Source organism: Taudactylus pleione, unplaced genomic scaffold, assembly GCF_031769625.1.
Source record: "Taudactylus pleione unplaced genomic scaffold, aTauple2 ptg000201l, whole genome shotgun sequence".
NCBI lineage: Eukaryota > Metazoa > Chordata > Amphibia > Anura > Myobatrachidae > Taudactylus > Taudactylus pleione.
In genome coordinates this window covers 19,927,603-20,071,781 of record NW_028284603.1, presented here as the reverse complement: position 1 = coordinate 20,071,781, position 144,179 = coordinate 19,927,603, and the positions used below count along the sequence as shown (strand labels likewise).

General features: G+C 44.7%; 2 protein-coding genes and 1 pseudogene across 4 annotated transcripts; all 3 read right to left on the bottom strand.

Annotated features, from left to right (window-relative positions):
* Nucleotides 1-59,885: 59,885 nt before the first annotated feature.
* Nucleotides 59,886-61,633, bottom strand: LOC148518241 (uncharacterized; annotated as a pseudogene).
* A 29,381-nt stretch (nt 61,634-91,014) lies between these two features.
* On the bottom strand, nt 91,015-104,599 carry ZFP36L2 (ZFP36 like 2 zinc finger CCCH-type). Of its 3 annotated transcripts, none has more exons than XM_088477281.1 (2): nt 104,500-104,599; nt 91,015-94,519 (listed from the first exon to the last, which is right to left on the bottom strand). In XM_088477281.1, the coding sequence occupies exons 1-2, from the start codon at nt 104,503-104,505 to the stop codon at nt 93,440-93,442; spliced, it is 1,086 nt and encodes a 361-aa protein (XP_088333407.1). In that variant the 5' UTR covers nt 104,506-104,599; the 3' UTR covers nt 91,015-93,439. The 3 variants fall into 3 exon arrangements, with proteins under 3 accessions (XP_088333407.1, XP_088333408.1, XP_088333406.1); XM_088477282.1 differs by having other exon boundaries at nt 104,492-104,583; XM_088477280.1 differs by lacking the exon at nt 104,500-104,599 and adding an exon at nt 95,175-95,418.
* Nucleotides 104,600-123,771: 19,172 nt separating this feature from the next.
* On the bottom strand, nt 123,772-125,711 carry LOC148518239 (uncharacterized). Its single transcript, XM_088477524.1, has 2 exons — nt 125,278-125,711; nt 123,772-124,357 (listed from the first exon to the last, which is right to left on the bottom strand). Exons 1-2 carry the CDS (start codon nt 125,668-125,670, stop codon nt 123,890-123,892), a joined length of 861 nt encoding a protein of 286 aa, XP_088333650.1. The 5' UTR covers nt 125,671-125,711; the 3' UTR covers nt 123,772-123,889.
* Nucleotides 125,712-144,179: the final 18,468 nt, after the last annotated feature.

Below are 144,179 nucleotides of genomic sequence, written 5' to 3'. Positions count from 1 at the left end.
CCCAAGGACAATTCCATCTTGCACCTCTTTTTTTTCTTTGCATTATGTACAGTTTGGAGCCTAGTTTTTCAAACTGCCATCCTCTCTGCCACTGCAGTATCACGCCTAGATGGGTCACGTGTTTGTGCAGCCCACTCGTGTCGCTTAGCATAGTCATCCAGCTACCTCGGTGCAACCTTTTGGACATAAAAACACTATTGTGAGGTGTGAGGTGTTCAGAATAGACTGGAAATGAGTGGAAATTAAGGTTATTGAGGTTAATAATAGCATAGGAGCAGAAAAACCCTGTGATTTTAGCTGTTTTTATGCTTTTTTTCAAAAAAATACAGATCCAAAACACAAAACCCAGAACCCAAAACACGGAAGGGTGGTTTTGGCAAAACCAATCCAGATCCAAAACACGAAGAAAGATCCAGATCCAAAACCAAAACACAAAACACGAAAAGTGGCCGGTGCATACCCCTAATTTGTATACATACTTGCCAACATTGGAGATTTCCTCTATGGGAGAAGCCAGAGGGGAGGAGAAACAGGTAGGAGGTGTTGGGGGCGGAGTTGTGTCATTAAGCCCCACCCCGTCACGGCAATTTGCCACGAATAGTGCATATTTAAATAAGTGGGGCCAAAATGACCATTAGGCCATGCCCCCTATGACTTATTCTGCCCACTTCACTAGGAAGTGGGCAGAATGCGGGAGCAGTGCCTACCTTTCCAGAGGTGCAAGGGGGTTACCCGGAAAATCATGAACCTCCCGCGACTTCTGAGAGGGTAGGCATGTATGTTTGTATGTCACCATCCACAGTTCCTGTGGTGAATTCTTCATCTTCTGGTTCTGGTGGATAATGAAGGCTAGAATACAGTAACGCATAGGAGGTGATGTATCAAGCAGTGAAAAGAATAGCGGACTGGACCAGTGCAGACGTTTTCCACAGCAACCAATCAGCTTCAAGGTGCAAAAATATAATAGGTGAAGCTGATTGGTTGCTTGCTATAGGCAACTTCTCCACTGGTCCACTGCTCCACTTATTTCACTGCATGATACTTTAAGCCCGGTAACGTGTCTGAATGTTGACACACAATATTAGGGTTAGGCATTGATTATGGTTAGGAGTTTGCGGTTAGGCATCGATTAGGGTTAGACTGCAATTAGAGTTAGGGTGAGATGTAATGCTAAATCCCATTATCAACATGCTGACTGTCAACAATCACAATGGTGACATTCTTACAATGTCGATATTATGTCAGTGTCGACATTGTGAATGTTGATGTTTTGAATTCATAATACTTTCAACATTCTGAATGTCAACATAATATACCACACCTGCTGATTCTGTTAGGAGCAAAGCTGAAAAGCAACAATGCGCCTGGAACAAACCATGGTGCAATGCAAGAGGCACAAATACTGTACATTTATTGTGTGTGCATGTATGGTACAGTAAATACTGGCTGCTTTTGCATGTAGCCCACAAATGCTGGACAGCTTTATTCAAACACAGCAATTTAGATTTTAGAACCTGATTCAGAGTTGGAAGCCATTGTAGCTTGATCCAGTATGCAGCAGCTGTGCAACAACATAAATATGTGGCAGACACCAAGGAATATACTGAGACGCCCATCTGTGTACAAGGGTGCAGCATCGGTTGCAGAGCCTTCGATTGTCGGTCTTATGAGTAACCCTATTGTCATGCAGAATGTCCGCGGGAACTAAGATACCGGAGACATTTTCCTTGCGTATGGGATCTCAGACGCAGGATCTGACCCCCCCCCAAAATGGTCAAGACACTCCAGCGTTCTTTGGCACCACTCCGTTTCCTCCCACAAAAGCACCCTGTCAATAACACTGCGAGTAAATAGTTGCTGCGAGCAACTACGGTAATGTACCTTGACACATGCACCATGCAACTCAGATGAATTTGCAGGTTCCAGATTATCGCTCAACAGCGTAAACATCGGAATAGCGCCATTAGGCCATTAGGTTAGACACAACACTCTCAAATCTAAGCCTCTAATGCACATAGGGCCAGATTCAGCAAGGAACGCAGTTACTTATACACATGCAATCGTCCGATTAATTTGCACTGTGCATGCGTACGCATCGCAGTGCGAGGGCGCAAACAAGACGCTGTGATCGGGACTGTGATTGCAGAGGCTACGCAGACCCACGTGGGTAGTGACAGGGGGTGGTCGGGCGAATGCAGGCGTGGCAGTGCGTTGGGACGGCGTTGCAGGGATGTACACAAATTAGCCACGACAATACCAGACACCGCCTGAGGACTCATAGTGTGCGCTGAAGTAAGCAATCCCTGAGTGAGGTCTGACCTGCCTTAACTGTGCGTATGGGTCCAATGTTACTCGATTGTACCGATTGTTTAGCTATGTTGTCAAAGTATACGGACTTGAGCAAGGGGAAGTGGTAGATGACGTTTTTGAGACTTGACCGCGTGTCACGCCACCCGTTTTTTTTCACGCTGGATGGGAGTTCATCACTTCGGCAGCTGCTGGTATGCCCCCAGCTTCTCCTGGCACTGGACGTCACACGCATATGTGCCAGAGTGTCCCTCAACATCTCGACCACCCGCGGGACACTGCGGCCCTTGGGTGGGACAGCCTCCGAAAAGCGAGACTGTCTTGCTGAAATTGGGACGGTTGGGAGGTATTTTTACAGTTGCAGACATCTATGGGCCGTATTCAATTAGCCGTGAAAAGTGCCGTTTGGAGAAAAGTTTTTGCGGATTTGGATTTTTCGCCTGTTTTCAACTTGTCTCCGAATTCAATTGCAGGAGTTTTCGCATAAACGGAAAAAAAACAGAAAAAATCTATAGGCAGGCGAATAGGAAGTGCAAAATCTCTATTTTGGGTTGCAAATGTGGGGATTTGAGGCCTGATTCAGAGACGCACACTATACGGGCCTAATTGTCACTCTAATGTGTCACATCAAAGTACACCAACGTGACTTTAGGAAGCTGGTCGGTGTTACATAACATTGCCCTACTTACTGAGCTTGCCGCACAATACTGCTGCTGTCACTGCAAAGGCAACCAGGAGCACACCTTTAAGCATAGTGGAAAATTCAGTCTTGATTTCATACTTTGTTCATTGTATTGGAAACACATAGGGCCTCTTTGTATTTACTGGAATTTTTGCTTCCTTTACTATGTATGACCAGTGCAATAAAAGCCTGTGGTTTTACACTCTGTATTTTATAGCAAAAACACAGTGACTCAACAGTGAAAAATACACTCATTTTTTTTTTGCTACCTCCTGTTTGTCAGACATTCCCACAGCTTCTAAACAAGCCCTGCATTACATAACAATGTGCTCATTTGCTCGGGGTGCTGTGTCTGTTGCCAGGTAATACTAGGGTAACCTGCAGAATTCCAAGAAATATGAGGAAACCTTTAGCTTCCAGGCTTATTATGAGTCTTTAATATGTTATAAACTAAGAAAATTGACTTGGATGCTACCCAGCGAGATGAAGAAGGGGGTTAAAGGAGACTAACGTCGTTTGAGGTAGATAGTAAACTCTCTATTGTCAGATGATGGATGTAACCATAAATTCCTTAAACCATATTTGCTCAAAATAAAAGGCCGAGTTAATGCCTTTCAAAATAATAGGTCAGCTTTATTTATTTATTTACAATAATGAGTATGGTGGCAGAGGAAAGAACGGCAAACCACCGGCGCCCACTTGACTTAGGCAAAAGATGTCCAAAAACTTACCAGGGCTGACTATCCCAATTAATGGAAAGTGATATATAAAACACTTGCAAGAGCCAACTCTCCCTTTCTAAGCAAGTGAGGCGGTATTGAATACCCATGCCAATATCAAAGACTTGCAAGGGCCAACTCTCAACCTTTCTAGCAAGTGAGGTGGTATCCAACACCCATGCCAATGCACCATTTCTGCCCTCCCAGATGAGAGGTGCTGCTGACCCCAGTAGGGTGAAATCAGCCTAACTAGTGCATTGAAGGAGAGTGCACCGCTCCTTACTGCAGAAATATAGATGCTTTACAGATTGCCGGTCTTTCCCTGCCATGAAATAAAGCCGACACAAGACACAATAGGGAAGGGAGGGTGGGAGATCAGAATCAAAGAGGCAGGATAACTTACAAACATTACCCATACTCCCAATAACCACTCCCCCTTAATAACAAACCACCTATCCCTGTAACTTTAACAACTGTCAATCCGAGATAACCCCTCCTTTCACTTTATTAACCCCATCCATCCCTGTCTAGAGGTTTATTTGCCCTCTGTTCTATGCAAACCTCGGTTATCTGATGGTTTAACCAACATGGGCCCATATTCAATTTGAGCCGAGCCGCGATACTTTTTCGCCTCCCTGACTTTTCGCCTACATCGCGTGTTTTGCAGGCGGAAAAGTATCGCGCGCGTACCCACGTATCGCCCTATTCAATTAGAAAGTACGCGAAAACGGGACCCGGTGAAACTTAAACAAGCGGAAAGTAGTGTCAGTTTTGGGGAAATCAGCCTGACACCCCCCAAAAGATGCTCTGACATGGGGGTTAGCTATGGTACCCCCCATTTGGCTTGCTGAAGGTATTTTGTGTTTTTAAACGGGCTCAATAGCTGCTAAATAGCGTTTTTGTATAAGTGGTGAAGAATAGTATTCTGGAGCTTTTTTTGCAGAAAATAACTTATCCCAGCAAATTTGGGGTACTTGAAAATGGGGGTCAGCATATTTAAAAGTTTCTAAAGTGAAGTTGAAAAAATCGTGAAAAATCTTTGGCCCTCATTCAGAGCCGCTCGTTAGCGGCAGTACGCTCGTTCCGAGCGATGTTTGCACATCTGCGCATGCGTACGCTTTTTAGTACGCATGCGCGAACCAGTCAGTGCGGTCGAAAATCGTTTGTACGCTATATAGCGAGTGCCTGCTATTTTGAGTGACAGAATGAGGCGTATGTGGGTGGTAACAGGGGAAGGTGCTTGAAAATGGGGAGTGGAGATCCGAACGCAGGCGTGCTTAAAGGTCAAAACGGGCGTTTTATGGGTGTGTATATTTAAAAGAGCAGCGTCATTGGCCACGTCACTGGGTTATTTTAGAGCCAGAACTGCTCGCAAATTTGTGGTAGCAAACACCAACCACAAGAATAGCGAGCAGTTCATACGCTTGTCGATGTACTCGATTAATCTAATAAATAGCGGACATGACGTAGGATGCGAGCGGCCAGGGGGCGTTTTTATCAAATAAACGAGCGTATGTTTTGCTCGTTCGTTCAGACTTAGAGGTGTGAACAGACTGCAATGTGCGTACGGATCATTTGAATAGCCACCCCTTGTTTTTAAACGAACGACCGCAAATAGCGAACGGCTCTGAATCAGGCCCTTTGTCCCCCAACTTTTTTTATTTTTTTTTGCCCCCAAATTCAAAGTGATTTTTTGGGGTATACTTAAGTGTATTTAATTTTTTGTTGACACAGTTTACCTTTGGGGACTGTCTGAAGGCTGCACGGACGTTCCCGCAACGTTGCACCCCAAAACACCAATTCTGCACTTTTATCCGCCTGCTATTCATAGGCAAATCTTTTTCGCTTATTTCATTTCATTGACTTTCCGCCTAGGCGGAAAATCTTCCAAATTGAATACGGAGTAAAATCAAAACAGGTGAAAATGACGTCATCGGCAAAAAGTTTTCGCCTAAAACACGCGAAAATGGCTTTTCGCTCCAAATTGCATACGAGCCATGGTTGTGGTGACTAAATCTGAGATGAGTGAAGAGAGCCTCAGTGATATCACTGATCCTTATTGAATTAAAAGGCTCAGATATAAACAATAGTATTTGAGGCACCATAATTCATATGATTTCTAAAAATAAGATGTTATCAAACATGAATGAAGTTATTGTAGATCTTTTAAACTGAGTTAAAAAAAGGTCTTTTTTATATTTGAGAGAGATGCTCCATAAACCATCATTGTTCATTAATGTCACAGAAGCATTTTGAAGTGTTCCATGATCATTTGGACACGGAGTCTCACTCGTCTTTGAAGTTTATGGACAAAACATAATGCTAGCCAAACATGTAGTGATTTCTTCAGTAACTTGGCCAATTTACATATAAGTTTTATAATCTCCCTTTTTAAAGATCAAGTTAAGTATTTGTTTTGGCACGTATTTGGCAGTGGTTTGACTTACCAGTCCTCCCATAAATCATGATCTCCCTTTCCTGAATCGCTATTTTCATGTACAGTATGGCTGGCAGTCACACACACAGGCTCAGACTCTCGGCGTGTTATGTGACTAGAATGGAGGAAATGGGGGGGGGAGATTTTTACAGTGTAAACAAAGCTCAGAGGGTTGTTCCAAAGCCTCACTGCTCACTACATCCTGTGCCATGTGACTACGCTTGAAGTGATACTCACTTGACACTGTGGGAGCTCTGCAAAATTATAAATCAGCCTGAAGAAACATCAGGAAAAATATTTAATAACAAGATTCTGGAATAGTGGATTGTATTAAAAGTACCACCCGTGCACACAGCACCAGGCTTGCCTACCCTCCCGATTCGAGCAGGAGCCTCCCGATAAACGGGTGCAGCTCCCGCCCCCCCCGGAAAGGCAGGTAAGCCTCCCGCCTGCTGCTGATCCCCCCAGCCCCCCCCGTCAATACCTGTTAAACCCCCGCAGCAGGGGTGCCCCTAATGCTATTCACGCTGAATAGCGTCATTTTGGCCCCGCCCCTGCTTCACAATGCCAGTTTTTTTCGCATTGTGTAGCGGGGGCAGGGCCAAAATGATGCAACGGTGTGGCCCTGCCCCCTGTCACGTCTGCAAAACATCATATGCTTGTCCGGACACGCCCCTTTTGCCAGCCACGCCCCCTGTCCTGCCGATCTGGCTGCTCCCTCCAGGAAGGAGCAGCTAGATAGTCGGCAAGTATGCACAGCACGATGCCCCAATATACAGTATCTGCAGATATATTGGGCATCGACTGTGCTGCCAACGTGATATGTCTGTGAAAGTCCTCGATAATTAACATCATGAATAGACCCCATAGCATCATAAAATATAAAAATTATGACAACATATCAAGAATAACAGAAAACAGATACTAAGGGGTCTATGTACTAAGCATTGGATGGAGATAAGGTACCAGCCAATCAGCTCCTAAATGCCATTTTTCAAACACAGGGCCGTATTCAATTAGCCGCGAAAATGGCCATTTCTTTTTTGCCATTGGCGACGAGATATTTGCCAAAAAACAGGCGAAAACGGCAACAGGCGAAAAAAAAGTGGAGAAAAGTTTTCTCTATCCCAGACCAGGAGAATTTCTTTTTTTTTTGCTCAAGATTTGCATGGTCCTTTTTCGCCAAAGTACACAACTTTTTGTTCCGGTAATTTATCAGTAGGGGGGGTGTCCAAAGGGTTCTAACTAGGGATGTGCAGGCTCGGATAGGTTCGAGTTTGCACTTTGAGTTCGGATTTTTCCCTCCAAAAAAACGGAACTCAGAAAGAGGCAAAACGTCATCTTGTATGGACGAACATCATCATTCCTGGACAAAAGACCAGGAATGATGATGTTCGTCCATGCAAGATGACGTTTTGCCTCTTTCTGAGTTCCGTTTTTTTGGAGGGAAAAATCCGAACTCAACGTGCAAACTCGAACCTATCTGAGCCTGCACATCCCTAGTTCTAACAGAAATCCCCACATTTTTAGACAAAAATAGGGATTTAGAATTTTTTTTTTCTCCTGGTCTGGGATGGAGAACACATTCCTCCAGTTTTTTTTTGCTTATTGCCGTTTTTGCCTTTTTTTTGGCGAAAAACAACCGTTTTCACCAATGGCGAAGAAATCGGACGTTTTCGCCGCTAATTGAATACAACCCACAGACATGGCAGTTTGGAACTGATTGGCTGGTACCTTATCACAATTCACTTTAACTCCATTCAAGACTTAGTAAATAGACCCCTAAGAAACAATGCCATAATATCAATTTCCATATATCGAGAAATACAAAAAAAAAAATAACACAAAGATTAATTAGACAAATTAGACTGGAATCTGCATACCACTCGCACCTCAGGTATTTATGAAATCTATAGATATGGGAGGGTCTAGGGAACACATACGTGTTTCATACCACTCTGTACCTTGGAAGCATCTCCAGAGTTGTTCTCCTAGTGATAGGGAGAGGTTGTCAATATAACTCTCCCAGATATTAAAGAAACGTTCAGTGAATTTTTATTTTTTAAGGGAAGATTCCAACCAATCCATTCTAAATATATAAAACAAATGGCGGATTGATGGGCTGTATCCACACCTGAAGGATACATTTCTTTGCCGCCGCAGATATTACTAATAGTAGTTTATGAACCCCCTTTGCCACTCTGACGCCATCGGGAACGATAATTTGTTGATAGAAGAGGGAGGGCCCTGCTCACGAGGGCATACAATCTAAAAGGAAGAAGTGGGGGTATTGTAGAGATACAAAGGGGTTACAGAGTTAAAGAACGGATCATTCCGAGATTGGTAGCTCAATCAACCTGACTGTTCCTACATATTAATAATTGCAAATATTCAGATAAATTATTATAAGTATCACAGTGACACCAGATAATTGATAAGCTTGATGGACTGTGGACAGTAATAGGGCATTGAATTGGCACATTAGATCAGCCTCTTACTGTTGGGTGATAAACAGGCGGCTAGACAGACCTTTTGGTAATTGGAATATGGAACTTGCAGGCTAAGCATCTTGATCCTTTTATGTCAGGCAGCACCCAGTGCCAGCACTTGTTATGGCGCCAGCCTCTGCGTCCCAAATCTGACAGTCTGATAAACTCTACTCTTAGCTACGAGCCTGCAAACTTGCTGCAAATTCTTCGCCTAACTCATCAGCCCCTTAGTTAATCATCCATTTAGTTACTAGTTGGTGCCAAGTGTCACTGCTGCAGACATGCCCCTTAGTTACTAGATGGTGCCAAGTGTCACTGCTGCAGACATGCCCATTAGTTATTAGTTGGTGCCAAGTGTCACTGCTGCATACATGCCCCTTAGTTATTAGTTGGTGCCAAGTGGCACTGCTGCATACATGCCCCTTAGTTATTAGTTGGTGCCAAGTGTCACTGCTGCATACATGCCCCTTAGTTATTAGTTGGGGCCAAGTGTCACTGCTGCATACATGCGCCTTAGTTATTAGTTGGTGCCATGTGTCACTGCTGCACACATGCCCCTTATTAGTTGGTGCCAAGTGTCACTGCTGCATACATGCCCCTTAGTTATTAGTTGGTGCCAAGTGTCACTGGTGCATACATGCCCCTTAGTTATTAGTTGGTGCCAAGTGTCACTGCTGCATACATGCCCCTTATTAGTTGGTGCAAAGTGTCACTGCTGTATACATGTGCCTTAGTTATTAGTTGGTGCCAAGTGTCACTGCTGCATACATGCCCCTTATTAGTTGGTGCCAAGTGTCACTGCTGCATACATGCCCCTTAGTTATTAGTTGGTGCCAAGTGTCACTGGTGCATACATGCCCCTTATTAGTTGGTGCCAAGTGTCACTGCTGTATACATGCGCCTTAGTTATTAGTTGGTGCCAAGTGTCACTGCTGCATACATGCCCCTTATTAGTTGGTGCCAAGTGTCACTGCTGCATACATGCCCCTTAGTTATTAGTTGGTGCCAAGTGTCACTGATGCATACATGCCCCTTAGTTATTAGTTGGTGCCAAGTGTCACTGCTGCATACATGCCCCTTATTAGTTGGTGCAAAGTGACACTGCTGCATAGATGCGCCTTAGTTATTAGTTGGTGCCAAGTGTCACTGCTGCATACATGCCCCTTATTAGTTGGTGCCAAGTGTCACTGCTGCATACATGCCCCTTATTAGTTGGTGCCAAGTGTCACTGCTGCATACATGCGCCTTAGTTATTAGTTGGGGCCAAGTGTCACTGCTACATACATGTCCCTTAGTTATTAGTTGGTGCCAAGTGTCACTGCTGCATACATGCCCCTTATTAGTTGGTGCCAAGTGTCACTGCTGCATACATGCGCCTTACTTATTAGTTGGGGCCAAGTGTCACTGCTACATACATGCCCCTTAGTTATTAGTTGGTGCCAAGTGTCACTGCTGCATACATGCCCCTTATTAGTTGGTGCCAGGTGTCACTGCTGCATACATGCCCCTTAGTTATTAGTTGGTGCCAGGTGTCACTGCTCCATACATGCCCCTTAGTTATTAGTTGGTGCCATGTGTCACTGCTGCATACATGCCCCTTATTAGTTGGTGCCAGGTGTCACTGCTGCATACATGCCCCTTATTAGTTGGTGCCAAGTGTCACTGCTGCATACATGCCCCTTAGTTATTAGTTGGTGCCAAGTGTCACTGCTGCATATATGCACCTTAGTTATTAGTTGGTGCCAAGTGTCACTGCTGCATACATGCGCCTTAGTTATTAGTTGGTGCCATGTGTCACTGCTGCATACATGCCCCTTGGTTATTAGTTGGGGCCATGTGTCACTGCTGCACACATGCCTCTTATTAGTTGGTGCCAAGTGTAACTGCTGCATACATGCCCCTTAGTTATTAGTTGGTGATAAGTGTTGCATGTATGCAGCAAAGTGTCACGGCTGCATACATGCCCCATATGTATTTAATTAGTACAGAGGGACATATTATATAAAAACAATTGTAGCACTGGACATAGCAGGGCAATACACGCTGTAGCAATGCCAGGCATGCCTATAGCAGCTTCATTATGCATAGACAATACAGCAGGAAATCACAGACATATTTGTTCCAGCCTAGCATTTTATAGCCTTGCAGTATTTTATATTTCCAGCTATTTGGCACCAGAAGCAGCGGCAGCAAGCACAGGCTGGCAGCAGTGAAACTGGGGCACATTCTTCTGTTTTTCCGAGAGATTAGCAGCTGTCTGCATCCCACTACCTGTAGCATGCCTATCAGCTCAGAAAGTTCAGGACAGGAGATCTCTTTTAGACAGCTGCATTAGCAGCACGGAGACAGCCAGCTCAGGACCATTCTTTTCACACAGTAAAGGAAGTTATGCAATAGCTCAGCCTGATAAAAAAAAAAAAAATAACAAATGAAGTTCATATGAGTCACTATAGAGGAGTGGAGATGCTGAGACTAGCAGGAAGGGAGAGGAATGTCTGAACTGTCCCATCTGATTTCATAGGTTTATATTTTTCTTGGCATTGAAAAGAGCAGAACATTATCTCCATTTAAAAAGAAAACCAACAACAGCAACCCCTATCTTCTTGAATAACGTCTTTCCTCACATGTTTTCTTCTGTGAGGAGGCCAGAAAAAATAATCCTCTCAATCTCGAGTTTCCACATTTGCAAAGCAGTTAAAGGAAAACTCTAATTAAAATACAAGTTCAAGAGTATTTGGTATAATAACAATAGACTTACATGCAGGCATTTTCATGACAGAGCTATTGTTGCTGCTTCAAATGTCTCTCCAAAAGACTCTTATTCCCCCCCACCGATCCCCCTAAAGGACTGTAGATAACACCGGCAATCTTGAATATCTTAACAGGAATTCATATCCTAATTTACAAATATAATTTATTTGTACTGAAAACAAAAATCCAGGATCAGGTGCCGGTCTCCACATTAACTGGAATTTTTTTACTGTCAGAAAAGGGAAAAAGGTGTCCAGTGGTCAATGAGTATTCTGCGCTTCCCGTAGCCCGCTATGTCTGCTTCTCACTGTGCATGCCCTGGCGTCTGAGAGCAGCAGGTCTGACCTGCTGCAACTGACGCTGGGAAAAGGGGGTGGAGCCAGGGCCAGGTGCTGTGCAGACAGCAGGGAAGTATGCAGTTTCCCTGCTCTGTTCGGCTTGCAGTACATATAACGCCATACTCAGATGGCGCATCTGTACCCGTAGGAGGGGACGGAAAGCTGAGCTTTCCGTTCCTTCATGAATCGCACTCACCATACAAAAGTATACTGATGCAATGGTGCGAGGGTACCGCTGGAGAAGTAATACACTTCTCCACGGTAAACTAGCTCCATGAATAGCACAAAGCAGAGAAGTGCCCTGATTTCAGCTAAACCCCAATGTCTCTTAACAGGTCTGCTCAGGCTGTTTCCCCCAGGTAGTGAGAAACTGAGTAAAACCTCTGACACACCTTTATCAGCCTCTTACAGATGCAAGTACTAACTAGTCTTTTCTCAGGCTGAAGACCCGAAATGGGCCTAATGGATGGAGTCAGTCCTCAATCTCCATCCATAATCCCAGGAACCCTTAACTGGCTTTTGCTAAAGCCCAAACATTTATCACAGACATTTTCCTGTGGCTTTAATACATATAGGTCAGAAACCTAGGACAAAAATATCTCCTGTGTACAACCGTACCAGTGCTTTTATCACACTACAAAAATAAAAATCTAAGAGGCCATTTAAACAACTGACTTCTTTGTACAACATACACATGATGGTTGGGCTATATACGAAGTTCCAGGAGGAAGTCTCTCCGTGCTGTGAGCTTGAGGAAGAACAACACACATGGAACCTCCAAGAGCATACACTGAAGTTCTGAGAGAAGACAGCAGTGCCTCCCAAATAAAGCTCACGACCCCACATGGGATATTAACATTCAAAATGTCGACATTGAGAACGGGGAAACTGTGAGGTGGAACCCGGCATGCTGACATGCTCTACCAACATGTTTGAAGCTGTAAATCCGACATTGTTAAAATTCTTTAAATTGCATTATCAACATGCTGGCATGCCGGGTTCAACCTCACAGTGTTCCCATTCTCATTGTCGACAATTGTAAAAATCAAATTCACATACTGAACCCACAAAATAGTTTTTTTTAGAGGATGCAATAGGGCACTGTGCAAAGTAGAAAACAGTGATGGGTCTGCACAAAAGTCTAGTCAAAGTACAAGTTAATTGGGGATTAACTATATATCTAACAGACCTTTTAGTCTCGCCATGCAGTGACTTGGTAGCTCCGAGTGTTTTTTCATGCAACTTTTTACTTTCGTATGCATCCTATTTGCAAAGCGAACTCATTTGAAGATAAAAAGTTACAAGAAATTATTCTCGGCGCTACCGAGTCACACAGAGCTCCAGCGTTACATGTACTGTAGCACGACCTGTAGTGCATGGAGGATAGATGTATGTGGACACATGTGTAGGCTCCGTGTGGCTTGAAGGGGGCCCCCACAACTTAGTTGCCCTAGGGCCCCCATAAGCCTTAAGGTGGGTACACACCTGAAATATATATATGCAGATTGAGTGATCTGCAAATATATATTTAGATGATGGTCGTTCATACACACTGAATGGCCATCATCTATCCGGTAGCCGTGGGTCCCGCTGGCAGGGAGGCGTGTTGGGGCGGGCCGCCCCCTCCCCGCGGCTGCCGCTGTGTGTACGGGCGATCTGCAGACCGCTCGTACAGACTTGCCGATGGACAGATATGTTTGCAGATATATCTGTCCATTGGCTGTGCAGCACATATGTGCAGCACAGTCGATGCGATATGTCTGTGAACGACGCGGTTCACAGACATATCGCCTGCACACACTGGACGACGGCCAGCAGATATATTGGCTGATCAGCCTGTGTGTACCCAGCATTAATCCGGCCCTGGGTCCTTCAACTCTTATCGCTGGGGCAGCTGAGTATTTTATTGAAAAACTATGGCAATAGGTGTTTTTGGAAAGCCAGTTCTACGGCCAAATCCTAATAATTAGGCCCACTAGCATGGAGCGGGGGCAGGACAGTGGGGTTGATGTATAAAGGAATGAAAAGAGAGAAGTGGACCAGTGGAGAAGTGGACCAGAAGCGCATGCATTGGCGACACATATGGCCAGAACATTAAGGGCCTGATTTACGCAGATCGAGCAAATGTTAGCCATTGCGCATGCAACACTGCGCAGGGCAGCGATTTTATCGCAGTTACGCTCACACAGAGGATTCACTTACAGTACATGCTGCGTGACTGTGTGACATATATCTGTGTGTGTAATGTATGTGTGACATATATGTGTGTGTATACAGTATATATATATATATATATATATATATATATACACATACACAAATAAATATTATATAGAAATCAGCATTTTCCCCTTTTGCCCATAGCAATCAATCAACTATGAGGTAGCATTTATCAAGTATATTCTATAAAATGATAGGCAGAAGCTGATCGGTAGTTATGGGCAACTTCTCCACTGGTCCTTGTCTCATCTCTTTTCACTGCTTGATATATCAACCCCTGTATCTTCTTGTGCATGTATCTCTACACCCCCAGCTCATTACAAACATGGAAAAGCAGCAGCCGCAGCTTCACAGGTAAAAAGTGTCCGTCTGTTACGCCTCCTGTTAGTGGGTGTCTCACAGCGAGCGGGGCGCCGCACTGACAAGACTGCGTGACATTATGGCATTTATTCATATGATATGTTTATCTAGTGGTAGCGCTGCTCTTGTATATACATTGTATAAGTTGTATATTCTCGAGTACTCTGGGCTTGTGGTTGAGACATTGCCGTAACTGGGCTTTAATGCGTCCTATGCTGGCCCTGCCTCCATTGCACATGAATCATGATGTCGCACATAGGGGGATGGGCCAGCCTGCACCTCCAAACGTGGCAATGCACGGAGTGCCTAGAAGACGCTCCATGCAGCTGTATACATGGCAGGGTGTCTGCCTATAACGCCCAAAGGACGTTGCAGCCGGCACTCCCGCATTCATTGCTGGCTGCAGACTGCCATTCCAGGCACCCTGCTAACCAACAGCAAGGGCCATGGGGCAGCAACCGTGCCACCCAAGGAGCCCTGCGCTTTCTGTGCAGCGGCACCGATTGCACATCCCGAGTCCTGGATTACAGTCCTGGGTTGAGCCATGGACTGCTCCTAGTCTGTCCAAGAAGGGGTTTATCTATAATGGGTGCAGTGTGTGCGGGGCACACGGGCCCCTGCCAGGGGGGCCCACACCTTACACTCTGCACCCATATAGTCTTATACCTGTCCCTAGCCTCCAGAGTCCTGCTCTGCATCGGCCATTTTCCCGGTGACTCGTGCATGCGCAGTACTGCAGGCGCCATTTTTCCGGAGACCCGCGCATGCACAGTAGATTCTGGCACAAAGCCAGAATCTACTGCATCGCGGCACTGCCAGAGACTGCACTGAGCCTGCACACGGGCCCCCTCCTCTCTTAATACGCCCTGTGTCCAAGACTATAGAGCCCTAGATTAAGACCTTTTTCTTGTACACAAATTTTCATAAATGATTCCTGACTGTGCTTAATAAATAATATTCCAAACTGATAATATAGCTGTGTCTCTATGGGGCCTATTCATCAACACTAAATTAACGTTTTAAGGACATTTTCCTTAAATAACGTCATTTTAGTATTCATGAAGCCACTTAGCACAGGAGATATCACTGATATCTCCTTGCTAAGTCCCCCTGTGTTAATTTCCACACTCCCCATACATTAGTATGGGAATGTGGAAATTATGGTATTCATCAAATTCCGAAAATTATGAATCTTCGGAATTTGATGTAGGTACTATCTGCCACTGTGAGGTGGCAAATAGCAGGTGAAACTTACCTGCTTCCAGCTGGACAGGTCCCCCGGCGTCTTCCTCCGGCGGTCTGGTGCGTCCTCTGGCTCCGAAGCCTGGTCGGACACTGTGTTCTCCCAGCAGAACACAATAAAGATTAGAAAAAAGAAAAACTTTTTTTTTTTTTTCTAATCTGTACTGTGGTGTGCTGGGAGACCATGTGACAGACCAGCAGGACGGAGCCGGAGACTGCTGCGCGGGCAGGTAAGTGCTGAAGGGGGGCGGGGTGAGCAGGGGGGAGTGGGGGCAGGTGAGCAGAGGGGGGGGACACTAACTTACCGCATGTGTATGCAGTGCTGCGCATGCGCTGGGTTAACTAATTTAACAGCGCATGCGCAGCACTGTTTCCAGCTGCGGTAAGTTAGTGTAGAGAGGGATAACTATCTATTTCCTGAAAAGCTGTCATCGCAAAAATGACAGCTTTTCGGAACAGATAGTTATAGGGAGGAGGAATGATGAATTCCACTGGCTAAATAGGTATAACTCCATGCGAGCTCTAAACCTAATTACCTCCAGGGAAAGTTTTGTAATGATGAATAGTCCCCTATGTCACCATGCTGCCACACACAATTGGACAACACCCTGACACAGAAAAACGACGAGTCCATTAATGTACGTATATCCAATCACTGCACTTTTTTGCCAAAACCATGTGAGATATATATACATATATATATATATATATATATGTTATATATACTGTAGTCTCAGCCTCTCCTCTTACATTGCCCTCCCTCTCGCTAACGACATCTCCCATCGGCCCTGCATGTAGGTACGACAGAGGATGTTGCTGATGACCCACGAGAGCGGGCATCATCAGCGACATAGGGGGTACACACTAAAGGATGGACGACATATCATCTAGTGTGTACCCAGAGTAAGGTGCATAACATTAATCCTGATATGCTAGCAAATATAGTTTATAAAGATGAGTTATAAAATACATATATATTATTTTAGATTTATATAAATTGACATATTCAGGTACATACCTTTTTTTGTCATCTAATTTAATGATTTACCTGTAAATTCCTTAAATTGAATATGCTCGTAGTTACTCTTCCATGTCTAACGTTCCCTGCAAACAACACAAACTCCTGTGTTTTAGGGATCATTAGTCTGCGTGCTACCATATTGGCGACACATATGGCCAGAACATTAAGGGCCAGACACCTAGATTTACGCAATGCCGAAATTTACGCAGATCGAGTGATTGTTAGGCTTTGCGTGAATGCAGCACTGCGTACGCACAGCGATTTTATTGCGAATACACTCACACAGAGGATTCGCTTACGAGCTGCGTGACTGCCCGATCTGAATCGATGTTACCGATGTTTATGCTGTTGCACGTCATCAGAAGGATATGAGAAGGTAGCAGTGGGCGTCCCTATGCTCGCGTATGCTTTGGAAGGCATTAGCATATTTGATCAATTGCGATCCATAAGAAATCCCAGCTGTGATTGCATTAGCGTAAATCTCGGAATCAGGCCCTAATATTCATGAATCACCAGCCCCACACATGCTCACCTATGTAACCTGCAACAATAAACCATACATGTAGAAACTCTTCTGTGAGAACAGAATGGGGAAGAGAATCAGATTTGCATATAAGGCACATTCTGAGCTCTTTCAAAATGTATTTATTAACATTGATTTATATATAGCACTAGCATATTCCACAGTGCTTTACAATCGAGAACAAACACAACAAAAAAACGAGACTGGCGGGTATATTTACTAAAGTGAGAGTTTTTAGAAATGGAGATGTTGCCTATAGCAACCAATCAGATTCTACTTAACATTTAACTAGCACCTTCTAGAAGATAACAGCTAGATACTGATTAGTTGCTATGGGCAACATCTCCACTTCTAAAAACGCTCACTTTAGTAAATATAACCCTGGGTATTAACAAAAATGTAAAATGAAGCTATAAGGAAGAATTATGTACATAATAATGTCTTAGTTTATTATAAAGAGCTAAACGCATGTTAACCGTAATTGCTCCTGTATTGTGTGCAAATTAAATAGCGGGTCTGAATCAGGCCCAGAATTTGGGGGGGGGCGCTCCATCATTTCTCGCACAGGGTGCTGGCTCTATCAGAGCCAAAATCACTCCCACTGACATCACTAGTGATGTCAGTGGGGCTGGACCTAGACGGTAGGCGTTTCCATGGGAATGCCTCCGTCTGGCAGTCACTCCCCTGGCACGCCCACCAAAGGGGGCGTGCTGTCAATCAACATCGATAGCACGCCCCCTTTGGTGCCAGACCCGGAGCGACAGCTTCCCCGTCGCTGGCCGGGTCTTGCGCATGCGCACTAGGACACCATCGACCCGCTCGCGAGCGCGTCTGAATCAGGCCCAGAATTTGGGGGGGGGGGCGCTCCATCATTTCTCGCACAGGGTGCTGGAACACCTGGAGTCGGCCCTGTGTACTAGTGGGTGCTGGAGATTGCAACCACTGAGACGCCCACTTTCACTGCCTGTGCATGGTGTAACTCTGCCGGTGGTTCTGAACAATCTACAACCGATGGACCATTGTGAGCACCATCAATCCTTCTTATCAACTCAAACATGGCCACTATGACTGCAGCTCTGCAACTGGGAGCACAGTTGTGTTCACTGACACACATGTGACACTCCCATAACATGCCCCTGAGACACCTCAGGCCACCTCCCAATCATCACCCAGGAATGCCCATGGTCTAGGCTCACCGCTACTAGCGCCAACGATCCTTGGTGCAAAAGATATGTCTGAAAACAGATGCATTTACGCTTCTGGATAACTCTGCATAGCTCACAGTTGCGTTGACATGCCCACTCTGGACTTAGCCTAAGTGCGGACCCCCGTTACAGCCTAGTTACGCCTCTTCAGTCTCGAATAGAGAAGTAACTGAAATACGTACGACTCCGCAGTGATTGTAACTTAATCCCAGAGCATGCGCTGTGCAAAAACATGGAAGATATGCTCTGCAAATGACGTACATTCAGCTCTGCAGGATGTACAATAAATGGGAAAAATATTTTGCCCAACATCAGAATATATGACAATAAATATTATCACAGCCACACACTACATAGTATTGTCATCCTTTAATTATATTCGCTATTACATGAAAAAATGTCTTGGCTTTAGCATGGACATCCTGCCATTGTCAGCCACTTCCCAGGGTTACTGCTCCCCTCACCCAAAACATAATCTCAGAGATTCCGATCTACACTCTAATTGTTATATTCTCCTTGCTGTGTATCCTATGCAAAATGCCTCTTGCTCCTACAGAGAGGCTGTAAAGCCTTAAGATCTGCATATCTCTACCTATCGTCCTCTTTGCAAGTATTAGTGCAAGAGCAAGGGACATTGTGTCTTCCATTTACAAACAGACTAAGCAGGATCTGTTCCTGAACAGACAAGCAAGAGGCGCCCAGCAGAATTTGGAAGACAGGACAATAAGGGTCCGGGGTGGGGGGATTCTGTGTTTGGGAGTTTCAGTTGGGCAGTTTGTGGGATGACCATGAATAGGTGATTACAAGTCTTTCCTGTCCTTATAAAAGGTCACAGTTACTGTGCCAGTAGGGGAGCAGGCTGGAGGGTGGGCAGTAATGAATTTGTGGAAACTGCCCACCCCCTCATATTTTCAGAGTGATAGCAGAAAACCGCAATTGGAGATGAGTTATTTTATGGGTCACACAAATTAGCCATGAAATTGCTAATATTGATGTCTGAACCATTACTTTTTACAGCTGCATTGTGGCTTGATATATTTGAATTAACCATATTTGCAGGATTATTTTTATTTTTTTCAACTATATATGTATTTAGGGAGCTCTTAGACAATTCTTCCGCACTCTGTTCACTTCTGCGTTGACGTGGGCAGGGCAGTGATGCCGCGTTTTGCTGTAAATCTCTTCATGACGACTTACGTGACGCTGCACCTACTGTACATATAAGACGGGTGTCCTGGTTTGATCTGGTCTGGAATGCATGGAGAAACTATTCATGATCCAAACTGTATATAGAATGGGAAAATAAACTAAACACACAGCATGAAAACAAGGATCTAAGTGTTTATAGAATGTACTGTATATAGGAGTGTATGTAAGGACAGTCCGGATCATCAGCTGTGGTGAAAGGTACATTGGGCATGTACACTTGCAAATGATTGATATTTAGCGATAATAATTTATGTAATTGCTCCATAGAAATTGAGGTTTCAAAGCCTTACAAAAATAATACTATAATCATAACTACTGTATGAGTTAAGCGTAAAAACTAAGAAAATGATCACTGAAAATGGCACCATATTAAAGAGTGTAGAAGTAGACCAATGGATAAGTAGCCCATAGCAACCAATCCCTATCCATCCTCATATGGAAAGTTGGAAACAACCATCATCCTATCAGCACACACATCTATCAACTCTATACCTGGTGCAAGTGATCCCTGTGAAAACTAGGTATGTGCGCCAGAACATTTTTGCCGGATTTGGTTCTAATTCGTCGTCCGGCTTTGGATTTGGATTTGCCAAACTGCGGTGACTGGCTTTGGATTTAGATTTTTTTACAAAAATTTACAAAAAAAGCTAAAATCACATAAATTGATCTTTTTTTTCTTCCTAGAGTATTATTAACCTCAAAAACATTAATTTCCAGTCAATTTAGACCACCTCACAGCTTATAATATTGTTTTCAACATTATTGGCCAAAGGTTGCAGTGAGCTGACTGGATACCAAGCGACAAAGCAGCGGCGCAGCGGCACAGACACCACAATTTAAAGCACATCTATGACACATTGCCACACAGCAGTGGCAGAAATGAAAAGTAGTGCACCCACCAAGTGGGGTACGGCCAGCAGAATCACAGTACTTGTTACATAGTGGGCTACGGCCCAAGGAGTCACAGTGCACAATCTTATTCACATTACACCACACATAGTGTCCCTGATTCACATTACACCATAAAGTAGTGTCTCTTATTTATGTTAAAACATACAGTAGTGCCCCTTTTACACAATGCCCACAGTAGTGTCCCTTTTACACAATGCCCACAGTAGTGCCCCTTTTACACAATGCCCACAGTAGTGACCCTTTTACACAATGCCCACAGTAGTGACCCTTATACACAAAGCCCACAGTAGTAATGCCCCTTATACAATGCCCACAGCAATAGTGTCCCTTACACAATGACCCCAGCAGTGGTGTCCCTTACACAATGCCCCCAGCAGTGGTGTCCCTTACACAATGCCCCCAGTAGTGGTGCCCCCTATGCAGTCCCCTTAGTAGTAGGGCCCCCTATGCAGTGCCCCCAGTAGTAGTATGCCCCCCATTAGCAGGCCCCCAGTAGTATGCCCCCCCCAGTAGTAGGCCCCCAGTAGTATGCCCCCCATTAGCAGGCCCCAGTAGTATGCCCCCCCAGTAGTATGCCCCCCATTAGCAGGCCCCCAGTAGTATGCCCCCCAGTAGTATGCCCCCATAAGCAGTCCCCAGTAGTATGCCCCCCCAGTAGTATGCCCCCCCAGTAGTATGCCCATTAGCTGGCCCCCAGTAGTATGCCCCCCAGTAGTATGCCCCCATAAGCAGGCCCCCTGTAGTATGCCCCCCCAGTAGTAGGCCCCTCCATTAGCAGGCCCCCATACACACATAAAAAAAAAAAAACTTACCTGTATCCACGCTCCAGCTGGAGTCTGTGTGACTCTCATTGGCTGCTGTAACAAACACACATCTGCCGCTGGTGGCTGTGTGTTTGTTCTGTGTAGGGCAGACCGCTATCACAGCGCTCTGCCCTACATCCGAGAAGCCCTGATGTCGGATTCTCTAGTGAGAAGCCGACTTCAGGCGGCCACCGTTCGGCCCTGAACGGGGATCCGAGTCAGGCACGGAACACCCGAACAGGGTTCGGGTGGAATCGGATCCCTTATGTTCGGAGCGGTTCGGATTCCACAGAATCTGAACCGCTCATCTCTAGTGAAAACACACACATCTCTTTGTTTGCATAACTCGGCATAACCTTCTCAACATAGCCTATGTATGAACACTCCGATGCCACCCAGTTATACCTTTTCAGAACCAAGTGGACTTGGGAGTGAGATGGCCACGACTTGGAAACACCCATACTGTAGACGTGTGCAATCGACTATGGAGCATGCCCAGTAAAAAAAAGGTTATGATACATCTACAAAAGTAACTTACGTGCCTCTCTGCACCAGAGCGGTAACTAGACTTTTTGGTGCCCTGTGCCAGAAAGAGTATTGGCGCCCCCCTCATTTTTCAAAGGGACATAATACACCCAAAAAAGGGCCATGGCTTCATGGGGAAGGGCCAGGGAAGAGATAGGAGAGGCCAGGAGATGCTGGGCATGAAATAAGAGGAAGCTACAAGCAAGAATGATAATAAACAGAAATTTGACAGGCCCAAACAGCGCCCTCTTACCTGTGGTGGGTGTGATATGTATTACCGCCAGCAGCATGGCCGATTCAATTCCCGACAGCGGCTGCCCGACAAAGGAGGAAATCACGATCATAATAAAGGTAAGTATTTACTAACCTAACCTCCCCCCCAACCCTCCTTAGGGGTGGCTAACCCTAACCTCCCCCCTGTGCCTAACCCTAACCCCGCCTCTAAGTGCCTAAACCTAACCCTCCCTTCCCCGCTGCCTAAACCTAACCCTCCCCCCCCGCGGCTGTTCGCTGCGGCGCCCGGAATCCGCTCGATTGGGATGCCGGGCGCCGGTCTCCCGACGTCGGGCAAATTACGGGCATCTACATTTAGACGCCTGTCATTCGTCCCTAGTCGGGATAAAACAGTCTGGAAGCCGGCGGTCGGCATTTAGACCGTCGGGTTCCAGACTACATCCCCCTGTGGTGCCCTGTGCGATGGCACCGGTCGCACTACCCTAGCTACGGCCTTGCTCTGCACCATCCCCTCTGCATTGAGATTATGAGCATACTTGTGGAATTTCTATTTTCTGTCCTCTTTCAGGGAATTACTACATCCCAGTGAGTGATGCCATACTAGCTTCCAGTGATATCACACATATCCCTTATCATTAAGCTTTTGTATTGTAAATGGATTATTACATATCAATAGCATTAATAAGGTATCTGGGAGGAGATAAAGCAATCATGGGGAAGAGAAGACAAACAATACTTTCACTCCTGAATGCTAAATTCTTCAAAAAGATACATAATAGAAACTAGCCATAATCGTAAAATTTAAATTAGACAAATACAAAGCTGAACTAAAGCTATTTACATAAAATATGTTATATAACACAAATGCTACATAAAAACATTTTAAACAAAAATAAAGTATTATTTGGTAACATCAGAATCACTGATTTATAACTGCATAAAGGTGGAACTGACCAGGCTGCTGTCTTTGCAATATGTACTTATGAACACAAATGACTCTTGGGGGTCTATTTACTAAGCAGTGTTAGAAGACAGAGTGAAAAGTGATAAGATGCCAGCCAATCAGCTCCCAGCTGTCATTTTTCAAACACAGGCTGTGAGATGGCAGTTAGGAGCTGATTGGCTGGCACCTTATCACTTTTCACTCTGTCTCCTAACACTGCTTAGTAAATAGACCTCTTGAATTCCCTTCATGCATAAATCCTTCTAAAAAACACATTGACAAAGCTGCACATCACCTAAAAAAAGACGGAATGCTTTTTTCATACTCGTCGTGTGACAAATGTGCCTCTATTACCCAGTCACTCATGAGCCATTTGTCCCAAACTTCTGCTATCTGCACTTAATACATGTGTACCGATATTGTACTCTAGGGTTAAAGTGAAAAAAACTATACAGAAAAAATACAAAATGACTATTGACAAATTTGCCGTAAAATTAACAAAAAGTTTTTAGAAGAGAAAAAACAAATATATAATAAGTTGAATATTGTGAGAATATGTTATAAATTTTTTTCATATGAAACTGGGAGAGCTGTAACCCCTGGGTCCTGACACACGTATGACAAAGCAAAGAGCACAACACCATCTAATATCCTGATAAGAACATGGAGAACTCATCTGTTCCGAGTTACAGTATGTCCTTGTCACCCAAGGGTATCGATTACTGCTAAATAATCTCAGGATCGTTTTACTATGACTCAAACCTCATCTACAGAAGTGTTCTTCTCAAAGGCCTGACGTGAACCACCCATTGCTGTTTACAACCATCAAGTCCCAATATTGTCTTCACTGAGCCGTGACTTATAAAACTTTATGGCCTTATGGTTGTCCAACAGGAGAGAAACAATAACAACGGACATCAAAAGGCTCTGGAAAGTTGGGCAGGCCACTCAGTGGTGAAAGCAATCCATGGGGGTGAAGGAGAAAGTGATGAATAATGGGAAGAATGACCAGGTCTTAATCTTCATTCTTGCTTGTAAGGGGGGACCTGATGGGAGGATAAACAGCTAATATGTAAATTCTCCTTATATAAAACCCCACATTGTCGCTCTGAAAACAGTTCTAGAGTTCTGTTCTTTAAAACATCATATGCTTTGTGGTGGCGGCAGCTTAATTGTCGCCACCATATGCACAGTAACCGAAGAAGTGTCGTTAAACGGAGCATTTTATTTTACTAGCGCTAACCAACAAAAACTATTCCCATGAAAGCAGCTGCTATTCAAAGCATTGTATTCACATATCCCCAATATTGCACAAATCAACAATCAATACACTCTGGGAAACACGCAGATTTCTCAGTTACACCCCCATTCCTCTTAATAACTAGGCCAAGCCTATCAATGTCTCAGACTAAAACCCTTGCCCAACAAAACGGACTGTTGGGCCAATATGTTTACCATAGCAGGCTTCACAGGCCTACGATAGTAGGTGTATCTATAATAGGAGCAGTGCATACAGCCTTCTGGGTCCAGGGGACCCCCAGACCGCATACTCTGCATCCAGAGCACACACACATCACTGTTTCCTGAAAGCTGGCCCCCTGCCGGTGCAATTTTCCCAGTGATATCTTCAGAAACTTGGGCACCCCAGGTGTTAATACGCCCCTGCCGAAACAGGGCCATGGCTATAATGGTCATTTCATGTTTCTACCACCTTCTATTAACTGTAAATACTAATCCTTACTAATGTAAGGCGCAATCTGTATGCCATTAACATACCTCTCCACTGTCCTGATTTTGTAGAAGGTATGCGGGGTACGGGAGACAGCAGCAGAGGGAGGAGAAAGGACATGGGGGGACAGAGCGGACACCACACCGGGGAAAGTATGTGGTGGATGGGAGACAGCAGCAGAGGGAGGAGAAAGGACATGGGGGGACAGACCAGACACCTCACTGGGGACAGTAAACAGGGGACAGGAGACAGCAGCAGGGGGACAGAGCGGATACTGGGCCTGATTCAGATCCATTCGTTATATGCATGCGCTCGCAAGCGGCCCGATGTTCTGCGTACGCGCATGCGCATGCTTTGTTCTGCGCGTGTTCGAACTACTCACTGCGATCGCATACCGCTCGCTCGCCCTGCAAAGATAGCCCAGTGATATGAGTGACAGGAGAGGCCATTTGTGGGTGGTAACAGGGGCAGGACACTAATAACGGGGGTGTGGAGGTGCGAACGCAGGCGTGCCTGGATGTTTCCACGCCGTTTTAGAGGCGTGCATAATTAACAGGCAGCGTCATAGTACATGTCACTTGTCTTTTTTTTTACACTGATTTCCTCGCAATGCTTGCGGTAGGGTAAAGCTACCTCAAGCACTGCGTTCACATCCAATGGTGCTCGATGTACCAATGTAATACACTTCCTGGAGATGACATGTACCGGTGGGTGGCTCTGCCTGTGCAATTGGGCGTACACATACACAAAAAGGCCGCTCGCTAAGACATGGTGGGCGTGCTTATGCCTTGGCGAGCGATTGCTTCCCATGGTGTCACTTTGACAAATTTGCATACGCATCCAGCGAGCGTACGAAGATAGTGAACGGGTCTGAATTAGGCCCACTGCACCGGGGAAAGTATGCAGGGGTCAGGGTGACAGCAGCATGTGGAGGAGAGAGGACACTGTGGGGACACAGAGCGGATACCTGAGAATGGATGATGGGGGTTGCACACATTGGTGGGGTTAGCAGGGGGGGCACTGGCGACGACAGAGAAATACATAGGAACACTGCAGGTGCAGGGGTAAAAGTATCAATTTTCCAAAAAGCTGACTGCAGCAAAAAGAGCTCGTTAATGAAGCATGATGAAAGCATCCGAAGAGTTTTTTTAAACTCGCAACAAGTTTAAAAAAGATGCACAGTGAGAAATCCATTCAGCTCAGCCATGTTGCCCAGATCTGGCACAGTGGCAAACGCAGGATTTGTAGAGGGGGGTTTCCAAACTGTTGATTTTAGAGCGAGTGTGGCCTGTCAATGAAGAGGACAGAATTAGTACTTAACCAGCTTTAATATGCGTCATACAAAGTGTATTGTGTGTCATAATTCCAGCATATACAGGACCAGAGATCACAGTAAGCCATTATATGCGGCAGTATGCCATCCTGCTTGAGCTGAATGTTTTTATATTAGATGTGGGCACCATTCCAGAGCATTGGAGCAAGTCCGGGAGTCTGGGGGAGCAGCAGAAGAACCTAGCACTGCCCTGGACATATATGTAGATATTGGGCTCTAAAGCAGTGCATCCCTAACAGTGCATGTTTTCCAGATCTCCTAGTTGGTGCACAGGTTATTTATTACTGGCTGATACATGTTAAAAGATCCACAAGTGGTGCTAATTATTTCATTTGTGATACTGAGAAGTACATGTAGCACTAGTAAAATTCTATTATATTACTATTTCTACTGTGGTCATGGTATGTGCTGGGGAGGGGGGTTTCCAGGCAGACAGAAACCCCCCTGCGTTTGCCTATGTGGCACCCGCCGAGAGGGGCTATTTTAGTGACTTGAACAGCAATGTATGAGGACACATCTGTTTTTGAATTATTTCATGTTTAGTTCTCAGTTAAGAAACAGGTCGGAGGGGACAAAGGGCCTGATTCAGACCTGTTTGCTGCCTGCGTGAGCAATGCGCGTGCCCCGGAGCGATTGAGAACTTCACTCGCTCCGGGGCTCGCTACAAAATGGGGTGGCTGTCGATAGTGATAGACAGCTCGCTCCGTTTTGTAGGCGGGGAGGGGGGGTGGCTGGACAAACGGAGGCGTTCCCAAAGGAACACCTGCTGTTTGTGAGCGGCCCTACTGACATCATTCGTGATGTCAGTAGTGAACTTCCTGCTCTATTAGAGCAGGAAGTTCACTTGGGCTTGCGGGAACCAAGGCCCAAACACAAGGGTCTCGTCACAAGCCCGATGGTCGCGGTAATCGCAACCGTCACCAGGCAGCTCGCAAAAGCTGTGGGTGGCTTGGAGGCGGATTTTAAAAAAAAAAAATCCGCCCTGATTCAAAGCGATCGCTCGCAAATAGCGAGCGCCTCTGAATCAGCCCCAAAGTTTGAAAAAAAAAAGGCTGTGTGAAACTATCTTTTTTGGCAGTGCGAAGACAAGTGTTTTTAAAATAATGATCGCTATACACTGCTTGCAATATGGGTGCCTTTTTTTCTGTATTTGTATTTCCCTTAACCTAAAATGCCTCTACAGCTGTCAGACACAAAACAATGACTGTTACCATGTGAAGAAGAGATCTGCAGGTCCAGACTGCTTAGCACTAGAGACCTGATTCAGAGCCGCTCGCAAGCGCTGTGCGCTCACAAGTGGGCCGATGGTTTGCGTATGCACATGCACATGCTTCGATCTGCGCGTGTGCAAACTACTCTGTGCGATTGCAGCCCGCTCGCTCGCCCAGCAAAGACAGCCCAGTGAAATGAGTGACAGGAGAGGCCGTTTGTGGGTGGTATAAGGGGCAGGACACTAATAACGGGGGAGTGGAGGTGCAAACTCAGGCATGCCTGGGTGTTTCAACGCCGTTTTTAAGGCATGCATAATTAACAGGCAGCGTCATAGTACACGTCACATGCCTGTTTTTTACACTGAAGTCCTCGCAGTGCTTGCAGCAGGGTAAGGCAACCACAAGCTCTGCGATCGCAACCGATGGTGCTCGATGTACCAATGTTTTAATACACTTCCTGGAGATGACATACGCTAGTGGGCGTCTCTACATACGCTAGTGGGTGTCTGCATACACAGAGCGATTGCTCGCACAGCTAAAGTGGGTGTGCTGATGCCTTGGCGATTGCTTCCCATGCCGACACTTTGATAAATTTGCATACGCTGGATGCAAGCGATCACATCTAGCGAGCGGCTCTGAATCAGGTCCTAGGTATGGTGATGCTAATATGCAGGTGAATAGCGAAGATTAACCTTTCGTTATCCTCCTAACACATTTAGGCAGGGAGAATGTGACAGTGTGTCTCAGCTGACTGTAACCCTTTCACTGAGAGTACTGTTGGGATTTGCTGCACAATAGGTCTATCATTACAGTAGTGTCACATCGGTACAAACAGGTTCCTAAGAATAATCACTGTGCATATCCTGGGCCTCTGACATTGGTAGGACTTGTTTGGTTTTCAGTACTAAATGCATTTGATCCTGGGCGAGTGCCCATATGTTTGTACCTGATGGATTTGTAGAGAAAATAGAGCAAGCGATGACTATACTGCAGCTCACATTTCAACACCAGGGAACAATATTCATGCTGATCCTGTAAGACATGTTTAACCATTAAGAATGCATTAGCAGCAAGCAGGGCACAGCTTTAGGTAAACTTTTTGTTTTCAGGACTTAAATAAATGTACTGTGTATGTTGACCACATTGCATGGAAGGAGTGGTCCTGTTCTAAGCTAAGGGAGGCAGATGTTTTAATCTATTGGTTGCAAAACTTATATTTATTTTTTTTATTGCCATCGCATATTACAGCGATCGATGTCATTGTATATGATACATATCTTATACTTGCCTACTCTACCGAAACGGCTGGGAGGCTCTCAAATAGCGTGTGGCACTCCCGGCCCCCCAGGAAAACAGGCAAGTCTCCAGGACGGTCGCAGACCCCCCACGTAGCGGGGTGGGATGACACAATTTGCGCTAAATCGCATCATCATGGCCCTGTCCCCTGTTTCACCAGGCCGGTAATCTCGGCACAGTGGCAGCGAAGGCAAGATGATGTGAATGCCCCTGCTCCACTCTCAATTCGGCATCATGTCCTGCGTCCCGCCCCATACCATACCCATAGGGGGCCGTCAAAATGTCAGCAAGTATGATGTAACTACCTCCTAACTGTCCAAAATAAGAGGGGCAAATCCAATTTAAGGGCTCTTTCTAGCACTCCTGCCAGTGAACATGAGGCCACGTCCTATAGCACAATCCCATGCAAGAACCAGGTTACCCAGTGGCGTAACAACTGCCCCCGCAGCCCCGTGGTGGCTTGGGGGCACCGGGGGCCGTAGCTTCACCACTGCAACTGTGAGTGCTGACCTCTGAAGTGATCGGAGGCTACGGAAGCCTCCGATCACTTCAGAGGCCAGGGTTCCCAGTAATACAGTGCGCGGGTAACGCCTTGACGTCATCTGCGACGTGAGGAACCTGGGCGGCCGCGTCTGCTGGATCAATTGATCCAGTCAGCACAGCAGGGGGAGTCGGGAGAGACAGCTGCACGTCAGGTAAGTATGGGGGGGGGAAACAACTACAGGGCGAACTAACTGAAGGGGCACAACTGCAGGGCGCACTACTTGAAGGGGAACAACTAGAGAGGTCAGTGGGCACTACTTGAAGGGGCACAACTACAGGGGGCACTACTTCGAGGGGCACAGCTACAGGGGGCACTACTTGAAGGGGCACAGCTACAGGGGCACTACTTGAAAGGGCACAATTACAGGGGGCACTACTTGAAGGTGCACAATTACAGGGGGCACAACTTGAAGGGGCACTACTGAAAGGGGCACTACTTGAAGGGGCACAACTACAGGGGACCTACTTGAAGGGGCACAACTACAGGGGCACTACTTGAAGGGGCACAACTACAGGGGCAATACTTTAAGGGGCACAGCTACAGGGGGCACTGCATATGGGCACAGCTACAGGGGGCACTACTTTAAGGGGCACTAACTTAATAGGTTATAAACTATCTTCCCAATAATCTGGTTCTACATGGACATAAAAACTGTGCAACCTGTCCTGAGCTGAGGTGACAGACTAGTAGGAGCAGAGAGGAGGGTTGATGAAGTAGAACTGTCAGGGTGGGATGTAATGGGCAATATTGTGTGGTATAATGTGTAATGGGCATTACTGTGTGGCATAGTGTGTTATGTGGCATTAGGGGGTGGCATAATGTGAAATAGGGGCATTACGGCATGGCATAATTTGTTATAAGGGCATTACTGTGTGGCATGTGTAAGGTGCATTGCTGTGTGGCATAATGTGTTGTAAGGGGCATTACAGTGTGACATAATGTGTTATAGGGGCATTCCGGTGTGGCATAATGTGTTATAAGTGGCATTACTCAGTGTGTCATAATGTGTAAGGCACATTACTGTATCATGAACATGAAACCACACACCTGAAACTTTTTTGGCATGGGGGAGCAAAATTTATAGTTACGCCACTGGGGTTACCCAATGCACAGAGTTTAGAACACAGTTAAACAGCTATATGTTTGGATATTTTAAAAACAGCTACAGTAGGTGAAATTGCAGGAGGGGCTGTACAAATGAACAGCTATCTGGTGACTTACCATATTCTGAGTTCTCCCACTCTTATATGAACTGAGCTGTCACAGAACAGGAAGTGTGGAGTGACTGCAGCAATCTGAGGTAGCGTCTAGATGCCCTTCACCGAGCGGACCCTGATGTCATCAGTTACTATCCAAGTGGACATAGAGGGTGAACACTGGTGAGCGAAGCGAGAGGGTACAAATTTCTACTAGAAGTGGCCAGATACTTCAGCTGAGAAAAAATAACAGTGCTGTGAGGGCATGGAACCCGAATTTCCACCCTCACTACACGTCACGTCCGGATCCTTAAGAAGGGGAAACAGGATCAACCCAGCATCTGAGGGGTTTCACAGTGGTTTTTTTCCAATCGAGCACCACATTCACTACATTGTACTACATACAAGTTATTCCCGCAGTTAAATAATTATTTGACAATGTAAAGATACTGCTGTAGCTATGGGCAGAACAGAAGAATTTAATACTTGAAGAAGACATGCCACCCATTGTTGAGGCAGCCATTTTGTGTGCTGAACTAATTGTCATGAAAACATGACCTATCAATGCCTAATTTTTCGGCTGCCTCCTCCGGGAGGGTGTAGTCTGGTGGGCGCTGTGGGTTGGCGTGGTGCAGTCAAGTGAGCGGCGCCTGGGCGTGGTGCTGCAATTACATCATCATGGTCCCTCCCCCCACTATACAAAGACGCCACTCCTGGTGAATTACATAAGGAATCAGTACCTCATATATACACACCAGGTCTCTGAATATTAGGCAGCACCTCAGTGGTATCACTAGTTATTACAAACCTGTTTAGAGATACAGATGACAAAATAAGGGAATTATATTGGAACTATAGCCGGCAATGTACAGGCCAGATATATATGTGTGTTGTCAGATTCGCAATTTAATGCTCCTGCAAAATAGCTGTCACGAGGCAGCAATATTAGGTGGATTTACTATATGCTCCCATTTCCATCTAAAAGATCCCAATTAGAAGTTGATCTGGACCGATGGTCTCTAAAGTGACTTAACTGGCCATCAAAATCACAACATGTCTTTCTTAGCAGTAATATTCCAGTGATAGCGGGAAGACGATCAGCAATCATTTTGCAATTATTTTCGAATCTTTATCGGATCTTTTCATGCTAATTGTACTATACAGAAACAGATGCACAACTACAGTATCATTGCATAATGTTCTTTGTTTAACTCTGCCAGGTGTTTTCCCCACTGCTAAAAAATGACGTACTATAATAATCATAGAAATCACTGGCATTCGCTTCAGTCTGTGTCGTGTAACCAGTTACAGCTAGTTTTCCTCACAGACCCAAGGACTTTCATCATTTGATCTGGCCTTCAGCAGAGTCTCAGTGGAAATAGCAGATTTTGGTCCTGAACTTTGAATCCTGAACTTTTGTACTTGGGGGATTAAAGTTGTTTAAGTAACCTTGAGCTAGTATTGTAACAGCACATCTCTGTCCCAACAACCCTAGAAATAAGTACAGGTTCTGGAGCTACAAAATGTTTTATTTTTAAACTCCTCAAATATTCTTCTCACTGATAAGCAAGATTATTTATAAAATATATATATATATATATATATATATATATATATATATTATCTTAAATTATTGTATTTTTGTCATAAACTAAACTAGAGAGATCGATCGACCAGACGGACGGACAGATAGGCAGAAAGCAAGATATACTTGCCGACTTTCTGGCCGGCACAGCAGGGGGAATGGCAGTGGCAGAAGTGAGCAGTGTGGGGACATAAGGGCGCTATTGAGTCATCATGTCCTGCTCGCCGTGGGGCTACAATGATGCAATAGGCACGAATTGCATGATCGCCCCCCCCCCCCAGGGATGGCCCATTTGTGGTCCGGTAAGCGGCCAGCTGCAGGGCCGGGCGTGAGGGGGGCGGCTGCGTGGTTACTTGCTTTTTTTTGCTTTGCTCCCAACTCAGAGGTGGACACAGTAGCAGCTTCAATTTTATGCAGCCGCTACTCTTTCTGTATGGTAATTCAACGGCGCATTCTATTGAGATGCCCACTGGCCGCTGCAGACATCAGCCACACCATTGGAAATTCGAGCAACCCTATCCCTGACACCGACACACCTCCGACATGCCTGTCACTGTTAGAACCCCCCCCAGTCACCAACCAGGAACCCTAACGCAATAGCATGGCTCCCCCCCAACAGTAATCATCGGGACGCATACACGGTGCTCCTTGGACATGGGTGTGGATTGTTAGGTCTACAATAAAAAGGTAGACAATGTTTAGGTAGACAATACAAAGTCCAAACCGAAAGCAAGTTTGTGCAAAAACAAGACAATTTTGTGAGGTGTATCTTGTGCACTATGAAATGAGCTCCAGAGACTGTATTTATAATGTGCACACTTTTATCAGCATTCCCCAGAGAGAAGGCCTAGGTGAGCATTAAACCTTTGGTAAAGTACATAAATGTAATTATTTTGATTTTAGTTACTAATCCTTCTGAACTGCACCTGGTGCTGATTCCTGCAATTTTGAAATCCTGTATTTTCAGACACGCTGTTCCAGTAGATGGCAAGACAGACGTCCTCCTTGTCTGGCTACACAAACACCATTTAACGATGCCTCAGTGAAAACATTCCGCGTGACAGTGGTATGTTGACATGATCCTGACACTGGCCGTTTGTAATCAGTCACTGTTATTATTTACTGGCTTCCCTCTTGCCATTGACAATGCACGATTTAAATATAGCATTCCATTGGGTAGTATCAGTAACTGTAGGTACACTATATAGCTCTGACTTTGATGCATGTTAATATCTAGTGGTGGTTTTGCTTGCCCTTCGGGGCTTATAGACCAGGATGATAAAAAAGAACACCTAAAAGAGCATAGAGGTAACCTTGTTCTTAGTGTTTCCCAGCAGTATAGTGCACACTGCACTATAGAGCATAATTATCAAAATATATTTGGTGGATTTCCTCCTAAAACACCTGTTAATGTGGGTTACCCGCAAATATTAAGCAGGTCCAGAACACGATAATCAACAAATAAGCCCTTTTTGTACTTAGAGAAAGATGTATCAAACCTTCTAAGGAGGACACGTGGAGAAGTTGTCTATAGCAACCAATCAGTTTCTACCTATCATATACCTAGTATATTCTAGAAAATTATAGCTAGAAGCAGATTGGTTCTCCATTTACACTCTTAGAAAATGCCATTATATTGCTTTCGCATGCGCAATCGTCAGGGGAACGGAGCGGGATCCTTTAGATCCCTCTCACTGGCTTTGTGTGAAAAGAAGTCCGTAGGCATCTTTAGGCAATGCCATCTAGATGCTTTCCTGAGCTTGCTGCATACCGAAACATCGCAGCTCCATAGAATTTCATATATACAAATTTTGGCACCACTAACACTGATTTTGCCTATTACGTTGACCATAAATAATTTGATAGGGTCCTGGATCAACAATCCGCGTCACCCCTTTAAGTGCGCCGTGGCTCCTCAGGGGGTCACAGTACCCAGTGTGAGAGTCACTTCTTTGATCATATATCCTCCCTTATATCTGTATTTGACAAGTGCCAACTTAAAAATGTACAAGATTATTAATTACCCCTAATTTTTATAAACATTTACTAAGTGCTCCATACTGTCTGTCAAATATTTAGACACATGCAAAAACATTTTGTTAAATATTCACCCTTATTGTCTATAAATATGTATAGCATTACCACTGATATTTATTAAGTACACCACAATGTCTGTATACCCTCTTATTTTCATCTAGTCATACCGTATGGTAAGTACCAGCTTAATGGATCCCAAGTACCCCCTAATGGAACACTAACAGTATCGGTTTGGGTACACAGAGCCTACAATAATTAATTATGTAGAACTCTCATTTTACATACATACTAGAATACTGATTTTTTTTGTGACATATATACGTTTAAAAAAATTAACATTGTCCTGTTTTCTTATTATTATTACACATGCTACAGATATTAGGGAAATCTGTTTTTTTTGTGGGTGGTGTTATTGTACTTGTTGATCTATAGATAGTCTCTAATATTTTTTTTTCTTATTTACATTCAACAGACACGAAATTATTTTTTTAACACAGACAAAAAAAAACCCTCTCTGCGAGAATTGATTCTATGTGTTTTCCAGTATGGGCTTTACGGTGAGTGGGATCAATGCATGAATAGAGATGTGTAACCTATACCTTTTGTAAAAAACACAGCTAATTTACTGGAACATATTACAGTAAGTAATGTGTGTACAGGAAATATGTGCGTAGGTACAGTCATAAAAATGTATAAGTACAAGGAAGTGGATGAAAAGTAAATATATAAAATCATGCAACAACCGTGTTTCTCAATGTTTTGCTTCTGATACCTACATTTAATTAAATCGTATTTACAAGCTGGGTGTCTCAACTTGTTTTTTTGTACAGTATGAGGAGTTAATGTGGCTATTAGGGAATGGGATTGAAATGCAGACGGCTGTTTAGTTCAAATCCCGACAGCGTCAGGCCGAGAGGATGAAATCTTGACAGCGTGAGGTAAGTTATTTAACCCCCCCCAAACCCTAAACTCCCAGGGTGGTGCCTAACCGTAAGTCCCCCGCGGGGGTGCCTAAACCTAACCCCCCCCTCCCTACACCCTAAACCTAACCCTCCCCCCTAGGGGTGCCTAACCCTAAACTCCCCCCAAAAAACCTAACCCCGCTACAGCTCATAATGCTAACCCTCCCTCCCCCCGCGGCTAACGCTAAGGGTGCCCCGGACTTGCCTTCATTCGGGCTGGCGTCTTCTGCGTTTCGGTGTCGAGATGAGCATAGGCGTTGGTATTTCGATGCCTATGTTAAATCCCTTGCCAGGATTCCGCTGTAGGGATTGAGACCGGCGGCCGGTCTCATAACGACATCCCGGCTATTAGATATAAGCATAATTTTCCGAACTGTTCTGCCTCTTTCCACTATGGCCCATGAAAATTTGCACATTTCAACTGCAGAATTTGGCCTTGAGGGTTCTCAGTAGCTACCAACTATGCTAAACATTGGTCGTCATCCCAGTTCTAATCACTCAGTGAAATGTGGACTTACAAAGATAGTGCAAAAATTTGCAAACGGCAAAACAGAAGTGGAACTGAGGGGGTCATTCAGACCCGCTCGCGAGCGCAGGACGCTCGCAAGCGGGTCGATGTTGCCCCACTGCGCATGCGCACGACGGAGGGAGCTCCGTCGTGCGCATGCGCGAGACCCGGATAGCGACGGGCTCTCCGTCGCTCCGGGTCTCGCACCAAAGGGGGCGTGCTGTCGATGTTGATTGACAGCACGCCCCCTTTGGTGGGCGTGCTGGGGGCGTGGCTGCCAGACGGAGACGTTCCCATGGGAACGCCTACCGTCTGAAGCCGGCCCCACTGACATCACTAGTGATATCAGTGGAAGTGATTTTGGCTCTGATAGAGCCAAAATCACTCCAGGGCTTGCGGCAGCGAGACCTTACCGCAGGGTCTCCGTCGCAAGCCCGATGGTCGCGATGGTCTTGACCATCGCGACCATCATCATGGACGCTCGCATAAGCTGTGGGTGGTCAGCCACAGCTATGCGAGCATCCAGGAGGACGCTCCATTTTCACGGAGGAGGGCCCTGATTCAGAGCGAACGCTCTGGTCAGAGTGTTCGGCTCTGTATCAGGCCCTGAGAGCGGTATATTTACTAAAGTGAGAGTTTTTAGAAGTGGAGATGTTGCCCATAGCAACCAATCAGATTCTACTTAACATCTATCTAGCACCCTCTAGAAGATAATAGCTAGAATCTGAATTGCTATGGGCAACATCTCCACTTCTAAAAACTCTCACTTTAGTAATTTTACCCCAGAGACTGTAGTACCGGAACCGCGTACCTCTGGGATTGAATTTATCTGTCAGGAGGCTCGATTTATGTAGTTTCGTATGATTTGGGCTATCTGTAATACCAATATATGCGACACTTATCATTTTAAGCAAAAAATTTTTACAAGCATTCTATTTATTGTACGATTGGAACGCACATAAAACAATATAAATCTGATTAACTTGCTATATTGAGCATGCGTAGAAAACAGATTATTCGATCACTCTATCTGTCCACAAATACTGTACATAGCAATACAATTGTTTTCAGGTACCGGGTAATCAAATTATTTAAACTTGAACAGTCATGTTTGTGAATGGACTTTTTAATTAAGATTGGTTAAGATATTTTTGTGTGTGTGTGCGCCATGAGAATCCGGCGATGTCTGCCACATTCTCCTCCTTACAGACATCACAGTTCCATAGGGGGAACCTGTCCACACATCATGATGACCACCGAATTCCAAATAGGTTGGGACAGGATACATTATCTAGTATACCACACATTGCTGAATTTTGTATTGAATTTATTAATACAATTTAGTCCTTTCAATCAATTGTAAAGGACTTTGCCGTGAACATACAAGTGACGGGTATGCCACGTTTGAATGACACCTTACTCAATAGCTCTTACATTGTATAAACTAAGACATTTCTATCAATAACAAACTGGTCGGACCAAGTTTTATTGTTTTAGTCAAAGTAAATATGCCACAATAAGACTATCCGGGCAGAAGAAATGTGTCCTCACATATTTCTTGTTTTTTTTTTTGTAATTATTTATTCTGAGTGCTCACAGCAATGAGGAAAAATTACATAGCAGGAAAAACAGAAGCAAAATATGTCAGCTGGAATGGACACAGAAAGTGAATAAAACAGATAACAGGTATGCCTATGTAATTACAAAGAAAGGCCTAAGGGGAATCACGACTAGGGCAAATAGGAAAGATTTCAACTCTAACATTGCAATAGAGCGGTGCTATAAGGGGGAGAGCCACGTGTGATGTAAAAAGAATGAAGGAAAAAGAACATAGGTCAAGCATAGCATAGTGAAGAGCAATAACAGAAGGTGAAGCGTAATGTAGCATCAAGCATGGGTCAATTGGGGACATCGGGTGTCTGGAACAAGGACGGGGGTTCCCTCAGTGGACAGCCAAGGAGCCCAGACTTGAGCAAACATATGACCTCTGTCATATAAGTAATAGGTGACATTTTCCATAGTTGCAATAGGATTCAGTATGATATACTGCCGACCGCATGGCCAGCGGTTCTAATCCCGACTGCGGCATCCCGGCAGAGGAGGAAATCCCAATCGTCCTAAGGTACGTATAAACTAACCTAATTCCCCCCCATAACCCTAACTCTCCCTTAGGGGTGCCTAACCCTATCCTCCCCCCTAAGTGCCTAACCATATTCCACCCTTCTAAGTGCCTAAACCTAACCCCCCTTCCCCGCGCCTAAACCTAAGTCAGCTGGGGGGGTGCCTAACCCTAACCTCTCCCCAGGGGTGCCTAACCCTAACCCCCTTCCCCTAGCCTAAACTTAACCTCCCAGGGGGGTGCCTAAGCCTAATTCCCCCCCCCGGGAACCCTAAACCTAACCCCCTCCCCCCGCAGCTGTCCTCGCCCGTCGCTCGGCTTACCTTCGTAGGGAAAATGACAGTCGTCGGGATTTCAACGCCTGTCATTTAACCCTTGCCGGGATTACAGTCGGGAAGCCGGTGATTGGGATTCCGTCCATCGGCTTCCCGACTGTTTCTCGTTGCAATATGCCATATTACCAATTACGTGCGACAAGGCTTTTAGCAGAGACCAAAATGTGGGAAATTTGCAGATGTATGGGATGGGGGAAGGGGGGGGTTACATGAGAAAATGATTCACAGATCCTTTGGTATTGGGCTCTCAAGCAAGGTATTCAGGAGGGTATGAACTGCAGTCCATAGTTTCTCCAACAGATGGGCGAAGTAGAGGAAAACATCTGGGAGAGTCTTGCTGGTGTATAATACTAGCGGTAGTATAATTTATACAATGAACCCTTAAGATATGTGGAGATTGAGCATTTGACTACGGCTCATGTCTTCCCAAGCTCCCTGGTCAGACAGGGGACCAAGGTCTGTTTCCCAGGCCGCTTCATGAGGCCTTTGGTCAGGGAGCACAGTATGAAAGAGGATGCCATAGACTTGGGATGTCATGCCTGCGGACATAAGACGGGACTTACATAGGCAATCAAAAGGAGTGAGATCGCAGAGAAGTGGGATCTGAGGCAGGGAGCTTAAACAGTGCCGTATTATAAATAGCGTTGTGGGTATGGGCCGGGACCATTAGTTGGAAAGCTAGTAGGGGAAGTCAAAGGCCATGTGAACAGAAGTGGGAACTTAAACAGTGCCATATTTGGAAAGATAAGTCTCTACCAAGAAGGAAGAACCATCAAAAAAGGGGGAGGAGGGAAGATGGTTGTGTTCCCGAACAAAACATAAGCTAAATTTGCATTCTTTGGGTGTGATGTACTAAATGGAAAATGCAATAAAAAACCCTGTTACCGCATTTTCCATATGTACTATTGGGTGGTAGCCAGGGCACTGGAGTGGAGGATTACGCCAGCTAGAAGTCTATAGAAGCCTAGGGGCTTCTAATGCATAGCGCTGTTATGAGGGATCCGATTGGATCCCTCCCAGCATGTCCCGCGGCCACCACGTCACTCTGCGTATGTGCAGATGGACTCCCGGGTCTTAAAGCCGGAAGTCCGGGGCACAGCGCTGATCGCAAAGGACAGCTCTTATCGGAAGAGCTGTCTTTCGCGGTACTGATCACATATGTTAGTACATATGCGATAAGTATGGATGCAATGTCTGGTGGAATGTACCCGCACAATGTTAGTAGATCCCGCTCTTTGTTTTTTTATTTTGTATTTATCTTTAGGTGTTTTTGGGGTTCTCAAAGGTTATCTTGAAAAATTATATTTGTTTTATTGGTGTGCTACTGATGACCTCAGGTTTGACGTATAACAAGAGCAGAAATAGATGGGGTAACCTACTCAGTTCACATGAACCCTTTTGACTAAATCAGTTTCCTTGATTCTTTAGTATTTGGTTCATACAGAGATTCAATTCTAAATACAGGGGAATATTCATCCTTTTGTTATTTTAAAAAATAACCTTTATTATCAACAAATAACATATTCAAAATTATGGGCCAAATGTGATATGGGGCTCTATTTATTATCATTATTTTTACTAAAATAAAGTGAAAAAGGGTGTTTTCACACCCTTGTCACATTATTTTAGTTTCACCTAAAGCTACTACAGGGCAATTGGAGTAGAATTCAGTCGGTAATATCACACTACAATCTGCATTCCCAATGCGGATTGTAGTAAATAGAGCGAGTTTGCCTGTTCTCAGACTCTATTACATTGGCCAAGTTTAAACAGTGTGAGAGTTTAAGGCTAAACTCTCCCCCTATTATATTTGGCTCTATATATATAAAGGTTTGTTTGTTTGTTGGCGAATATCTGCCATCAAATTAAAGCTGGCAAAACCTACATAGTTAGTATCAAAAAAGTAAACTATTAGACCAAATAGGTACAATGCGACAGAGTGACAAATCTTATATATAAATAAAACTAATTGGTCTGTTTGTTTTTGTTTTTATTTTGTCTGTCTGGTTATTAATTCGGACACCTCTGCAACGACTGGGATGAAACCAGCGCGAGGTGGTCCAGTTAGATCCTGGCCAGGTTTTAGGTGGGTTAGGGACCCGGACGGCCTCCCATTGGTGTACGCTGTTCTGGGCCTTCCAATGGATGGATTTGGATGAAAATTTCACAGAGGGGTGGCAATTGGTCTGGGATGCCTAGTGGTTGGGGTCCTGGTCAGACCTCACGGCTTAGTGCGCCGGGATAGAACTTTGACCCACTGGGTGGATTTGGACAACATCACAGAATAAAATTTAATTACTTGAAGATTTAAACTAAGATCTTAATATGTATAGTTTGGAGCAGAGAAGGGAAAGGGGGGACATGATAGAAACGTTAAAATATATAAACGGTTTTAACAAGGAAAAGGAAGGAGACATTCTTCAAAGAAAGAGAAGTATTAGAACAAGAAGACATATTCTGAAACTGGAGGGTGGTAGGATCAGGGGAAATATGAAGAAAAATTACTTCACAGAAAGAGTAGTGGACAAGTGGAATAGCCTCCCATCAGAGGTGGTAGAGGCTAATAGATAATTCAATTTAAATACTGCGCTCAGCTCAACCTTTACCTAAGCTAGGGAGCTGGTCCCATGTGAACTGATGGAAATATTATGAGAGTCGGTATGTTTATGAAAAAAATGGGGTTTAATGTAAAAGAGGCATGCACAATTCATATATAAGTCACTAAATATAACATAGACAAACAGATTGGTTGAGATAGGTAATACACAATAATCAAATATAATAGTCAATTAAAACAAACATATGTAGGAGATCAATATTATTGATAATCTGCTGCACTTGCAGATGGCTGGATAACAGAACTCAGATTAAGTCCAAGGAATATCGTTGGTTGGAAGGGAGTTCTGGGCAGAAAAAGTCTCTGTGAATGAGATTGTGGGTGGTAGCAGCGGCGTCCTGCTGATACTATACAGTACAGTATGTTGAAGCGCTAAGGTGAGATGCCCGGGTTAAGCTTCCCGAGGAAGGGAGTACGGAGAGATCGGCAACCAGGGGGTTAACTCTAACGGGCCACCGCCACCTCCAGTGCAGTCGATGCGCGTGGTCCCAGGCATCCGCCGATGCCGCACTCCGGAGCAGCTGTTACCGTGGTGTGGGGGATGTTATGGTCGGACTCTGGAAAGCCAATAACCATACACCCCTGCCACACCAGAGACTTACCTTCCTCAGTCTCACCGCTGTCCGCTCCTTCCTCTTGCCGGCCGTGCTGGTATGCGGTGCGTGTCTTCCCTACGTTCTGTCTGGTTCTCCTGGTCTGGTCACGTGTCGGGCCCTTCTCCTCTGTATGCTTCTCCTCCGTCTCGTTCTTTCGGATATGGTCACGTGGGGGTGGTTGAGCCGCGGCTCGGTCTGTTAATAGGGACAGCAGTAGTTCTCATAAAGATCTCAAAATTACGGATGCTTGTAATGGTCCTATGATTGATTCTCTGGTCTCCAACGCGTTTCAGCCTAATGGCCTTTTTCAAGGAGTTGTGTGCCAATATAGGGGTATGTTTCCTACAGCATAATATAGGAGGGGGTCTTCTGATTGGAGTGGTAGAGGCTAAGACAGTAGAGCAGTTTAAACATGCATGGGATAGACATAAGGATATCCTTCAGAAGAAGTAAGAATCAATAAGGTTTGAGGTAACAATATGTTTAAAAATGGGGCAGACTAGATGGGCCAAGTGGTTCTTATCTGCTGCCAAATTCTATGTTTCTATGTTTCTAAACCTGGGCAACGCTAGTTATCAATAAATAAATAAAATATTCATCTAACGTTAAAGCAATTCAGGTGACATATAAAAAAATCATGTATAGAGTGTGGAGTTAGTTAGAAATGAGTGAGTCTAATTAAATTAAAGATTTCCATGAAGTTGTGGAAAAAAAATCCTGGAATAATATGTCTTAGGGTGCGTACATACGAGACGATAGACAACGATAATGATATTGTTTTACGATCTCCCGGGTGTGCTGGACTATCGATCATCCAGCACACCATGTACCCACCAACGACTATAATGTTAATGTTGATTCAAATTGTAAAGCGCAACGGAATTTGCTGCGCTATATAAGAAACTGTTAATAAATAATAATAATAAGACATCGTCGGCAAAGAGATCGATTTTAGAGGAGGTGTCACTGACCCGCACTCCCTGGATGTTGGGAACCATTTGGACAAGAGAAGCTAGGGGTTCAATTACCAGGGCGAAGATCAGAGGGGACAAGAGACAACCCTGTCTGGTGCCAAATGAAATAAAAAAAAAAACGATCAGTCGGCCTTATAATAATGTCAATGTTAGTTATACATAACAAGATATTTGTACAATACATATATTGCACTACTTCAATGCTTGTCTGCATGCTTCCCTTTGAACTCTGCAGGATATTCCTGGCAACAGATATAATTATAATCATACGTAAAATAACACAATAATTTAATGTAAGCAGAAACCTCACATTTACCAACTTTTTACCTGTGACTTTCAGTAGATGCTGGCAAAGGGGGCCCTGGAGGGAGGTGCGGGCATTGTGGTACTGTACTGGGGAAGTGGGTGTACTACGAAGACTGGTCTACCTCCTCAGGAGTCCAGGAGAACTTCCCAAAAGTTGGGAGTCCACTGTACATTCCGGGAAAATACACGAAGTGTAGCTATTAAATAACGAGACTGATGCTATAATATATCTTAAATTATAATAAGCACATTTTAACTCCATTCCCCTTCTGTGTACTCCCCTTCTGCATCCACACACTGCTGCATTCTTATTTTTCATTGGTCAAAGCCGTGCTGTAGCTCATTATCTGTCAACTGCTTCAACAGCTCTGTCAGTAACTGATGCAAAACGGGTTCCCTTGAGTACAGATTTGACTTTAGGGAAAAGAAAGAAGTCAAATGGTGCTAGGTCTGGCGAGTATGGAGGGTGTTCTAGCACTGCAATCTGTTTCTCGCCCAAAGACTGCTTCACAGAGAGAGCTGTGTGGGCTTGTGTGTTGTCCTGATGGAGGATGAAACCATTTTTCTACAACTTTGGCCTCTTTCTTCAGATTCTCTCCTGCAAAGTCGCTAGAACAGTTTTGTAGTAATGCTGATTAACTGTTGCGCCAATTCAGTACAGGTGAGGGGGGGGGCGCAACATACCCTTGCTCTGGGCACCATGGTTCCTAGCTACACCTCTGAGTGCATGGACTGGCATTTTGTCTCAGACTGGAAGATCCATGTTTCATCACAGGCAATAACTTTATTTAAAAAATGTGAGTCTGTTTGAATTTGTTACAAAATGTCTGTACAAATTTGCTTTCGATCTCTTTCTGCTCGGCAGTGAGAAGCCTTGGAACCATCTTAGCACAAATTTTCGTCAGTCTCATTATTTAATAGCCACACCTTGTAAGTGTCCTGGATTTTGTATAGGTAATATAGGGAACTGAACGCAGTGGTGCCGATATGGGGGCGGAGTTTAGAGTACTTCGGCCCGAGAGTGCAGGGGAGTCATGAACACGCCCCTGTCCTGGTGTAGCAGCGGGACAAAACAAAGAAGTACTGAATGAGGGGGGATTAGCCATGTGGCCACACTCCCTAGCATCCGAAGCCTCGGCAGCCCTGCCTTAGCACTTAAGTAGTAGTCCTAGTGGTACTCTATATAAATAAGAAAGTCCATATTACAGATATACCATGTCTTATATATTCCACTATTAGATGCTGTAACACAAGTAGTCAGAATTATACAGTAATATATGTATTTCAGTTACGGTAATGTTAGATCATATAGAGTTGTCAAGTTTCAGTATCTGTGGGTATGTAACTAGCGAATTGCTCAGCATTCATACTATCATTGTTCTTAGACCACTGGCATCTAGATCTTCCCATTTTGTGAGATCACTTAGTTACGCGGTAACATATGAGGGAAGTTTCAGTCATTGGGTAGATGCATTTTTTCTAACGCCCGGAATGCAATCTGAAACGCCAACAAAACCCGGGTCACCAGATTGATAACAATCTCGTTCTAGATTTTCCAAAGCATTCACTCTTCACAGAACATGAGTCTTTCAGTATCTTAGATTGTATTATTCACATATTGAGACAGAGAAGAAGGAAATGAATAGACACAGGAAAGGATATGATGCATGTGTCTTAAATATTTTTTTACAAGATAAAAGTCTGTTTTTCCCCTCATAACCTATTACATTTATTCATACATTTGCCGACATAGTATCTGTTATGCCTTATTGATGAACTTCACCCTCTACACATGATATGCTCCTGAAGTACACTGCTCACTAATTTCACTGACATGATCTAACTATAAACTTAATTTACAAACACCAACATCTACCATAGCGCTGTACTATGGCACAGTATTCTTTGCCCCAGTGTAGCTCACACAGTGTTACACTGGAGTAAGAAGGACTTACAGTGCAAAAGCAGTCCCCAAAATAGTGCACCACTGGAGGAGGCATGGCCAGCCTGCGAAAGAGTACCAGCCCATGTAAGGCAGAATAACTCATAGGCCTTTACCACGATTTTTACTACGGTCCTGCCGAAGAGGGTAAACGAAAAGTCACCCCCTGGGCGTTGACTGCTTAGATACATTGCGCATCCTGACAGGTTTCCGTGCATGCCCGAAATCCGTCCACCACAATCGCCCATCACCTCCCTGTACTGTACAGTGTGACCTCCCAGCCAAACAGGCACAGAACATTTTTTTTTACTTTTAAAAAATATAAATAAAAAACGGTATTGACAATCGTAGAAACTGCTAAAGAGGACAACCTCTTCTCACTGCAGGAGGCAGATAACGGGACCTACAAAGAGAAGATATATCAAAGCTTGGAGAGAGATAAAGTACCAACTAATCAGCTCCTGTCATTTTACAGGCTGTAATTGAAAAATGACAGAATCTCTGTCCAAGCTTTGATAAATCTCTCCCTAAGCTAGCGCTGGAGAAGACAGCTGACGGTAAGTGACTTACCATCTTAGTAACAGCTGGTTCTCTTAGCACTGCCATAGTTGCCTATGGCAGCGAGATATTGTAGTCTGCTCTTAGTGCTAGCAGGCAGAAGACAGATAAATTCCTTTAGCACATATAGAGAGTTTTTCTCTGTCTTTGTCATTTGGCCCCCTTATCTCCACTTAGTACATGGGCTCCTTTATATTCAAAGCAACTAATCAGCTTCTTTCATTTATCTAGCACAGTCTATGAAATGACAGGTAGAAGCTGATTGGGTGCTATGGTCAACTTCTCCACTTTATCTCTCTTGTTTGATACATCTCCACTTGTATCACAGAAATCGGGACAGTTGGAAGCTATCTTATATTATGGCCTCTGGTGTACTATTGATACACTCTACATGTATCTTCATCAACATTCCTACCACATTCTCCTTATGCTTAATAATTGTATTAGGTTAGCTGTGAAAAATGATCTATATTCCTCTCCTTTCAACCGTTCTATTCTGGAGCATGACACAGTCCTGGGGAGAAATTCACAGTCTGACACAGAAAACAGCACAGAGTTCAGCTTAACGCACCTTGTGCATCGGTTTAATGACATGGGGGCACCCTGAGAGAGACTGAGCTGTGTGACAAGCCCATTGAAGATGTCCCTGAGAAGAAGGGCACTAGACTGGTGGTGAGAGAGCTGATAATCATCATGGATAGCAGAGCAGGAGCTTTGAACAGAGGGGGTCATTCAGACCCGCTCGCGAGCAAAGGACGCTCGCAAGCGGGTCGATGTTTGCCGAATGCGCATGTGCACGACGGAGGGAGCTCCGTCGTGCGCATGCGCGAGACCCGGCGAGCGACGAAGAATACGTCGCTCGGGGTCTCGCACCAAAGGGGGCGTGCTGTCGATGGTGACTGACAGCACGCCCCCTTTGGTGGGCGTGCCGGGGGCGTGGCTGCCAGACGGAGGCGTTCCCATGGGAACGCCTACCGTCTGAGCCTGGCCCCACTGACATCAGTAATGATGTCGGTGGGAGTGATTTTGGCTCTGATAGAGCCAAAATCACTTCTGGGCTTGTGGCAGCGAGACCCTACCGCAGGGTCTCGTCGCAAGCCCGATGTTCGCGATGGTCAAAGACCCTCATGGGTGCAGATAAGTAACCATGGTTAATTTACCTATATCTGATATTCAAGTAGGGTTTGAACTGTTGGCCTGATTCAGACCCGCTCGCAAGCGGGTCGATGGCCGTGCAGTGCACGCGAGCCCCGGAGCGAGCGAGAAATCACTCGCTCCGGCGCTCGCATCCAAAAGGGGCGGCTGTCGATGTTGATCGATAGCTCGCCCCGTTTGGTAGGCGGGTCGGGGGTGGTGGCTGGCCAAACGGAGGCATTCCTGAAGGAACGCCTGCCGTTTGGGGGTGGCCCCACTGACATCACGAGTGATGTCAGTGGTGAGCTTCCTGCTCTATTAGAGCCAGAAGCTCACTGGGGCTTGCGGGAACGAGACCCTATCACAAGGGTCTCGTCGCAAGCCCGATGGTCGCGACCATCTCCTGGCCGCTCGCAAAAACTGTGGGTGGTCACCCACAACTATGCGAGCGGCCAGGAGGCCGGTTTTAAAAAAACATGCGGCCGCCCTGATTCAGTGTGAGTGCTAGCTTTTTAGCGAGCGGCTCTGAATCAGGCCCAGCATCCGTACTATAACTGGCCACGAGTCAGGGATAGATGGGTGGGCAGGTAAATGTGCACCAAGTGATCAATCGGCATTTGCGCTTATACTATGTTGTGCCCGCCGATCAGTAAGTGTAGTGCAGACCGCAGTGAGTGTGGTCTGCACTACAGAGTAACAAACAAACCGCTGGCAGCGGCAATGTGTTTGTTTTAGCAACCAATGAGAGTCAGACAGACTCTCATTGGCTGCTGCATCCACGGAGGGAGCCGGGCTGGAACTCAATCATGATCTCTGCCTTCTGGCTCCTGCAGTGGTGATGGGAGAGATGTCATGATGTTTCTCCCATAGTGCTGAGTGGGAGGACAGAGGAGCGGACGGTGGCGTGCGCAGGAACGGGGATTCAGGTAAGTAATCTGTATGTGTCTGTCTTGTGTTATATATGTTAGGGGCACTGCATAGGGGTACCACTACTGGGGGCACAGTTTAGGGGGACCACTACTGGGGGCACAGTATAAGGGGACCACTACTGGGAGCACTGCAATGAGAACTACTACTCGGGCACTACATAGGGGGGACCCACTACTGGGGGCACTGCAATGGGGAGAAGTACTACTCGAGGCACTACATAGGGGGGGCCCACTACTGGCGGCACTGTATAAGGGGCACTGTATAAGGGGCACTAATGTACGCAGTACATAGGGGGATCACTACTGGGGTCACTACATAGGGGGGCACTGCATAAGTGCCACTACTGAGGGCACTGTATATGGGGCACTGTATAAGGGGCAATACTGGGAGCACTGCATAAGGGGCACTACTGAGAGCACTGCATAAGGGGCACTACTGGGGGCACTGTATAAGAGGAACTGCATAGGGCGGTGGCGGGGACTGGGGATGGCATTGGTGCTGGGGGGTTGTAAATTTTAATTTTGGGGGTCTGGCACCCAAATTTATGTTGCCTCCGGGCAACTGGGACTAAGTTACGCCACTGCTACAGCACTGTGCCCAATGGCGTGCAAGTCGAAGTTGGCCCCCAGTGTAGACTTTGACAACAGTTTTTCTGACAGCATCGAATACTTGACTGGCTTTCAAACCCTTTGAGAGTGTGTATTGCTGGAGGAAGCTGTTGCCCTGTGATGAGTTTGGGGGAGCCAGATGCAGTAAATATACTGTCATAACTTACAAAGATGCTATTTATTTATTTGACTGTGATAATGGGAAGAACATGTTAAATGACTTCTTGAGGTTTGATGTGAAAGACTGCCCCTGGTTCAGGACTTTTACGACGGGGAGTCCCTTAGTCCCTTAGCATCACAATATGGCATAGTAACATCTCTGAATGATCAGTGGTACAGAGTACTTCTGAAATTCTCCATGTCTTTGTTTGTCTATAATGGATATCAATGCACTTACCACTTTAAACCATGTGGACCAATAAAATCATTATTTGTTTATTGTTTGCCTGTCTATCCTGTCTCTGGGCCTGATACAGCAAGGAATGCTATTGTGATCACAGCTCCGTAATCGCACACAGGTCTGTTTTGAAAATATGCTAATGATTGCAATCTCAATGCCATCCCACTGCCAGCATAGAGACGCCCACTGCCTTCCACTCTCACATCCGTAATACTTTGCAAACCTTCATAAACATGGGTAACATCGAGAACTATCGGTCCCTCATGCAGAATTACAGCAGCCCTGACCTTACTTACCAATTGCTAACTTTGTTGCACGTCTGCATTTGACCAACCCCCCCCCCCCCCCCCGTCAACACCTCCTAGCGGTCACATTCTGTCAATCACTTTGCGATGGGTCTGCGCGTTCAATGCGATCTCAGTGTGATCACAGTGGAGCCTTCACGCGTGTGCACTGCGATACATATGCATACGCAGAGTGCAACAACTGGCCATTTGCGTGCGTAATCGCAATAGCAATCCTTGCTGAATCAGGCCCTCTGTGCATGAATATTTTACAGAGAGGAGCTGATTCAGCACGTAAGCGATTGTCGGGAATCTGTGCATGCGCAGGACCTGTTCTACGAATGTGCAAAATGGGTTCAGCCCCTGCTATGCCTCTGCCAGATTGACATGCAGAGGCATTTAAGGGACGGTGCAGGGGTGGGGACGGCCTGCGTTCCCAGAAACGGGGGCGTGTCGGCCCCATTTTCCTGGAGTGGCAAAGCCAGCCAGCCTGTGTAAGCTGAGGCTTACTCAGCTGACCAGTAGCCCGGCGCCGTCCACCAGCACGACTCGGTTGCAGCGCTAGGATCGTAAATGCAGCAGGGGGTGTCGTGTCATACACCTGCTGCATTTGCATATTTGCAAGGATGAAATTGCAAAGCTGCCTGCATACAGGTTTGCAATTCTGTCCAGTACTGTATCACCCCCAGCATTCATACGGAGAAGACCGTGATACTGATCATCTACTACACCTGCACAGTTGAAATCAGTAAAGGCGCATATCCACTAAATGATAAAGTGGACGATTTAACCAATATCGTTCATCGTCCGCAATATCGTTCAGTGTGTATGCCGTCAACGACCACCGATGCCCGCTCCCGCTGGTGGTTGATGATATCTTTCATCACCCGTACTTGCAGGGCAGCCTGACGATATCGTTAATGACAGGGTGCCGGCACTGAACGATATCGTTAATGACATTGAGCCCGGCAGTGCAGGGCAAACACTAGATGACATCGCTCATGGAGCACATCGTCGAGTGGATATGCGACTTTAATGTTTTTTTATACTTCTAATTTTCACACACACAGAGGCAGCGCTATATATTTTTCACTCTGTCCATTTTAATTGCTTTTGTTTTTGGGTTTCTTGGGTAAACCCTGGAGTCCTAAGATCAGCTGCTTATACCTTTGTTAGGCACCAGTGTCTTAATTTATTTATTTATTAACAGTTTCTTATATAGCGCAGCATATTCCGTTGCGTTTTACCACCTACCTCTGCCTACAAAAGGGTAAAGTAGCTGCTTGGTGCACCTACATTCCTGCAGCTTGGCCAATGTAATTGTAATTCACGTTTTGCAGAACTATGCAAATGGCAGTTTGCATACAATTTCCCTTCCTTTTAACAATAGTAATGTAACTGTTGCAAAACCACTAGATACTACCAAGACCTATTCATTAAAACTGAATGCTGGGAATGTTTTTTTTTTAATCTGTGCAAATGAAACAAACTCTGCCTAATGTGCTGATCTCTCACCTCTTTAAATATTAATAGAAAGCCAAGACAATGCCTCTCCAACTCACTGTGCTGGCTGTGGATATACAGGTTCCCATAACAGGTTAAACCACATCATCACTTAACACACAGTGGTGTCACCTTACTGAGCTGAATCAGTGGCACTACACTGCAGACTAGTTTCCACAATTTGCTGCTGGTCTCAGTGGACCATAAACAACTAAAAAAACTCCATTATGTAGTGTGTCTAAAATTTCATTATAACTTGTTCTCTGTATTTCAACAACTTATCTTCTATAAGGGCTTGATTCAGAGGTGTTTTATTAGACCTGTGACAGCGATAATATGGAAATGCTAGCTTCAGCCTTCCCCTTGTGTGCTAGTGCGCGCTGTAATGTGCAAGCCCTGAGACACCCAGTGCACACTGCAACACTACCAGTGATTCTGAACAATCCACCATCAGCCTATGGTAGGTACAGTGTCTCCGTTTGAATGGCCTCTGTGGCTGCGACTCTGAATCTGAGAATCCAGCAGCTATTACTGAGACGCCTGTAACACTCCCATAACACGCCCACGTGATGGATTTTTTTGCGCTCCCTACAGGCCGCCTTCCAGTCACCACCCAGAAATGCCCATAGTTTTCCCTCGCCATTCTGATACCAGCATATTCGCTTCGCTTCGCATTTGTGCGTGCACTCAGGGTAGCGCATGCACCGCAGGGATTTTCAGACTATTTTGCCTGTGCGCAGTAGAAAATAATCGCTCAACTACGGGAACAGCGGTATTGCGTGCACCTCTGAATAAGGCCCTAATTGTCTAATTACAACATTTATAGACAGTAAAAAACATGTAATAGAGGGGAAGAATCTAATCAAAGACATAGAAAAAAAAGGAATTGTGTTGTGTAATTGGTTAACATTTAGGTCATTTCCAGGAGAAGATATTTCAATTGTGTAAAACCAGGAAATGATGTCACATAATGTAAAATGCATCACTCATCTATGTTTTTGTTTTGTTTTTTAAAGATGACTCTTATTATAAACATTTAACATTTTTGGGGGGATAGTGGTGTCTGATATTATGTGCTATACTGTCTGAAAAGCAAAACACAATTGGAAGTTACAAAAGTTTTCTGTTACTGACTAATCGTCACGAGCACCAAGTGACACGATCGGTATCCAGTTTGATAGGTGTAAGCATTTACGCTTCTATGCCCAGAGGACAGATGACATCTGACATTATATAACGCCTGTAAGTGTGGTTGGAAGAAGACATTGGGCCTGATTCAGAAGAGGACACATTATTGATGGTTTGTGCAGTTGAATGATTACTTGCTACTGCGCATGCGTGAAAAGGGGGAGAGTGATAAAGTGGAGGGTGATAAAATACCAACCAATCAGCTCATAACTGTCAGTTTACAGGCTGTGTTTGAAAAATGACAGGTATGAGCTTATTGGTTAGTACTTTATCACTCTCCACTATCGACCCGACGATAGCCCATACACATTTGAGCTGTCAAGCCCGGCACATCGGGCAGACGAATTGGTAAGTGTGTATACGCTTACCAATCGTCAGATAGGTCAGCGGGTCAACTGAACGGGTGTACCCAGCTTAAATCATACTTACCCACTGTACCATGATGATCAGGAGACTCAAGAATTTCAGGGAGTCCTCATGCACTGTTGGAGAGTGGATCACCCCCCCCCCTCCCTGATGAATTGTGGCACAAAACCACAAATCACGGCATTCAACTGTGGGGGTGAGGCCACAATGTGATTATTGAGGCCACACCCTCAAAGGATCTCATGGAGAGTTCCACTTGAAAGTAGGTAAGTATAATTTAGGTAGGTATCCGAACCCTCCCCCTCTCCCTACCCTAACTCTCCCTCCCCGGCGGCTGGACCTAACCTACTTAAACCTAAGCCCCCTTAGTCCCTAACCCTCCCCCTAGTGCCTCACCCTAACTCTAACCCTCCCCCCAACCCCGCTACTTACCCTCGGGATGCCCGTTGCCGGGATTCTGACAGGTGTCCCCTGTGCCAGGATACTGAAGTATCCCATTTGAACCTACCGCTCTCATTACTTCCCCCACTTTATAGTTGTGTGGACTGAAATGTATTACATATTTTCTATCATTACAAATAAAATACAGTATAACAGGTGAAGCACAGCACAAAAACATATTTGGTGGTCAGAACGCTTCAGTTTGCGGAGGATCAGAAGTTTGCACATGCCAAGAAGATGCGTCAGACTTAAGGTGCCCACACACATACCGACTTTTCATCCAATTTGGCCGATTTCGACGAATCATGACGACAGATCATGTAAAAAATGGCCAAATCGTGAGTTTCTTCTGTTGATCACGATGCCGATGCGCGTCCCCGCTCGTCGTACCTCGCATCTTCAGATCTGCCGTGCTGTAGGGCAGATTAGCCAATTTGGGATACAATGCATTGGCTGCAAGATAGATCTTTAGTCAGATTGGACATTTTTAACTCCAAATCGTGACCACGACTGCCGGGGAGAGTTCAGGGGAAATCGTGTACATTTGCTGATTGGGAGCAAGTCGGTATGTGTGTGGGCACCTTAAGGGCCTAATTCAGGGATTTACTTAAATTCAATATTTTAATAAATCTCTGATGCTTGCAGATCGGCACAGGAGCCTCACTGCGTGTGTGCAGATCTTTTACTGTGACGGTCGCAGTACCCCAAACCCACAGCGTGATTGACATGCTGCTGGCGTTTGGGGGCAGCGACGTGGAGCGTTGCAGAAAATGGTGGCATGTCTGTGGCTGTGTCCTCCAACTCAGCTACGCTGGCCCTGGCAGCATGAAATGGCCAGACATCCTCAGGTGTCCGACGGTCACGCAGTTGATGCGATGCTGCCTCTTTGGGCGCAGCATCAGGTCAGAGAAGCCGGCAGTGGGCGTCTTTTTACTTAAGATGCCTCCTGCAGCATTTGGAACTGTGGGTGCAAGGCTGCATGCAAGGGAGCAGTTCTGAGAGGCATGAAGGCAGCCTGCATTGGAAGGATGTGCTGGTCCTTATAGTGCCATTTGGAGGTTTCTGGGTTACCTCCTAGGTGAGTCAGCTCTCGGCTTATATATGTGCTGTTATTTACAGTACATTAATTTGTAATTATATGACCCAGAATGGTTGCTACTATTAGGTAGCAATAATTATTTTGGGGTTAGCGTTTGGGCGTGGGAATGAGAATGCAGCCTACCCAGCTCAGTTTAATAGAAACTAGAGATGAACGATGACCAGTTGTTATAACAAGGTGGCAGTGAACACCGAGCCGCTAACTGCATGACAAATTGACGTCACGCCGAGGACGCTCCAGGTGGCTGTACAGGGTGCAGAGAGCGTGCCCAGAGCATACAAAGGTTGCTCAGGGGCGGCACGGCAGCAGCAATCCTGGCTGCAAAGTACCATTTCAGGCACCCTGCTAGCCAGATGCAGTGACCGTTGCGGCAGCAACGTTGCCACCCCAGGGTCCAACGCTGCTCTTTGCCTTAGTGACCAGTTCAGTTAGTTATGAGGGGAATTCTATGTTGCAGCCCTGACAATCACTAAGGATGAGCAAAACCTCTCATGATTAATTCAAGTCATAAATGAGTCTTGCCCTAGCAGAATTTGATCAAAAAATATTCCATTGTATGAAAAGAATGGATCTGCAGCGGGCATGGTAAATAAGGTCCATTGGAGCCAACCACTTTTTGGGTTGATACAAAATGTACAAGAGTGCAGTCAATCAATACATAGGAATCATTTCCTCACAAATACAGGTCAGTAAGTGCTGCAGACACTCCAGGAGCAGGATGTAATAAGGGCAAATGCGGTCAAACCTTCGAAAATGACTTTTTCAGGGGTTTGACTGCATTTCTAATATGTAGAAAAGCTTCTGAATGCGATACATTCCAGAGCTTGGATCTGGCGTTACCCAGTAGAAGCCTATGGGCTTTTTATCAGGTTTCTTCTGAAAGGGATCTAATTGGATCTCTCCCAATGTCCCCCGCTGCGGCACGCACCCTAAAGGGACTTCTGGGTAACAAACCCTCATAGGCTAGCTCTTATCGAAAGAGCTGTCCTCTGCGATTTTAATCGCATTTCCAGGTACATACCGGCGTAATTAATGCCAGTATGTATCCAATAAGAGGCGGGATGTAGCTTATCAAGCAAACAGCATGTATGTATGTTGTAGGTGCTGCTGAAATGACTGACTGAAATCACTGTATGTATGCACGCATGCATGAGAGATCACAAGGAATGCTTGCAGTTGGCAAACATTGTTATTGTAGATATGAAGTCAAAGACAGAAGCTGAAGACAATTATTAATATTATTTATTAACAGTTATCTATATAGCACCTATGTATTACGCAGTGTTTTTCTGAGAATACACCAACATCGGTCCCTGCACCATAAGCGCTTACAATCAATATTCTTTCCCACACAGACACAAACACACACTAGGGTTAACTTGCCAGAAGCCAATCAACTTTTATATTACAGGTGTGGGATACAAACAGAAGGACCCAGAGGACACCAAAGCAAACACAGGGAGAATATACAAACTCCACACAGATAGGTCCCTAGTAGGATCAAACCCATGACCTCACCACTGAGCAACCGTGCTGCCCCACTTTGCAAGAATATCATGTATTTCTGGTCTTGTGCCTTTTACTCCGCTTTTAATATGTACTGTTTTCAAACATTGAACCAGCAAAGTGGAAGACAAACCTAAAAGTACTTTGTGCTGGAGTGGTGAAATAATTAATGCTCTTTGCCTTAGTGACCAGTTCAGTTAGTTATCAGGAGACTTTCCATGTCAGTGAATATTGTGCTCCATGTCACGTTGCCGAAATTCAGAGATTGCGCTAGCTGGTTGTATAACTTCTAGCAAATGCACCATTCACTCGCCCGGCTCCCGAGCATTGATGCTGAGACCTCCATTTCTGTTCAGTAGCTATTGCTATGGAAATGAATGGTAGTAAAAGAACATTGATGCATTCATTGTTTACAAGAAGCCGGACGAGGAATATATCATCCCCTATGCGAGCAGGCTGTGGAGCATATGCTGAACGCCGCAAGCTACTTAGTGGATTAAATGGCCCACCCATGGTGTATAATCTTTTATGTTTTTCAATTTAAAGATTTATCCCAGCCATGTTCAAGTGCATGTCTGAAAGATCCACTGGTTCATCGGCCCTCCCCAGCTTAATCCTGCTTCAAATCCTTTAACCCGCTCACTACTTGGGCTCCTATCTATTGCTTCATGTGCCAAAAGACAGTGGAAACTTGCAACTTCTCATATTAAATATGTTATCCTGGTTATTTTAAAACTCAGTGTTACTAGTGCCCAGCATATTTTATTAAAGATGCACCAAATACTCATTTTAGTGTCTTGAATTTCCAAATATTGTTCTGAATTGTGATCCAAGCAGCAGCTGACTAAGAGGTAAAAGCTTACCTGTAATTTTAGCTTCTAGAAGAAAATGGAAGCACTTTGTAGGGAATCGGTATGTCATGCCGGCTGCCAGAATACCGACAGCGGCATCCCGATAGGGGTCGGGTAAGTATATCCTCCCCCCTTCTCCTCCTAACCCTCCCTTCTTGTAGCCTAACCCTCCCCACCCCGCACCCTAACCCTCTGCCTAAACATCTCCCCCCTTCGTGCCTAAGCCTAATCCTCCCCACTTAGTGCCTAAACCTAACCCGGGGGACAGTGGTGTCTAACCCTCCTCTCAAAGGGTGCCTAACCATACCCCCCTCCCAATACCTAACGTTAACCCCGCCACGCTACCTAAAACACCCCCCCCCCCCCCACCCCTCGCAGCTAACACTTAGGGCTCCCCGGACTTTCCTTGTTCGGGCTGCCATCCTTCTGTGTTCCGGCGTCGGGATTAAGACAGGCGTCGGTATTTGGACCCCTAACTTAAGTCCCTTGTCTGGTTTCCCCTGTTGGGATTGAGACCGGCGGCATCGCGGCCACCGGTCTCATAACACACTAAAATAGCAGGTTAATCAAAATAAGGATTCAGTCGGCTTCATTGCATATATAAAAAGCCCATTTAAAATAGAACTCAAGTACTATATGTAAAAGCCATACCCTATGGGCCTCATTCAGAGGCGGTCGGAGGATGCAAGCGGTCGCTCAGAAACTGGGCGGCCACTTGCATCCTGACCGCCCGCCTCTGTTGTTGCGGTCGTTAGGCTGTGGGTTAACACCCACAGCTCTAACGATCGCTCGGGTGATGGACGCGATGGTCAGAGACCATCGCGACCATCGGGGCTTACGACGAGACCCTAGGGTAGGGTCTCACTTGTTGTAAGCCCTGGAGAGCTTCTGGCTCTGTCAGAGCCGGAAGCTCTCCACTGACATCACTAGTGATGTCAGTGGGGCCTCCCCCAAACGGCAGGCGTTCCCATGGGAACGCCTCTGTTTGGGCTGCCACCCCCCCAGCCCGCCTTCCAAACGGGGCGAGCTGTCAATCAGCATCGACAGCTCGCCCCCTTTGGAAAGAGACCCGCTATGACCGGCGCTGTCGGTCGTAGCGGGTCCCACGCATGCGCACGAGGGAGCCGGCTCCCTCGTGCGCATGCGCACTGGCAAAACATCAAGGTGGCCGTGCGGTCGTAGACCGTACGGCCGCCTCTGAATAAGGTCCTATGTCTCTTGCTTGTTGTCGTCTTGTCTTATGCTGATTTTTTTATGCATCCATGCATGTATTATTCGCTCAACTGTACCCATGTACCTGTTATTATTGCACTGTTTTCATGTTTGTGCTTTCTGTATTATTATATCATGAACTATGGAATCTGTGGTGTCATATAAATGATGACAATGCTGTCTGTTAGCAGTAGTAAACTACTGTGGTAGTCAGGCATGTAGCTGTCCCCAAGCCTCATTACAGAATCTTTCCTACTGCCTTTTACAGTTCAGCAGTCACCTACACAGAGTGGAGGCGGCCATTTTGTGGACTGTACCAATTGTCATACAAATGCAGCCTTGCAAATTTTAAGCAAGGTATTAAGTTTTTGCCTCATGCCTCAGTGGTTCTTAGGGCTCTATTTATTAACATTATTTTTACTAAAATAAACTCCCTATCAGCAGATGTGGAGTTGCACTACCCTCACACTTAACTAAATTAAAACAACCTGTAACTTAACTAAAATAAAGACACGGACACAGTAGAAATGCCATTAAAATAGGTCAACCTTTTTTATTAAATTTTAACAAGTAAATTCAGTATGGTGGCAGCAAGAAAGAATGGCCAGCTGCTCAGTGACACTACGTCTTACGCCCAAAGTAAATGTCCACGAAATTTAGGTAACTGAGCCAATTGCCTGTCACCAATAAAAATTATCAGGCTCCAACTCTCCCACCAATACACTATAACGGAGCCGGCCAGTCAGCCAGTGCCCCTGCCCCCAGTAGTGAAGCTCAGACAAAAATTAATGTATTGGTATGGAGAGCGCACCTCAAAAATTACTGCCGCGCAATACCCACTGGACTGCCGTTCTTTCCCGCTGTATAGAGGTTGACAAACTCCTCCGGCAAAGAAAAAATAGCCAATTATTGGGGCGGGCGGGAAGGGATCGATGAAAAGAGGCAGATCCTAACTACTCTAACACATAAAATGTCTGCCATCCCACCCTAAACCCGCTCCTAACTAATTCCTATAGGCTATTCCTTAAAATAACTTAACCCATCCTCTCTTGTGAGATGCTGTGCAACCCCACCCTCCCTAGGGGTTTAAACTTGCTTGTGCTTATTCAAGCACTCGCTTGTCATAAACTCCCTATCGGCAGATGTGGAGTTGCACTACCCTCACACTTAACTAAATTAAAACAACCTGTAACTTAACTTAAATAAAGACACGGACACAGTAGAAATGCCATTAAAATAGAGTCAGCCTTTTTTATTAAATTTTAACAAGTAAATTCAGTATGGTGGCAGCAAGAAAGAATGGCCAGCTGCTCAGTGACACTACGTCTTACACCCAAAGTAAATGTCCACGACATTTAGGTAACTGAGCCAATTGCCTGTCACCAATAAAAATTATCAGGCTCCAACTCTCCCACCGATACACTATAATGGAGCCGGCCAGTCAGCCAGTGCCCCTGCCCCCAGTAGTGAAGCTCAGACAAAAATTAATGTATTGGTATGGAGAGCGCACCTCAAAAATTACTGCCGCGCAATACCCACTGGACTGCCGTTCTTTCCCGCCACAGACCGGCGACCAACCGAAGCCGGTACCGCCACCATACCCTAAACTACCTGATCTATAATATCGAACATGTCTACTAAAAACAAAACTATGCCCTCTTCAGTGAGGTGAACACCATCAGGCCTAAATAGATGCTGGTCTTGAAAACGTATAGAGGGATGATGCACCACAAGACAACCAAACTCAAGAACCTTCTTACTTAAAAAGGCATTCACTTTACGCCTGGCTTTGTCCATGATCACACCTGACATATTACCACAGCATGACCTCCTTGGTATGATATTAGACCATACTAAAATGCACGAGGGCCACTGAGCCATGACTATTTCTAAATCGTTTGCCATTTCATGCCGCAACTCTAGGGAAGACACGGATCCCACATCGTTGCCTCCCAGATGTACCACCAAAACCAACGGACTACGGAATGCTCGAGCATTCGCCTCTAAAACAGGCAACAATTCACTCCATTTCATGCCTCTGCGCCCCAGCCATCTAATCAGACCAAGAGCTGAAAACAAAGTCATATCCTTGGCAGCCGGAGATCTGGAAGTCCAGTACACAAAGGAATGCCCCACTATCCATATTGGTCTTGGGTCAATATTCCCTCCTGCAATAAACAAAGCACACATAGGTAAACCCTGAACCTTTAATTCTGTATCTCATTATTAATGATAACCCTAACCAACTAACTCAACTAGCTAAGCGTGTTTTGGGTTAAGGGAGGTGATGATGTGTGACTTGGCCCGAGGTAAAAACCTGAAAACCTGCACGGACAGCACGAGCCAATAGTGCCTCCGGATTTTCAGGGCAAAACAGGGCAAAATCCCTCGGGACCCCCACCGGCAAAACGGTGACGAGTGGCAACTTGCTCCCAAGCCGTGTCCATTCGTGCCAAGGCGCAAAGAGCCGAGAAACGAAACGGAAAGGAGGAAACGCCCAACCAGCCAGACAATCCCCAATTAAAAATGTTTACCAAGCAATTGAACAATTAAGAAAGGAGACCATCCGCCAGCCGGGCAAATCCCCCCCCTACGTGTCGCGTGTCCGCTCTCCCCGCCAACTCACGGATGGACCAAACACTCCTCCACATTCACACAAACAGGAAACCATCACCCGAAAAACTCATTGCACCACACACATCCTCCGTCATCCACCAACTGATAACTGCACCTTAACGTACATATCGCTTGTACACGTTGGATTTCCAGCGACCCGGAGCTTTAATCTCAGCCGCAGAAAAACCCAAGGAAGCGGCAGTGGTAGCCGCGCCAATTCGGAACGAATGTTTACCGAAATCCCGTAATGGTAGCCCCAGTGACAGAATGCACTGCTGGAACACCCATCTGAACTGATACACCGTCAATGGAGACCCATCCAAGTGAATCAGCCAAGCTCCGTCACCAACAGGCCGCGAACGCAGATATTCCCACAAAATTACAACTGGACAAATCCTCGCGTCCGGGCAAGCGACTAAAGACACGCAGCGCCTCCAACACAGCTGGTCAGTTTTTGATCGCTTTACTTTACAGAGAACCGAATCAGAAACAACAACCTGGCCGAATGCCAGCGGGGAAACGGAACGTCTTGATGATGCAGCCAACTCACCAACATGAAAGGCTCCGTGAAAAGCCATCGCGAAGGCAAGTAGAAATAGTACAGATTCGTGTGCAGACTCACAAATGGAGGGGACAATGGACAAAAGATCGCCCAACATAGCCACTGAAATGGGTCGTCTACGGTCCACCTGCGCAGGGGCAACGCGCGCCCAGCCTTTAAAAAATCTCTGAACCAAAAAACCTATTGTAAAATCGTAACCACCACGCAAACGAATAAAAAAGGAAATGCCTGCCAGTTTCTGGGCCACAGCTGCTCTAGACTTCCCTGCCGTATAAAGACTCCACAAAAAAGTTAGCAATAGCTTATGCAAGGGCTTACCTTCATTCCGCTGACGCGAAATAAAAGTTGACCACTGGTTCCAAGAGGCACGATACATCCGTAACGTTCCTGGAGCCAACGACTGACAAGCCACGCCTTCTATCCCTGCCATATAACCTGCCAACAATGAGAGGGGCAAACGTCACCAATGGGGGACCCGCCAGGAGCAAGCGCCCTGAACCTATCCGATTGCTGGCGCGAAAGAGCGTCTGCTATAGAGTTATCAACACCGGGAATGTGACGCGCCGTGAAGTGAACATTAAGAGACAAGCATCGCAGCACCAGGTGAGCCAGTAAGCGCAAAACCGGAAGGGAAGTTGATCTCTGACTATTAACGGCCTGCACCACTCCCAAGTTGTCGCACCAAAAAATTACATGTTGATTTCTGAGGCGCTCGCCCCACAACTCCAAAGCCACCACAATTGGGAACAGCTCCAGCAGCAAAAGGTTCCTGGTCAAACCCAGCCTAATCCACTCTGATGGCCAGGAGGAGCAGGACAACGATCCTTCCAGATAAACCCCGTAGCCGAAGGCTCCCGAAGCATCTGTAAACAGCTGTAGCTGAGCATTAGTAACTGGAGGAGACAGCCAAACCGCAACACCATTAAAATCCTGCAAAAACTCATCCCAAACGCGCAAATCTCTGCGCAGTTCGGCGTTCAGACGAATTAAATGATGAGGCCGTTTGGCACCAGCTGTCGTCCTTTCCAATTTACGGCAAAATACCCTACCCATGGGAATTACCCTGCACACAAAATTGAAAAGTCCCAGAAGAGATTGACACTGCTTTAAGGTGAGTCGACCCCCGACAAAGCCAACAAAATAGCATAGCGCAGCTTAGCTACCTTGTCGGCCGGCAATCTACAACACCCCGCAACGGTATCAATCTCAATACCAAGGTACACAAGACAAGTGCAAGGGCCCTCACACTTATCCCAAGCAATAGGGACTCCAAATTCGCAAAAAAGTGCACGCAATGAAAAAAGCAACTTCTCGCACGTGTTCGACCCCGCGGGACCGACACACAGAAAATCATCGAGGTAATGAGCCACACCCGATTCTCCGGACCCCGCGCAGACGCACCAATGCAGGAAGCATCTAAATGACTCAAAAAATGCGCATGAAACTGAGCAACCCATGGGAAGGCACTTATCGATGTAAAAACTATCATCCAACCGAAAACCCATGAAACGGAATGAGTCCGGATGCAAAGGCAGGAGGCGCTAAGCGGACTCTACATCCACTTTCCCAAGGAGAGACCCCGGACCTGCTGACCGAACCAACTCTAACGCCTCATCAAACGATTGGTAATGCACCGTCGAAAGATGTTCCGGAATGGCATCATTCACAGACATCCCTGGAGGGTGTGATAAGTACTGAATCAAACGGTATTTACCTTGAACCTTTTTAGGTACCACCCCCACCGGCGACAGGACCAAATCTTTCAAAGGAGGAGTAGGGAAAGGACCCACCATGCGACCCAAATGAACCTCTTTGGCCACTTTCTCCTTCACAATATGTGGGAGGTCCCTGGCAGAACGCAAATTCCTAGGAAACCCTGGAGCAACAGAACCAGAAATGGGAAGCCTAAAACCCTCGCTAAATCCCTTCAACAAAAAATTTGCCTCAGATCGAATAGGGTACCAACCTAACCACTTACGCATGGCACCCAATCTAACAGGGGACGGAGCCTCACTTAGCAACCCCTGCTCCGTTGGGACGAGGGGCTGGAACAGCACCTGTGGGCTTAACACATTCCTTGGCCGGGTGCGAGACACCACAGCGGAGGCACTGATGACGGAAACGGCAGCGTGCCCCCGCGCCGCAGTGACCGTTGTTGAAGGCATAACAACGCCCTTTGGAGGCACTTGTAAGGGAGGAACCGCGTGCAGCCTGCACGACCCGTTTGTTCAGATTCACCTCCACGGCCGCCGATGCAGGCTGAGTGACATCGAGCCACACCTCCACATCTTTGACCCCAAAAGCCATAACCCGAACTCCATGTTGTTTGCGCCTAAATTCCTCATCGTAATGTCTCCACGCTGTGCCTCTAGCCGAACGAAACAGACCAGGTACCTCACTATTAGGGATGTGCAGGCTCGGATAGGTTCGAGTTTGCACGTGGAGTTCGGATTTTTCCCTCCAAAAAAACGGAACTCAGAACGAGGCAAAACGTCATCTTACATGGACGAACATCATCATTCCTGGTCTTTTGTCCAGGAATGATGATGTTCGTCCATGTAAGATGACGTTTTGCCTCGTTCTGAGTTCCGTTTTTTTGGAGGGAAAAATCCGAACTCCACGTGCAAACTCGAACCTATCCGAGCCTGCACATCCCTACTCACTATATTCATATACTCCTCCGGACAGACCTCCAAGTAGCAGCCTGCAAACATGTAAAAACCGCCTAGCCAATTAATGTATGAACGGAACACTTCCTCGCCAACGCCCCCCTTTTTTTTAGCTGCCGCTAAAGCCTTGCGATTCTTGGATGTCAATGCAAATACATCCACATATTTTCCGTTTGATCCGTTCACGCATGCGCGGCCTAAGGCCCCGTAGCACTGCCGTATTAGAGCAGCGAACTACAGCGCTAGGGCTGCCTTTATCTGGGCTGCTGCTGCTCTTTCTATGCGGCCGAGATCGCTTACCCTTCTTATGCGACCTCCCATGACACTTCCGCTTAGCACGCTCACTACTATGCTTCACTCTAGCACTGTCTGAACTGACAACAGCATCTGACTGCCCTAGCGACCAATCGGAATCAGTCTCACCTGATGACATGGAAGCTGCCTCAACGCCGGACCTATCCAAGGAATCCTCCATGGTTTCACAGCCACTCAACTCGTCGTAGCCTGTAACAGAAGGCGATAACAAAGGAGCCAACCTGCGCGAGCCGTTTAAGTTCGGTAAATCGATAGGCTCCCTATTCGCCACTGCACTTCCCGTAGCAGGCAAAGGCACAACAGGACCTGCACATAATGTAGTCATCTGCAAAAGGAGAGGGGCTAGAGCCGCTCTCACGTCCAAACTAGGACCTGCTACGCCCCCACCGGACAACTGCGCAGCCAGTAAAGGTGTCAAAGCCCCCATCACAGACACCAAAAGAGCTGTCACTGCACCTAAATCAGGAACAGGCGAGGTGTGACCTGCATTAGCCCCACTAACTACAGCCGTGTCACTACCTGCAGCACTTCCAGCAACTGCCACCTGCGGCTGCGCAGCCTGCAGACTAGCGCCTGCATTTCCAGCTAAGCCCCGCCCGCCTAAAGGGCATAACCTAGCTGAGGCAAGACGCCGCTTACAGCGCTCCATCCCTGTACCGGACTGGAGGGCCTGCCTGACGCCGAGGACGGGCGGCATCTCAGTACAGACAGGTAAGAAAGAAAGATAGGTTTAAAAGAAAACGTGGAGGTGTAAAGGAATGAGTAGGAAGATGTAAAGGAGAGGAGGGAAAAGGAGTGGAGAAAGATTATAGAAACAGAGAAGAAAACAAAAGAACAGAGTGTACTTTTATTGAACAATTGCTAACAGCACCTTCTCTCTCAGAGGATCGATGAAAAGAGGCAGCCGGCTTCCCGACTGTCATTTCCCGGCAAGGGTGAAATGCCGGGCGTCTAGATGTATACGCCCGCATTTCCCCGACGCCGGGAGACCGGCGCCCAGCATCCCGATTGTAGGGATGCAGGGCGCCGTGAGCGGACAGCCACGGGGGGGAGGGTTAGGTTTAGGGCTCCCGGGGGGGGACTTAGGGTCAGGCACCCTCCCGGGAGGGTTAGGCTAGGGGGAGGGAGGGTTAGGGTTAGGCACCCCTGGGGGGGACTTAGGGTTAGGCACCCCCCGGGGGATTAGGGTTAGGCACTTGGGGGGGAAGTTAGGGTTAGGCACCCCTAAGGAGGGTTAGGGTTAGGGGGATTAGGTTAGTAGATACTTACCTATCCACGATCGGAATTTCCAGCTTCCGCTGCTTCTAACTCTGCTCTTGTCGGGCCGGCGGTATTTCATACCCATTCCGCGTAGCAAGCCCGCGAGGGGACACTTTTGGCCCCCGTTCTCATACTGGCCCCTCCCCCTTTCAGCAACGGTCATGTGGATGTGATGTCACGGGTCCCCTGCAGCCCCCTATTCCAGTCATAACCCTGAGTCCATGGACCGGTGGTCGGTGCTCCGGTGATTACTCCCCTCCGGTCAGCTGGTCTCCCATGGTGCACTGCGGCCCGGTCATCAGGTGATTGGGTCCCAGTGCAGTATGGGATATCACCTGACCGGAGGCATGGAAGACATCACCGGAGCACCGATGACTGCAGGTAAGTGCTATTAAGGGAGAGGGGCTTAACAACAGGGGCGGGGCTTAGCGCCGGGGGGGGTAGCAGCGGCGGCCGGTCGGCGCATGCGCGGGAACTTTGTCACAGTATTTTTTGCGAAAATACCGTGATTAGTGTGCGGACGGGATTCGCAGGGGCAGAGCTTTCTCGCAAGCTCTGTCCCTGCAAGGGATTTGTAGTAAATCCCTGTGATATTGCCTGAATTCGCAATGCAAATTCAGTCGATAATATCACACTACAATCTGCATTACAAATGCGGATTGTAGTAAATAGAGCCCTCAGTGAATTGGTACACTGCTTTTTCATTAATATTGGTACAGCTCATAAAATGGCTCTGGTAAGCAACCATTGTGTTATTAAACAACCCGGAAATACAAGGTAACAAAAGAAATGTGTCTAAGGACCGGCTGCAATTGGGTCAGTCTCACATACTGTATGCAGTGGAAAAGAATAATGTTAAGACCTTGTGACCTATAGAAAGATGCACAGCTTGTGTCCCTAAACCACATCAGACTTTCATACTTACCGTACGTCCCAACATTTGCACGTGGTTAATCTGGAAAAAATGGGCCCTGCCCCAGATTTGTCTAAACTGGACCCGTTTTTTAAATTCTATCCCTTTCACAGCCTATGACTTAAGACTGTCCAGTGAAAATCAGGATAATTGGGCAGCATGCTTTTACCCACAACTATATGAAACATAAAAGTATCCTTCCTGAAAGATGTAGGCCTCTATGACATATATAACCATGTGATCGAGGCAGGTCTTATGCATATCTTCTTACAGCTCAGAAAAGGACCAAAGCTTGTAGACTGGGAAAGTGGGCTCTTAAATAAAAGCACTGAGACCAAGGGGGATATTTAATGAAAGAAAAATAAAGTACCAACCAACCAACTCCTAACTGTAATTTTTCAAACACAGTCTGTAAACATGACAGTATTTGATTAGTTGACGATACGTTATCTCTCTCCACTGTCTCTCACTCCAAGCTTTGATAAATCTCCCCCCAAAATAAGAAGGGTATTTAAATTGCTAAAACTGGAAGAAACTAGGCAGAGATGTATCAAACCAAGGTGGAAAATTTGCCTATAGCAATAAATCACCTTCTAGTGATCATTTTATAAAATATACTTGAAAAATAATATTTAGCAGCTGATTGGTTGCTAAAGGCAAAAGCAATGCAGGGAAGGTTTTGTCCCAGCAAAGGGTTTTTGGTCGCATTTGTCGGGAAATAGCAACATAACATTTTCCATACAGAAGTCCCAGACAGAATCACAAAAACTCTAACCATTGATAAAGGATAACATTGCAGAGGGATCTATTGTCTACATCTGATTTGTGGCAAGCGTACAAAATAGATGAGATGAGATTAATTACAGGTACAACTTTGTGGACCCAAAGACCAGCCTACATAGAAGACATGCGGAAGAGAATGTGGGGACAACCCCTCGTCACTTAAAATCTTATTTGCCCTAGTTTCTATAGCACCCCAAAAATAAGGTCTAAAATTATCTATTTGATGCACTTCTATCAGCGATATGTGATTTTTGGGAGCCACATGTCAACTATTAAGAATTTAACAAATGTCTGAAATTGTTCTTTTTGTTTAAAAAAGAAAAGGTAGTCCCTATAATACTTAAGTACTAAATGTAGTCAGTGTAATACCAAAAATGTTTTCAAGTATAATAAAAACAGCAATAAAATACAAGTTATAAACCACTAAATGATCAAGTAGGAAATATAATGTAAAAAAAAATGTAACATAACAAAATTGGATCTTTTAAATGGATATTGCCATTTTCATTCACAAAAGAGTAAGTAGTGCCAGGAAATAGGTATCAGCAATATCCTATTGTGCACCATTCGATGTCTAACACAGAAGCAGTTGTTGGAACAGATAAAACACCACTTTCATGTGGCATCCACCCATGTGTACTAAGGAATCGAACGGCCTGATTCAGACATGTACGGTCGTAAACCCAATGGTTTGCATACATCTCCGATTGTTTGAGGTCTGCGCATGCCGCAGGATGATTGACATGCTGCAGTGTTCTGGGGGGGCGGACACAAAGATAGTTGTCCAAATCGAGGGCGTGCCGAGCCAAGGGTCTGCATCGTCGGACACAGACTTCCTGAACCCGACTGTCCAGCTCCGATGGCCAGGCTGAGTAAGTTTCAGCTTACCCAGCCTGGCCAAAGCAACAACCATCGAGACAGTGGGGGAGGGAGAAGAGATGTGGAGAAAGTGTTGGGAGTGGGGAAGAGAGAAAAGGGGGAAAGAGAGGTGGAGAAAAAGTGTTGAGGGAGAGAGAGTTGTGTGGGAGAGAAGGAGAGATATCAAGTGAAAGAGAGAGGGGACACAGAGAGGAAAAAATAAATAAAAGCCAGGTAATGACAAGCAAAACAGCTATCCTATATAATAAAATCGACTGCTGATAAAAACGATGTAATCACTTTGGAATGTAATGGCAGTCGGACTGACCTCTGACTCCTCCTACCAGTGTCTATAACGTTATAGAAGAGAGTGAGGGGCGGACAGTGATAGAGACAGTGGGTAATGAGAAGTGGAATGGAAGTCTTGGTATGGGGTAATAAGAGAAAAGGGTGAGGGAGACAGACAGAGAGAGAGAAAGAGATGTGGCGAGAAAGTGTTGGGAGCAGAAAGATAGAAGGAGCGGGGTGGAGACAGACAGACAGACAGGCAAGGCCAGGCATTACAGCAAATGTAATAATATTAGTGTTTTGTCCATGAAAATTAACATTCCTTATTGTCACAATTTGTAATGTTACTATCATCCATTTATCAGTATGGGATTCTTGTTGGCTGGTGAAAACTCTGCTCCTAAGTGGTAGTTTTATGAATCTCACCTGCAGCCTAACACTGCGGTCAAGGAGTGCGAGCATTATACGCAATGCTGGTCATTCATGTGAAAAGAAAAGGGATGCTAAGGATCCCTTTTCTGAAAATAAATGTGATTTGTGGCCCATAGACTACAATTACACCATCTAGATGTCAGGGGATCTGTGATATCTCCTGTATTCAGCTTTTAGTAAATTGCAGTGATACATACATCATGCAAAACATTTGCTGAATTTGATTATAATTTACTGTACTGTATTTTATATTAAATAGTCCTCTTAAATAAATATTAACTTATAAGGCAAAAGAGAGATTAAAGAGACATCAAGAACTTTATTGTGTAGTTATTAAGCATTGTAAAATAGGGACAATTCCAGGAATAAAATAATATTTAAAGCCTTGCACTTTCCAAACAAATTAAGGACAGTTGTCAATTATGATTCTGGTGAAAGTAACATACTGCTTATAAACATGATTATTATATTTAACAATGTAAGCATATTGTTGATGTTTGCATGTATTTAGACCATTTTAATGTAGACCATTTATTTCTATGACCAAGCACTGGTCTGCAATATTTCATATACATCAAATGCTTTCACCACAGCCGGACACTTCAGCTTGGTGTGTAACCATACGTGCTGTGCTATTTATAGAAAATTGAATGTCACATCAACACAGCCCCTTGCGACTTGGCTATGGTAACCAGACCTCTTCACGCAGAACACATAAACAGAAAGGTCTGCTTATATTAATTTATACCACTATATTGTATTATCTCAACTTCTTATTAGCAAAACAATAGAAGTTAAAAGGAGCTATTCCTCATTTATTATTTGCCTACATTTGCTCAGTAATACACAGATATATAGGTTTGTAAAATTGTTAAAGGATCAGTAAAAGAGAAGAATGGAGAAAGATCAGCCTAGGATTAGGGGCACTGACCAACTGATAGACACACTGGAGCCCTCAAATCCCATTGTCAGCTTCTAGTGGCCTTGGACAAGTCACAATTGGAGACATGTATAAGATACTAATTAAGAAAACAAAAAGTGTTGATCATAATAGCCAACCAGATACTTGCTTTTATGTTCTAAACTATGCTCCAGAAATTACAGCTTGTATGTGACTGGTTATGAAATGATTGAATGGTTGACTAGGCAGGGGAACCACTCAGCTACCTTTATGCCTAATTTGTTGTTTACTCCCACGCGCTGAAAAACATCTAGAAACAGTTGGTAATTAGCAGGAGAAATCAAACATGTTAATTGTTTCCTACCATTTTAACAATTGGCAGGCTGACATTCTGCTGAAGGTCCCTGGTCACTGCTGCTCCTGCTGTGGGCTCCCGGTCACTGCTGTTCCTGCTGTGGGTTGCCGGTCACTGCTGCTCCTGCTGTGGGTTCCCGGTCACTGCTGCTCCTGCTGTGGGTCCCCAGTCACTGCTGCTCCTGCTGTGGGTCCCCAGTCACTGCTGCGGGTTTCCGGGGATCCGGTCTAAAGATCTACAGTAAAAAGGTAGACAAAATCTATATAGACACCAGAAATTAGACAGTCAATAGGTCGACAGGGACAAAAGGTCGACATGGAAGAAGGAAAATTTGTCCTTCTGTCTTTCTATACAAATCCACAGTTTACAAGCCACAATCGTGAAATTCTACATATGAGCATATTAAAACACGGCGGAGGCAACTAAAAAATTTTTAAATCAAAATTAATTACTGTTAATTTTTAATTCATGAAAAAACACAATTTTTGCATAGCATTCACCATCTACAGGTCAGGTACAGAATTACAAAAGGATTTAGCTTATCTACTATTTTTTCTTTTCTATCTTCTCTACTATATCAAAGCAAAAATGTGTCCCTCTGTACTTCTGTCTTTCTATTTTTAATTAATTTAAAAGCACAATTTTTGCTGGATGCTCATTGTGGGGCCTCACAGCATATGGGTAGGGCCTCAGAATAAGCATTTTGTGTTGTCATGTTTTGTCATGATCTTAATGTTTATTATCGAAGAGAGCTTTAGCAGGCTTTGCCAGCATTCTCAGCTCTCTGACTATACCAAATTACGCAACAACATTTACTTAATTTTTCCAACTGTGTCAAAATGATGACTTTGCAAGGACCCTGCTGTACTGTGAGCTGCCAAAATATTACACATGGAATGCTTCTCCCAAAGTTTTTCTGCGCAGAAAACAGGAAGTCGCTGTAGATGGTCATCCTGGTATCAGAGCAATAGAAGTCATGTTTACACTGTACATCCTACAAATTTTGAATGCTTCTATCTCCGAAGTTTGCTTTACACCATTACAGGTCCTACATCCTTCGAAGACCTTAGGACTGTTGATGGAGAAGTTTGTCACACTTTTCGTGAGGCCTGCCTAAGGAGAGGTTGGTTGGAGGATGATGTGCAAATGCCGGGTACTCCAGCTAGTGCTAAATAAAGTAGTATTAGTCAAAAAATAATTTGAAAGTGTCAATAAAGTGCTCAATAAAGTGTTACTGTGTGCCACCCCAAAGCATTTCAGCCACACCAACCCAGGGGAAACCACGCCACAAACTCATCCCTAAAACTAATAACATCCATGCTAATTACTAACACTTACTACTGCCCTGGGGCAGCTGGCTTTGCCGGGTTTTTGGGGTTTACGTCCCAGACTTTGACTAAGAATCAGGGACCTCCAGTAATCAGAGAAGCTGTGACGTGGCCTGGAGGTTTAGCCATATTTTTGCAATTATATGCAACTGAGATCTCTGAATTATCTACCAGCATGTAGTTTTTCAAATGAATTCATTACTAACAATATGGCGCCACGCGAGAAGCATAGGAAGCTGGCACACTGCACGGGAGGCACAGTGGCTGGTCCTGGGTGCAGGGTGTACAGGGCAGGGGCCCCCTGGACCGATGTGCCTGTGTGTACTGCATAGGAAAATGCAGGGGGGTTCAGGTTGCCTGGAAACCCCACTCCCCAGCCCACACCTGGCTACAATAGAAATAGCATATAATTCTTCATGATTTTAAGATCCCCTCAGTGTCATGAATAAAATAATTAGCACCACCTGTTAATCTTTTAAAATGTGTGAATACACTTGTGCACCAACTAGGAGATCTGAAAAACATGCACTCATATAGACCATCTATAGCAGGGGTTCCCAACCACGGTGCTCAAGGCACACTAACAGTCTAGGTTTTAAGGATAGCCATACTGGAGCACAGGTGACTTAATTAGTACCTCAGTTACTTTGATTTAGCCACCTATGCTCAAGCCTGGATACCACTAAAACCAGGACTGTTAGTGTGCCTTGAGGATCGAGGTTGGGAAACACTGATCTTTAGGGTCAATTATTAATACAGTATAATAATACACTGTCCAGTGCATAAGAAGACCAATATGTACATATATCCAGGGCAGTGCAAGGTTCTTTTGCTTCTCCCCCAGACTCCCGAACTTACTCAAATGATCTGGAATGGAGCCCACATCTGAAATAAAAACTTCCAGCTCAGGCAGGATGGCTCTACTTCCGCATATATTGGCATACTGTGATTGCTGGTCCTGTATATGTCAGACTTATTACATACACTATACGTCATATGATGTATATTATAGAAGTGCTTATTATGCCCTTTTCGTGGACTGGCCACACTTGCTCTAAAATCAAGCACTTAGAAACCCCCCTCTAGAAATCCTGTGTTTGCCCCTGCATCCCTGCACCCTGATAGATACGCCACTGGGGAGGGGGCATAAAAAACATTTTATTGAAAAAATGATTTCTCTTTTTTTTTAACAATAGAAGTAGACAGGCAGCATCCACCTACTTAAGTGATGTCAGCGTAGGCGTGCGCAGAAGCTGGCACAGAGGGTGCCTTTCCCGGATCATGGACTACCCCGTCCCCCCTCTCTCTGGGACATAGACTACTCACCTGGACATTCGCAACTGCCATTTCGGATTCAGGAGACTTGCACAAATATGCTAATGACTCAGCCTCCATCTTGTGTACAGAGATGCCCACCGCTGGCGCCTGAGATCCGCTGCTTACGTAAAAAACCCTGCAACATCGGGAACATTAGTCGCACTCATCAAACTTCAACCCAACTGCGAACTAATTTACAGTGGCTAAGGAGGGTACTCCCACAAAAGGATAGCGACACACCTGCGTTTTTGAAGCTTTACCTCCCCCAAACTGTCACTGCCTGTCACTCACTTTGCGAATAATTCCTCACTGCGTCCGACATCAACATTGCGTCCAGCTCTGAATGAGGCCCATAGTCCACGCAGAAAAGCGTGCAAGGCCACTTCACAATGGGCCTGGGCAATGTTACAGCAGGGTGTAATACACATGGGCTTCTGATGCGTTGTAGCTGATTTGTGTCAGGTCAGGCTGAATATATTACATCTTTTAGATGGCAAGAGCGATGCGGCAATGAAGACCCGGCGGTGCCTTTCTGGCTTCAGGGAAAGCCTTCCAGGTACTGCCGGGTCCCCTTGTCATGGACATAACACCGGAGCACCGTCACTGGCAGCGTTAGGCTGCCAGCAGCCCAGCAGAGGACCTAGACGAGAACTACGATGGACCTCACCGGAGGGGTAAGTATTGGTAAATACCAGAGAATTTTTCATTAGAACCACAGTGATACTAAACGAAAAATTCTGCTGGTATTTGCCTTCGTTGGTAAATAGAAGCCATAATCTGTAATAGAATAAGTAAACCCAATGGAAAATAGCACAGCTCGAGGCCACAGATGTGCATATGGCAAAGTAATGTAATTAGAGGATTAAAGAAAAACAACCGACATATGAGTGACACACAGCGCCCCACCTGGATGAAAGGCAAATGACCAGCAATATTGCAATAATCTGTAAAAATAAATAGTGAGACAACTATACCAGGGTTTCCCAAATTGGGTCCTCACGAACCTTCGACAACTCAAATGTTTTCAGGATTTCTTTAAGCATTTAAAGCTGTCTTAGAGTACTTAGCTGGGTCAGTAATTATCCTACCTGTTTCCACAGAAAGCCGACAAACATGACTTTTTAGAGGTGTTTGGGTAAAGGATTTAGTAAATGCTGAACTAAACAGTGCTTAAACATAGCTTTGCAAGAACATATAGGTTTGGTAGGGTCTGTATATTTGTCAAAATCCCAACTCATATAGTAAATGTAAGGGAATGCACCATTCATTAGTCATGACAGTGACAGTATGTTGGGACTGTCTTTATTACATATGTCTCAAGGCCCAATGATCACAAGCAGCAAAAATCAAGAGGAAGCTGCCATAAGTCCCTCCGCTCTGCAAGGAAGCTCCTGAAGTGCTCCTTCTCCACCTATTCAACAAATATGCTAAACTAAATGAAGAATATTTTTTTCCTGCTAGGACTAGGGGTCGGATTCAATTAGCCACGAAAAGTGCCGAATTCGCCTCATTCGCCTGTTTTGACGCAATGTTTTTTCCATGTGCGTCCCCGCTTTTCGCTCAAATCGATTATAAAACAGGCAAAAACGCGGATAGGCGAATGTTTTACAAAGCAAAACTAGCGAAGAGGACTTTCTTTTGGGGGAAATCAGTCTATACCCCATAAAAAGGGCTGTTATGTGCATATTATTATCATCATTATCATTTATTTATATGGCGCCACAAATGTTCCACAGCGCCTTACAAAGTACATAAACAAATTGTAGACAAACGACTTACAGAACAATACACTACAGGACATGGATAATATATATTGCTACATTAGCGACCATATCACCCAGATAAGCAACAGAGCATAAGCAACCAAATGTTAGGTGCCCTAGTGGTGAGTAAGAAGTAGGTAAAACTAAAGTAGGGAGAAGCACAAGAGGGTAGAGGGCCCTGCTCATAAGAGCTTACATTCTAAAGGGGAGGGGAAGACAAACAGGTTTGACACAGATGGGGTAGATGGGGAGGAAGGAGCATATTTGCATATGAGTGGAAAAATTATATAAATTAATTTTTTTTTTTCAGAAAAATAAGTACCGTAGTTAAATTTGGGGTACATGAAAATGGGCACTAGTATATTTTGATGTCTCTAAAATGAAGATTAAAAAAAACTTAAAAATACACCTGGTGCAGCCTCCTGCAACCTCAAAATCACTTGTCTCATCCATATAGCCTCCAAAATACCAGGCCCCCACTTTTTACACATTTTCCAACACTTTTTACATTTTCACCCCAAAAATTACGTCTTTTTTTTTTTTTTTTTTTTTTAAATGTAAAGTTGTTTTTTTTTACTGATTAGTCATTAGGGGGTGTCCATAGGGTTCTGGATCAAATCCCCACATTTGCACCCCAAAATAGCGATTTTGCACTTCCAATTCGCCTGCCTATATGAGAAAATTTTTCACCTATTTTTCCATGTAAAGTTTTCGCCTAGGCAAAAACGTCCAGGAATTGAATATGGAGAAAAGTAGAAAACAGTCGAAAAGCGCAAATCGACAAAAACGTTTCTACAAACGCCACTTTTCTCAGCTAATTGAATACGGCCCTAGGTGCGCATTCTGTACTTTGCAAAGAATGTCCCACTCACACAAAATTCAGGAACATGGAAGGCATTTTATATGCCTGGTGGAATTTAAACTACTAGTTTCTGTCAGAATAGACTTAAGAGCAAGGGTTAAACCTCTTTGGAAGTTCCCACCCCCCACACACTTATTAAGATTGTCGGCTTTATTGTTTTGCAGTTAAGCAACAGTAACAGTGGTTGCCTTAATGTAGGCCTTAAGGTGCTCTCCCCGCCAATACATGGGTTTAGGCTGATAATATATCTTTCCCTCTATTCAGTAGAAACGTAGGCTGACATCAGCCGATAGGAAGTTTATCCCCTTTGCTTGTGCAGGCTTTTGCCCCCTCCCCACAAACGCCATCGTCTTCCTGCACTTTGTGGACATGGAGATGCACAATGCCTTGTGTACCAGGCATTTCCCAAATCATAAATGACCCCAAACATGTGAATACACGTGCACATGGACACTGAAATCAGATTTTGAGTGGGTGGGGTCAAAGTCTGCTAGAAAAAAATAAGCCCAACAATAATGTAAGTGAATAGACCTGTACGTCCATTTCTTTGCATGCATTCCCTTCGCTTTGTGTCAATTACAATCTCCGATGAGAGCAGGAGTGCTGAGAGGGGGGTGGGGCGGATACTAATTACATGGTCCCAGGCTTGTTGGGGGTGAAAGGCGGTTGTAGAGAAGTAAGAATGATCACCTTGGCGGCGCACATAATATTTTTTTTAATGCCAATTTTAACAAGCGAGTGTAACTAAACACCCTGATTTTGGGTATGCTCCTTTTAACCACGCCCAAGGATTCCAGTGCCTGGACACCCCTGCAGGTTATACAGTATGTACAACAGGAGAAGCCCGAACACCAATATATCACGCATGCACATATTACTACTGCTTGGTTCTCACCCATGGTATCCAATTCTGTGTATGACCAGCAGGGGTGTGCAGGCACTGGGATTGGTGAGCTCGATCCCTATGTGCAATTCAGTGCGGCATGCTGACGTCACCTTCGGTCTGGAGCACTGCGTGACCAAATTTTGGCTAATTGTTCATTGAGTGCTGGTCTGGACGAGCCCAAAAACCTAACATTCTTGTTACTCTATGTAATTAACAGGGTCCTCAGGCACTGACTTCCAACACTTAACCCATTTTGTGCTGGACACATATCCCTACGCTTTGCTTTTAAAGCTCAAGCATCATTTCTTAATTACTGCCTGTAAAGTAATCAGTTGTCTCAGCTATTAGCCGAGATTTACCTTACCCTCTGGCAACAGATTGCAAAGCACGTCTTCCTGTAAGAAGAAAAAAGTGAAATATGCTACAGAAAAAAAGGGTAATAATACACCCCCAAGAGCCTCCACTAATGAAAAGCAGATTTACACATAAAGATTGCTCATTAAAAAGAAATCCTTAATACGATTGAAAACTCACAATACAAATCAGGTTTTTCTTATTACATTTGTTGTTGTTTTTTGTTTTTTTTAAGTCCACCTCTAAAATATTCAACTGAAATATTGTTTATTTTCATATGTTAGCAAATGAAAACGAAAATTGGCAGATCCATTAGTTTATTCTTCTCAAAATATTTAGGAGCGGAATGGGACGTACGTGACGCACAAACTAATACCCGATGTTTTGTCTAACCAGATGTTCTTAAGGTATATACAGTATGTTCATGTATTATATATATATATATATATATATATATATGTATATATTTATTATACAATTTTTCACAAATAGTCACATAATATAAATGAGTAAAATATTGAAATCAGACCAATAGACATTTTATCTAACAGCTTGACTCCCAGCAGATATCATACACTGGGTGGGATGTACTAAACTGAAAATTGCAGTAAAACCCGTGAAAATGCAGTTTTCTCATATGTACTAAGCACAGAATGCGACGCATTCTGGCGCTATCTTTAGATGGCGTTACTCAATAGACGCCTATGAGCTTCTTATCGGGATGCTCCAAGAGGAATCCAATCGGATCCCTCCCAGCTCACCCAGCAGCATGTGCAGAAGGGCGCCAGAGGGACTTCTGGGTGTTAAACCCAGAAGTCCCTCTATTTGAGGCTATCGCAAAGGACAACTCTTATCGGGAGAGTTGTCCTTTACTATTTTAATTTGCATTTCTTAGTACATACCGGGGTAATTAACCCCGGTATGTAACTGATAAGAGGTGGGATGTACCGCATTACACATGGGATGCTCATGACATCCCACTCACTTAGATATTACACAGTGTATGGTAACTAGGGGTGTGCACCGGCCACTTTTCGTGTTTTGTGTTTTGGTTTTGGATCTTTCTTCGTGTTTTGGATCTGGATTTGTTTTGCCAAAACCACCCTTCCGTGTTTTGGGCTCTGGGTTTTGTGTTTTGGATCTGTATTTTTTTGAAAAAAAGCATAAAAACAGCTAAAATCACATAATTTGTGGGTTTTTCTGCTCCTAAGCTATTATTAACCTCGGTAACATTAATTTCCACTCATTTCCAGTCTATTCTGAACATCTCACAATATTGTTTCTAGTCCAAAAGGCTGCACCAAGGTAGCTGGATGACTATGCTAAGCGACACGAGTGGGCGGCACAAACACGTGGCCCATCTAGGAGTGGCACTGCAGTGGCAGACAGGATGGCAGTTTGAAAAACTAGGTCCAATACAAGTACTACATAATGCAAAGTAAAAAAAAAGAGGTACAAGATGGAATTGTCCTTGGGCCCGCCCTCCCACCCACCCTTATGTTGTATAAACAGGACATGCACACTTTAACATACCAATCATTTCAGTACCAGGGTCTGCCACACGACTGTGGCTGAAATTATTGGTTCGTTTAGGCCCCCACAAAACAAGTTGGCAATTAATCTGTACCTGCACAAACTGGCTCTATGGAGGCAAGATGTCATCCTCATCCTCCTCATCCACCGATTCTTCACCCTCTTCAGTGTTGTGTACATCCTCATCCTCACAGAGTATTAATTCGTCCCCGCTGGAATCCACCACCTCAGGTCCCTCTGTACATTCTGGAGGCTGGTCTCCCTGGAAGAGTTGATATTTCATTTTTATGAACATCATCTTCTCCACATTTTGTGGAAGCAACCTCCTACGCCTTTCGCTGACAAGGTTCCCGGCTGCACTAAACACTCTTTCGGAGTACACACTGGAGGGGGGGCAACTCAGGTAAAATAGAGCCAGTTTGTACAGGGGCCTCCAAATTGCCTCTTTTTCCTGCCAGTACAGGTATGGACTGTCTGATATCCCTACTTGGATGCTGTCACCGATGTAATCCTCCACCATTCTGTCAGTGGTGACAGTATCATATGCAGCAGGGGCTGGCTGGCAACTTTTGGCCTGGGGGGCAGACACAAGTAAGTGGCCCGATTTCTCCACCAGCGCATTGCAATGGAAAAAGGACACATGATAATAGCCTCTGTAAGTAAGGTGTGCCTAATGTGGGTGTGCTTTAAATAATGTAGAGAGGTTAGCAGTGACAGCCAGATTAGGGAGCATCACAGTGACTGCCATATAATGCAGAGAGATTCGCAGGGACCAGCAGATCAGGGAGTGTCGCAGTGACATTATAATGCAGAGAGGTCGTAGTGAGCGTCAGTTCAGGGAGAGTCGCAGTGATGTGCCATATAATGCAGAGAAGTTTGCAGTAACCATCAGATCAGGGAGCGTCGCAGTGCCTGCCATATAATGCAGAGAGGTTCACAGTGACCACCTGATCAGGGAGTGTTGTAATGGGTGTCAGATAGCGCAGTAATCACCAGATTATGCAGAAATCATCAGTGACCCACATATAACACAGGTATTATGGATATTCAGTAGCCCTCACACACAATAATAATACCCCCCCCATTCACACACATTATTACATCACCCCCAGCACCGACAGTATTAAAACACCCCCCTCCCCCCAAGATAAAAATATCTACAGCCCCCCATTGCATAAGTATTCCAACACCCCCTCAACCTCAAATATCATTAAACATGTACACCTCCACTGGCACTTACCTGCCTGGAAGGCTGTTCTGTCTCTGGTCCCTGCGGAGCTCCTGGTCCAGGGTACAGGAAGAGATGACAGAGACAGGTGGAGAAATGGCGGAGACTCGGGGTGAGGGGGCGGGGTCTTCAGCAGGGACAGAAGGAGATAAATATAGTCAGACAGGGTAGGAGAGGGGGCGGGGCCTTAGCCGGGGAGAGGAAGGGACAGAGGAAACAGAGCAGCGGAGTGGCCTCGGAAGGAGTCCTGCTCAGTGTGCAGCCACAAGCTGCATAGATGTGAGTGACAGACAGTCCGGTAACAGGCAGAGAATGCTGCCCAGCCGCTCTGATGCTGCTATAGTCGGAGCGACTAAGAGCACTTTCTGCCTGTCACCCGGCCGTCAGTGCATGTGCAGTGATACCGGCCCTCACTGAGGTAAAAGTCTACCGGCCCGGGGGGCATATGGCACCCTGCCCCCCGGCCCAGCCTGCCACTGATATGCAGTGACAGTAGACATGTCAGAAATTGTTGGCACATCCTTCAGTCCGGACCAGATGTCCAAACCAGCCCTTGACTTACGACACAGGCGCACGCTTGGCGCTGCTCCTGTGTTGATGCACGTGCGGCTACTGCGCATACATTTCGCACACAAACACAGAAAAAAAGTATTGTTTATTTTTTGTGGAGCGCACTTTGAGGGTTACACCACCCTTTAACAGACAGACGCACGCTTGGCACTGCTGCTTTGAGGATGCAGGTGTGGCTACAGCCCACACAATTCACAAAGACAGAAAAAAAAGAATTTTTAATTTTTTGTGGAGCGCACTTTGGGGGTTACACCACCCTTTAACAGACAGACGCACGCTTGCCGCTGCTGCTTTGAGGATGCAGGTGCGGCTACTGTGCATACATTTCACACACAAACACAGAAAAAAAGATTATTTTATTTTGTTGGAGCGCACTTTGGGGGTTACACCACCCTTTAACAGACAGACGCACGCTTGCCGCTGCTGCTTTGAGGATGCAGGTGCGGCTACTGTGCATACATTTCACACACAAACACAGAAAAAAAGATTATTTTATTTTGTTGGAGCGCACTTTGGGGGTTACACCACCCTTTAACAGATGAGTCAGCCGGCCCTTTACTTATGACACAGGTGCACGCTTGGCGCTACTTTGTTGATGCATGTGCGGCTACTGCGCACACAATTCATAAACACAAAAAAAAGTTTTCTATTTTTATGGAGTGCACTTTGGGGGTTACAGCACCGTTTAACGGACAAGCCATCCGGCCCTTTACTTATGACACAGGCGCATGCTTGGCGCTGCTACTTTGTTGATGCACGTGCAGCCACAGTGCACACAATTCACAAACACAGAAAATAATTTTTTATTTTGTTTGGAGTGCACTTTGGGGGTTACAGCACCCTTTAACGGTCAATCCAGCCGGCCCTTTACTTATGACACAGGCGCACGCTTGGCGTTACTTTGTTGATGCACGTGCGGCTACTGCGCACACAATTCACAAACAAAAATTTATTTTTTTTTGGAGTACACTTTGGGGGTTACAGCACCCTTTAACGGACAAGCCAGATGGCCCTTGATTTATGACACAGGCGCACGCTTGGCGCTACTTTGTTGATGCACATGCAGCTACTGCGCACACAATTCACAAACAGAAAAAAAATTAAAAAAAATTTGGTGCACTTTGGGGCACCCCTGATGCACAGATCACCCCCTGGACATCAGTACAGCACCCCTCTAGGACTACAGCCTTTATGAGACACTGCACAACACAATCCAGCCAGCCCCTATAGACTTTGGAGTGGACACAGCCCCTATGGACAACTGACTGCACAACACAGCCCAGCCAGCCCCTATGACAGCACAACAACACATCCCAGCCAGGCCCTATGGACTGAGTGGTCACAGCCCCTATGGACAACAGCAGCACAACACAGCCCAGCCAGCCCTAGCTCCCACCCTCCCTCTTCACTGTCCACAGCCGGAGTGAGAAATGGCACCGCGCGGGGACCTTTTATAGAATCCAAAACCCGCGAGATCCGGAAGGCGGGATGATGACGTTTTGCCTCGATTTCATATCTGAGTCAGTTGGGAAAAGTCGAGCCTGACTCGGATACGACTCGCATGGGGGGGGGGCTCGGATTTCAGAAATCCGAACCCGCTCATCCCTAATGGTAACACAATATCTGGCTTCCTTCCCTGTGGAGGAAACATTTCCCCGTTCCTCCCCTTTGAAGAAACAGATGAAATGATCATACATTATGTCAGAGGTTCCCAAACTCTGCCATAACAGTCCAGGTTTTAAGGATATCCATGCTTTAATCCAGATGGTTAAATCAAATTGAACTAGGCACTAATTATGTCACCTGTGCTCAAGCATGGATATCCTTAAAACGTGGTCTGTAATGGTGGTGTTAGGGAGAATCTGCACTATGCAATTAGCGGCCCGATCCTTTGCTAATCTGTGGATCGGGATGATAATTGCATAATGTATGCCCGACTTTACACTACAACAGCAACAGTCCTACCAATTTGCTGTTTATACTTTGGTAAATAGGTTTCAGATCAGTCGTTAGGCCTGATATTATTCAACGTGTCAATGATCTTTTATAAAATACCGAATTTTACTTGCTTCCTTTCCAACTACAAGCGTTCTATGTACAACTGCTTGAAAATGTCAATCTTCTGACCAACCCGATCTTTCTGCACGGATAGTGTTACACTAAATGCTCACCTACCTGAGAAATTGTTCATTGCTCCCTAAAACCTTTGGTTACTAAATTATTATACGCCAACCCTACTCAGTTGCTCGCTTGAGCTTATACAATACTTGGTTATTCTCATGTTTTATTAATAGATGTTTATGCCCTCTCCAATACAGTGACTTGTGGGCGTCGGCTGAAAAGGCCATCCCCCCCCTCCCCCTTTTCTAATCGGTCTTACACTGCTCATATTAAAGGTTTTCTACTTGTACTATTCAGGAATATTAATATTATTTTATTACTGAAACATTAATGGGGTCTTGTTTGATTCAATTAACAGTCTTCTTGTGTCATGGATGTGTGTTCTTACTCCCAAGGTGCATATAAGACAGAATAAGCCCTGTTCATCCATCACCTCTACTGTCGCCATCATGGCCAATGCGTGGAATAATGGTCCACCTTCATTTCAAGGACCTTTGATGTCTTGTTTGAACAGTCTATATATTCACTTTGACTGATAAGAAGCCAAATCACTCCCTTAGTACACTGGCTCTTCTATTTCCTCTTTCATTCTGACCAGAGCGTAGATAAGAATGAAAAAGCTGATTATGTGGTGGTGGTGTCTATTTTAAGCACAAAATGTAAAACACATATAGAGGAGTATATGAAAGGGCGTTAAATGACAAGAGGCGAGGAGAGCATTGCCACTGGTGACCTTTGAGAATCAAGGTCGGGATGTACTTGTTTAGTCAAGTGCTAGCTGAGTATCCCCTACCACATTAATGGTCCCATGCCTGTAGCCCTCCCCCCACTCTGTTTCCTAGGCTATTGTATACTACCACCATTTCCTAGAAATTACTGCCATCTCTGAGGACTGATGGCACAATTATAATAACTTAATAGGGTGCATTCTCACAAATATTGGCTGCCTCAACTATCACAGAAAGGAATTATTAGTACACTTACAAAACAAAATTTAGGGCTTAGCATCAAGGCGATTAACAAAATAGCTTAATGTGTGCGATAACAGTGCCCAGAATGGGGGAGGAGCTTAATTACTTTGATGTCAATTTTGGTTTCCTTCAGGCTAATGTAATACTCTGCACAATGTGTAATTGATGTCACGCTGTACCGCTGAATGAGAGAGGAGCCGCGGCGTGTGGTGTGAGGACTGGGGAGCCGGAGCAGCCAGAACAGAAGATGGAGCGAGGTAACTAAGGTTAAATGCCCGATTCTTCTTGGACTATTGCAGCATGTCAGATGTTGCGGATGTGGGGAGTGGGACTGGCTAGGGGGCTGCCTTGTTCTTTTCATTACTTTCTACCAGCCACTGTGGGATGGGGGGTTGTGGGGGGGGAGCAGGGAAAGGGGGTGCCCTGCCTATTTTGTCAGTCCCGGGCTCCACAGTTTCTGATGGCAGCCCTGTGTGTAGTATGCTAACTACTCCACTATACAAGTAGCCTTTAGCAAAAAGCCTACAGAGAAGGTTGGAGGTTACCTGCAATAATGCCCATAGATTGCAGGCCCCATCCAGAATAATGGGGCCTGTGTACTGCAGCGTTGTCTAGCCTAATGCTGAAGGTATCTTTGCTCCTTCCTGTGTAGGCTCTTCTTAATTAGCCTCGATACCTAGATCGTGCGTTAAATACATCCTATCAAGTTTTTAATTCTGTTGACTTTGATAACAATTGCTGCACATTCTTACTTCAGAGGTTTGTGGAACACAGATATAAATCCCTTCTCAACTATTAGCTAAAAAGAATATTAATTTTAATGAAATGCAACAAAGTATATGTCCTATTGATACAGCTGAAGAAGAAGACTGCACCTGTTAGATACACCCATTAGTAGAGTATATCCCCCCCTCTAATATCAGCATTCGCTCTGCACCAATTATGATTCATCTGTTGACTTAAAAGCTTTCAGGTACCAAGCACACAGAGACCCTATTTGCACTTAGGGTCGTATTCAATTAGTTTCGTGTATGCAATAAAGTTTCGCCAACTGGATTTTTCGCCTACATCGCGTGTTTTAGCTGTGGAAACTTATCGCGCGCGTAACCACGATTCACCATATTCAATTCCAAAAGACACGAAAATGGAGACATGCAAAGTCAGAACAGGCAAAAAGTGGTGTAAGAATCGGGGAAATCAGCCTGAACCCCCCAAAAAGGTACATGAAAATGGGTGCTAGCATATTTTAATGTCTCTAAAGTGCAGTATTAATAATTGCGAATTTCCACCCTCATAAAAGCACCTGCAAACCCCAAAACACTTGACCCCTTCTTAGAGCACCCGCAGAACTTTATTTCACTAGTTTGCAAACTTGTCCTCCCACTTTGCACTTTTTCACCCCCAAATTCAATGCACTTTTTTGGGGTGTCTTTAAGTGTTTTTTTATGCAGTTGGCCATTGGGGGGCTGTTCTGAGTGGTTTCCCCACCTTTGCACCCCAAACAAAAATTTTACACTTCTTTTCTCCTGCTATTCAGAGGCTAATCTTTTTCGCCTATTACATTGCATTGACTTTCCACGTACGCAAAAAGAGGATGGAATTGAATACGACAGGCGAAAAGTCGCAGTCGGCGATACTTTTTTGTGGATCTCGACTTTACGCTTCTTATTGAATACGGGCCTTAATATGAAATAAAGTGATGATGTGTAGAGCCAGATTATCCCATTAGGTAACATAGGCACCTGCCTATGGTCCATTGAGCACTGAAGGGACTGGATTACTCTCACTCATTTTTGTGTTTGCTTTTAACAAACAGAAGGTGGGGGCTTGGGCGAGGGGGCAAATCAGTGTCTTGCCTAGGGCCCAATGGGGCTTCGATGATGGTTAGGTGACGTTGGCAAGTGCATGTAGGGATAAGGAGAAAACCCCAATGCTGCGTATCCACTACCCGATAACAGAGCGATTGCACGATTACGACATCGTAATCATGCAATCGTTCAGTAATCGGGCACACATCGGGGATGTAAATGTCGGAAACAACCAGCGATGCGCACTCCCGCTGGTCGTTTCCGACATCTGTCATTGCTCGAACATGCTGGTCAACCTGACGATAACGTCAGGTTGAGCATGTTAGGGGATGATTGATGTGCCTATACTGAACGACTGAAAATTCAGTGTAGACACAGCACCAGACTATGAAATTACTGCACGATTACAATGTCGTAATCGTGCAGTCGTGTCTATGTCTGCTAGTGGATGTGCCCTATAAGTTAAAACTTTAGATGTATGCTACTAGCAGTTAAATCGTATGTACTAAGAGTTCAAGAAAAAATATCAAGGGCCAAATGTATTAGGGTGAGAGTTGAGAAAATGTGAGAGTTTAGCAGTAAACTCTCACACTATTACATTGGTCGAGTTTACCTTCAAATGGGAAAACATCTGTATGAGGGTTTAAATCATGAGAGTTTTTTGAGTCTAAAAACATGCGAGTTTGCCTGTTCTCGGACTCTATTACATTGGCCGAGTTTAAAAAGTGTGAGAGCTTACTGCTAAACACTCACATTTTCTAAACTCTCACCCTGTTACATATGGCCCCAAAATGTTTAATATACCTCATATCAACATCATATTGCACTACAATGGTAAACGGTCACCTTTTCCCCCCTTTTGAGGCTAAATCCACTTACACCACAAGACAGGTAATGTCACTCTCAGGAAGGCAAATAGTATAAACAGGAAGTGACATCAAAATGTTACACCAGTGAGTGGTGTAGTCCCAGCTTAGAGTTGTTACACAGTCAATGAGTCAGTTATTATAATATGTACCCCAGGAGTTTTCATCCTCTGCTTAATGCCCTGCTGAGTTTAACCCGCAAAACAAACTCTTATTAAATAGGGGCTGCGGCAGATAGTGAAGTAGTGAAGCTTGTGGGCCATTAAACAGAATGAGGTGGAACTTGATGCTATTCTTTGCATGAAGCAGCCAATTTCTGTATGTCCTCAGCACAACGCATGGAGCCCACACAACACATCTGATATCAGAGGAGTCACATGCAGCTCACACTATAGCCCTAATTCAGAGATGTAAGCAATGACCATGTTTAAGCAGTTGGTGGTCTGCGCATGTGTCTGAGTTGCACAGTGCAGAGGTGTCACCGGGGTTGGTCTCACCCAGGGGTCTATTTACTAAGCAGTGTTAGGAGACAGAGTGAAAAGTGATAAGAAAGTGATAAGATGCCAGCCAATCAGCTCCCAACTGTCATTTTTCAAACACAGCCTGTGAGATGACAGTTGGGAGCTGATTGGCTGGCACCTTATCACTTTTCACTCTGTCTCCTAACACTGCTTAATAAATAGACCCCCCAAGTGCGTCTACTCAGCCTTTCACCCCTTCAGCAGAGGTCTCCATGCACCCGCCTAAGGCACACTCGTGAAAGAGTGTGGCTTCTGCCATGAAGCCACGCCCCCTGAAGAATTATGTTTTGGGGGCATGAACGCATATCACGCTCCCTTTCTCATCACGCTAGGGGCTTGCCCAGTGCTCCGGTAGCTGCGGCTGGTCAGCCCCTAACCTTCAGCCTCTCCGGACACAGTGTGGATGACAAGTCCATCACCGATGCTTGGTGACGCCATCCAAGGGGGTGACCCAAAACAGCAGAGCAGCTCTGCTATTTTGGTGTCACCCGGTGTGTCCTGCATCACCCAAGTGACACCACTGGCACAGCTCATGCATCATGTTTCATTACCGATGCTGCTTGCGATTATAGGGTTACTCAGAAGGCCGATAATCGACTAATCTGTAATTAATGCTGCATATTTGTACGCAGCCGCAGGGGCATATCCATAATGGGTGAAGGGTGTGCGGGGCCCAAACCTCACAACCTGCACCCATATTTTCTAATACTTATCTCTCAGAGGTCCCTTGTCGGGTGTCTCAGCCCAGCACTAAACACTGTAAAATGGCCACCGCAGCCATTTTCCCAGTGTTTTGCACATGTGCAGTGAGGAAATCGCAGGGAAAACGGGGACCTGCACATGCGCAGTAGACTTTGGGCAAACTAAATACACACCTTATTAAATTGTAGATAACATTATAAGCATATCTACATTAAGCAACAAGTGGAAGCTGCCATTTTGCTCCCCTGGATCATGTATAGTTATATAATTACCAACCCGAGACTATGACAGAGCAATGCACCTTTTGAGCAAGTTATCAAGGAATACTGTAGCTCACTGTTTGGCTTTACTAGAAAGCAACCTCTGAATAGATTCAGTACATATATTATATAGGCAATGCAATATATACACACACCCACACACACTAAAATATCAGGATAATGTATGACTATAGAGACCATTTTATTTTTTTTCACTTCACAAAATACTTTTGAAGCCCTCTGTGCCCTGAAGGGCCACTGAGTCTTGCTGAGATAAGCATCTCTACAATGAGGTGGGGTTCAACTTCTAAGAATCTCCAGTACAAACCTGTTGCAGAAAACAAAAAACAAGGAAAGAAGAGTGTTGTTTTAAGGTACAGCGTGGTTTTAAATTACCAGGCTGAGGAGCATTCAACAATAAATCACATTCAAAACGTGCTTCTGACACTTTGATTACCAAATAATAGCTTAACATGCCATATTGACGTTATAGACCAAGGAGCCCTTACACAAAAATGTTATCAGACTGCCAAGACATGTCCAGATAATATGGTGCTATAGTAATCCTGTTATTTGGCATATAGAGATGTACACACATGGACAGTAAATACATCATATTACATCACTAATATAGTACCAACAAGTTCTGCGGCAGAGACGATGAAAGAGACGCTTATGTAAATATACAGAGATATTGGGTCCAATTCAGGGATGTACGCAAACCTAATGGTTTACGTACATCTCTGATGGTTGTCGATCTGCACATGCTCATAATCCATACTTGCCTACCCTCCCGAAAATCAGGTGCCGCTCCCGTCCTCCCGGGAAGGCAGATAATCCTACCGTGGCCCTGCCCCACTCACAAATACTCGTAGTCTGGCCGGCCCCCCCTCCTTATGCTGGCCACGCCCCGTCATGCCGATCTGGCTGCTCCCTCCCGGAAGGGGTAGCCAGAAAGTCGGCAAACTTGTCATAATCTTGTACTGAGGCCTTATAATTTATATATTTTACATTTGGGGTGAGCGTTTGGGCATAGGGCCCCCAGGGCTGGTCTGGCTGGGCCTCCTCAGGGCATCACCACTTAATACACATAGTTGCTTTTCACGTTACCTGTTATGATTGTATTTTATTCATGTAATATTTCAAATATATTTTAACCCCTTTTTCAACACTTATTAATTAGTCTTACACATCTATACTTTACACTGCACTGTCACTCTTTTTCCATTTTTCATGTGATGCCCTGGGCTGGACGTTTTTCGGGGTGCACTGCGCCCCGGACGTGAGCCCCTTAGTGTTCGGGACTGCTAGTGACAGAGAAGACGTGACATGGCCTAGCAGCTTCCCATGTATTTGCAAAAGCATGCAACCAATATCTCTGAATTTCTATGACCATATAGTCTTTGTATATTGTTGCAAATATTATTCAGTGTGCTGAGGAACAATAGGGGGTTAAACCCCCCTCCCTTTCATGCACCTGATTAGTACTGCTAGATTGATTGAGCAGCTGCCATTTTTGTTTGTTTGTTATGAGTTGCATGAAGGAGCCAGCATTAGTAGAGCATGCTGGTTCTAGTAGTGCTAGTTGGAGTTCCCAGGCGTGACTCCCAGGTAAGAGGGTAGCGGGCCCTGCTCGCAAGAGCTTACATTCTCGAAGGGAGGGGCAGACATACAGTTATGATATAGATGGGGAAGACAGGGAGGAGGGAGCATCTAGCAGCAAGTTAGGATGAGAGCTACAAAACATTGATGAAGTAGTGGGTCTTGAGAGCACGTTTGAAGGATTGTAGAGATTCTGGTCTGATGGGGAGAGGGAGAGAGTTCCAAAGGTAGGAAGCAGCACGGGCAAAGCCTTGGAGGCGAGAGTGGTAGGAAGTAATCAGTTGGCAGGAGAGGCGGTGTGCATTTGTTGAACGAAGAGGGCGGACAGGAGAGTGAAGGGAGATTAGGGCAGAGATGTAAATGGGAAAGGAGTGTGTGAGGGCTTTGTAAGAGTGTGAGAATTGGGTTCTGAAGGGGAGCCAGTGGAGGGTTTGTAAGAGAGGGGAGGCAGATGTAGAGGAATTTGGAGAGAAAGACGAGTCGAGCGTCAGCATTGAGGACAGACTGGAGAGGCGAGAGACGGGAGTTGGAGAGACCAGATAGGAGGCGGTTACAGTAATCCAATCTGGTGTTGACCAGTGAGTGTATTAGGGTAAGAGTACCCCGTAGGCCACAGTTTCTACAGCAAAGGGGGGGAGCTGAAGGAAACATTTGCAACCGCCTTACTGGGGTATAGTACCAGCTGTAATATAATTTATAAGGTTTCCTTATGTTGTGTGGATATGGACAATTTAGCAATAACCTGTCTCGTCCTAAGCTTCCTCGTCTGGCAGGGTGCCTAGGTCTGGCTCACAAGAGTATTTGTGGGGGCTACGAGTGGAAAGAGCAGCAATGAGGATACCGTAAATTTGGGAGATCATTCGTTTGGACACAGTATGGAACCTACAGAGGCATTCAAAAGGGGTGAGGTTAAAGGGGTTGGGCCGGGACTTTCAATTGTATACCTGAAAGGGAAAGCCAAAGCCGGCGAGCGCTAAATTACACAGGAAACTTGAGGGCCCGTTGTGTCCGTGTCATGCGGGTCAATTGTAGGACAGATGGGAAAAAGGGATTACTCCATAAGGGTGTGAGTGGAGATCTAGTGGAGGCGACTGAATATTGCATGTTTTAAAAGAACAAAACTCCTCAAGTAAATGGGTTGGACATTAGAAACCATTGAATGTATAGATTGTAAGGGCCATCTTACCTTTATGTTTCTCTCTTACAACCCAGTCTTGTTCTATTAATGTTGTTTCAAATTGTAAAGCGCAACAGAATATGCTGTGCTATATAATAAATACTCTGTTACCAGAGGCCATTGGCATTGGCATTTTAGCAGAACCCTTCCATTTTCCGCATGTAAAAGCATCTGGAACACTACAGTGATCTCTAAAACCGGTAATTAAAGTGCATATCCTTGCACTTAACGTGCATTTATACCAGCATTAAACAAGTAAAATGCCACACTTCAACAGAAAAGAACACATGTTGAATTTAGAACTGGTTTTATAGTCACTCAACAGTTTAAGCAACTAAGAATGGTTGTTGGAAATCAAAGTAAAACTTTAGGGACCAGGGTACTGTACGGCATATTCAGGGCCAGAGTCTAATATGTTAGAACCTAGCACAACCTTCACATTCATGCAAATCCCAAAATATCTGGAAAAATAAGGCTGAATATTTAAAGAAAATAAAGTTTCATTATCAATAAAGTTTTGTTTTAAAATATACCAGAGCCTACACAAAGCTGAGGAAGCAATTTTGTGGGCGAATCAATGTTCAGGAGCAACATTAGTGGCTCTTAGTTCAGGTAATAAAATGGCTGAATCCACTGTGTAAGTGACAGTAATTCACATTAATTAGCCATGGATGTTTGCTGAAACCGCATTTAATGGACTGGCTCTATTTTAGATCAATTAAGGGGATAATTGAGTTCTCCAAGATGGGAGAGAGTTGGTAATGTTCTGACCATTTTGCCGGTACCTTGCAACAGGGCCGTAAAGTTTGTGGATGGTGCCATCAGTCAAGGTACAAGGCGCCGACACTGCTCCACAGCCATTGATCTGGCTAGCAGCATGCCTGAAACGTCTTCAGCCAGCGGCCAGAAAATTCCCACCCATGGCTTAAAAACTATAATACCCCACCTCAGCAGCTCCCTTACATGTCAAGGGAATCACTTAGACCAGCGATTCCCAAAGGCACACCAGTCCTGGTTTTAGTGATATCCATGCTCGAGCACAGGTTAAATCAAAATAACTGAGATTAAGTCACCTGTGCTCAAATATGGCTAAAACCTGGACTGTTTGTGTGCCTTGAGGACTGTGGTTGGGAACCCCTAACCTAGACTATTTGAGGAAAGATGCAGGCAACAGGTATACCAAATAATAAGCTGAACGACATGAGATACTAAGAACATCCGCAATTACAGATGTTAAAGCCCCCATGCCTCGACAGAACGCAAGGTGCCTAATATATGCTTTTGTTCTCTGTTATCAGTTACTTTCCAGACAAAAGCTGTCCTTGCAAAGGCTGACAGGATGTACAGTATGCTGCACATAGTCAAACATCTCCAGCAGGCTCTCACATTTCTTCTGAGATTTGGAAGGGTCACACATGTTTTTCTGAATTTTATTATTTTGTATACAGGAACCAATTTTATTCAGGTTTAATGGAATACTGCACAAGGCTTTAAAAAACAGAACATGTACCCTATGTCTACAATGTATAATATACAGTACTAACGTTTTCTAAAAATGTGCAGTAAAACAAAATGTAAACTAACTTTTCAACTTGTCTTAATTCACATGGAAGGAAGCTGCTACAGCTCAACAGCTAAATTATAATGAAACATCGCCCCTGGTGGTCAAATTACAGACCAGTTACAGTAAGTAGTAATGTTGAACAAAGTACCTCTACTACATATTAATACATTTGCTTTAAACAAGAACTAAAAGAAAAAGGGTATGTCCAGCCAAAATGCTCTTTAATTCTAAATCCGTTTAATGATAGATGTGTATTAGAGCATATTTTGTGCAGTCTGTGCAAATAACCTCCACAGTTCAGTTATTTAAAGCCAAATAATAATTGCAAAAGCCAAACTGAGCATTGTTTTAGCCCAGAATAATGAACTAAACAAGCACATATATATTTAGCAGCAAGAACAGGCAAACTATAGCAATAACCATGTCTAAAATTGTATACAAGTTTGTTTTGCAGAAATACCTAGGTGTTTGAATATTAACCGCTAGCATACCACCATAAATCTGGATAATGTCCACACTACCCAGAAATCCATCATTATCCATAAAGTATATTAAATTTAATTGTTGATAAGTCATTAAATAGATCGCTAATCTGCTTTTAATCAAACATAACTTGCACCAAACTGAACATTTACTGTGTCAACAGTTGTCAGTTCAGTTTGTGTTTACTGAACCATTGACTTTAGGCATAGATCATTGTGCACTCAAAGTATTGTAGCATTTCATGTTACTTGTTATTTTTAGATCTACACTTCATAAACTTTCCAAATTTTTAAACGATTGCAAAATATATATATTTTTTCTTTCAATAGAGTATCAGCTAAAGCTTAACAATAATGCTAGGTTTTCAATGATTGTTCATCATTCATTTAATTCGCTATGGATACCTGTAATTACAAACCCGTGGAGCATGAATAAGCCAATTGTTCTTAAAATAATCCCTGGCTGTAGATCATGTCGTTTGAAGAAGAGTTCCCATTCAAAATAAAATGTATTTAGTTTCTTCTTTAAATCAGAAGTACATTTTTGGAGGAAAACTAGAGCATAAATAGCTTGTGGGCCCTAAGGTTTTTCTTATCGGATTGTTCTGAAGTTGAAATGAGAAGGTTGGTTTAGTGCACAATGAATAAAACAGACCTCACAAGTTCTTAGCAGAAGCCATTGTATATAAACCCAAGGGTTAAATATTGTGGCAGTACCCAACTGAACGAAGACTTTGGAACCTTCCATGACACTCCGTATTTGTCCTGGCCGGGTTCCAGAAACTTTTGCAAGAACAGCCCTTTTCAGTTCAAACACTAATCTGTAGTCAAAGACAAACAACCCACCTTACAGACAAAAACATCCAATTTTTTTTTTATTTTCAAAAATTTATTGGGAGAACTACAAAACATTTACAGTACAAAGTTTACAGTCTCACAATTCTTAGTGAACCGACTAATTATATATACATATATAATTATAGTCAACTCATCCTTTCGTTACATTCAGAGGGGGGAGTTAAGTAGCTCAAAAAGAGTACATAGTGCTCAATCTGTACCTACTATGTACAAAGGAGGGGAGAGGGGGGGGGGGGGGGAGAATGGCTATGATTCAGTAATTTACCATCTAGGCAAATTAAGAGAGCAAAAAAAAATAAAATAATAAGTTTGGCTTTATTTGCAAGGAAATTTAAGGAATTTTCTGAAAAGCTTTCATGGACTGCATGAAGTTTCAGATTCAAAAGTGTGGCATTTAAATAAGAGTGGTAAGATATAACAAAAACCCATCCCTACATTCAATTTATCACACCTTTCTTTACACAATACTTTTTTGGTTGAGAAACATTTAAGGCATGTGTGAACTCTTCAAAAGGCACTGTGAAATATAATACTGGGACCCCAATTTATTGCTACATACCATCACAGTGAATGCGGTGGAAAAAGATGAATGAAAAATTCCCAAAAAAATAAATAAAAAAAATACTTTTGCAACATCTGAGCAAAAACACTCAAGTCAAAATTATGCTTTTTTTTTCCTTTTTAATTCACTTTCGGACGGGCTACGACAGTATAATATATATATATATATATATATATATATATATATATATATGTATGTAGATGGGCTAAAAATAAAGGGGGGGGGGGGGGGGGGGGGGGAGAAAATAAATCCATACAAAATTGCTCAAACTTCTTCCACAGCACAGATTTCTTTACAGAAACCATCCAATCTTTTTTTTTTTTTTTTTGTTTTATTAACGTAAACAAGGAAAGGAATTAATGAAATAAATATTACATACAATCTCTTAAATTAAGATTTTACTCATTTACAATAAAATAAAACAGGTGAAGTTACAAAAAAAAGGCATATATTACTGTGAAAAGAACATACACTCAACATTTTGCAGATTAATAATGGCAATCATAATTTAAACGTAATAAAAGAATATATATCTATTGCTTTTTCATCATACCCGATAAATACAGTATGAACAAATTATTCAATGTATATTTTTCACAAGATAATAAATAAGTTAAATAGTTTCATATTGAGTTGTGTGCAGTGACAGGCAAGCAACTCAGACAGCTAAAATAATATAATAATAATAAAAAAAAACAAAAAATCAGCAGTTATTCAACAATTATAAACTAACTGAGTGCTTCCGAATAGAGGAACAAATTGTTCTAAGCTAACAGCCCACTAAGCAATGGAAATGGAACTGATGTTAAACTTTGGAATGAAAGTTTTAGTACATGTTAAGCTAAAGAAAAATAGACATCTCAGAGGGTTGCTTGTTGTTAAGGCATATTCTTGGCAGGATGGTGAATTTTTAAAAAGCGTATTAAGGTTTTTTTTTTTTTCATATTTTATTTCCTTTTTTTCAACTGGACTGTTTTATTATTAAACTCTTGGGAGAAAGATAAAAATGTAGTTCCCCAAGTTTGCTGTGCTAATGCTTTAAGAGATGGAATGCCTGCTGGTGCATAAAACTATCCCCCACCCCCAAAAAGACACATCCCACCCGCTAACCCCCACAGTTCTATAAAAATAGTTTTGTTCTATTCGATAAGTTTGCCCTTTTGCGAGTAAGGTTTCTTTTTTGTTCAGCTTTCAGGATTTTTTTTTCCACGAGTCTTTTTCTGACTCTGCTTTTCATTAAATAAAAATTGGCAGAGGCACGAAGGCAAGAAACAAAAAATAATAATAACAATAAACAAACAACGACAACAATAATACAGGGAACATCATGAGTGCCAGCTTCAAATAGTTCAAGTGTTTAGTCCTTGCCATTATTACATAGGTGTAGGCTTGGGTCATCCTCTGTTTCACCCTCCTGAGTCTCTGTAGCACATACTGAGCGAGGTGCAGGGACAGACTGGCAGCTTTGTGACAAAAAGAGGGGCAAAACTGGCCCCTGACACTTCCACTGTATTTAAAGGCAGGGTGGGCAACAACCCTCTAGTCCAATCACCAGGACAGCTTGTGGAACTCAAAGACCCCAGCTGCCACATAACCTCTAGTGGAGCAGAGCTGTCCCTGTCCTGGATTTTAAAGAAAAACCCACAATCAACATGACCAATGGATTGGCAGCTCTGCTTTCGTTAAAATAAGAGGTTCTGCAACAGCTGTGGGCTTTACAGCACTGCCCTCTGTTATTAGATAGTTGGCTATGAAGCCCAAATCATTTAAAAAATAAAAATAAAGAGAAAAAACAAAAACATACCAGCCAGGGTAGCATTTGCCTCCCCCGTCCAGAGTGCCCCCTACTGGGGGTTGGTGGCTCAGTCATCAGAGATTGACAGCCTGCTGAAGATGGGCAAGCGCCTGTTTGAGTCCAGGGTGGGGGAATCTGATCCGCTAAGGCTGCCAGAGCTCAGGGAGCCACTCAGATAGCTCTCCCGGTCAGAGAGGGAGTCAGGTGGGCTGGGGGGAGCATCAAACACAGGGGACTCAGAGAGGCGCCTCAGGGGTTGGAAGTTGAGGCTTGGAGGGGGTGAGTTGGAGGAAGCAGGCTGCTGCTGCTGGCGGCAGTAGGCTGCAGGGTTGTACCCAGACAGGTTGTGGGTCTGGATGGCCAGTGGGGTGATGAGACTCAGCTCCTGGCCAGAGAAGGTAAAGGCATTGTTGGCACAAGGCACTGTCTCCTCACAGTACAGGGAGTTGGAGGGCTGCGGAGGAGGAGTGCGGGAGGTCGGGCTCTCGAGCAGAGGGGAGTCCAGGCTGTGGTTAGGGAACCCGGAGAAGCTGAGACTGTGGTGCAGCTTGGGGCGCTGGCCATTGAAGCAGTCCGTGGGGGAGCCACCGCCACCGGGTGCCTGCCTCCTCTCCTCTGCGTTGTGGATGAAGTGACAACGGGGGCCATAGGGACAGAAGCCAATTGTATGGAAAGTGCGGCACAGCTCTGTCTTGTACTTGGGGTGTCGGGTCAGGCTGCGCAGCTCATGGTAGCCGTGGGCAAACTGGCACTTCTCCCCATACTTGCAGGTGCCACTCTCCTCAAAGGGCCGACACAGCTCGGTCTTGTAGCGGGTGGAATTGATTTGTGCCCCAGACTTCTGCTGCTGTTGCTGCTGGAGGTGCATGAGGTGCTGGCTGCGCTCCCCATTCTCACTGAACGAACGGTCCCGGAACTTGTTCTCTTTGTTCAGCAGGGCGGTGGTGCTCACCACAGATTCCTTGAGGTTGTTGTTGCAGAACTTGGGGGACGAGTTGTTGTTGTTGGCCAGAGCCTGCAAGTTGCTGGCCGAGTGTCTGCGCAGGAACCCCGGGATTAAGCTAGAATTTTGGGTAGACACCGGGCTGCCTACCGCCTTCTTATCCAGCATGCTGCTCAGGTTCAGATTGTTCAGGACTTTCTCGTTCTAAACAGGACAGAATCAACAGAGATCATCAGACTTTGTTTAAAAACTGTACACAACTTCTCCAAGTTCTGCACACAAGTTATTTCACACTAGCTCCTCAAACACTATACAAACAGCAGTCCCTCAACTAATTTGTACAGGCTCTGCAATTACCAAGTACAAATACAATGGTAACTTAAGGATCAATCCACATAGTCATTCTGTTTTTCTAACTACAGCTCTTATAAGTACTAGAATTACACCAGAAACTTCTGCATATACAGTAGTGACTAGACTGCAACTAAAATTGTTCCAGTAAACTTGTACACACACACACAGTAATACTTTTATATCCAATCTTCTGGGGGCAGCCAGACACTTCTGTCAAACAGAACTAGAACTTCTGCAAAAAAAAAAAAAAAAACCCCTTCTGCAAGCGATGAGACTGCAACCTGCACCCCAGCAACACAGGCACATGCATGTTACATATCAAAAAAGTTTTTGCAGAACTTTTGGGTGCTGCCTGCTGTCACACACTACATACATATAATATATACACACACACACACTGCAAAAACTTCAGATCTCTTCTAGCTGCCTCCACCATCACACACAGCCTGCACCGATTCTATCATGGGATCCTGCATGCAGAGGGGCGAGGGCTGCCTATACACACCTTACAGAACAAGTCAATGTCGTAGAAGGCAGATAAAAGTGTTGCAGACATTTCCAGCTCCAGTTTGCAGCGAGTCCAGAGGACCGAGAAGATCCTGCGTTACTAAAGGGGTTTAGAATAGCCACGACGAGGCTTCCGAGGGACCGGGGGGGCGACAGGTTCGAATTGCCTGGGAGGATGGGGTTGGAATAAGTGCAACGAGCTGACTCCCCGGCCGGCGTGCAAGCAGCACTATATAACCGCTAGTAGGGAGCGCGGTGGGAGGGATAGAACGCTGACCCAGCTGGGGTCTCCGGGCAACTCCTCCCCGGCACCGTGACGTCACGCAGGCCCCTTTCTATTGGCTGCCGCCAATTTCCTGGGGTAAAAACCTGCAGTCTCTCACACAACGAGCAGTACACTACAGTCCCAGCACTGAGGCAGGGAGTGTTCAGCTTCTACTTAAGTGTCCTCGCCCATGTGTCCCGGCTCAGGCCAGCTGTGTGGTGGAACTACAAGTCTCACAGTGCCTAACGTCTCTTACTCCTGTTGGTTTCTCCCTCCGGCTCATGGGGATATTAAGCGATAAATATGCTGATCTGTACTGGCTTCAACCAGTTGTGGCTCTCCTGCTGTTGTGGAACTAGAAGTCCCAGTATAACCAGCACATTACTGGCACTCATTAGGCTGTGCCCAAACCCTGGCTTGTTTGCAGCGATAGGGAAGTGGTGTCGTCTGGGATGTGTTGGGATTTGTAGTTCCCCAGCAGATGGAAAGCTACCGATTTGCAGTGTCCGAGTAATCATGCAATTGTCCTAACAAGTTATTATTTGCAGTGGTTTAAACGTTAAGGGGCCTATGATTCAAATCTTGATGTGAGCTATAGATCACCAACCAATCAGCGTTTAACTTACATTGTGCAGGCTGTGTTTAAGAAATGATAGCTTGGAGCTGATTGGTTGGTGATATATATTTCACAATTTTATCTCACATCAAGCTTTGATGCATATGCCCCTAAATGTCCAAGCCAATTTTGTACTTTAAAGATATATATATTTAATGAGAAGATTGCATTTAAACAAAGCAAACTCCCATGTGTGCTTGTGTTCTTACATACAGCTATAACTGCAATGTGTGCTTGTGCTCTTACTAAAAGAAATCCAATTTATTTTTATTGCTTTGAAAGTTATGAAAAGTGTAACTCAGCGCACATGATGAGCCGTTTCTGAATGCTGGCTGTCTCTCCAGCTCATGCATTTAGTATGCAGCGGTCAGAGTGGGCTGTCACATGTCTCTGAACATACATGATCTGGCTGTGACTGGTCCAGTGGTTCTCGTAGATCACTGGATACTGGGCCCATGACAGCAGGGTGTCTCAATGAATCAAGGAGTATGAGGGGAAATCCGAGCGGCCCCCTCCCCTTCTCTGCTCGCTCACATTTCCTTGTTTATTTCCTTCCACCCTCCTCCCCTGTCTGCCTTTCAAATGGCTGCAGGAAGCTTTTTTTTTTCCTTCCTTGCTTTCTGCAACTTAAGCCTTTACATTCGGCCATGACAGCACAGCAGAGTCCAAGAGTTATTTACCCCGTTATGGGTGGCTGATCATGATCAACTTCGACTGGCCAAATAGGACTTACTGAGTGAAGCAAAATTAAATATTTTTAGACAGAGGGCAAATGTTAAGAAGCACCATCTAGAGCAAAGTGCCGGCACCCCCCAGCCGTAGACACAGGGGGCTGCCACATCGTATCACGGCAGAGAGGGGGTGAGCATGATGCTGGCAGGAAATATGGCTGTGCTGGCTTAGGGCTCCCGTGTCAAAGGTCAGAAAGTTGGCTTGTTAGTCCTATCACAAGACCTTGAACGACTGCCAACTCCCTGGGAACGAGAGAGCACGGCCGCATTGTGATAAAACGAAGGCAGGAGTGGCCGTGCAGTCTGTCAGAGCTCAGAATGAAAGGTGGTGGCGAGGCTCGTACACACAGGTCGCAGCTAGGCCTTAAAGCAGTGTTTCCCCAACCTTCATCCTCAAGGCACACTAATAGGACCCATACACCTGCACGACCAGCATAAGATCAGATTCATCATACAATTCCCCGGAGCTCCCTGACAGTCCCGGCAGCAGTTTGTTGTTTTCTTAGCACAGGATCTGTCGTAAGATTGATCCTGTGTCTCACAGGCTCATAAGCGAAACAGTCATTGAAATGATTTGAATTGCTGCACGATGGATAGCATGAACAAAATAAACGGTACGATCTGCACGCGATACGATGGAACATATGTGCTGCTCATAAGATCCGATTGAAGGAGCGCGAATCGTATCATACCACAGTTAAGACAGACACGATTTCTACAAGATTGATCGTACGGCGAGTCAAAAAATGTCTAATCGTCCAAAAATCGTGTTGGTGTATGGGGGCCTTAACAGGCCAGGTTTTAGTAATATCCATGTTTGAGCACAGGTGGTTAATTCAAAATAGCAGGTACTAATTAAGACACCTGTGCTCAAATATGGCTATCCTTAAATACTGGACTGCTAGTGTGCCTTGAAGACTGGTTGGGAACCCCTGCCTTAAAGCCTTTATTTCTCGACAGGAAAACTTTACTACTAGGGGGTAAATTTACTAAGATGGGCGTTCCATTTAAGAAGTGATTTTGCCCATAGCAACCAATCAGATTCCACTTCTCATTTATCTAGCAACTTCTAGAAGATAATACCTGGAATCTGATTGGTTGCTATGGGCAACATCACTTCTTAATAGAACTCCCATCTTAGTAAATTTACCGCACAGATAAAACTAATTGCAGCTCTAGGTTTGTAAATGTGAAAGACTGGGAGGGCACACCTGACTGAGCAAAGCACTATAGGAAACATGGTTTACAATTTGTATTAAAATGGAATTGCATAAAGCATTCTGTCCCACAAAGGGGTCTATATTAATAATCGTACTGCTGCGATTATTAACGTTCCTACTCGCCGAACAGGTTTTCATTTTTAATAATATCCCAGCATGTGCCTGGACTGGCCGGGGGCTGCAGGGATATGGAGAAAGATCTCTCCTGCCCCTGGAGCCCCCATATGCAATCAGTAATTTACACCATCTGAAGAAGGTGTAAACTACATAGGGGTCAGATCGTAGTCCCCATTGATAATAATGAGGACTGCGATCTGAAGTGCTAATTAGCAGTGTGCCATTAGTCCATAGCAACAATACATAAAATTATACAGTAACTGCAGTTTCTGCATAATTTTATGTAAAAAAAACAGCTTTATACATAGGCTTAGGGAAGCTTGATGAGATATAAAATTGTGAGAAAAAAAAAAAAAGTATTAACCAATCAGCTCCTGTCATTTTTCAAACAGCCTATAAAATGTAAGTTAGAAGCTGATTGGTTGGTGATTTAACTCTCTCAATTTTATCTCTCATCAAGCTTTGATACATATGCCCCTTAAAACGGCACCCGAAGTCAGTGTAAAGCCCGGCGTGCTCTACACCGACTCAGAGTGCCATTTAAAATATTCACCTGCAACCTGTTCTGCCCATTGGCCCCTAAGTCTGTTGCTAAGCACTAAAAATCACTAAATCAACCCGTATACAGTAAGACACAAGCGCCCAGCTTTAATAAAGCCACAAGCTGCTACACATCTATGGCACCATCACTAGCCAACTGATCTATAATGTGTCATCCTAGCAACAGTGTGCAACTTCTCTATATTTGGGCAAGTTTATTACAGTAGAGCCCCCCCGCCCCCCAACAACATGTTTTGCAGGATTTCTGTAAAGGTAACTACAATTCATTTGACACCTATTGGATATGGTATCATTTAGAATCATCTTTAAAATAAAAACAAAAAGGATTAGTGGACAAGTCTGTTTTAAGCTATGAACTTGACCTCCCTAGGGCACTCAAGTGTGGAAAAACACAGGGCTAGCTTTCCTTGAATGCCCTAGCGTTCACATTCATGACTCACACATTTTTTGGTCAATTGACCTTAAAAATTATACACAAAGTTGTGAGAACAGTTTTATGTGCTGTAGAAAACAATTACAATCTAGCAGGGCCGTAACTAGGGTAGTGTGACCAGTGCCATGGCACCGCAGGGCAGGGGGGCGCTGTTTGGGCCTGTCAACTTTCCTGTTTATTATCATACTCACTTGTATCTTCATCTTCTTTTAAAACCAGCATCTCCTGGCCTCCCCTATGTCTTCCGCTTGAGGCCATGGCCCTTTTTCAGGGGCACTACCTTATGTCCCTATTTAAAAAAAATGGGGTGGGGGGGGCATTGCTCTCTCTGGCACACGGCACCAAGAAGTCTAGTTCCGTTTCTGCAATCTAGCACAAACTATATGAATAACAGATCATTTTAAAGCTGCTGCAGAACATCTTCAACAAGTGGACTTCTAAAGCCAGCCATACATGTGCGATTTCCTAACGTTATGATGTGTTGTACGATTTTCCTTGAAATTCTCTGTACGAATTGGACAATTGGTGTACGATTGTACATACGATACCGATGCATCGTTTCTCTCAAAATGGAGGGGAAGAGGAGGAGTGGCCAGGGATATTGCAAGACCTCGCACATCGGATCGTTCATCAAGCAAAACAGCATATGATGTGCGTCACATCATACACGATCACTCGAAATCTTACCGTTTTTCCATAAGATCTACAATGCAGAATTATGACGGCGGGGACGCGCATCATCGTAATCGTATAAATACCGCAAACGATGTACACGATTGATCTAAAATCGGCCATATCGTGCAAATAAATAATCGCACCATGTATGGGCCGCTATAGTCCTGTGAGTGGCCCACACTGCTTATTATGTCAATTATATTTGAACTCCCTGCAATGAATAAACGGTCTGTAAATACATGTATCTAACAGCTGTCAATGTTCATAGTAGTTTTTTTTTTTCTTTTTTTATTCCAATGCAGACAATAGTAGTAAATAACAGATGTTCCGTTATAGGTGTTATATTACCAAAGTCCCTAGTAGATCTCACATATTTATAGTAATATAGATGTATTAACAATAGTTTGTGACCCCATTTAAAGCCAACAGATTGTTCATAAACACTAGCTGTAACCATTATCACTGAAACATAAATGCAGTGCAGTAGTTTGGTGTCAACACAATCTGTTGCACACAGGTTTGAGAATAGAATTACACACACACACACACACACACTAATGCCATGTGGTTCTGTCTGTGTATGTGAGACGCATTATCTTTGTTCTGGCACAATTAGCTACAAGTTTCAGTCTGCACCTCCTAATGGGCTGTCCATGCCAGCCCTTGCTTCGGCAAACAGGTTAAGATTTAAGAATATTTCATACTTAACCGCAGCAGAGATAACTGGTTGTTCATTATTTTTATATATTTCAAACTACAAAAGAGTAATTTAGAAAAAAATAAATACATTTTGGCATCTACAAAAGCAAATAGGCTTTTATGTAGGAGGTCTCTGGCAATAGACATTTTGTAAGTGCCATGGTGCAAAGAGATCATGGATGCAAACAAAAAGCACAATATGCATTAGGAATAAAAAAAAAAAAAAATAGTGTGCAAGGAAAAGGGTTAACATCAGTACACTGTTCCAAAAGCAACATCTGCAAGGATAGGTTAATTCAGCATCTGGCTGCCTGCACAGAGCGCTGTGTGTGGAAGTCACAGCATGTGCAGGCTGACCACGTAGCAGGAAGTGTGAGCCTCAGCATTAACCCTTAGCAGTGCCCAGCCCTCTGCACAACACAGAAGGCAGGAACAGTGCCTTATTTACTGCTTACAGTCCCACTTCCTTAAGACCTAATCGCATTAGGAAGTCACTTTGTACTGTACTTTTTCTGTGTCTGCATAAAGTTAGACACATTGTACATTTCACAGTCTGATAGTTCTCCCCCTAATAACCCCATCTGGTGCCAGCAGTGTCACACCTTGCGTCAGCGTTTTATAGGCCGTTTGCAGCAGATCAGCGATTCTTCAAGTTTGTAGACCAAGTTCACGAATGGCACCCTAGAAATGCATCCATATAAGAATAGAGTTCTAGACTACTTTCCTCTAATGGATCCCTTTGCTGGCGTTTATAGGGCCCAATTGTTAAGTGCAACAGATTATTCTGGTGCTATAGAAATAACTTAATAAATAAAATAGGTCACCCCCAAGAATTGCTATTTGAGACATCCCTGCACTCCTGCCTCAGTCCTAAAAAAAAAAAAAAAAACTACACACACACACACACATAAGAAAAAGCTGTTTGCAAAATCTGCAGTTCGTCTCTCTCCAGTCTCCCCTCCCCACCAACACCGTACCCAGCTCTCCATATCCCATCCTCCACCCAGCAGTGGCTGGTTAATGAGTGACAAGCCTGATCCCCTCCCCCAAAACTTCCTATCTCTCCCGCCCTGGAGATTGTGCAGCTGGTTTGCAGGCTAAATAAACCTAGTCTGTGCTATCTGGGCTCTTAGAGCAGATCATTAACTCCTTCAGACACGACACTGTCAGTTGTTGCAATGCTCACAGTCAAGCAAGAACTTCTGTATTTACACACAATGGAGATAAAAGTTTTAAAAACTTTGGAGCCTATGTATTAATAATCTGCGGTACAGATGAGATTATTAACACAATCTGTATCACGGCAGATATTTTCATTTTGAATGAAATATCTCCCTGCTATGTACTAAACGGAACGTGCAGTTATCACTGCCGCCGTCCCTCCGAGTTACTTCCCCAGCATATTAGAGGAGTCTTTTACATTTGTGAAAGATTTCCCCAGAGGAGTCTGACACTGCGCATGCACGCAGTGTCCGTTTCCGAAACAGTCCGGAGGCTGCAGTCGAGGGACCGTAAGATCTCGCTCATGGAAGTAAACCTCCATAAGCTTAAAGTGGTTTACACCATCTGAAGATGGTATAAAGTAACAGGGCCAAACTGCAGAAAGTAAAGCTTTTCTGAGTTTAGTACATAGGGGTCAGATCATAGTCCCCACTGATAATAATGGGGGCTGCAATCTGCAACGCTAATTAGCCTTCTGCTGGAGATTTCTGCGAAATATAGCACATAGCACCAATTCATAAATTATTCAGAAACTGCAGGGTCTACATTGGAAAAAAATCCAGTTGCATCTTAGTTACATTAGTTTTTTATTTATTTAAGTCACTATTACTTAATATAATAACAAATGACAATGCTTTCTAAAGTGACTGAATCTAAACAGATAATACTTGAATGTTTTGTACATTGTTCTTTGCTTTCCACTACATGAGTTTATTTCCAATTGTTTAGTGCAGACACAAAGTTGTACAATTCTGTTTATATCATACATTGCAGCATAGCGTGATTGTGCAATCCGATCTGCAGTGCAATCATGATTGTACAGAGACTTTTAAAGCAGCAATATCTCAGACTTAAACTATGTTTCCAGCCATCAGGAAAAGCACTTTCTCCAAACGCAAGTAATTAGCTCCAGAAAAAAGTAGATTTTATTTAATTTCTTTAACCAATAGAGTTATCATATATAATGGTGTAGTTTGAGAAATCTGGTTATATTATGAATTGCTCTAAAATTAGTTCTTGGTAGAAGGCTGTCAGTGCTAAATACAAATTATCCTTTATAATCCCAGTCCTGAAACAGATCTTCCATAACACACAAACACGTCCCTCAATCTTGACACATTTCACTCTTCACCACTGTCATTGTGTCTTCAAAGCACAGGACAAATGGCAACTCCTCCCCCCCCCTTCTTCTTCCTTTAAGGTCCCAAATGTGCAAAACTTTTAGCTCTATACCCTGGCCAACAGCCCCTGAGATTTTATGGCTCCTGGAGAGGACAGGATAATGACAGCAGAACTATAGTTATCTCCAGTTGATTGTCCTCTTCTGATGGTATTCAGTGTCCTGAGCATATAACAAGCAGAACAAGGCTGAAAAAACCCTATTATTGAGTAATTATAGGCCCTCAGGGTTATAGAGCACTGCACTGTGTCATTAAAGGGGCCAATTTAGGTACATTGTCCTTTTTTTGGAACATGTATGCATTTAACTCCCATATTAATTTTTATTTATGGTCAGGCTAAAAACAATGTCCACTTCCAAAAAAAAAACAACAAATAAAAAAGATGACCGACATGTGCGGTGTGCCCAGCTTTCAAAAACATTCTGTCTGCAATATAACTTCAAGCTCATTCAGTTTCCTTAACAAAATATTCCTGTTAATTCAGGTTGAACCGTTTTAGGTGTAACAAAAACTTTCATTATTCCCAAAGCACTTTATGAGGGTTAATACATTTTTATTTTTTAAGATTCCTTTACACAAAGGCATAATTACACCGCCAGATACAGTATTGGGGCTTTGGCAGAGGCACACCTCCACCAAGTGGACAATGTTGGTAGCACATGCAGTGGGATTAAACGAAGAAAAAGAGTGGAGACGAAATTCCCTCCAGCTAAAATGACATTCAATACGAGTGTAATACCAGTGTAATAATAGAAGTTGCTTTGCCTAAGAGTGTAACTAACAAAGTGAGAGGAGAATGTCAGTGGTTTGAGTCACTGATTGTATAAGAATGACTTTGATATGCTCTAGATCAAAGTTTGAATCCTAGAGAGTCAGCTTGTTAACCTTGGACACTAGCTCCCCATTTACACGCTACCCCAGAGTATACGGTTTTATTGTGCTTGGAACATTGCCTGAATAGTTCTGTGGGTTATAGGGTGTACAAAGTATATAAACCAGCCAAGTATATTCATATATCACTCACATATTTAATACTTATTACTCAACAATTTTTTTTAGCCATTGTCAATGTTATATTGTGATATGACATCCATCCAGATTTATGGGGGTATTTATCAGAGCTGAGAGAGAGATAAAATGTAAAAATAAATAAAAGGGGGGAACTAACCAATCAGCTCCTAACTATCATTTTATAAACACAGCCTGCAAAATGTAAATTGGGAGCTGATTGGTTAGTACTTTCTCACAATTTTATCTCTCTCCAGTCTTTGATAAATACACCCCCCCCCCCTCCCCCTTAGCACCTCATTACCTGCACATGTTGCTGGTACCTATTAGGAGGTTTCAATTGGTTGTTAAAAATGCATGCTACAGGTAGTTGTAACAAGAACACATGTAGCATATAAGACTATACTGCACTGCTGCAAAGGTAAATAATTAAATAAATGAACAAATAACTTTTATGGATTTTAAGATAACATTTAAAATGTACATCTTAAAACAGTGTAACTTATAAGATAATGCATACTATATTTGAGTTATACTTTTTTGACCAACCTACCCCCCTGACTAGATAGTCCCTCTCCTGGTACTCACACTATTACCTCCATATCACAGTTAGTCCCCGGTGTTTGCTGGGTGTCTCAGGAACCTTGAGCTTAGAGGCCAGAAGCCTCCTGGAACATACAAAGAGCTAATGACAGGATGTGTGAGTGAGAGCAGTATGTGATTGGATGGCTCCACCATCTGTCCAATCAGCTGCAGATTTTACTCACACTTTTGGTGAATTAGTGGTAATAAAGCTACTTATGGATTCCAGTGCTGTGAAATGAGATAAACCCATGAGACTTGGATAGACTGATAGTTGTCCAGCTGCCCGCGGTATGTTGCTTTAGTCTTTTCTGGTGCTCAATGAATGAACTGCCTTGAAATAGTGATTTGTGTTCGGTAAGAGGGCAGCAAGGGCCTGACGAATCCAGGACGCTGGATTTTTTATCTCATTAAGGGGAATATTTATCAAAGCTGGGAGAGAGATAAAATTGTAAATAAATACATTACCAACCAATCAGCTCCTAACCATCATATTTTTTTAAACACAGCCTGCAAAATATAACTTGGAAGCTGATCGGTTGGTACTTTATCTCACAATTCTATCTCTCTCCCAGCTTTGATAAATACCCCCCTAAATGTTTAAAGTTGGTACATGATCTGTTTTGCACAATTGTGCATTGAGAATGTACGCAGTATAAACGTCTTTTTTTCATATTAGTGTACAAACTGTTTGCCTTGATCCTCTACCTCACTACAAGCTTTTTCAAGGGGTCCCATTTTTACGCTTCCTGCCATGAGCAATTTCCCAAAAACAGAATATGAGCCAGGTGGGTAGGTGGATAATGTGTATTTCAAAATATTTGTGGATAATCCCATATTTGTTTTTATTGGAATGAATATTTGTCTCCCTCTAGTGGCGAGTGCACAACAATGATTGCTTTGTGTTGTGTGATGTCATTTTATTAATATTTTATATAGCTCCCAGTGGCATATCTATCTGGAGTCCAAGTTGTGCAGTGCACACAGGTCCATTGGTCTCTGCGCCACTCACTCTGCACCTGGGACTGTCATAATTCACCTCTGTGGATGCTCGTGCGACGACCCTTCTCACCAGATGGTGCTATCTCTCTGGTTATATATTTGGAAAGATGGCTCCGCATAGGAGCTAGCAAAGGCTCTGGCACTGTGCCAGAGTGTTAGCTTTTATTTCTGCACTTACACCATTCCCAAATATCAGGTAGGAGGGGACACTGCACACGGACCCCCCACCCACCCCTTAAAATGCCCCTGATTGCACCAGAATATTCTATTGTGCTTTAAAATTGGAATTTTGCTGTATACTAACACTAAAGGGCATATTCAATTGTGGGCGAGAAAAGTAAAAATCCCGCACCTGTGGTTTTTCCTGCATGTGCAGGATTTTTGCTATTCAATTAGGTGCGGTTTTTTTTGTGCGCCGGGAGGTTTTTTCCCTCGCACTTCCAGAGCAAGCGTGGTTTTTCCTAAAATCGTTAATTTTAGGAAATATCAGCGGGACTTGCTCTGGCACCCCGGGGGCACCCCACCTGAGGACTAATTAAGCAATTGGAAGTTTCCAATTAGCTTAATTAGTCCTTAATTACTTACCTTCTACATCGCTGTTTTCTGCATCATCTTCTGCATCCAGCGTCGAGACCCGGTCTTCTGCTGCAGGGTGAGTATGTTAGTGTATGTAAGTGTGTATGATTAAGTGTATGAGTGACCCCCGGTGTCCATGGCCCCCCAGTGTCTATGTGTCCCCCGGAATGGGCGCTGGGAGAACCACATCTCCCAGCAGCCCTTGCCCCTCCCATCAGTCCCTGGAGCCTCCCAGCAGCCCCCAAGACTCCCAGCAGCCCCTTCTCCAGTGAGAAGATAGAGGGGAGGCTACCGGGAGATGCGGAGACCTCCGGGCAGGAAAGTGCAGAATTTTAATTTTATTTTTTTTATTTACGCTGCGCAGGGTTTTCAGAGCTGTAAACCCTGTGACCACTTTTTTTTTAATTGGGAGCGCGCAACTTTTTTTCCTCACTAAACCTCGCGCCCAATTGAATATGGCCCTAAGTGTTTGTCCATAGTATTACAGTAAATATAATGTAAAGCGTAACGGAATATGCTGGAGCTATATAAGTAAATGTTAAACATCATCTTATTAATAATGTTGTAATATTTGAGAAACATGTTTTTTCATTTTCAACATAAATTATTTACTTAACCCATAGCTGTATTTAATGGTGGGTACACACTAAACTAGGGGTAGCCAACCCAGTCCTTGAGAGCTACTAACCGATCACGTTTTCCAGACCACCTAGTTTTTGCACAGGTGTAGTCATTACTAAAGCTGGGTACACACCTAACAGATATCGGGTGATATGCAGATCTATCTGCAGATGATGGTTGTTGATACACACTGAACAACCATCATCGGCGCAGGCTCCGCTGGCCAGGGGTCGCACTGCGACCCCCTCCCTGCGGCCTCCGCTGAATACACAGCACACTGGACAGATATATCTGCAGATATATTGGGCATCAGCTGTGCAGCAGAGCCAACGCGATATGTCTGTGAATGACGTCGTTCACAGACATATCTCTGGTACACACTGGCCAACGGGCACCTGATATATTGGCTGATCAATGGTATCTGCCAGTGTGTACCCAGCATAACTGTTACATTTTAAAACAGGTGGTGCATTCATTCCTGGCACCTTCTACAGATTTATTTCTTATTATCAGTTATTTATATAGCGCACACATATTCCGCAGCGCTTTACAGAGAGTATTTGGCCAGAAACCTCCCTTCTGCTCGACGGGAGGTTTCTGTCCTCCCTGAGCTCGCCTTAGGACACCTGCGTTACGGTTTGACAGGTGTACCGCATCAGTCCCTGCCCCAGTGGAGCTTACATTCTATATTCCCTATCACATGCTCACACACACACACTAGGGTTAATTTTTGATGGGAGCCAATTAACCTACCAGTATATTTTTGGAGTGTGGGAGGAAACCGGAGTACCCGGAGGAAACCCACGCAAGCACAGGGAGGACTCCAACCCATGACCTCAGTGCTGTGAGGCAGTAATGCTAACCATTACACTATCTGTGCTGCCCACAGGTGGCCTTGAAAACATGAACTGGTTGGTAGCTCTCAAGGACCGGGGTTGGCTACCCCTGCACTAAACGATTTGTGTACCCACCGATGCAACTGCCGATATCCCAAACAACGGGCCGACATATTGGGCGGCCGGTACACACTAGATCAGGGGTGTCAAGCTTGTGGCCATCCAGCTAATGTGGGACTACATATTTCAGTATGCCCTGCCACAGTTTTAGCATGCCCTAATGCTGGGATGTGTAGTTCCACTGCAGCTGGAGGGCACCACTGCACTAGATGATCCGCTACCCGACTTCTCAATATGTTGGCCCCTGCCGCATCCTGCTGCAAGGGGTTGTCAGTTGCATCGTCAGGTTGGCCTGCATGTAGGGCCGAACTGACGATGCGACTGACGACCCCACAGGAGCACACATCGTATGACATACAGCATACACACTAGACGCTTTTGAATGATATGTCGTTCCGATGCTTCGGAATCAGATATCATTCCAAAAATCGTTTATTGTGTACGCACCTTTAGCCTTCATGGCCGTGACTTTGAAATAAGGACGTTCTGACCATTAAATTGTTCTCACTCTTACCCAAACCAATTATCCACTTGTTATTATTAATAGTTACTTATATAGCGCCAGCATACAGTACTCCATTTTACAATGGGGAACAAACAGTAATACAATAGTAATAAGACAAGACTGGGTAATGACAGGCAGACATACAGGTAAGAGCGCCCTGCACGCAGGCTTACAGTCTATGGGGATATGAGAATTTCCTCCCCAGTAATATCTTAGTGAAGGTCTAGGAGAGGACAAAGCATTTTTTATTTTAACACAACAACATCTTGGCTCTTTTGGGCCTATTATATGGTCTTCCACACACTAGAGCAATAAGAGATTGACATAAAGTACAACTCTGCCTCTTTTACTCCTGTTGTGCAGGGCTTCAATAAGCTTGAATAGAAGCTCTGCTTGGGGAAAATACTGTGACCTCATCAGAGAAGTCAGACAGCTTCATGGTCACACTGTCCCACTATACTCCTCTGGTTTAAGCAGGGCTGTAGAGTATTCACTCATTGCTCCTCAGCTTTCAAGGAGGTACAGTATATTATTCTTATCCCTTTTCCAAAAAGAGTTCTATTTGCATGCAGGCCCCTGTATGCCTCTGCCTGATTGACAGGAGGAGGCGTTTATGGGGCAGTGCGGGGACGGCCTGCGTTCGCGGAAAACGGAGCCGTATTGCCCCTGTTTTCTGGGAGTGGCAAAGCCAGGACCTGTGTCCAACGACGCAAAATCCAAGATGGCCTGCCTGTGTAAGCAGAGACTTGCTCAGCTGGCCGGCGCCGTCCAACATCATGACATTGGTCGCAGTGCTGGGATCGCAGATGCAACAGGAGGTATCAGACACCTCCTGCTGCATTTGCATTTTATCAAGGACAGAATTGCAAAGGAATGCCTGAGTGATCCACCAAATGGGTCATGGGCACCCATTGATGCGTGTGTGGAGCGAATGCTAGCCAGTCTGATCTGATCCCACAGAAGAGCTACTGTAGCACAAAATGCTGAAAAAGTTAATGCTGGCTATGATATAAAGGTGGCAGAACACACATCGCTTGCTGCCTATGGGGCTGTATAGACACAGACTGGTCAGTGCCCATGCTGACCCCTGTCCATAACTGAAAGCGTCTACAATGGGAAAGTGATTGTCATAACTGGACCATGGAAAGAAACGTGGCCCTGATCTGATGAATCACATTATCTGCTACTATAACTCTTCCTATTTGGCCTCTTTACCGAGGCAAAGCAGGAAGCAGTACCGATGAGATGTAATAACATCTTGTCTAACGGAATGGGGGAGTGAAAACTCTGCCACTCCGGTGATCCCCGCTAGAGCCCACAGTGCATCAGCCTAGTGCTGATGTGCTGTGTCTCACCTCCCGGCCGGGTCCACTGGGCATGCGCGAGATCTCACGTGCAGCCTGGAGCCCGGCAGCCGCCGCAACAGGGATAGTGCTGCACCTGTCGGAACGGTCAGTGCCACTGACCGTTCATACATTGCCCTCCGTATCAGCGCTGCTATCTTGGTGCACCTGTCATTTACCGCCTAACCCTTCAATTGTACATGGGGGAGAAGCGGTATCAGCGCACATAATGACAGTTAATATACCTACCCCTTAATCTCTAATTTTCCGAAAACCACTTTGTCGGGGGTTTTTTGTGATTGAGATAGGTCAAGAGCATCAATATAATACTTATCAAACGTGATTTTATTGAAAAAAAATATATATATATATTTAACACTTCCCATCAATTTTTACTATATCGGTCATCGGAATATCGTGACCGTTGCGATTTTAATTTCCCCAGCAGCTGCCAGGTACAGTGGGGGGGCTGACCGCTCAGCAGGTATCAGCAGCACAGCAGGCACTGGGGGGAGGGTGCAGGGATGCAGAGGCGCCAGGAGCTCTCTCTGCTATTGGCAGATACTGGAAGATTATCCTTCAACAACTGCCTACTGTGCATTTCTGACAGGTTGCATCGTTTGCGCCCATGTCAGTTAACGCATAGCCTGGCAGATACCACAGGACACCTTCAGGGGTCTGGTGTAGTCCCTGCCGCATGGGTCAGGGCTGTTTTGGCGACATGAGAGGGACCTACACAATATTAGGCAGGTGGTTTTAGTGTTATGGCCGATTGGTGTGTACATATACATACATAGAGAGAGAGAGAAATATATATAGATATAATTATTTTTTTTTTACCAGGCTCTAAGCAGGGGATGAAAAATAACTTCTAACCTTTTGCACAGCCTGAGTACATTGGGAGGGGTCATTGTCTCTTGATGCCCTCTATGGAGAATGTCAGTGACACTGGGATGTAATAAAACGTGTGCTGTGATCAGGAAACATGACTGTGAAGATAAATCTGCTCACTAATATAAACCACCCCTTGTTTTCTACCTTCCTTAATGATTCACAATGACAGGTAGCCCTCAGCACACTTTCCCAGCAACAGCGTTGGCGCCTGCCTCTTCAGGAAAGGACTAACATTGATGGTGGCAATGGAGGGAGAGAGGCTGAAGAAAGCAGAGCGGCTAAAACGCTGGGCAGGGAGAGGGCAGCAATGCAGAGGTCTGTGAAGACACAGAACAATGGCTAAGAAGCAAAGTGACAGAATAGAGAGAGACCTGGTGTGACTGAGGTCTCAGGAGCACGGGGCGCTATAAAAATACATATAAAAGTCATTGCATCTTTACTGCATTGCGTTTTCTATTATACATTATGTGAACGTCCTTTCTCTCTGCTTCTTCTGCACTTTGTTTTTTTTTCCCAGTTAAGCATTTTAGGCAACTACTGTAACCTCAGTCAGAGAACAAAACAAAGACATGGATGCAATTTTATTGGGAATAATGAAGCGAAAACACAACAATACTGGTCACTAGATGTGCATGCTGTGTTATAAACAATGCAAGAAATAAAATATGTCTGTATGCTGGAGCCTTAATATCTGTTATATAGAAGCAATGGAGCATGTTTTACGTAAACATATTTGAACTTAGGAGTCGGATGGAATCCGGGTGAAACTTATACGGCCCTGCAGAATATTGCACATTTCTTTTTTTATACAGGTTCATTGTAAAAATATATAGTTGTGTGTGTGTGTGTGTGTGTGTGTGTGTGTGTGTATGTGTGTATATATATATATATATATATATATATAATTTATTTATTTTCTCACAAGTCGAATGCCAATGATACATAGCTGCGTACAAAATGGGTGTAACTAGCAATCACAGGGTCCTATAGTAATATTGTGAGGAGGCCCCGTTACTCCAGTATCTACCCCCCAAGAACTAGTCACCTCACTATTCCTCTAAGCCAAACGGGTCCATACTATACATTTGAAGGCCCAGTACACTCTCAGTAGAGCATACGTAAGATCTGGATTTGCAATGCTGGGCCTCCTCTTTCAGGCTACAATAGGCTGCTACACATATGATAGGGTGCTAGTTATATAACACCCTATGGTAGTGATACACCAAACTGAAAACTTGTGTAAAGGAATTCAGCACTAAATCACCAAAGCAACTAGTGTACATAACACAGTCACCTACTGGTATGTTGGGTGGCAGCTATCTCTCAAGTCCTAGACCTGGAAAACAACAAATAAGATAGAGGCACCATAATGGTGTAATATGTTAACATTAGCCAAATAGATAAAGAAAATGAGCTTTAACAACACCCTGGCTAATGGTTACCAGGAACTGTTACACACCCGCCAAGAGGTATATATTTGTAGACAAGGAGGTCCAGTCATTAGATAAGCCATCACAAGCTTTTATTTGATACTCAGCCAATAATTATCTTGCTAACAATAATTCATACTGTATGTTAACATACTAGATCATTAGGGCGACCTCTATCTTACTGTTTTATACAGAAAATATTTAGTCACATTAGTGCCTGTCCCAGTGGACCTTAAAATCTTTTTTGCCCCCTACCACATAAACACATACAGTGAGGGTAATTGTCTCAGAATCCAGGCAACCTAACAGGATATGTTTTGTAGTGTGGGGGGCAACCAGATCACTCAGAGAAAACCCCCTAAACTCTACCCAGACAGGGCCCTGGTTGGAATCGATCCCATGGCCCTAGTGCTGTGAGGCAGCAATGGTAACCACTTTGTTTATTTGATAGAAACCTGTTGTTAATGTCCATTGTTGACCACCGTTGAGTCAGTAATCCACTTGAAGATGGGATGATTTTTGCTCCAGCATGACCAGACCAGACCAGTATACTCTGCTGCCTTCTAGTTTGTAGAATTTCCAGTTAAGATTGTATAAAATAAAAAAGGACAACTTTGTTCAAAATTCATGTAGGATCGTCACCAGCAGCCCCGCAGGGTCATTTACTTGTTGTGCTTCACCCCCGGTCAGTCTATTCTTCAGACAGCTGTACCAAGAAGAGGAAGGGTGGTTGTGCTGTTTGTCAAGACAATGGTGACTGTTACTTTAAATTATGGTGTTATTCTTAACATAAATTAATTTTAATGACATTACACAGGGGAAAATGGCAAAATTAGATACATTTATATGAGCTATTGAAATCCACCTGAAAATTACTGGAAAATGCATAAACGTGTGTGTATATATGGATGAGGTAGTGGTGGAACCACACTTATTGTGCATGATGTGTATGAAAGGATAGATCTATGCTCTACAGAGCTTTCATAGAGCCTATTTTACAAAGCCCATAACAACTAGGGATGTGCGCAGGACCATTTTTGCCGGATTTGGATTTGGTTCTAATTCGTCATTCGGATTTGGATTTGTGAAACTGCGGTGCCTGGCTTTGGATTTGGATTTTTAAAAAGAAAAATGTACAAAAAAAGCTAAAATCACATAAATCTGGCTTTTTTTTCTTCCTAGAGTATTATTAACCTCAATAACATTAATTTCCAGTCATTTACAGTCAATTTAGACAACCTCACAGCTTATAGTATTGTTTTCACCATTATTGGCCAAAGGTTGCAGTGAGCTGACTGGTTACTAAGCGACAGTAGCGGCACAATGACACAGACACCACAGTATAAAGCACATCTATGACACATTGCCACACAGCAGTGGCAGAAATGAGAGGTAGTGCAAGATGGAATGGTCCTTGGGCCCTCCCATCCACCCAGTGGGGTACGGCCACCAGAGTCACAGTACTTCTTTACACAGAGGGCTACGGTCCAAGGAGTCACAGTGGGGGGGGGAGCCGGAAGGCGGAGCTCATGAGTGAGCTCCAGCTGGCTCCCTCAGTGCACGCAGCAGCCAATGGAGTCTGTGTGACTCACTGGCTGCTATAACTGTAGGGACGTCGGATCTTCTCGCGAGCATCCGACGTCAGGAGGCTGCCGTTCGGCCTCGAAGGGGGATCCGAGTCAGGCGGGGAACACCTGAACAGCGTTCGGGAGGGCTGGGATCCCCGATGTTCGGAGCGGTTCGTATTCCACAGAATCCGAACCGCTCATCCCTAATAACAACCAGTCCCTACAGGGCCTCAAGAGGGTGGACAAACATTGCCCTCCTGGCCCTGTAACAGTCGCACTCTAACCCACAGAGCCCTCAACAACACACCATTCATACATCTTACACCTTATTTTGAAATCATCTCCCTCATGAATCTTCTTTTGACATGTACATAATCAAAATACAGGGCACATAAATTGATGAGAATAAACAAGATGTCAGCCATCACAAAGATATAAATAAAAGGAAGAGAAGGGAATAAGTTACAGTAACAACATTTATATTGTACAGCAACAACAATTATATTGTACAGTAACAGTGACATTGTACAGTAACAACATTTATGTTGTACAGTAACAACATTGACATTGTACAGTAACATTTATATTGTACAGTAACATTGACATTGTACAGTAACATATAGTACAGTAACAGTGACATTGTACAGTAACATATTGTACAGTGACATTGTACAGTAACAGTGACATTGTACAGTAACAACAGTGACATTGTACAGTAACAACATTTATATTGTACAGTATTATCATTGACATTGTACAGTAACATATTGTACAGTAACAACAGTTATATTGTACAGTAAAGATCAGTTTTCAATATAATTGGGTGTAAGTAGTTGAGGGAAGCTGGCAGGAAGCAGGAGATGTGAATGTGTATTATCAGTTCGTTTCCGTGATGGAATGCCGATAGTACATAAAGAGAGAAAATACTTTGGGGTCATGGCAATATTGATTAAGAGAATTGCTAGTGCTATATTTTTATAAAATCATGCCAGATACCAGAGAGATTTGGGCAGCACCACCAATGTGGGGAAATAAAGGCCACTGAAATGTAGCTGTGCCAGCAATGAACGGAAGAATCTGGATGTATCCATGCAAGTCTTGCAGGTAGGTACTTCCATCTGTATAGTATTATATATACATTTTCTGTAATCATGACACAGGGCAGAGATGGACGCAGCTCACACAGTGACTATACATCTTTGGATGCAGCCGCTGTGCACAAATATGTAAAAGCAGCAGGAGGCGTCTAATAGAAAGACGCCCACTGCATGCTTTTGTGATCGGCTCCTGCGTGCAAGGACGTGACATCAGATCATCTGCGAAAAACATCGGCAACCTGAGTAGCCCTCAGGTTATTTAGGATTGCTAGTGTTTTCACACTGCCGGGGCCAGTGAAGCTGCGTACAAGGGCACAGCCACTGGCCTTGGTAGGCTTAACCCTTCCCTGCCCCCAAACGACTGCAGATTGCCAATCGTGCTGCGGCTTAGGGGGCACTGCGACCGTCATTGCAGACAGAGATCTGCACATGCCCAGTAGATCCTGCACAATGCGCAGACCAACAACCATCGGAGATGTACGTAAACCATCGGCTGCCAGCATTGTACTGTTTTACTTACAGGCTAACATTTAGAAACCTTAGGATCTGTGTGGACATCTCTAAGATTACAATGGATCCATCCCTATCTTGGAGGTGGCCACAGCCTTGCCCCTCTCTTGAATAAGGTTCTTGCGTTCATGAGCAGATTTTGGAGGCACAGCCTATAGATCCTGGGGTTAGATAAACATGCTACACATTAATATTTAGTGGAAATGATGAGGTTTATATCAGGTCAGGAGGCGAAAGGAGAACAAAGAATATTTATGTAGTATGGAACCGAGAGGCTAAGCTCCTCTGATTCCAATGCTTTCTTTATAGGGGATGTAGTTAGGATACCGGCGGGCGATATCCTGACACTGAAAGCCCTACATGGGACTAAAGACAGGCGTCGAAATCCCGACACCTATCATTAGCCCCACTACAAAATCCGGACACCCGGCATACCGAACCGAACGGGTGTCTTAGGTTCTAGCCAGGGGGGGGAGAGGGGTAGGTTTAGGGACCCCCGGGGGGACTTAGAGTTAGGCAACCCCCTCGGGAGGGCTAGGGTAGGGAAAGAGGGGTTAGGGTTAGGTACCACTAGGGGGGGATAGGCACCCCCCGGGAGGGTTAGGGTTAGGCACTAACGGGGAGGTTAGGGTTAAGCAGTATGGGGGGAGGTTTGGGTTAGGCACCACTAAGGGAGGGTTAGGGTAGGGAGAGGGGAGGGTTAGTGTGCTTATCAGGCCTATGCGGGATTTGAGTCCTTCGGTCTTTTGCTGTCGGTATAAGATCCGGCGGCTGAACATAACGATTCCCTTTATAGATATTGAGAAATATTCATCTCACTTTCTCTCGATTGATATGAAAATGTTCAGCTGCTGACTGCATGGGAAACTAAATTCCTGAATGTTATTTTCTTAACCAGCAGTACGCTCCTGGCAGTTATGTGCGATGAGACAAATGGCTGGGGAGGCACTGGCTAGTATCAGAGCCAGATGTACAGATACATATATGTGGGCATTATACAAAGGTGCAGCAATATATAGTGCTGGAAATTTGGTATGTTTTGATCAGGGATGTGCGGAAAAGGTAGACAGGGGAGGCAGTGCCTCACTGGCCATACACTTTTTACTCCAGAGTTTTGACAATAAAAATGATTTAGAAGATTTTCTTACATTTTTTCTTATAATTTTTCTAGTCAAAACTTTGGAGTATACCTAAGTATGACAGGAAAGGCTCTGCCTCACCTGAGCGCACGTCACTGGCTCCTGGTGTATCACCCATGCAGTATAAAAGTAAACCTTTTACACATCTTCAATCTCCATTTGCAAATAGGTTTGTGCTAAATAAATTTTTGTAAATCGGTCTCTTCTTGACGAACTGCTAACACGCCCTCATTATTTTGCAGCATATATTGCATAAAGCTGGATTAATTGTTGTTTTATAGTCTCCAGTTATGTAAATGTAAAACTAAATGTGTGCGGGATGTAGTCAACGATGTCGACATTCATAATATTGACACCACTTTATCAACAGTATTAAAATGTCGAAAGGCGTTTCGTCGATAGATGAAATATGAACATTCTGAAAATGTCGACGATGTGGATGGGAGGGTTAGACTGCAGGGGGAGGGGTTTAAGGTTAGTGTGTGGGGGGGATGATGAGGTTAGGCACTAGAGGGAAGGGGAGGGGTTAGGGATAGCAGTATGTTACCGAAACGCCCAAAAGATCGGAGCTCTCACCTGAAAGTGACGGTCACGTGACTGCCAGGACGCAGAAGATGCCACTGGAGCCCCATCAGGCGTAGGTAACCCACCGCTGCGCCACCAGGACTATGAATATCAATATGGCCAATGTCAACATTATGACTGTCAACATTTCGTACCCAACCCATGTGTCCCCCAGAATGAATATATATGAATATAAATGTGTCCCAGATAAGTAACTGTTACGTGAGATGCAAGTCAAAATGGCCAGAGGTGTCTGATCATAAGCTCCTGAACTGACAAAGCTAAGAGTTTGTATCAGTTGCTGATTAATACTGATCTAGATGACCATAACATCAATCACACTGGGAAGCTTTATATCGCCTAGAGAAAGCTCCCCCCAATTCACAACTTCAGGTATGCCCTCCCTATTGGCTAGGTAAGATCTCGCCTATTCTCCACTGTCAGAGAACCGGCAGTGGAGTAAAAAGGTTTCAGCTTGTTAGGTGTTTATTTTTTAGCCCATTAGACTACTTTGGATCAGGAAAAAAAGAGAGGGATGTATTAACCAGTATGCCACAGAAGAGATGGGATATCATAAATATTAAAAGGATGCAAATATTAGTAAAGGGGCACGTATTTATCTTTGTCAATAATGGGACCGTCTTTATAATTAATAAGCGGCAATATTATTTTTAATAATGACTTCACAGATATGACTTATTTTTTTGGGAAGGGGGGTACATATATAAATTTTTGGAATGGGTATGTAATGCCAGCTGTCGGGATGCCTCCTGTCACAATACCAACAGCAGCATCTCGATGGTTGGTATCCCAACAGGTGTCGGGCAAGTATACTTACGCTTCCCCCTTCTTCCCCTAACCCTCCCTTCTTTTAGCCTAACCCACCCCGCACCCTAACCCTCCTCTTTAGTGCCTAAACCTAAGTTTTCCCCCTTCATGCCAAAGCCTAACCCTCCCCTCTTAGTGCCTAACCCCCCACCCCCCAGTGGTGCCTGACCCTAACCCGCCCCCTAGGGGTGCCTAACCCTAACCTCCACAAAACCTAACGCTAACCCTGCTAATTTACCTAATCCTAACCATCCCTCCCCCGCGGCTAACACTAAGGGTGCCCCGGCTTATCCTGGTACAGGCACGTGTCCTCCTGGATTCTGGCAGCGGGATTAAAATAGGCATCGGTATTTCGACGCCTATCTTAAGTCCGTTGTCGGGATTCCAGTGTCGGGATTCAGAGGCCGCCGGTCTCATAACTACATCCCATCATTTTTATTTCAGAATGGGGCACCAGTAAAGGGTGACGGGAAGGGGCTAAAGTTGCTTAGCAGTGGTCTAGGCCACATTTTCGGTATCTTTTTATAATTTGTATTAGTGGGTAACTTTACTTCCTCTATAGGATGGATGCAGTTCTCATAGGCAGAACCACAATTCATTCTTTTTCATTGTCTATCACTCAAACTAAAGGTGCGTACACACGGACAGATATATCGTTACGATATGAACGATAACGATATCGTTCAACGATATATCGTTCATTTTTATTCAGTGAACGACCAACGATGTGCGTTCCCATATGAATTATAACGATATCTATGATCGTCCGTACATGCAGCCCAATCTGGACGATATTGTCAACTTTGCCTGTTCAGAGATGTGGCAGGATGACTTCACTGAAAGATATCTTTAATGTCGTTGGGGGTAGAGATCGTCCCATGTGTAAGCACCTTTACTTAGAGTTTCTACATGTTCTAAGTGCAGTTATAAATAATAATAACAAATATAACAGGATTAGTCATCTTAAAAGATGAGGCATGAAAGTGGGACTTAAGGTCTTCAGGACCAAACTATAAGAACCTCCAAGACAATTGAAATTTACTTTCTGCCGAAGTCTTTCACGCAAAGAACATAATCTACAATACAAATAAGGCTTCACACATGACAGGGAGCTAGCCAAAAATAAATACAAAAATGGTTTTCTTGGCGATGTTCTAGATCGACGCAACGGTAATGCTCGAGTGTGGTATATTTTGTCAACATTCATCATGCCAACACGGGCAAAATGTCAACATACTTGGGATGTCCACGTCAACACTGATGAAATGTCAACATGAATAGAATGTTGACAATAGGTTCCTGGTGGTCTAGTGGTGATTTACCTGGTAGGCGGATCTGGCAGTGTCTTCAGTAACTGGCAGTGATGATGACTTTCGGTGGATCCTGTGGTGCTTCCAGCAACTCCTAACCCTCCTTCTAGTGCCTAACCCTAACCTCCCCTCCACCGGTCTGTGCAGAATGTCGACATTTCGCATTCTGCAGATGCAAACATTAATGTCGACATTTTCATCAATTTTGACATCACAACTGTTGACATGTGACTACATACCATAATGTTCCTCCCAGCCAGTTGCCTACTCAGCAGCACATCCCTGAAATATCACTTTTGCTTTAAATATATTTTTCCATTTTACAAAACACTCTCTAAATTCTGGTTCTGGTTTCATGAAACTTATTCAGAGCTGCGTGTCTGACGTTTTCACAACGGACTTTGTTGTTTATTAAAACAATGTAAGAAAAATGTCAAGTACACTTTCACTGAACGCATGATTCATTCCAGTAATGTAAAATCCATTTTAGTCAATATATGTGGAATTGATCCTCTGACTGTTTCCCACCTCATCATTGTGTGGCCTTTTTTGAATATTTTACTTGGTTGAAATAAAAGTTGGAGAGAGATTTCATCCCACGCACTGCAAAGGATTATTATTCAGTCTGGTAAGTCCATGGTAGGTGTTGCTGTGAAGAATGGTTTACACATGTAGGTCTACTAAATGTACTTAGTATTGTATTTACTATAGGGACAGAAACCAAAACTAGACAAATGCCTGGTTTAAAGAGGACCTGATTTCAGGAGAATGTGTTTTGTTTTAACCAAAATCAGAATTTTGTGCCTTTCATATACAAGTCTTGTTGCCGTGTGCCTCTATGACAAAACTTTTATAAACATCTTATCAGTTCTCTAGACATTCACTTGCATAGCTGGTCCCCTAAAGTGACCTCGCTACCAGAACAAACCCAAGGTGACCTCGCTATCAGAGCATGGCCAAAGTGACCTCGCTACCAGAGCATGGCCAAAGTGACCTCGCTATCAGAGCATGGCCAAGGTGACTTCGCTATCACAGCATGTCCAAAGTGACTTCGCTACCAGAGCATGGCCAAGGTGACTTCGCTATCAGAGCATGGCCAAGGTGACCTCACTATCAGAGCATACTCAAAGTGACCTCGCTACCAGATTATGGCCAAGGTGACATCGCTACCAGTACATACCTAAGGTAACCTCGCTATCAGAGCATACCCAAAGTGACCTCACTATCAGAGCATACCCAAAGTGACCTCGCTATCAGAGCATACCTAAAGTGACCTCGCCATCAGAGCATACGCAAAGTGACCTCGCTATCACAGCATACCCAAAGTGACCTTGATACCACAGCATACCCAAAGTGACTTCGCTATCAGAACATACTCAAAGTGACCTCATTACCAGAGCATGGGCAAGGTGACCTCACTACCAGAGTATACCCAAAGTGATCTCAATATCAGAGCATGACCAAGGTGACCTCGCCATCAGAACATGGACAAGGTGACCTCGCCACCAGAGCATGGCCAAGGCGACTGCGCTACCTGAACATACCCAAGGTGGCCTCGCTATCAGAGCATGGCCAAAGTGACATGATAACAGTTTGGCTCCCGTTCATAGAAATACTGTACAGTCCGACACAATAGACTAGGGATGAGAGAAGCAACATTTCTGCGACATTTCTACTTTTGCTTTCAAATAGGCTGTTCCGTAGAGAATGATGTTCCAGCCATGCAATATTTGCCTTTCACTTTTACTTCGCTACTCCACACACTATGAGCTTGACTGATTCAGAAGCATCTGCAGCTACTTCTCAGTACAGCCATGGGAGCCTACTTATTAACTTATGCTAAGGCAAAAATCTGCCTGTGTACGGGTGAGTTTATTATGCTTGCTCAAAGAGATGAGTTTTCAGGAAGCCCTTGAATGTTTTGAGGAAAGAGGTCTTGCAGCGTGAGGGAGTAGAAGGGCCAGATTATGGGCCACATGGGCCTGGGACTCAGTGCTGTGTGGGTGTGGACAGAGCTATTGGGTTTGTACACCCCCTACACTATCAACCCCACTGTGGGCATGATTCAGCATGGATCGCTATTACGATCACAGCAGTGATTACGCACAAAGGTCTGTTGCGAAAATATGCTAATGAATGCAATAGCAAAGCCGTCGCACGGCCAGCATAGAGATGCCCACTACCCCAATACCTTTTAGTCCTGCGTATACATCAGTGACATCGGTCCCTCACTCACAATTACAGCAGGTCTGACCTGTTGCAGAAACTGCAAGTCTTGTTGCATGCAGTGAGTACTCAAGCTTCTTATGCCGTATCAGTGGCTAATTTATGCACGCCCATGCAGCAGCGTTGAAACAGACAGCTACGCCTGCGTTTCTCTGACCACTCCCCTGTCACCACCCCTAAATGCTCACAGCCTGTCACTCACTCTGCGATGGCTGTCACTCTGCTTGAGTGATCGCAATGCTGACTCGCGCACTGCCCTGCATACGAAGTACGCACCATTGACCGATCTGCGTTCTCTGTTGAAATTGCGATCGATACTGAATCAAGCCCTGTATCTCTAAATTCATAAAAATAGAATCATTTCATAATTGTGTGAGAAAAGTATTAAAATTGTATTTCTAGTTATGATTTCCTGTATGGCTGACTACGTGGCCAGCTAGGGATAGACTATCCCCATGGTGAAGTCTTCTTCATAGTTGAAACACGTTGGGTCTGGACTTATGAATCCTCTATGGACAGATAAGCACTTCTTTTGATGAATTTTTCTACGTGTGCTACGTACCATATGCTTTTAATCCACTGCTAAAATAAATATTTTAGTTGGGACTAAGACGTTCCTAATTTTGGTATTGGTTTTCTTGCAGTGTGATTTGCTGAAACAGTGCACACTATGTTCTACCTCTTTTCTCTTTTATATGCTGATCGTATGAATTCTATGGTTGGTCATATGACTGAAGAAATAAGACCAAGTTAAGCAAATAATTCATTACTAACCACTTGTTGGGTTGGATGTTTTTTTTGAACACACATAGTAGGCGCTTTTATTTTCCCTTCACTTTCAATATTATATGTTAGTAGAAATATTTGATATTTTTCATTTGGTAAAAGACTGACAGAGCGGAGCAGCAGTAGGGGGAGGTTTTGCATGGAAATTTAGTCTCATTGCTACATTAATAACAGATTGCAGTGGTGAAAGTCTAGTTAGGAGAAAATTGCAATAATCAATGCAGGAGATTATTAGTATATGTAGAACAGGGATGTAATGTAGTTGGGATCCCGGCTCCACAATCTCGACTATAAGGATTAGGCTTGTGGTTAGGCACTAGGGGGAGGGTTAGGGTGCTGATGTTGGTATTGTGACCGCTGGCATCCCGTACCCAACCTGTAGAAAAGGTTTTGGATGAGGGGAGCAAAGGACAGTTCTTAAGGTGCCCACACATATACCGATGTGCTCACGATACGATTTTATGGCCAATTTCCTCATGAACTTTCATGGGAGCTCCCTTGCCGTCGTGATCACGATTTTGGAAAAAAGACACCCAATCTGTCTTACGATCTATCGGATCGTACGTATCGTGAGATTGGCCATAACAAATTGTGAGTTGAAAAAAAAAAGAAAACAGGCTCTTGACTATTGGTGGGAAATTTAAATAGCCATAACAATGGGAGGGGCTAGCTAGGGAGTATAAACAGTAGTCGTCCTTTAAACTCTGTGTACATTCAGCTCTGCTACTAGATGAGGCTAGGTGTATTCCTGCTGAATCCTGTGCATTGCTACTGTGCTTTTTGTATTTGGCTTGCCTTATACAAAGTTTATTCTACCTGCAAGTGTGTGCTACCTACCTGCATTCTATCCTGTTCCTCAATTCTGTACTGATGCGTCCCTATCAGTATAAAGTGTTGGTCGCTGAAGCTGGGGTCCGGGAGATTAGGAAGAGGGCCCAGCGAAGAAGGACGAGAGCATGCTGGACCAAGGAGTGGCTGCTACAAAGGGATACCCTCTCTCACATGTCCCTGCTGATGGAGATCAAGGAGAACAACCCGGATGACTATCGGAACTACCTGCGCATGGATGACGCCAGCTTCCAAGAATTGCTGCATCTGGTGACCCCCCACATCAAGAGACAGGACACAAGGTGGCGGAGGGCAATCCCTGCTGAAGAGAGACTGGTGGCTACCCTGAGGTACCTGGCTACAGGAAGGTCACTGGAAGACCTGAAGTTTGGGACACTCATCTCACCTCAGTCCTTGGACGTCATCATTCCGGAGACCTGCAAAGCCATCGTAAAAGTGCTACAGTACCACTATTGCAAGGTAAGTTAAAAAAAACACCACACATTGGTTTCTTGTGCAAAGAAAAATTTTTATTTTTATTTTTTATTCAACATAAAGCAAAAAATTGCCTTCTTTTAGTACAATGTGCACTGACCTGCAGGCAACTGAAATTGTGCACTAAACTGTGTGCAATATCCTTTTTTTATAACAATTTTACAAAAGAACATTATCACCAAATTTTATGAATCCCAATAAGTAGCCGGCTGTATGTGATAGGGTGGGTCAGACGCCAGTTTGAACAGGCCAATACACACATGGCACAAGTACACATTGTGGCCCCGGCTTCCAGCAATGTGTACTTGTGCCATGTGCATAGTGACCTTTCCAAATGGCGTCATCACCACCGTATGCCATGCAGCAAGCACCTACTAGAAATCATAAAATTTGGTGACATTAAAAGCAAGACAAAAAAACAACCAAATTAAATATCACCAAATTTTATGAATCCCAATAGGTAGCCGGCTGTATGTGATAGGGTGGGTCAGACGCCAGTTTGAACAGGCCAATACACATATGGCACAAGTATACATTGTGGCCCCGGCTTCCAGCAATGTGTACTTGTGCCATGTGCGTAGTGACCTTGTCCAAATGGCGTCATCACCACCCTATCCCGTGCAGCAAGCACCTATTAGAATTAATAAAATTTGGTGATATTAAAATCAAGAAAAAATTTACATCTCTGTATATTGGGGCGACTCATCTGCTGCATCCAGCAGAGCATTATACAAGGTGGTGCTTGGGGTGCTTGGTGGGGGAGTAATATCTAACTGGGCGGGGGGGGCGGACATACCTATTTGGGGCAGGGGAAAATAGCATTGGATCTGCAATGTATGTAGAATTTGAGATATTTTTGCTCATACAGCGACTCAAGAGGTCGTAGTTTAACCTTAAAAAATTTCTTTGGATATTTGTATCCAGATTTCTCAATGTGCTGTTCACATGAGCTGTGAAATCATCTATTGCATCTGGGGGTTTCTGCAGCAGCCGTTCTGCGTTTTTTAAAAAATGGTCCTCTCGTTCTGTAAAATTCTCCTTTCTGCCTTTTTTTTTCTTTTTTTGGGGTTGTTGAGAAGATGAGGGTCCAGGTGGAACTTGAGTTTCCACTTGTGTGCTATTCTCCGGATCACTGTCGCCACCGAGCAGTCTGAGGTCCGGTGTGGATGTTAAATCAGGGTCTTGGGTGGGAGTCTATATAGGAAAAAAAGATATAAAAATATTATAGTCATGTTTTAACATCTTTTTTACTATTTTTACAGTTTCCTAACACCGTGGAGGAGTGGACCAGCATCGCGGAAGATTTTGAACAACGTTGGAATTTCCCTAACTGCGGAGGAGCCATCGATGGGAAACACATCTGCATCAACCCACCTGCCAACACCGGATCATATTACTACAGCTACAATGGATTCTTCAGCATCGTTCTCATGGCAGTGGTGAATGCCAACTACGAATTTCTGTTTGTGGATGTCGGCAAGAATGGCCGTGCTTCGGATGGTGGGTCCTTCAAAAAGACGGCTTTCTACCAGAGACTCGCCAACAAAACCCTCAACTTGCCCTCACTGGACCAGACAAAGCACGGCCTAAATTACGTTTTCGTTGCAGACGAGGCTTTTGCATTACATGAACATGTGATGAAGCCATTTGCACACAGGGGTCTGACCAGGGAGAAAAGGATCTACAACTACCGTCTATCCCGGGCACGGCGCATTGTGGAAAATGCGTTTGGAATAATGAGCAACCGCTTCCGCATTTTCCACACCACCATCAATCTACATGTGGAGACGATAGACTGGGTCGTGATGGCGTGCTGTGTGCTGCACAACTTTCTGCGAAGAAAATCTACTCAATGAGGAACAGTCCCAGCTAGACCAGAAGATGTAGGACCCCTGGAGGACATTGAACATTTGACATTTGTGTCTGCACCACCAACTACAACAACATCCACCGCACGTGCCAAAGAAGTGAGGGAGGAGTACATGACCTATTTCAATGGACCAGGTGCTGTACCATGGCAGGAGGACTGTCTGTAAACTACTGACTAAATTGGACATTTGGGATTTAACAACAAAAACATTAAGGATTTTGGTTTAAACTGTGTCACTACTTACCAAGACTTCTGCAACCTCCTCATCTCCCTCACGCTCAGACATCAAGATGATTGATTCCCTTTGAGGCTCTTGTTCACTGATGAATGACATCATTTGGTAGTACCACAGCGCAGGAGTATATATTTCATCTGTAGCCGCTCCTGATTTTTTGGAGTCATCCACCTCCTTTTTTTCTTTGATGTACACTGTCCTGAGATTTTGTATCTTTTGCCGTACAGCTTTCAGGTCTGCATCAGATATGTATTTTTTCGTATACACCAACAGTTCCTCGAGTGCGGCCAACTTGTGCGACTTATTGTGGTACTTCCGAGAACTGATCTTCCACAGACAGTCTTTCGAGTGCAGGATTTCAATGAATCCTGTAACGAATTCACGTTCTGAATCCATGGACATTATCTATGAATAAGAAAAAAAAGGACATTTAAATATTTGTGTATATAGTTTTGTTAAATGTAATGTTGTTATAGTTCACATTTTTAATGTTTTAATATTTTCTTATTTACAGGTTTTTAAAGGTTTGTTATGGTATTCTAATCATGTTTTCTTTTACAGGAATGTTATGTGTTTATTGCTTGGTAATATAATGTTTTTCTTTGTTTGACAGTATGGGTTTTCCACCTTTGGGCCTGTCGTTGTGGTAGAACTACAGATCCCAGGATGCCCTAAAAACAGTTTCAAAGGTGGGTGGCAGGTCATCCTGGGATCTGTAGTTCCACAACAGCTGGAGACCGAAAGGTAGAAGACCCCCAGCTTTAAATAATGTGTGTTTTTAAATGTAATGTATGGTGATTTTTTTGTAAAATACATGTTTATTTATTTATTTTTTTGATGTATTACACATATTGGTGGGCAGTGGGAGCTTAATGCATGACCCAGCCACCGCCCGCCTCAATACGGCGAGCGGTGGCTGGGTCATGCATTTATTACCTGGGGGCACACATTGGTGGGCAGTGGGGGAGCTTAATGCATGACCCAGCCACCGCCCGCCTCAATACGGCGGGCGGTGGCTGGGTCATGCATTTATTACCTGGGGGCACACATTGGTGGGCAGTGGGGGAGCTTAATGCATGACCCAGCCACCGCCCGCCTCAATACGGCGGGCGGTGGCTGGGTCATGCATTTATTACCTGGGGGCACACATTGGTGGGCAGTGGGGGAGCTTAATGCATGACCCAGCCACCGCCCGCCTCAATACGGCGGGCGGTGGCTGGGTCATGCATTTATTACCTGGGGGCACACATTGGTGGGCAGTGGGGGAGCTTAATGCATGACCCAACCACCGCCCGCCTCAATACGGCGGGCGGTGGCTGGGTCATGCATTTATTACCTAGGGGCACATATTGGTGGTCAGTGTGGTTGCAAACTGTACAAATACTCACCAAATATCCAACAAAACAAGACATACACGATGCTGCACAAGATGGCGATAGGGCGTGTCCAGGCTTCTGTCAGTCAAATTCCGCATTGTGTGATGAATCATACGATTCATCGTGAGGGAAAAAAACCTCATGATCGGCTTCCATCGTGTTCATGGTTGGCTAATCTGCCCTACAGCACGGCAGATCAGAAGATACGATATACGACGAGCGGGGACGCGCATCGCCATCGTGCTCGTGAGTGTAAACTCACAATTTGTACTTTTTTTAACCAATTCGTCGTCACGATTCGTCGAAATCGGCCAAATCGTGTAAAATGTTGCTATGTGTGTGGGCACCTTTAGTCAGGTATGACCCCTAGGCTGTGAGCTTGAGCTGGAGGCTCTATTTTCATGTAGTCAACAGATACAGAGATATTAGGAGGCAACTTCTTTTGACTGGTGTGAACAATAACTCAGTTTTTGAAAGTTTGAGGTGGTGAGAGAATATGAAATGGCAGATAACACAGATGGTAAAGGAGCTGAAGCTAGATAGAGTTTGGTATCAATTGCGTAGAGATGATACATCCATCCAGCTTATTCAATACTCTGTGTACAGTACTTTAGCTGTGGTTCTCTTGCATCAGGTCTACCTGTCATATCAGTGTCCTACAGGTACATCAGCTGCTGTCATGGTACCTTGGTGCTGCCCTATCACCTGTTATTACTACTTGAGATTAAGGGCCTAATTCAGTAAGGAACGCACGGATGCAGACTAACGCAATCAGACGATGTTTGCAGTCTGAGCATGCGTCTGGGTCGCAATGCGCGATCCACTCTCTGCATCCGCAAAAGCGAGCGCAGTGATTACGCAGACCCAGGGAAAAGTGATTGACGGGAAGTACCGTTTGTCGGCGGATATGGGGAGTGGTCGGCCGAATGCAGGAGTGCCAGTGCGTTCGCACCCTGTGACAGGGGCGTGCATAAATTAGCCACTGAGATGCCGGACGCAGCCTGGCGTCCCTCTGCGTGCAGGAAGTCTTTCAACTCCTGCGGCAGGGTCAGGTCTACCTTTAGTCTGCGTGCTGATCCGATGTTAATCGATGTTCCTGATGTTTTCTCAGTCTTGCGCATCAGTACGGACGTTACTGGAGGGTAATGGGGCGGCATTATGTAATGCTGGGCGTCTGCATCTTTGTGCTGCGATTGCTGTGCGTATGCATTAATTAGCATATCCTCGCAGCTGCTGGGTGCGTGCGTCTGCATCCCTGCGTTCTTTGCTAAATCAGGCCCAATGTCCTGGGGACAACCAAGAACCAGCAAAAATGGGGACAGGACGCTATAAATAAATTCTCGTATAGATCGGTTCTGATAACTTATCAAGTAAAATGTTTGGTGACACCAAGGAACCATAGTGTTTGCATGAGAAGACAGCACATTTTAGCCTTGTTGATTTCATGCAGCCATTAAATACAGGGACCTTAATTGTGGTTGGGCAGTCTAACCTATACTCCCAGCAATGTATTGCTGCAAACATTACTTATTGCTATTAAACAACTTTTTGGGGACAGGTATAACTAAGCAACCTGCAATGTGCTCTCATATTGTCCTTCCATTATTCTGCACTTTGCCGAAATTTCAAGCCCTGCAGGAAAAAGAAATGAACGCGCCCAACTGAATATGCCCCTAAATATGTAAGATTAAATGAATCATGAAAACATGGCCTGTTGGGGTTTGCAGCTAATGACTGTAGTTGTAAAAACACTGGAGTACACTTTTTGGTTTTTCTCCTCTCCCTACAGACACAGGAACAATAGGGACTGTGTGCTACAGAACAGGCATATAATGATATTCTAGTTATCTTTGCCCCAAAAATAACTAGACCAGGTGAGGCCTCTGCAGTAACGAGTCCTTTGAGGTGCACTTAATTATTAGACTCGACCTTTTCCCCTTTCTTTACATGTAAAATCCATCAATTTTAAGCCTGTCGACCCAGACTTATTTATGATCAATGTGTGTAAGTACTTTAAAAACTCTATATATTTATAATGAAGATAAACAGCTGCAGACTTTAGTGTAATTGCTTTTTAATGGTTCGTTTTCCAAGTGTCCCACTGCAAATCCTCTTCACCTGTAAAACAAAACCGTGAAATCTCAACAGCAATTTGTGACAAAGGGGCCAATGTATCCAGCTGCATTTCGCATAAATAATGTGACTAAATTAATATTAAATGATCTATGCAATAATGGGGATGTAGTTATGAGACCGGCGGCCGCATGATCCCCCATCTCAATGCCGACAATACAATCCCGGCAGGGGATTTAACATAGGCATACCGACGCCTATGTTCATCCCGACGCCGGGACCCCGACAGAACGCCGGACCGATCGTCCAGTGCTGGAGGTAAGTAGCAATGTAGCCGGGGATGTGGGGGTTAGAATTAAGGACCCCCCCGGGGGATTTAGGGTTAGGCAACCCCCCGGGGAGGGTTAGGCTAGGTTTAGGCACTAGGAGGGGAGGTTAGGGTTAGGGACCCCCCCCGGGAGTGTTAGGTTTAGGGTGCGGGGCGGGGGGGGGTTAGGTTTAGGTACTAACAGGGAGAGGTTCGGGTTAGGCACTAGGGGGGGAGGTTAGGCACCCCTAAAGGAGGGTTAGGGGGGAGGGGAGGGTTAGGCTAGGTTTAGGCACTAGGGTGGAGGTTAGGGACCCCCCCCCGGGAGGTTTGAATTTAGGTTGCGTGGCGGGGGGGTTAGGCTTAGGCACTAACAGGGGGAGGTTAGGGCTAGGCACTAGGAGGGGAGGTTAGGCACCCCTAAAGGAGGTTGGGGGGGGAGGGTTAGATTACTTAACCTCCGCTGTCGGAATTTCCTCCGCGTCAGGCTAGCGCTGTTGGGATTTGAACCAATGGCTACACAGCCACCGGCAATTCAATCCCATTCCGCAATGTTGTACTATCAGTCATATGTATTAGGCAGGAAATGAAATTTATTTTCGTGAAAGATGGTTGCGATAATTTTCTATTTCTTGAAGGTCGCATAAGCTCTGCATATAGTAGAAATGTGATATTTTTATTGTAATCATTCAAATTTCGCAAATATTTATCAGATTTTCTTTTTTCTGTTCATCGCATGCCTCAAATGGCGTAGAAATAGCTTTTTACATAAGAAGGTTTAGGAAAGGGGGTTCGGATAGCCCACCCATGTATGAGAGCCCACCCATGTATGGGAAGACCTCCCATGTTTTCCAGCTCCTCCTTTTCCCTGGCCTACTTGTTACTAGTAAGCCGGATCCACAATATTTTTTTTTTTCCATAATAGTTTTTATTGAAAATTTAATATAGAAAAATAAATGAGGATACAGAATGAAAAAAAAGGGGAAAACGGGTAAGCCAGACATATCGCATAGCACAAAACAAAATATCATTGGTCAGCTTACAAACATTTGATTCATAGACATAAAAGAGAACTTTTAATACACATAAAAGTAATTAGAAACAGTATACTAAAGGACTGATGAATAGAACTACCCCGAATCTGAATGAGGTGACCAGAGAACACAATAGTGGAATGTCCTTGTTTTTCTATATTCTCCCCATTGAAACCATTTCATATGGATGGAGTTAGCAGAGGAGGAATATTTGCTATCCAATGTTTCAAAAACAAAGTGCTTATGAACCTTGTTTTCTAACATTGTGATGTTGGGCAAGTTAGCAGTCTTCCACTCCTGAGCAATTGCAGCCTTCGTAGCTATTAAAATATGTCCCATGATGTATCTCTCACCACAGGATAATGTCCCAGGATAAAAATGAAATAAAGCGGTTAGGGGCTCCGCAGGAATGGTTGTTCCAACTATATTACTTATCATGGAAAACACCGCATTCCATAGGGGTCGAAGCAGGGGACATGACCAGAAAACATGGAGAATGTCTCCAATCAAACCACAGTTTCGCCAACAATATTGGGAGGCAGAGGGACAGATTTTATGTTGCCTCTCAGGTGTAAAATATGCTCTCTGAAGTAGCTTGTAATACATTTCTGAATGATTAATACATTTGGATACTGTAAAACCAGAACAAAAAATAATATTCCAATCATCTTCAGAAAGATCTACAGCTAAATCTCTCTCCCATTTGATCTGGCATGGTAATTTCCCCTTTTTATTTATTCTTATCTGACACTGATACCACCAAGAGATACCTCCTTTATGATTAGAAGATTGGAAACGAAGCAACAGCAACGGTGGGAAGGCAGGTTTCTTAATTGGAGAAGGGAGGTGGCTTTGCAACCAATGTCTCAGCTGTAAGTATTTATAAAAGTCCTGCTTCATTAGTCCAAATTGAGTTTAAAGAAACACAAATGGGGCAAGACCATTTTCTGTAAATATGTCACTCAGGGAAACAAGGCCCGCCCCAACCCGTGAATCTAAATACAAATATGGAATCAAATTAGCTATCGATTGGAGAGACAGATTAGGAGAAGGCAAGGAAATTTCTTCATCTAAGGAAACATATGCATGCCAGCACATTATTGTAGTCCGAACTGCTTTACAAAATCCCGGTCTGAAGGAAATTTCAGAGGGGGGCAACCAGAATAAATCAGAAACAGGGAAGGGACGCATAAATTCCCTTTCAATAAGTACCCAGGGTTTGGGGCAGTCAATTATGAACCAATCTCTGGCCTGACTAAGAATACAAGCTGAATGATAGCGTTCCAAGTCTGGGAAGGCTACTCCACCAACCGCTTTGGAGAGGGTGAGAGTGCTTCTTGCTATTTTGGGTCTATTCCCTTTCCAGATATATTTAGTAAGTATTTGATGCAATTTATTACATATAGATTTAGATAGGGGTCTAGGGATAGTACGAACTAAGGGCCTGATTCAGAGCTGAACGCTCTGACCAGAGCGCTCGCTCTGAATCAGGGCCCTCCTACCTTTTTGTGGAGCGTCCTCATTGCTCGCATAGCTGCGGGTTACCACCCACAGCTTATGCGAGCGTCCATGATGATGGTCACGATGGTCTTGACCATCGCGACCATCGGCTTGCGACGAGACCCTGCGGTAGGGTCTCGCTGCCCCAAGCCCTGGAGTGATTTTGGCTCTATCAGCCAAAATCACTCCCACTGACATCACTAGTGATGTCAGTGGGGCCGGTTTCAGACGGTAGGCGTTCCCATGGGAACGCCTCCGTCTGGCAGGCACGCCCACCAAAGGGGGTGTGCTGTCAATCAACATCGACAGCACGCCCCCTTTGGTGCGAGACCTGGAGCGATGGAGAGCCCGTCGCTCGCCGGGTCTCGCGCATGCGCGCGACGGAGCTCCCTCCGTCTTGCGCATGCGCAGTGGGGGAACATCAACCCGCTTGCGAGCGTACTGCCGCTCAGGAGCGGGTCTGAATGACCCCCTAAGTACATAAGTTTCGGGAGGAGCACCATTTTTGCAGCCGCAATCCGTCCCAGCCAGGATACCTCATGTAGCATCCATTCCTTAGTTAAAGTTTCATAGGCTTTCAATAATGGCCCAAAATTACATTCAATGAGATCATGATCTCTAGCTAAATGCACCCCCAGGTATTTAAGTGACTTAGATTTATAAATATATATCTGTAGGTCTCCTTCAACTTTTCCAAAGTGCATTCGGGATGTTAAAAGGAAGGGCCTCTGTCTTAGTGGTGTTTAGTTTGTAATATGACACTGCTGTATATTGATCTAAAACAGCATTTAGTGCTGGAAGAGACTCTTCTAGATGAAGTAAACATAATAAGATATCGGCTGCAAATAAACTTATCTTATGGAAGGAGCCCCCAAGAAAAGGGCCGTGTATGCTATTTAGGGATCTAATCGTCTCAGCCAGAGGCTCAATGGCAAGCGCAAAGATGAGTGGCGAAAGAGGACATCCCTGACGTGTGCCGTTTGATATGTCAAATCTGTCAGATAGGCAACCATTGACAAACACTTTCGCGGAAGGGCAGGTATATAGAGCCGAGATGGAGTCTAAAATTCTCCCCTGGAAACCGAAACGGTGCAAAACCTCCATCAAATATCCCCGATGTAGGCGGTCAAACGCCTTCTCGGCATCAAGCGACAAAATCAGCAAGGGCTCTGAAAGGAAATCATAATGCTCTATTATATTAATAACTCTACGTGTATTGTCTGGGGCCTGTCTGTCCATCACAAATCCAACCTGATCCGGGTTAATGAGAGTTGGCAATAAACGAGATAAACGATTAGCAATCAATTTAGCAAACAATTTGATATCTGTGTTCAATAATGCATTAGGGTGGTAGTTAGCTACAACATGAGGGTCTTTACCGGGTTTCGGTATGGCAACTATTCGTGCCTCCAACATTTCTTTAGGGAATTGCTTAGATTCAGTTGCTTCATTAAATACTGACAACAAAATTGGAGCCAGATCAGTTTTAAAAGATTTGTAGAAATTTGCAGGATAGCCGTCTGGGCCCGGAGCCTTATCCAACTGCATATTGCCAATTGCTACATCTATTTCATCCAGAGTCCAAGGAGAGCTAAGGGACAGACCGGCCTCAGAGGACAACACCGGGAGGGAGAGCCTACTCAAAAACTGCTCAATAAGAGCAGCAGCTGGTTGGGTAATATTGGGGTCGTCTTTAAGATTATATAGTTGTGCGTAATAGGTAGCAAAAGTGTTAGTTATCTCGACAGGGTCGGATACCTTTACCCCATGATGAGTATAAATTCTCTGTATCTGTTCCCGAGCCCTTTGTCCGTGCAATTTACAAGCCAACAACCTACTAGCTCGATTACCAAACACATAAAATTTTTGATTTAAGCGGGCAATATTACGCTGTACCTCTCTAAGGGAGAAGACATTAACCTTCTCGCGGGCTAAAATAAGTTGTTTATATAGCATTCTATTAGATGGATCTGCTTTATGGGTCTCCTTCAAGTGTGCCGCCTCAGCTTCCGCTTTCTCATATTGCCGTTTATATTCTCTCTTAAGCCGAGCAGCAACCTGGATCGCTGAACCTCTGATAACTGCCTTTAAAGAGCACCAAAAATTAAATATAGAAGTCTCTTCCGGTTTATTGGTACTAAGGAAAAGGGAAAGGGCCTCCTGTACTGCTCTATGAGCCTCCGGCTGAGACAACAGGTGGTTACCCAATCTCCAAGGGCCCGGAACGACGCTTCTACTCCCTATGTCCCATTTCAAAAAAAGGGGGGAGTGATCCGACCATGTCATGGGAAGAATATTAATACTTCTAATAGAAGACAAAGTCCATTTATCAGAGAGAGCCAAATCTATCCGAGAGTACGATCTATGGACATGTGAATAAAAGGAGTAGTCCCTTACTGTAGGGTGTTTGGCTCTCCAGACATCGAACAGTCCGTACTCTGCTAAAAGCTGCTGAAAACCCTTGGAAAACTCCTGTGGTCTACTTGAACAAGAGGTCGTTGGACAGGATCTATCCATAGTTGGATCGAGAATCTTGTTAAAGTCTCCAAGGAGTAGCAGTGCTCCTTTAGAGTACTTCTGCAGTGTCAGACAAAATTTTCTACAAAAGGATAGTTGCCTAGTGTTGGGAACATAGCATGAAACTAAGGTGACTTCCATGGCGTCTAATAGTCCTACCAAAATTAAATATCTTCCCTGTGGGTCTGCGTGCTGCGAAATCAATGAGAATGAGCAATGTTGGGAAATAAGGAGGGCTACTCCTGCCTTCTTATGAGGCCCATTAGCTGTGTAGCAATGAGGGAATCTAGCGTTGACAAAGCTCGGAGGGGCAGACTGCTGAAAATGGGTCTCCTGGATTGCCACAATATGCGCTTTAAGCCTGTGGAAATATTTCAGTGCTAATCGTCTCTTTTGGGGAGAGTTCAATCCTTTCGCATTGATTGACAACAAATTAACCATAACTATAAAGACGAGAAATAAAGTACTTTACATAGACCAACATTATATAGAATAATGTTGTATCTGCAAATCTGGCTGAGTAAAAAAACAAACACATAAGGGGGTAAAGTAGAGATAAAGAGAAAGAGAGAGAGAAGAAAAAAAAAAGGATCCACAATATTTAATATATTTTAATTGATTAATTAATTAAATTTATTCAATTACATTAAGCTTTTCTTCCTCCTCCACGGGGCGACGATACAAGGGAATTGTTGGAGGTTTTGATGTATGCACATGTTCCTCTTCTCTCACCAGCACGTGCGCAATGCTCAGATTCAAGGGCGTTGGTCGACAATTTTGCAAATAGTAACAATAAATTACTTTGCATCACGAAACACGTTACGCAAACCACTGTGGTTTACGCAATGCGTTGTTGCACAAAGTTTTTTTTTGCAACATTTGACTTTTAAAGTTTTTACTGCATTGCGAAATCAAGCAATAAACTAAGGTATGATTTTTCATAATAACACCGAAAATGATACATCGGCCCCAAAAACTCTGTATTCACAAATTAGGGCTTACAGAATTATTGTACACTAGTTGGGATACCTGGTGTTGCCCGGGTTGAAAACTAGACCCTGAAGTACTCCTGCAGCCTTCATTTTTTTACACTGTCCTCGGCTATAATCTGGATAACTATGCAAATCAGGAGTAAATGACAGTGCAGGCAGCGTATTCTCATACCATTTGGAAAGGGGTATATCGGGAGAAGACTGACTTACAGAACAGAAATCAGTATAGCTTCCAAAATCACTTGCGTTTCAGAAATGACTGCAGAACAGAGGGGTGAATAAGCTACAGACGGATATGTGACATGTTAGCAGATGCAATAGCTGTAATACGGTAATGCAGCAGGAGTCATTACGGCTCTTGCATGCATTACTGATCTGAGCTGCGTCCAAGGACTCAGCATGGTATCATCTGCAATCCCTTCCTTCAACCGGTTGTGTGACCATGGGGTCACGCAAGCCGGCTGCCGATGATGAGTAAAAGAGGCCAGGAAATCTCCTTCAGCCGATGGAGATCCTGGTCTCTCCACTCCTCCCCCCCCCAATGGCGGTGACACGCATCCATTTTGGAAAACTGAGGCCGTATCCTCCCACTCCCTGCCCAGAAATGGCAGCAGACTATCAGTCACTGACAGTGCAGCACATGCAGGATCGCAGACCTGTACTGCACATGCACAGTATTTGATAGGCGCATGCGCAGATTCCCGATAATCGTGAATCTGCTTGATCCCTGTCACTGCCTCCACAGCTGAACATCCTCTGCAGACCAACATTGAAGACCATGTCTAGCAGCTATGCCATCCATGTAATGCCGGAATGGAGTCCCATTCCCGGACAGAAGGGGACCCGTCTGCAGTGGCACTCTGTGAGTGGCTGCGATCAATCTCCCCTGCTGTTTGTTATCTCTATATGCTAAGCTTTTCCAGGGTCAAAGATTGTGCATTGATTATGCTGTCTGCCACAGTCTGAATGTATCGTGATGAGCTGCTCATGAGCCTGCCAGAGTGCAAAGCTGGGTACACACTAAACGATGTGTTTTGCCAGCAATATCATCGTCGATCCCAGCGTCGACGGGCCGACCTATCGGCGGTCCATAGACACTGGGGGATCTGGTGCGCTGCAGGGAATAGTCAGCTGCATCGCCTGATCTTACATGCTGCACATAAGATGAGACTGTCGACCCCACACACTACACATTTTTAACGATTTGGCAAATCGTTAAAGATATCGTGTAGGGGCAATAACAGTGTGTGTATAAAGCAAGCCCCTCAGCCCCAGAACCTATGTAATTTAAGAGTGTCTCGGTTTTATGGGATTGTGTGACAGTGTGTTGCTCTGACAATGTTCAAACCTAGGCAAAAACCTAATCCTAGTCAAACTACAGCACCATGCCAAATTTAGTGGAGCTAGGTACAAAACTCTAGCCGTGCATAACGGACAAACAGACAGACACACACACTTTGTCGCTTATTATAGATTTGTTATGCTACATTTTTTTTTTATATAACTGGTCAAAAATTACGCCCTACATCAACAATTATATTCTCCACTTATCCACTGGTAAAGAGACCAAAAACAATAATCCTTATTTGCAGAAGAAATAGCCGAAAATATTTTTGTGCCGTTTGCTTTTTTTAACTTCTGATTTTTAAACTACCCCGCTGTAAACTCTGACCAAGTGCAAAAAATATATAAAAAGTTTTATTTAGTTCATATCAATTTTATAATCACAAAGGCTCTGTGACCCCCTTCCCCCCAAAAAAAAGTTTATACCCATGTGTCCACCAAATAATGTTCTATAAATTTGAACCCAACTATTCAGAGATCAGTTGTATAAATGTATATATAATATATCACACTAAGGAGGCTCATTCAGACCCGCTCGCAAGATGAAGCCGCTCGCTGGCAAAAAGGAGCCGGATATTTAAATTAAACACTCGCACTGCGTGACGTAAAGATGCCCTCTATGTCTTAGCGAGCTACGGCACTGAGCGCTCGCTAGTGTATAAAGTAGTGATGAGCGGTTCGGATTCTGAGGAATCCGAACCGCTCCGAACAGGTGGAATCCGAGTCCACCCGAACGCAAGTTCGGGTGTTCCCGCCTGACTCGGATTCCACCTCGAGGCCGAACGTCACCCGTCCGGCGTCGGATTCTCGCGAGAGCTGAGTGACGTTCGGCCTCTATAAAAAGGCGCGGCGCCCGGCAGTCGGCGCCATTTCTCGCGTGACGCGTAGTTAGCTAGTGCGCTGTCTGTTCTAGTGTTAGATAGATTAGAGTAGGCAGTGCTCTGTGACTTTACTGGGCATAAGCCCTTTGTGTGTGCTCCTTGACTGGGCATAATAAGCCCACTGTGTGTATGTGTACTGTACTACTCACTGTATTATACAAGCTCCGTGACAACTGACAGGGCATAGCCCACTGAGTGTATTATACAAGCTCCGTGACAACTGACAGGGCATAGCCCACTGAGTGTATTATACAAGCTCCGTGACAACTGACAGGGCATAGCCCACTGAGTATATTATACAAGCTCCGTGACAACTGACAGGGCATAGCCCACTGAGTGTATTATACAAGCTCCGTGACTGGGCATAAGCCCACTGAGTGTTTTGTACAAGCTCCGTGACAGGGCATAGCCCACTGAGTGTATACAAGCTCCGTGACAGGGCATAGCCCACTGAGTGTATACAAGCTCCGTGACAGGGCATAGCCCACTGTCTATTATACAAGCTCCGTGACAGGGCATAAGCCCACTGAGTGTATTATACAAGCTCCGTGACAGGGCATAAGCCCACTATTATACAAGCTCCGTGACAGGGCATAGCCCACTGTGTCTATTATACAAGCTCCGTGACAGGGCATAAGCCCACTGAGTATTATACAAGCTCTGTGACAGGGCATAGCCTACTGTGTCTATTATACAAGCTCCGTGACAGGGCATAGCCCACTGAGTGTATTATACAAGCTCCGTGACAGGGCATAAGCCCACTGAGTATTATACAAGCTCCGTGACAGGGCATAAGCCCACTGAGTATTATACAAGCTCCGTGACAGGGCATAGCCTACTGTGTCTATTATACAAGCTCCGTGACAGGGCATAGCCCACTGAGTGTATACAAGCTCCGTGACAGGGCATAGCCCACTGAGTGTATACAAGCTCCGTGACAGGGCATAGCCCACTGTCTATTATACAAGCTCCGTGACAGGGCATAAGCCCACTGAGTGTATTATACAAGCTCCGTGACAGGGCATAAGCCCACTATTATACAAGCTCCGTGACAGGGCATAGCCCACTGTGTCTATTATACAAGCTCCGTGACAGGGCATAAGCCCACTGAGTATTATACAAGCTCTGTGACAGGGCATAGCCTACTGTGTCTATTATACAAGCTCCGTGACAGGGCATAGCCCACTGAGTGTATTATACAAGCTCCGTGACAGGGCATAAGCCCACTGAGTATTATACAAGCTCCGTGACAGGGCATAAGCCCACTGAGTATTATACAAGCTCCGTGACAGGGCATAGCCTACTGTGTCTATTATACAAGCTCCGTGACAGGGCATAGCCCACTGAGTGTATTATACAAGCTCCGTGACAGGGCATAAGCCCACTGAGTATTATACAAGCTCCGTGACAGGGCATAAGCCCACTGTGTCTATTATACAAGCTCTGTAACAGGGCATAAGCCCACTGTGTCTATTATACAAGCTCCGTGACAGGGCATAAGCCCACTGAGTCTATTATACAAGCTCCGTGACAGGGCATAAGCCCACTGAGTATTATACAAGCTCCATGACAGGGCATAGCCCACTGAGTGTATTATACAAGCTCCGTGACAGGGCATAGCCCACTGTGTCTATTATACAAGCTCCGTGACAGGGCATAAGCCCACTGAGTATTATACAAGCTCCGTGACAGGGCATAGCCTACTGTGTCTATTATACAAGCTCCGTGACAGGGCGTAGCCCACTGAGTGTATTATACAAGCTCCGTGACAGGGCATAAGCCCACTGAGTATTATACAAGCTTCGTGACAGGGCATAGCCCACTGAGTGTATTATACAAGCTCCGTGACAGGGCACAGCCCACTGTGTCTATTATACAAGCTCCGTGACAGGGCATAGCCCACTGAGTGTATTATACAAGCTCCGTGACAGGGCATAGCCCACTGTGTCTATTATACAAGCTCCATGACAGGGCATAGCCCACTGAGTGTATTATACAAGCTCCGTGACAACTGACAGGGCATAGCCCACTGAGTGTATTATACAAGCTCCGTGACAACTGACAGGGCATAGCCCACTGAGTGTATTATACAAGCTCCGTGACAACTGACAGGGCATAGCCCACTGAGTGTATTATACAAGCTCCGTGACTGGGCATAAGCCCACTGAGTGTTTTGTACAAGCTCCGTGACAGGGCATAGCCCACTGAGTGTATACAAGCTCCGTGACAGGGCATAGCCCACTGAGTGTATACAAGCTCCGTGACAGGGCATAGCCCACTGTCTATTATACAAGCTCCGTGACAGGGCATAAGCCCACTGAGTGTATTATACAAGCTCCGTGACAGGGCATAAGCCCACTATTATACAAGCTCCGTGACAGGGCATAGCCCACTGTGTCTATTATACAAGCTCCGTGACAGGGCATAAGCCCACTGAGTATTATACAAGCTCTGTGACAGGGCATAGCCTACTGTGTCTATTATACAAGCTCCGTGACAGGGCATAGCCCACTGAGTGTATTATACAAGCTCCATGACAGGGCATAAGCCCACTGAGTATTATACAAGCTCCGTGACAGGGCATAAGCCCACTGAGTATTATACAAGCTCCGTGACAGGGCATAGCCTACTGTGTCTATTATACAAGCTCCGTGACAGGGCATAGCCCACTGAGTGTATTATACAAGCTCCGTGACAGGGCATAAGCCCACTGAGTATTATACAAGCTCCGTGACAGGGCATAAGCCCACTGTGTCTATTATACAAGCTCTGTGACAGGGCATAAGCCCACTGTGTCTATTATACAAGCTCCGTGACAGGGCATAGCCCACTGAGTCTATTATACAAGCTCCGTGACAGGGCATAAGCCCACTGAGTATTATACAAGCTCCATGACAGGGCATAGCCCACTGAGTGTATTATACAAGCTCCGTGACAGGGCATAGCCCACTGTGTCTATTATACAAGCTCCGTGACAGGGTATAGCCCACTGTGTCTATTATACAAGCTCTGTGACAGGGCATAGCCCACTGAGTGTATTATACAAGCTCCGTGACAGGGCATAGCCCACTGTGTCTATTATACAAGCTCCGTGACAGGGCATAAGCCCACTGAGTATTATACAAGCTTCGTGACAGGGCATAGCCCACTGAGTGTATTATACAAGCTCCGTGACAGGGCACAGCCCACTGTGTCTATTATACAAGCTCCGTGACAGGGCATAAGCCCACTGAGTATTATACAAGCTCCGTGACAGGGCATAGCCTACTGTGTCTATTATACAAGCTCCGTGACAGGGCGTAGCCCACTGAGTGTATTATACAAGCTCCGTGACAAGGCATAAGCCCACTGAGTATTATACAAGCTCCGTGACAGGGCATAAGCCCACTGTGTCTATTATACAAGCTCCGTGACAGGGCATAGCCCACTGAGTGTATTATACAAGCTCCGTGACAGGGCATAGCCCACTGTGTCTATTATACAAGCTCCATGACAGGGCATAAGCCCACTGAGTATTATACAAGCTCCGTGACAGGGCATAGCCCACTGAGTGTATTATACAAGCTCCGTGACAGGGCATAAGCCCACTGTGTCTATTATACAAGCTCCGTGACAGGGCATAAGCCCACTGAGTATTATACAAGCTCCGTGACAGGGCATAGCCTACTGTGTCTATTATACAAGCTCCGTGACAGGGCATAAGCCCACTGAGTATTATACAAGCTCCGTGACAGGGCATAGCCCACTGAGTGTATTATACAAGCTCCGTGACAGGGCATAGCCTACTGTGTCTATTATACAAGCTCCGTGACAGGGCATAGCCCACTGAGTCTATTATACAAGCTCCGTGACAGGGCATAGCCCACTGAGTGTATTATACAAGCTCCATGACAGGGCATAGCCTACTGTGTCTATTATACAAGCTCCGTGACAGGGCATAAGCCCACTGAGTATTATACAAGCTCCGTGACAGGGCATAGCCTACTGTGTCTATTATACAAGCTCCGTGACAGGGCATAGCCCACTGTGTCTATTATACAAGCTCCGTGACAGGGCATAGCCCACTGTGTCTATTATACAAGCTCCGTGACAGGGCATAAGCCCACTGAGTATTATACAAGCTCTGTGACAGGGCATAGCCCACTGTGTCTATTATACAAGCTCCGTGACAGGGCATAGCCCACTGAGTGTATTATACAAGCTCCGTGACAGGGCATAGCCCACTGTGTCTATTATACAAGCTCCGTGAAAGGGCATAGCCCACTGTGTGTATACAAGCTCTGTGACTCCAGTTCATAGTGATAAAGTAATATGGATCACGAGAATGAACTGAGAGGAGAGCAGAAACAACATGTAAATGCTAGCATTGCAGCGGCTGGAAGTCCATCACTTTTATCTAAAGCTGATGCTCAAGGGCGTAGAGGCTTTAAAACCTGAAATCAAAAAATTTTGATTTTACAGGGGTAAAGACAAAAAAAAAACCTCTAAAGACTACTACTATTGCAGAGAAACAGAAAATTGGCAACATACCATTCACCACACGTAGCGGCAAGGAAAGACTCAGGCTTTGCCCTTTATTTCTGAGTGGTGGTTCTGCAGCTGTCAGTGAGGCATCTTGTGCCTCTCGTGATGATAAAAGACCTTTTCAATCAGACTATAGAAGTGTGAAAAAATTTAAAACCAATAAGGCAGTCGAACAAACTGTGTTTTTTGAAACACAAATGTCAGAAATCCCTGAGGAGAGTCTAAGTGGGTCCACGAGTGGCATTTCTATGTGTAAGCCTGACCTTTCAGAGAAGCCGCCCTCCACAGTTTCTTTTCCATCTGTAGTTTTTGTGGGGATGAGCAGTATTGCCGAGGACATACAAATTGAGCATGCCACCGTGGAATTGCAAGAGGATGAGAGGAATATATGGGCAGCTGACGCTGGCACTAATGAGGATGTTGAGGATGAGGATATTATTTGTATAAGTCAGGCACCAGTGGAAGCAGCTCTTGGCCAAGATAAGAAGGCCATTGCCATGCCTGGGCATAGAACCAACAAATCCACATCTTTTGTGTGGAATTACTTTTACCCAAACCCTGACAACGTTTGTCAAGCCATTTGTAGCCTCTGTGAGACCACAGTTAGTAGAGGTAGGGACGTTAAACATCTAGGAACCTCTACGCTATTACGTCATCTGCAGCGAGCTCATGACAGGTGTTTGATAACAGAAACTACTGCAAAAAAAATAACAACAAGCAGTCCAGTATTAGCTAGATGCCTTCTCTCTACTAAATCCCAGCACCTGCAATCTCCGCCGACAACACCTTCCTCCTCAATATCCTCAGGAATGATCAGTGGTAGTACAACATCCAATTTGTTAGTGCTAAGTCACGGTGACTCCTCCAATTTCCAGGACACCTCAGAAGAAACTGAATCTTTGAGCGCTAGGCCTGCTGCTGCTGCTGGTGGATCTTCATCCCAGAAGTGGACCAAGAAGACTACTAGTAGTATACCAAAAAAACAATTGACTGTTAAAGAATCTCTTGCAAGGGGAAGCAAGTATGACAGCTCTCACCCTGTCGCACAGCGGATCACTGACGCCATGACAGCTATGCTAATATTAGATCTGCGTCCAATATCCTCAATTAATGCAGTGGGATTTACACAGCTAATTGAGGTCATGTGTCCCCGGTACCAAATTCCATCTCGGTTTCATTTTACCCGAAAAGCCATTCCTCGGCTGTACCAGGACGTTAAACAGAACCTAATTATTGGTCTGCAAAATGCTATTGTACCCACTGTCCACTTAACCACAGATATGTGGACAAGCGGTAGTGGACAAACTAAAGATTACATGACTGTGACGGCCCACTGGGTGGGTGAATCGCCTTCAGCAGCAGCAGTATCTAACAAACAACACCAGCTCATTCAGAGGCAGGCAACTCTGTGCATCACCGGATTCAATAAGAGGCATACCGCTGACAACCTCTTAGAAAAACTAAGAGATGTCATAGACTCTCCTCAGGATTTGTGATTTCTGACAATGCTACAAATATAGTGAAAGCATTACAGCTGGGTGAATTCCAACACATCCCCTGTTTTGCTCACACAATAAACTTAGTGGTGCAGGGTTTTATAAAAAACGACAGGGGCGTGCAGGAGATGCTGTCTGTGGCCCGAAAAATTTCGGGACATTTTCGGCATTCAGCAACAGCGTGCAGGAGATTGCAGCACCTGCAAGAGCAGTTTAATTTGCCCTGCCATCAACTGAAGCAAGAAGTGGTAACGAGGTGGAACTCAACCCTGTATATGCTTCAGCGGATGGAGGAGCAGCAAAAAGCCATTCATAGCTATACGACAAGCCATGACATTGGGAGAGGAGGGGGAATGTACCTTACCCCAGCACAGTGGAGAGTACTTTCTGTCTTGTGCAAGGTGCTCAAACCATTTGAAGTTGCCACTTGTGAAGTGAGTGCTGACACTGCTAGCTTGAGTAAGGTGATTCCCCTGATTTCGCTTTTGGAAAAGCAGCTGGAGAAATTGAAGGATGATATTAAACAAAGTGATTCCGCAAAGTATGCTGGACTGATAGATCAAGTCCTTTGTTCGCTTCGCCAGGATCCACGGGTGGCCAAGATCTTGAAATCTGATCATTATATTTTAGCAACCATTCTTGATCCTAGGTTCAAGTCATATGCTGTGTCTTTCTTTACAACTGACCCAGATCTTAAAAGAACCAAAGCGCTCCTGGTGAGCAAGTTGGCAGCTGAAGTGACACATGGCACTACGATGACGTCTCCTCCTTCGGTTTCTCCAGCAGCAGCCAGAAAAAAATGCACCTTTTCCAAAAGACCCAGTGGTGATGCAGATAAGTCAAGTCAACATTTTGACATCTGGTCGG

Bases quoted from the DNA above. Each gene is read 5' to 3' on its own strand.
- ZFP36L2 (XM_088477280.1), bottom strand. From the start codon at position 95,225: ATGTCTGCAACACTTTTATCTGCCTTCTACGACATTGACTTGTTCTGT. The intron at 94,520-95,174 runs GTGTGTATAGGC...TGTCCTGTTTAG, and splicing joins ACATTGACTTGTTCTGTAAG to AACGAGAAAGTCCTGAACAA.
- LOC148518239 (XM_088477524.1), bottom strand. From the start codon at position 125,670: ATGTCCATGGATTCAGAACGTGAATTCGTTACAGGATTCATTGAAATC. The intron at 124,358-125,277 runs GTAAGTAGTGAC...TTTCCTATATAG, and splicing joins AGGAGGTTGCAGAAGTCTTG to ACTCCCACCCAAGACCCTGA.